Raw genomic sequence first — 138,507 nt, 5'->3', positions numbered from 1 at the left:
GGTTTCCACAGGCTGTGTTTATACAGCAATAGGTTGGAAGAGGCCGAACATGTGACTCACCCATGTGTCTGTAGTACTCCTCAATGCCACTCCAGGTGTTCTTTTCAATCAATGCTTTCACCAGGCTCCACGGCTGCTTCCTGTAGCAGATGTCTGAGGAAACTCTGGGCAGAGAAAAAGCAAACAAACCCTGTTTAAAACATATATAGACAAGACAATCTAATGTGTTTACAAAGAAAAAACATTCAAATTTTTAATGAAGGACAATTCAACCTGCTCTATATTGATCTAAAATTAATTAATGATATCATACATTTCCCGTGACTTTCAACCGGTGCCTGACAATAAGCAGGAACTTGTGTAATTGGCCGACACAAGTTCCTGCATTTCCTACAATTTCCCTTTGAAACTGATCAATCTAATTGCGAAGTTTTCACATGAGCACTTAAGTAAATTAAATGGTTAAGATATCACGATATTCCATGTTCCAAAGAAAGCAATCAGAAAACACTCCAATCTCAGTCCACCAAAGTTTAGAAAATTATGGACTTTCTTCACAGTTTGGCCAGAATATACTACTACTGGATTTTTTGTTAAATAAGCCTGTAACTAGAAACCATCACCTACTCAAATATGTTTTTTTGGGAAAGACACACTGCTGCGACAAAGCACTAGAGAAAAGTTGTAAATGACAAACAATAGTAGAGAGAGTGCATCGTCTTTCCGGGTCTTTCACAAGACTCAAGTTCACAATTATCCTGAGAGCAGAAAGTAATCATCATACAGCATTATAAATGAACTATCACTGCTGGCTGAATGAAAAGTTTGACGCCACTGGTGCCGGTTTACTCCATTTTGGATTCTCTTCAGATTATTAGTGGAGCAGCCACATTGCATGAGTCAAGCAAAAAGGGTCTGGAAATAAAAGCAGCAGCTGTTCAGTGTTAGGACCGGCTTTTTTTAAGTATCAGGAAAGCAGCAAGGGACACTAGACGAAACAAGGGAAAGAAAGCTCTGATGGGATCATTTCATATACCAGGGAGATCTTCTGGTCCCCAGGCTGAGGGACTTATCCACGCAACTACAGTTTGCATCATCTATTTTGCAGGACACAGAACATGGGTAAACAAGGATCGTACAGATCAAATGTAAATGTATTTTTCGTCGTGCTTCCCCTTGTAGGACCGGCAACACCTGTGTTAAGCAGCTGCTCAGGTTTATAAGATGGGTCAGTGTTTGTTGCCGCTTCAATGCTCTATTTGTTTGATAAGGTTTCATTCAACATGAGCGTAATCCTGAGTATAATTGTCACTTTCGGCTTTTCTGTTTTGACTGCTGTTTTCACAGTCAGTGGGTGAGTTAAAGAAAACCCCACCCTCGTGGAATACCCCGATAAGACAACGACAAACCTACCTGAGGCGGCTCTTGTGCTTGTTGATGGAGGTGAGGCAGTATCTGTGGACAGTGTAGAAGTAGTCCTGGTAGGGGATGCCTGAAGTGATGACCTCTGAGTCCACCACGAGACACTCGCCACGGGAGCTGCTCTTATGCAACGTCTGTAAGCAGGAAGAAAAGTAGAGATGGATAATTAATGGTACGCAAACTTAGTTTTTTTTCCTGATACATAACAAAACCATCAACTGACCCTTCTGCTAGTTTGGCTTCATCAGAACTACTTGTTGGATGGTTGAAAAGCTTTGGAAACCCACTCTACCCAAACACTGAACCCTGTTCAAAAATCTCAGCTCATGAAAGAATAGTTTAATATTTGCATTGAACAGCCGAATCCCATTAGACTGACAAAATTCTGAGTCGGGTACAGCCCTAGCACCGTTATCCCTGTATTTAAACGATATCACGTCTCCTCCCCTCAGGTGGCTTTTCACTCCGCCTTCCAGGGTGGCCAACTTTGGAACAACTATAAAACAACATTTCCGACGTGGTCTGACAAAACGTCATGCGGACCATTTCTCTTCTAGCGTAACTTGGCCTTCAGTCTCCGTATGTTTATCTCGCAACAGTTCACCAGTTAGTTTTTGCACCACAGCAAGAACTTTAGCAAAAATTAAAAGATCCCCAAGATACAACTACATACTATAGGGAGCAAAAGGGCTAACTAATGAAACTAAAAAAAATGCTGGTGTTTGTCTGACCTGCGTCTCCACCACAGGGGCGGTCTTGGGGCCGAGGGGGTTGTTGAGGGCGATGGTGTAGCTAAGCACACGGCTGGTATTCCCACTGCTGCTGTCCTGCTGCCATTCACCCACCGACAGGTCTGAGAGAGAGAGAGAGAGAGAGAGAGAGAGAGAGAGAGAGAGAGAGAGAGAGAGAGAGAGAAAGAGAGAGAGAGAGAGAGAGAGAGAGACACACACACAGAGAGAGAGAATCAAGAGAGGGCAACAGACAAAAAGTCCCAAGAGATTTTGTGAAAATGAGATGGCGAAAGGAGAGGAGAGGTTGAGAATTTGTAAATGAAAAAGGAAAGAGACCATGAGATTCAGAGGGGTTGAAGTAAGAGAGAGAGACAAAAAGAGAGGTCAATCCACGTTCCTTCATAAAAAAAGAAAGAAAGAAATGCCCCAATTAGAGCTGCACAATGTTCCCAGGCAGGCTGGGCCTCCAACTGGGGTAAGCCCTGGCCAAATCAACTCCACAGCTCCACCTCTGTCCTCATTTAAACTACAACAGAAGAATGTCCAAAATACACACTAGCATTTATGCAAAGATGACCATAATTATCAGTCTATCAAATAAAAATAATAGATGTACACCGGCAAAGCAGGCCATGAAAAAACAGTGTGGCAAAGAAAAGAAGAAGCCATGATGGAGGGTGGTTAACACAGTGGCACCCTCATTAGTGGCACAATACAGTGGGCTACAGCATGTCTTTGAGGGTTTGGGGGTACATCACGACATTTATATTTAACTGCTCACTGCAAACATCAGGTTCTAGTGACGAACACAAAGAATGAAAGAGAAAGTGAGTTTTTCACTGACAGCAGCCTCAATAGTCCAGTAAGCAGCAGAGCAACAACAAACACTGGGTCATAACTGTCACTGTCTCAACAGGAAAAACTTGCTCTCTTGCACGACGCAACAAGTTAATGCAAGTTCTGTGGTGGTTGCTGAAGTGCATTCTGTTCAATGTAGGAATATCACATCATCATCAAAGATCTCGCTAACATGGGTTCAAAGCCCTAATATTTCATCATTAAAAATCAAAGGGAGCTGTGTAAGCCCTAACCTGTATTGTCACATACCAACTGTGTACAAGAAGAATCAAAGTTTTGACCATCGTATTTGTGTGTGTGTGTGTGTGTTTGTTTTACCCACCAGTAAAGTGTCGCTGAGAGAAGAGGTGCTGAATGAAGTGTGTGTCAGCAGAGAAGAGCAGGTCGTGCATCTTGTCCACACTCATGCGCACTGCAGTGTTGATGTGCAGCCGTCCACTCAGGTCAGCGCAGAATGACTCCACTTCACCTGGAGGTCAGAAAGATTCACTTTCCTTTAGATTTTATATCTAAAGTTTGTTTTTCTGGTTATTTTAGTACTCACTGTATTTTTTTGTTGCGCTAAAACATTTATCCCTGTGATGTTACGAGTTATAAATCCTGTGCAGCCTCTGGTTCTAAAAATGGATCCAAATGTAATGTTAAACCTTTGCCAGCGTATGTAAGTATTAAGATGCCTACGTACGTTTGTTTTAGAGGTAAATTTGACATTTTAATAATCACACTTACTCTAGCCGTGATTGTGATTTTATTGCCAAATTACATCAGGGGAAACACAGATTGCTGCTGTATGGCTTTGCTTATTCCTGAATGGGTGAATGCCTACTGAGCAGTTCCTGGTTTACACATTAAAATCTTCTGCTCTCCGCGCTTCATATTAAGCCTTCAGGGAATCAGACCATTATCTTGACAGCTTGGAGGCCATTTTAGGTTAATCATGTGACTGTGCCAAAACAACATGCATATTTCCAAAATAATTATTTGATGTAGTTCAGGACAGATTCACACACAGAGCAGTAAATCAGTCCATGTTAGTGTTTGAAAAACCTTCCCTGCAATTATTGTCGATGTGGAAGGAACAAGAGGTGGAAGCAATGAGGCAGAAAGGAACTTATTGTTCACAGAGATCAGGAGGAAGGGAAAATAACCAGCTATAAAAAGCATTATCACCTTCATAAAAGACAAAGTTATCTCACAGTCAGATTAAAGCTCACAATCTTAACCTTAAGAGTAGATATTAAAAATAGTATAACAGCATAAAAGACATCCCATGAGAGTTTATCAAAATAAGTTTTAAGATGCAATGAAGACCACATTTGACTCTGCAACCTTAAGTCCTTATGGTAGATTTTTAAAAGCCTCTGTACCCTGATGGTACCTGGCTGCAAGAGTGATGTTTGTCGCTGAGTTTTAGTTAACTCTATAATTATAATTATATAACTATAATTAAAATAAAGTATTGTTAAGAAACAAAAATTTACCATTAAAATATATGTATTCTAATCTAATCTAATATTCATATAATTTACTTTCCCATCTCTACTGGGCTCTTGTAGTGGTCTGTTCACCCAAACAACACTCACTCTCTTCTTGCGTGTCAGAGGAGTTGCTGGGGTCTGTGGGTAATTCCTCATCGTTGGTGATGTCCAATGAGGAGAGGTTTCCCAGACTGGTGGTTTGCAGGGGCAGCATGTGATTGGCTGACTCGGACAGGCTTTCTCCTCCCTCTTCCAGATTCTGATGCAGTGAGGGGGAAAAAAGCACACCAGAGGACAGTTAGCAAAAGGTTTGTAGGGAAATCACCCCATTGTCATATGACTTGAGAGGAAAGAGGCCTCAGCTGAGCTGACCTCGTGTTGACGCGGCCTGAGCAGACATACCACTGCTGCCGTGCAATTAATCTGACACCGACACACAGCACTCCATTTATTCCCTTTATCTTGGCTTTAGCTTGATCTGTCCATATCAAGATCAAGACAGCAAGGGAAACTAGCACAGCAGCTGTTACACAGTATTCCACATCCTTACTTACATACATCCTGTATTTTATGTTTTGTATTTTTTGTCATTTTTATATTATATTTCACTTCATTTTATTTTGTTTTAATTGATTTTGTTTGCATTTTTAAATATTGATCTAATGCATTATTTATTTCACCTTATTTAAGCATTGTAGCTGTGTTTGAAAGGGGCTATACAAATAAACCACTTTGTAATCAAGTGACTGTGTTTTGTAGAGTACCGTCATTTGAATCCAGTTAATAAAAAATAAATCACAGGTCACAAATATTTTAGAAGGCTCATGTCAGTAATGTTTCAAGAGCCAGTGAATAGTTTAAGGAGAACAACTCCAGCATACAGATTAAAGTGGTACATCAATTTGAGTGCTAAACTAAACTACTAAGCACTACTAATGCCAGCTTGTACTGTAAAATGTCTACATTGTGAAAATGAAGTTATTACAACGTGCACAAAAAGGTTATTTTCAGTCAAAAAGAACAAAGACGACAGCTGCTAGCAGTCTTGCGTCACAACAGTCCCATAAGTTGTGATGTGAATAGTTACACTACATGCACACCTGCCGCAGTTTAAGGGACTGTTGTGACTCCAGGTGTCCTCCGTCTCTGACTATCTAGTAGTGAATCTAGCGGTCACATTTAAGAGAAGGAAAGGCTGAAAAAAGACTCTGCACACAGTTTGTTGTTTGTTTGTATTATCTTTGGTCACAATGTGTCACCGGAGCACTCCATGCCTGCCTACATGGCTAGCTAGCCAGCTGTCTGCAAATATCAGCCTGATTTGTCTTGTGACACCAATAGGTGCAGATGAATTAGTGAGCGGACTTTTCTGCTCTGTCTGCGCTGAAACTGATTATTAAAGTAAAAGTCGCTATTTAGCATTTGGTACTGGCAGTCCATAGCTATATGTGATAATCTGTATTTTTTTCAAGATGTATAACGATGACAGCCTTGTAGGTGGTGCAGGTCTTTTATTATTCTTGCTCAACTGTCTTGCACATGAAGTAATGAAAAAATATGACCTCTAATGCAATCAGACTATGCACAACACTACACTGAAGACTAGCTATTGCAAGGTTGTATGCCTAAGTACGTGTGGATGTGAAGAAGAACTCACAAAGGAGGCAGCAGCAGAGGCCGGGGCCGAGGCAGAGGCGTTGGTGGGAGTAGTGGATTGCAGCGAGCTGTGGGAGCTGGGCAGGCTGAGTTCAAGGGGGTCAGAGCTGAGTCTGCGTCCAGATGAGGAAGGCACCTCTATGGGCAGACAGGAGGCTGAGGAAGGGGGAGAGGAGCCCCCGAGGTTGGTAGCTGAGGGAGAGCTGGCTGGACCGCAGGGCACCAGGGGAGGTGGAGAGCTGCCCGTGGAGGGAACAGACACCGAGCTCAAGTCTAGTAGATCCGTGACCGACACTGAATCGTCTCCTGGCCTGGGGAACGGATGAAGAGGGAGTGAGAGTGAGTGAGACTGAGACACATACAGAGAAAGTCAGACTGCCAGAGAAAGAGCCAAGTGTTTGTTAGAGAACTAGGAAATCTTTAACCAACCAGGCACTTAATGCAATTGTTATGCTAGCTAAAAACACTAGTTCATAAAACTTAAATTAATTACTTGGATATAATCTGCTGAAAAAAACAAACAAACAAGCCCTGTCTCATAATGAGCAAGGATCGGCTTGTTTGGTTAAAGAAAGAGCAAACTAACCCCTCAAGCTACGTGTATATCAGTTAGAATGGTGGTATTTTCACATTCATGCAACCCGAGAACGTGATGAGAAATGGTTTTTTTTTCTGCTGCTGCTTTTTCTGTTTTAGCAAGTAACCACTTAATGGTTAAGTGGTTACTTAAATGCCCTCTCCGTCTCTCTAGTAAACAAAATGCCCAGCTTAGAAGAAACAGCATGATTAATGATGCATAGTAGTTTTTATCTGACAATTTGATAGTAGTATTTATTATTTGACAATGACAATAGTATTTAGGAAAAAAAAGAATAATAAAATAAAAAGAAGCACTCTCCTGTCCTAGCTGACACAAGCTTTACTCCAAAAATGGTTACTTGTTCTCATGTTTTTAACATACTTATTATAGATTTCAACAAATTACACAGAAAACACAAACTACAAACTTTTTTCTTTAAGTGTGTTCACACGTCTGCACACATACATCAACAATATAAGACTCTTAAACAACATGTACTGCACAATATATTGGCGTGTTTTTACACATGAAAACTCACAGTAGGCCATTCATGTGTTCGGCAGTGGGGGAGACATAGTCGTCATCTTCACTAGTGAGGCCCAGTTCAGTGCCATAACACTGGTGTACGATGTGCCAGAGCTCTTTGGGGGATAGAGACTGCAAAATAAACAGAATCAAGAATCAAATTAAAAATGACTGATTTGCTGATATCTACATTCATGTATTGCCATAATTTATAACGCAACAGCTCTACAGCTCTCCATTTCCTGCATTCACGTAAAGTTTAGCAGTATATGTAGACACAGCTGGTAGAGACTGTATGGCTGGTGCGGCTAACCCAGACTTACATGACACAAAGAGGTGTATTTACAAGTCTAGGACGCCTCTGTTCATTGTGTGACCGTTTTAATTGATTCTCAATGCCAATGATTTCTGTAAATAGGATGAACAACACATAATGAGGTGGCGATTAAGTAGTGAAAATAGGGACATAAAACCAGTCAGACACAGCCACTTAATTATCTGCATAATACAGTGAATAAATTCATAAGGGTCACTCATCATGTGAGATCATCAACATCTTTTTGGTCTTTTCTTGTTGTCAGACTTTGACATTGTGCTTCACAGTAGACTACGTTGAATTCTGCTGAAGTTTAATCCATCATCTTAGAAAATAAGTAAGTTTGAAGTTAACACTTCTGATTGTAATCACAATATATAGCACGTTTGATAGCCTTTTACAGGTGAAACAGCCAGTAAAACCAGACATCGATGAGTCAACATCTTGTAATGTTTCCACTACACACGTTTCATCTTGCCATCTGCTGCCATTTTCTTCATTACTAAGCTGCTATGTTTCTGCACCAGCGCTGTCCAAATAAATGTCTATATTCAAACTCCGCAAATAACAGTGATTTAAATTGTTCTCCCAAGCCTGTGTTTGTGGCCATCTCCTGCTTCTTGGCAATGCTTTCTATTCTAAGATGTTAACTACCAGCCTTGTCACACCAAGCAGAAGCATAAACTGCCAGGAGGGTGGGAGAGGAGGTTGTACCTTGTCCAACAGTGCGTTCTGCCACAGACGGAAAATCATCATGAAGCTGCGATCCCTTGCTCCGAACGATGTGAAGAAGTGCTGAGAGGGTGAACATTAGTGGGACAGGAAGGAAGGAAGAAAGAAGAAAAATGTGACAGTGGATTTGACGGACGGTTTCTCTCTGTTGGGATGTTTTCTTTGTCATGGTCAGTGGAGATAAAGTTGAGTCAGCTCATTTCATACTGCTTCACTGGCAAAAAATGATTTAAAGTAAACCGTATCAACAGCCAACACTTTTAATGCTTTTGTAGCAGCAGTTAACTCGTGTTAATAAACTACAGAAATACACTTTTTTTTATAACAGACTAAAATTAAAAGGCTTCAGTTCTTTGAAAATGGGCCCAAACTAGGGCCCAATGTTATTTGTGCTCGAGTCTGACCTTCTCATTGTCAGTGCTGATCTGGATGGCGTTTGGGATGAGCTTGGCAGTCTTCTCCTTGGTCATAGAGGTCACGTCTTTCAGCAGGATAGTGATCTGAAAGGAGAAGGAGAGATTTACTGTGTGTATGTTTTAGTGTGTGTTTCTGTGTGCGATACTCTTATCTCACCAAGAGCCTGAGTGTATCTATATTGATCTGCAAACAAGTGCATTAAAAGGACTTCTTATCTGATTGCAGGTGTGACATTAACCCAGTTATAACAGGCATGTGTTTGACTGTGCGCGTGCAAATGTGTACACAGTGTGTGCATGACTTACAGTGGTTTCCCAGCGGAAGATGTTACTGTAGAAACAGAGCCAATTCTCTGACAGATAAAGGCGGCCCTGAAGCAGTATGTCCTTCTGCAGAGCGCAAGAGTAGTCTGAGGAAAGAAACAGAAAAAGAGAAGAGGTCAATTGACAGAGAGACAGTGTGGGGTTTTTCATGTATTTATCTTCTTATCTTCTTGAGTGCGTGGTGACACAGATGTAGAGCTCAGCACGCACAGAGTTTATCATACGCCAACATGTCTTTGACGCCTGTGTGTCTAACTCACCCACTATAAGTCGCTCTGTGTCAGGAAGTTTCTTAAAGAGTTTACGAAAATCCTCATTCCGCTGTTTGTATGTAGGACTGAGAACCTGAGGGTGAGGACAGGAAAGAGAAAGGAGAACATGGTACTCTACTTCAAAACTAGTCTGCACAACAGTTGTTAGCCTTAGGCTAGACTGGTATATTTGGTTAAGCAAGTGAGAAAAACACTGTTTGTAACTGAAAGATAAACATTAATTATAGATTTTACTATGTCAAGTAGTTACACCCGCCTGGAACTAAAAGCAGACAAATATCAGCAAAGTCAGGTACCCTGGAGAGAACATAAATAATGAGGGGCTGTTAATGTATACTTACATTGTACCAGCTCTGCATTTTCTGTAAAGAAAAGAACAGCATATTTAGTAGTGAATAGTACTCAAATTTCTCTGTAACGATAAAAAGGTTACAGTACAGTGATTTTATACAGGTATGGAAAATCTACCGGCATACATAGTTTTGATGAAGTAACCCACTTCACATTTGTATGCATGTGATCCTGCCAGTCCAGTCAGTAGGTAAGCCTGTTTTATGTAACCTTGAGGTTTTGCAGTTTTCAGAGATGTCACAACAATCAGAACTTCTCCATTTTAAAAAGGTGCGTGTCACCAACCAGCTGTAATGAACAGTCAATAGTATAACAAAGAGCATGAAATAATAATATGTGAAAGCTTAGACAAAACCATCAGGCACACAGAATTACATACACTGTCTGGGTAAATTTAAAGAAAGCAAACATGCTAATGTTTTACAGTCCGTTGACAGAAACCTTTAACATTGTGATAGCTCACGTGGCTAACATGGAAGGTAACAAAAACACAAAACAAACATTTGCATTCACTCAAGATTTCTGGTGTAGATGAGAATTTACTGGCATGGAAGTAGGAATGCAATTTTCCCCACTCAAAAACATTTTTATGAATTTCTTTCAAAAGTCAATCTGAAAGTCCAGATTTGAAAATGATTCTTTGATGAGGACACACCACAAGATTGTAGAATAGTCTTGATATAATACCAAAATGTCTGTCCTTGAGATGACATGAAAGAGATTTGAGTCTTTTACTCACACACATAAAGCTTACAAAGCAATGATACTGTATATTGAACTGGGACACTGGTAGTAAGTTCATGCCTTTAGCTTCACCTCTCCGTGTCTGCATATCTACAGACCTCTCGGCAGCAGTAGTTTTAGGATTTCAGCTTTAGGATTTAAGCTTAGCACCGATCTATAACATATCACCTTGATCAGTGGATATTCTGAGTTACCTTGGCATTGCGGCTGAAGTGGCGAGAAGCAAGTGGGTAGGCGGATGTGAGGGAGGAGGCAGAAGGTATGGAGGGCAGGGGGCTATCTGAACCTCCTCCTCCACTGTTCTTCTCTCCTCCTCCTCCTTCGCTCTCACTGGCCCTGCCACCCCCAAGGACCCTGCGCCGCAGGGAGGGAGAGCTGCCGGGGGTGCTGCGTGGAGAGTTACTGGCCGTACTGGAGACAAACAAGACACACAGAGAGATTTAGCTCAGGGGAGAACAGATAAAAACTCATATTTCATCGCTAAATTTTGCTCTGTAATGCCTTAAATGTCATGCTATGAATAAAGGCTGCAGGCGTTTCCTATTTGATAATATCATGCCATCTCAAACTGCCTATTCAAGACCAAAGAAAGGCCACGCAAGGCCAGTGTTATCAGCTGAACTCATTTTGAAAGTACAGCAGCCAGACAGCGAGGGTGTTTAAAGCCGTTCAGTTATGGGTCTTAAGGCTGTCCAATCAAAAAGTGTTATTCCTTAATTTTTTTATTTATTCCTTTAGAATAAAACACGACCAAGTCAGAACTTCAGAGAGTTTGTGTTGTAATTACAGGTTTTCAATCAGATTTTCTTCTGGTGAACTTCTGTGTAAAGACAGAGATACAGAGGCGATTGACAATCGATAACAACCAAGACAATGGACTGATCTAAGTATGCAATTTCAAGACCATACTTATAATTGCCATTTATTATAAATTACATCTTCTATACTATACATTTCAGGGTGCTCCTACTGCTGCAAAAACATTTGCATCTAATGTTCAGGTCAGTGACACGTGAAAATGGCTGTATTCACGCCACAACACAGTTTCCAAGGTTGCACCTCATTCCTCAATCAGCAAAACAACCACACATTCACTATTAGCAAACTCTGAAATTTGCCTCTATCTTACAAACATACATACACACACACACACACCTATTTATCATTGTCCATCCCATTATCCTGAGCAGACACCATGAGCAAGATGCCCAAATGGTAGCTTTAAAATCAGTAAACTCCACACTGCAGATCGCCTCCAACTTGATGAATGCCCTGCTTGCTCAACAGTATGTTGCAGTGGCTTCTTTTCTCTCTCCATCCCAACTGGAGTCTAAATTGACCTGAGCAGTGTTAGGACGGAGTTGGGCAAGAAAGCTTTTAAATACACGGCCCCTTTCCCCTGGAATAATGTACAGAAGGACTTGAAATTGGCTGGTGGTGAATTCATGCACGCTCAATGCATTTGCTTCTTAATTTTTTGTCTTTACTTTAAATTCAGACATTTTGTAAACTCATGTGTTTTTATGCATTGTCTATACTCTTTTTTTTTTTTTGGTCTGTCAATGTTGTTTGTATTTATCGTTGTAACAATGTTTTCATGCTTCCCTCTTGGTCAGGTAGCTTTTGAAAGGGAGATGTCAACATTTACTTGGTTTAATAAAGGAAAAAGGGGAGGATGGGGTGACATGAGTACAGCTCAGACCCTGTTCACTTGGTTGCAGTTGTCAATGACAGGAGGGGATGAGTCCAAATTATCATCTCCAAGGCAACACCACAACTGGCTGGGACAAGGAGCAGTGGGGCTGTAGGTACATCCACGAACATTGCGCATAATGACGAGTAGCATTAAGCTATCTTTAGATAAACGTATCTGAAGGCCAGCGGGTGCTGTAAATAGGCTTGTTGTGCGACCGAGTGTGACCAGGGACACTGAGTGAATCTGTGTCAGCATGTGTTTACAAACCGCTGCTAAATCCGTCAGCAACACAGACGTAAACGGCTAACCGGCAGCATTGCCAGAGTTTTCCAAACACAAACCTCTAGCTATCTATCTCTGGTGTAGTGAGCCTTAACATTGTCCTCAAACATTAAAGCGAAGCGAGGTTTTTTTTTTATTTTTTTTACACAGATTAGCTAATGGGCAGCTAGCACACCGGCTACCCGAAAACAATCCAGTCCAGCAAACTCGTTTACAACACTATGGCTGAACAAACACCAGATACAATTAAACAACTCGTTTCAGTTAAGAAGCACTGGGTTGTAAAAAAAAAAAAAAAAGGATGGAGGCTGCTGTGGTCAGTGAAACGGGGTGCTGGACTCAGACAGTGTGACCGACTGAGCACCGACAGGACGAACATAAACATGTAGCTAGCTATCAGTTTAAACAGCTAATATATCAAACCGTGGCTGTGCTTCTACATAAACTACGCATGTCACACCCATATTATCAGTGGGATTTGCAAGCTGTGACTCATTTGACCACACCAAACGCGCACGAACGGTATATGAGGACCAAAGACAAATCACTGCATAGCATATGTGCTATCCATCACACTAGAGGAGACTCTCTCTTTTGGACACTTACTCGAACATGTCATGAGGCGTTTGCGATCCAACTGATCCAAAAACACACACACACACACACGTTGCTGCTCACTATTGTATCAATATGGCACCGTTGTTCCTGTGTGTGTGCAGCTAAAGCAAGCCAGACGCTACATGGGGTGTACGTCCGCTATTTTTGCCTCGTTTTCTTTAGCCTCCTCGGGGTAGAAATGCGCCCATCGTCCACGTCCACCGTCCGGCGGTCGGATATTAATTTCCCATCGTGGCCGACGCCCCTGCACCTTACACCAAGGTACCGGACGGACCGATGCTCCCTATGCCACTTGCAGGACCCGGTAACGGGCTGCAGTCTCTGCGTCCATCCGTAATCTCCTTTGCAACTAGGGAGAGGGTAGGGGCGGGGGGGAGGGAGGTGGGGCGGGGAGGGAGGGAGGAGGCGGCTCCATGTGTTGAGTGAGGCCTTGCTGAGGTGACACAGTGAGGTGGTGCTGAACTTGGGGGGGGGGGGCACCGATAAGGGTGATAAGGCAGAGTCAAAACTGAGGGCGTTTTATCTGAATTCAGAAGGACCGGAACCTCACAGACCGCAGGTCACAATAACATTTACCAACACTGGTATCTTGGGATGAATGTGAAATACTGACTTCTGTAGGCTCCACATGCTTCCTCTATTCATTAACCAAACAGATGCTAAAAACAAGCTTCAACATTAATTTCTCCCACTCATTTGTAGGGATGTCATTTCAAACGAGACAAAGCAACACAACAGGTACTGTGTGTTTTAAATAATGGATTAATCAACCTCAAATGTGAATATTTGCTAGTTTTCTTAGTCCACTGTGATAGTAAATTGAACATCTTTTGTTTGGACAAAACAAGCAATTTAACACACATCACTTTGGCTTCTGGGAAACTGCCATGGGCACTTTTGACAAATGTCTAACATTTTATAGACCAAACGATTAATCAAGAAAAGAACTGGCAGATTAATCAACTACAAAAATAATCATTAGTTGAGGTTAGGTCATTCATTTTTTGGGATGAATACCTTCCCACTATCAGATGGAGGCTCTTGAGTAGAGCATCATACACAACAACAAAAAAGGCTAAAACACTGTAAATACAGAGACCATGTCTGCCTGTAGTGAATCCACCTGGCCAAAGCCCAGAGCCCACGAAATCCTTTAACCCTCAATCTCTCTATCCATTCCTCTGGATTAGAGTCCACATCATAATCCACGCTGGGCTGAGCCAGGCCCACATCTCCACCATTCTGTCTCCCTCTGTGTAATCTGCTTTTCTGAGGTTCACCAATGGCCCAGAATAATGTTAGATTTTCAAGGGCCCGGGTGGGCAATGAGAAAGGGGCAAGAAAAGAGACACAATACAGCCTAGACGGTTATAGGCTTCCTGCCTATAGAATCTCTTATTTCAACAGTGCAAGAGAAAGGAGAGCAGTGCAAGTGAACTTCAGTGAGAGTACAGATCAATGTCTTTGAGCTAATTAGATTGTAGCTTCTGGCATACACATGGTGAAAAATGTACACGCTATCCATTATACAAAACAAACAAATATCTCTATAAAAGCTGATTACCAAAAACTGGTTTGAAGTAGATACAATCGTCCGCCTCTGCAAACTGACACGAGACATTTACGTTCATAGACATGGCAAGAGATAAGAGCTAAACATGTGATAAGTTGTTATTATGACAATCTATCATGTTTACATCAAAATAAGCAGAATGAGGTCTCTGTGTAAGGTGGAATTACCCTTTCAGGTGTACTGTAGAAAATGCATTTGTGCTAGTTGTGTAAAGCAAGTGAAGGCAGCTTTACAGTAGCAAGTCTGGTGACTGAGAAACTCAAAAGGCAATAAAAAGTAAAGGGCATTCAAAGGCTGGGAACAATTGAGATATCAACCTAGTAGATCACTTAATATATTTTGCCCTCACTAACATACAAAGATATCAACCTGTTAGCTGCTCCGAGCTCACAGCTGCTATTAAATTATTTTCATCAGTGACCTTGTACTGCAAGTAGTCACACTAGCAGATTTGTCACTTCTTCCCAAGGTGAAGGCAGATATTTTGGTCGAATAAAATTAGATGTCCTCAAAAAAAAAAAAAAGCCACAATTGCCTAAGGTGGAAACGGACAGGCACACAAGACAACTAAAAACACAGGAAAACAATTAATCATTTGTTTGGGAGCTACAGCCACACAAGCTTAGCAACTTAGATCTTTTGGTTTCCTCTCCGAATACTATAGTGCTGCATCTAACGATTATTTTTGTTATTGATTAATCTGCAGATGATTTTCTCAATTAATAGATTAATCGTTTGATTAAACATGAGGAAACGTTAGGAAATGCCTATCTATATGATGACCTCATCAAATGTCTTAGCTTGTCAGACCAAAATCCAAAAGTATTCAATTTGTTATAATGGTTGACCGAGAAAAGTGTCCATTTTCAATTACCTGAAACAAACATTTTTTGAATTTTTGCTTGAAAAATAACTTAAAATGTTAATAATTGTTGCAGCTCTAGAATACTATCACTGATACATCTCCCTTGAGTAGTGTCCACTGAACACTCACTCTGGATGAAGATTGAGACACAAGTAATTTGCTGTGCAACTGGCTGTTCAAGGAGCCTTTGTAGCAGGCCTGGCTTTAAGGCATGATCAGGATAAACTGCAGCATATAGGACCTGTTCAGACCAACACCATAACATGGAATAAACCTGCATTTTCCGACAGTCTGAAAAGGTTGACATGCATCCAACCTGTGCTTTAAGGTCTGACACCACTTTACTTACATAAAAAAAGTGAGAACACAGGTTCTATAATATTTACAGAATTACTTTATGGTAACTAAAGAATTATCACAAAGATGACTTATAGTACACACTGGCAGGACTTCCCCCTCTCTACCATAAATTCTACTCTTCCCGATGTTAAAGATACTTGAACATGATCATAGACTGTGAGCTGCGGCATGAAGTTTCTACAAGGAGTCCGTATAAAGAAGTTTCATAAAATAACAAGACTTTGTCCCCACTGACGTGAAGTCAATTGTGAATATTGCCCCAATAACAATGAGTCTCCAATGCATCTCGAGTGGCCTTTGTGTCAGTTGCCCACAGTTGATTTTATCTGCAAGAAATATTCCACTGTTAAACAAGAAAAATAAATATTTGCCATAAAAAGGTTGCAGGGGAAGCTTAGCACCTCGCCTTTGGGGCAGGCATTACAGGCTTGTTTTGGTAAATTCAACTGTGTTTGGGGAGTTTGTCATGTTTGTTCAAAGTTGACTAGGAATGTCTTCAGTGTGGTGAAGAACGCATTTGTATTCAAAGTACGCTGCACATCAGGTGAGAAGAGTCCAAATGTTTCTTGAGCAATAATGCTTCCTCAATGTATTTGTGTTCTAAATTTAGAGCTGAAAACCCCGGATTAGATAATTTTGGTGCAAAGTGTGAATAGAGTTATTTATTTCTTTTATGGCTTATCTGAATAATGGTTTACACAACCCTAGACATTTGTTTGCTGGAGCCTTATTCTGAAAAGGCATATATGTGTTAGGATTTAACATCCTTGAAACCTAAATCTTTCACTTGCTTTTTTAGCTATATAAACATACATTTTTCACTATTAAAAGGCCATTGCCAAACCATCATTGGAAGGGTCATATCCAGCAAAACAATATAACTGGGTCAATAAAATGATGTGTAAATGAAGAGGACAAGGGCACAGCTGTTCATATGGAACACAAGAGAGAATCACCCTCTGCTTGCCCTCTGTAGCCCACTGCAGTGGTGCCCAGAACCTCCTCTGATTGGACTCACATGACATCATCAGACTAAGAGCCCGCTCCCATTGGCTGAAGGTGATGTCATGCTTCAGAGGAAGGATAAATGGCGCATGAACCCCGCCTCTAGCTCCTTGTGACGACCCAGCTCTGTTTTTCCTTGCTGCCACAACAGCAGTCTCACTTTCTTTGTTTACAGTTTACGTAACCTTGCTGTTTCAGGTTATCTTTCCTTAAAGCTTATACTATTCTTTGAAAATACTAATCAATAGCAGGTCATATGTAGGATGTATGTTTTCTTAGTTTTAAGTACACGAAGCAAGGGCATGTCTTGCTTCATCACTGAAATTCTACCATTTGAGTGTTGGCCCGCTTTTTTATCTAACGTCCTGGCGTACTATGAAACAACTGAACTTAATCAGGATTTTAGGAGTGTAATCTGTCCTCACTAGTTTTAGCCATTAGCTAATTAACTCCACCCTGTTCTAAAATAGCTGACCTCGTGTGGCATTTGAGAAAAGTCGACTAAGTGTAAATCTGTCAGATGTAAGGCCTTTTTATTCCCCACCAAATGAGAGGCTCCTCACTCCAGTCAGTCATTGCAGGCAAGTCTGGTCTCAGAAGGCTTGAATGCAAATTGGCTGAGGTTTTACAGAGCTATAAGCGTAGAATACCCATGAGACAGTCAAACTTAGTGCTGACGCTCTGTTCTAAGCCACTGAACCCTGTGTGGTGCTGCTGCTGTAAGATAAGTGAGCCAGTTCTCAAGGAGAGAACTGTTGACTGAATTAATGAAAGAAGATGTTTATTTTTACCTATTTTTTTCAGCGTTGTTGTCCTTGTTTTTAGCTGTATGTCTATTTCTATCTTCTATCTTGTTCATGGAACTGTGTGTAACTTTGAGAGCAACGGGGAAAAAAACCCTTGGCCTATAAAGCTGATTCTGAAGAAACTTTCCGGCCTCTGCTCATGAGAGAATAAAAAAAATGCTGCACACTACTTTATTTCATCATAATTTTTTAAAAAAAATCACTGGCTGGTTATTTGGGATGAATCCAGCACACTAACCTGCAGCTCTCCCAGTCAGAATCTCTGCTGAGCAGGCTCCTGAGGGACCAACGGGAGCGCCGGCTGGGAGAGGGACTACGAGACCAGGAGCGAGACGGTGGCAGGAGGAGATCCTGTGAAGGGCTGTCCTGACCTTGCTCTTCCCCCTCCATCTGACTGGCCACAGAGGGGGAGGGCAAGGGGCTCCGATGTCGTACGGTGCCCTTCTCCGCAGTCTCCTCTATTACAATTTGCGTTTTTTTACCCCATTGATGTTTAGGAGAACAGCCTCGCTCTTCCTCATTTCGTTTCTTAGTTCGGGTCCTGCTGCGGTGGAATCGACCGTGGCGGCTGGAGCGCGATGGTCTGGGGCTAGGTGAGCGAGACCAGGACTCTGTATCCGAGGATGGTGGCAGGACAGTCAGCGTGGGGACGGGGATGGGCTGAGCCAGAGTGATACCTTCTGGTCCCACAGGAGGGGACATAGTCATCTTCAGAGCTTTCCAAGGGTTAATTTTCTCTTTCAGTAAAGTCAACTTTAGAGTTGAGGCTGACCCATGACTGGCTGAGATGATCCAGTCATGCTTTCGTTTGATATATTTTAGAAACAGGACAGGTCACATCAAGTACTCCCTCTGGGTAAATCAACTCTGACTTATTAACTAACACAAACCATAATTAAAGATGAGTAAGTATTCTCCATATTTTCTGTGAACTTACAAATAACATTTATTATTAGTGTCTTCACATCAGGAAAGTAAACTTCCCCATAAGTGGTAAAACCGCAGAACACTTCAGAAGTTGACAGTGGTTTGGGTGTTCCTTCACAGTCAAAAATTATGCAGCAATAAGCTAGGAGGAGGCCTGTCAGACAATTTCACAGATCTTCTCAATTTGTGTTCTTTAGGCGATCCTTTTCCAGTTGTGCAGTCTGTCTATATATATTGGCAAAGAGTGGCTAAAATGCTCTATCATCCATCTTCTGTATTTAGCTCATGTGCCTCTCCCCTTCCTCCTCTGCACCTCTTGCACAGTCCGGCGTTTACTTTCTTTCTTCAGTACTCTGCTCTCCTCCCTTCGACAGACGTCAAGCTTGCATTTGCATTGTCAGTCTCATCTTTGCAAGAGTTGAAGTCTCAGACAAAGACAGATCTGTGTCTGAAAGTAGCTACCTGAGGAGTGAAAAGAGCAGAAACTTTGCATTCAAAAGGCTGGCCTACATCTGACTACCACTTTTCTAAATGTGTTATTTCAAGAAAATGTTTTTCTTGAAATATGAATCATTAAACTTTCCCACAATAATAAATGATTGAAAGACTACGACTGATCCTGTCTGGTCTTTGATACGGTCTGCTCCGCCAGTTCTGGGAATATGAGGTCTCATATGACGATGATGATCTGCAATGACATACTGTTCCTGTTACAAGGCAGATCAATAGGATTTATTTATGGTGGTGTAGTTTATATTTTCTGCATTCGTTTGCCCAGGTTTGGAGAATTGTTATTTTAGCAACATTATTCTAGATTTTCTCCCTTTATGTAACTCTGAAATAGCCAAAACTGAGATTTCACCCCCTCCTCAAGACCAGTCATAAGACAAAAAGCAGGTGCTCTATCTAAATGCCAGCATTTCCAAACCTTGATTTACAAAAACACAACTGATCCTAAAACTGTCCAGAAAGAACCAACACACAATCCCACACAGCGACTACCAGACTCTGAAGCAGACATAAACAACACCCTTTGAAAATACATAGTTCATACAGCCAATAACAAGCTCTAATTGCCACTAAAGGCTACCAAGGTCACAACTACATGAAAACATACTGCAGATGTGTCCTCCAACAGGGAAGGGCTGTGTGTGTCTGTGTGTGTGTGTGTGTGTCACTCCATTGTTTGCCTTCAAAGCAGGCACTTCCAAGGCAAGGGCCCAGGCACGTCTGACACTATTTACTGTGATCTGTTTGAACAAGTATAATCTTGGCACCGACTTGTTTGTCCAGAGTAATCCACCATAATCCCCGTGCAGCCTTCACTCTTTGGTCCACACAAGCATGATCTTTTTGCCATAAAACACAGGCCAGATCAAGCCATTATCGTACACATTACACAACGACCACAGCCATCTCTCATGAAGAAAACTACGGTACAAACAAGCAAATTCATGTTTCTGCAGTGTGAAGCAAGAACAGCTGATCCTGTGATATCAAATTCATTACTCAACATTGTTGTTGCTCTGTTTATTTTGGTTCAAGAAACGCGGCACTTGAATGATCTGCAGTTATGTGAAACATCGCCAATCACTGACATCTGTTGACATGATCTTGTGTGCAGTTAAACACCGAGGTACAAAATGGTATGAAGAAAGAAATCGGGTGACGTTTGGCACATATGGCACAGGGAAAAAACAACAACTTTGCAGCCAGTGAAGACTTAAATTGGAACTCCTACCTCCCATTGGATGAGTTTCCTCCGTTTCTGTTATCTTGCTCGGCCTCGAAAACAAGCCGAGCGACGGTGCGGGGAGCAATGTTAAAATCCACTTTTTCACAGGAACACATCAACATTCTTGGTTGCGTGAAGAAGCATCTGCCGGCTGCAGCTAACAGTTAGCCTTTAGCCAGCTAAAGCTAAAGACAACCAAGTTTAGCTAACGTTACCCCCCCGACCTCGGAAGGCCGACAGCTCACAAAAAGATGACTATCTGGCTAGCAGGCTTTAATTTCCAGCAGAGAAAGTACTGTGCCGACCTCTTCCATTTTCACTTTAAAAGCACCTCGGTATAAAACACTGTTATCAAACTATGTGTAAAGCTAACAACCAAAGTTAGCTTAGCATTCGTAGCGTACTAACTTGGGTTTAAGGTAACCCACAATACGTTTTATTGTCGAAAAGTGAAAAAGAACGAAGGCAGTCAGTCGGGCGATTAACTTAGTACATGGGGGGCTCCGAGAAGTCTTCTCAAGAAAATTATGATCCCTGCGACGTATTTTTAATAAAGCATAAATCAGCCACAACCTTTAATAACAACAATCTAGAAATTACAAATAAACGTTTATTATTATGCGATCAAATATAAACAGCCACCAGCAAAAAAAAGACTAACACCCCTCCGACAAACTTTGTGGTACAGTCCGGGAAAATAACTGTCCAGAGGATGTGGCGAAAGAAGACGAGTGATTACATCAAACAAACAAAATCCATTGATGATCTGTTTTATCCTTCATCAGCTATATTCCTCTGACTAACCCAAAACAAGTCGGCCACGTTGCATGAGCGAACTGGGCCTATAGTTGCAGTTATGTTGCTTAATTGCGAAGATAAACAAATTAAGCCGTCCCACAGAGTAGTCCACAGGGATTTATGTCGCATAAACATGAAGTCACCAGGTTTTCTCAGTACACCGTGAGCGACAAGTACAGGTAAATCCACAGTTTTAGCATAATTTCAGAGTTAATTTGAAGGGAGCTATTATGTGACCAAATTTAATGGACAGAAACATTGCGACCCCTTGTGTCTAACAAGGTTGTGTGCAGCCATTATTTGTAACTTGACAATTTACGCCTCATCATGTACCTCACTAAATTGCTATAACACTGTGTGTAAGGTTTGTGAGTCCTTATTAAGCAGAAATCCTATATGTAAATAATGAAGTCAGTTAATCATGGAACTTCTTTAGCAGCAACAAAAAGGCAGTGCGGAATAGTGTGTATGGGTAATAGGCACATTCATCTCACCCCTTGCCTCCTGCAGCAGCAGCAGCATCGCTTCATATGTCTCATGAACTATTATAGGTAGGATGCAGCCTGTAAGAGATTTGATATCTTCTTTCTCCTCTGGGACACATACAGTAAACAGGGCCAATGACAGGTCACCTTGTCTGCAGATAAAAAAAAAGAATAAAGAGAAACTGAAATGCAGTTGATTTTAGGGCTGTAACTAAAGATTATTTTCATTATTGATTCATTTATAAATTATTTTCCCAATTATTCAAGAAAATAATTAGTGTTAATGTTGAAAAATGTCCATCACAGTTTCCTAAAGCGCAAAGTAACGTCTTCAAATTGCTTGTTTTGTCTGACCAACAACCCAAAACCCAAAGATATTCAGTTTACTGTCATATAAAACAAAGAAATGCAACAAATCCCCACAACTGAGAGGCTGGTACAACCAGATGTTTGGCATTTATTTTGAAAAATAACTCAAATAATGAATTGATTATCAAAATAGTTGCTGCTTAGATTTGTGTTGATCAGCCAATCGATTAATTGATTAATTATTTCAGCTCTTGTGGATTTAAAAGAACCCAATAGTTTAAGTGTACTGCACAGGACATACTTACTTTATCTCATATGTAATACCCACACCATTACGAATGTACACACTTTGCATGTTTCAGTCTTATTTACATACTGACTTTTTAGAAATACACATTAGGGCAGATATCCTCGCACCTCGCACAACAACTAAACTTTAGAAGTTATAAAACAGAGAACTGTACATCCCTTAAAGAAACTAAGTTAGAGTTATCATTTCAAGTAGTTTTGTTTTTAAGGAACTGCATTTAACAACATATATCACAAAAACATCAAATCTGCACATCTTTTGTTGAAATGAATTTGCCTTTACCTGCCTGTCAGTTTTGATCTTCAGCCAGCAGTTGCTTCGATATCCTTTCAAATCGATAGCAGAGCATCACAATGACTTGGCAATTTCAAATTCTCCATTGGTTTGCTAAGCATCTTCTGCCTTCACGCTCCTGGCGACCGCCTCCTTCATCAGCGCCACTTCTGAACAGGGAACCGAGGTCTGTGTTACATGTGCAGCACCGGGCAAGAAACTGCTCCAGGATACAGGGAGTTGTGTTGCTGAGCACCTCTGGCGGCTGAATCGCGGACTGGAAACTCGATCTGTGCTAAAAATAAAAAAGCATCACCAGCCTAGCGAGAAAGGAGGCGTGTCACTCACTGTGTGTATACGTGTGTAGGTTCACAGAGGTGCAACCCACCCCCATATACACAACACACACACACACACACACACACACACACACACACACACACACAGGGTTTATCATATGTCAACATTTCCTTGAAGTTTCCCAACTTGTGTGTGTGCCAACTCAAGGTCTTTCTCTCTCCCTCTCTTGGCCACATGTGTGTCATTTCCAAGATTGCTTTCGCAGATTTCTATTGTCATTATCATTCATAAGCCACCGCAAGGTTAAAAGAGGCAAGGACCCTTATCAAGAGCTCAGTGCTTTACTGTGTCATCTGGTTACATCACATGACAACATCCCTGACCTCAAGCGCAGCCAAAATACACAAACACACACAAGCACATACACAGGCAGAAGCATAGCTTATATCCTACCACTGTACACTGTACACACATTTTTTAAAATATTTGTACGGCCTTAGAGTGGCACGTGTTTAATTTTGACTTGAAATGTGACAAGGCATTCCGCTTTAAAAAAGCAAATAGAAAAAAACCCAAACTCATTAAATTTGTCACGTCAACACGCTGGCTGTTCCGAACACGTGAATGTCACTGTAGTCAGCACGCAAGTTGAGGCCTTCAGTCAATGTCTGTTTGGTCAGCCTTGACTTCAGTGGCCTTGTTTTTCTGACCAGCCAGCTGGCGTTGGCTGACTGTCAGGCCCTTTGATGGCAAACTGATACGAAGAGAAACTATATACAGTTACAAAATGTCACCTTTTCTGGTGTTGGTAATTGAACAAGAGGGAAATGTGTGAAATGAGGGGGTCAATGATTTATTGATGTAAATAATGAATATAGTTTGCAGCAGCACCTGAGAGGTCCAAGCATACATTCATATTGAAAGGAAAATCACAGAGTACTTAAAGATACCAAAGTCTAATACTATGTATAATTCACAAAACAAGACTGTTGAAGAAGGAATAATAAAGAATTCTCAGTTGTCCGTTTAGCACATTCAAATGGATAATAAACAGTAATAATAGACGTTGTGATTGTGGTGGCTAAAAGGAAAGAGCAGGAAACAGACGAAGAAACAGAAGGTAAAATGAAGCTTGTACAATTTGGTTCAGCACAATCAATGAGAACATTTTCAAATCTTTAAGTCAATTAATGGAGAATGAGTACAGATTAGATCATTTCCTGTGATAGCCTATTTAACACCAAATGTGTTACTACAGGACAAATTAAATGCACTTAGCTCATGAGAGACGAGACGAACAGAAAAGCTGTTTAGCACCATTCAACCCATCAGATTTTTCCCGAACAACAAGCAAACTGAAATATCTATCATTTTGCTGACTTGCATATTTTTGTTGTGTATGATCTCGTGGGAAAGTGCACAAATGACCAGCTACGCACTTAGCCACTGTAACGCAGATGACACATATTGATATACACAACACTGAAGTAATTGCATGATACATTTTGCAAACTGGTTGGCAAGTTCATCAATACATAATAACAACAGCCAGCAGATTTTGATGCAGATTTATCGAAGGGTTAAATATAATGTACAACTCAGCTCGAAGCATGTGGACAAGATGAAACGAGTACTGTTCATTTTTACAACACATCTGCTGTTTGAATCACCGACATACAAATGTCCAAACGAGGAAACACGGAAGGACAAACAAGGAAGACTGTGGTTGGTCCCTGGGCTTCTTTATAATGATGGTGATCGGGAGTGAAAGTGACAGTACATAGAGACATACTGTGTATATATACATACATATATATATATATATATATATATACCATAGTGTGTACATTCAAACAAAGAAAACATGACAAATGAAAACATAATAATTATTATAATAATGATAATACTCAAATTGACACCTGAGCATTGGGAAAATGCTGTTAGGGGTTCTCACAACGCAGACTGGGAGAGATTTGGACCCCAGTGAGTCAGTTCACTACATGGAATAATAGAACAATTATTTTCATTAGCACAGACTTGCTGCCTCACTGAGATGCTAACATCTACTTCTAGTGACCTAACATGCAAAACACTGGAGCAAACTCTGCATCTCTGCTGAAGTGTCCTCGAGCAGAACAGCCGCACAGTTCTGTTGCTGACCTCTGACCTGTGCAGAGGGACAGGAGAACAGACAAAAATAAAGAATCGTATTGCATTAAACGTACACATAGCTATTCCCTTTAAGCCCTGCATGGTTGTTTGCTCCACTCTAAATGTGTTTGTCCGAAAGGATTTGATTAACAAAACATGTCAGGGATGATTTTGCATGTCAGACCTGCTGTTCCTTTTTATTAAAGGGCGAACATAAAAGCCACTACATAGAACAGTATGAATACATTTTGGCAACGATAATATTAAAGCAGAGAAAGCTAATAACCAAAGCCTGCATAACAAGCTATTCACTGATAAAAAATCAAATATATATATATATATATATATATATATATATATATATATATGCAACATTAAAAAAGAAAAAACAAAGAAAATCTTTAGGATGTCGGAAACTTTCCCTATTTAAGAGAACTCTCTGTCAATCTATAAATCAGAAGAAACATGGCTGTAGTCTTGCTTTAGACGGTCCTGCTGTGTAGTTATGGATCAGGTCTCATCATCTCAGGTTTCCTGCTGGCTTTCAGCACTCACATCGTCTAACTCTCCTGGATTCACACGCTCTAAATATAGCTGCCTTAAAGTCAGACGGGACTGCAGGGGAGCCTTAAAACCACTGTGAAGAAACACGGAGACTCAAGTTTTTTTTTTTGTAAACACTTTCTGTGTTTTGAGGTTTTCAGTCATTTTTGGCCAATGTGAAATGCAAGATTATTGAACTAATGGACTGACATAAAGGGTGAAGTGAAGAACATGGGATTAATCAGGAATCAAGAGGCTTTATGTCAGTAATGTAATCTTAATCACCACAGATATTTTTACGCCAAGGAGAGTTCCAGTATTTTGTTCAACAGCTGGCCGTAAGTTGCTCCAGCAGAAATGATACGCCACTTGTCTCTTGTAGTTGTCTTCAGTCTTTTTGGTAAGTCCAAAATAATGTGTGTCCTTACCTTTAATTAGGAGAAACTATTGATGTTGGTGGGTGAAGTTGCTTGTTTTAAAGTTTCCTAAGTGAACTGAAGTTCGTTGTTTTCAGGGGCCCTCTCATAAAATAAAAATTTAAAACTTAAAAAACGGGGCCAAATTGTAATCACTGTAAGAGAGGCCATCAAAAGACTATAAACAAAATGACTTAAAACACTCTCAATCAGTGTACATTCACTGTAAACTCACATTTGAGTAATAGATAAGTGAGTCTACAAATGTTTTAATCTTTATTTTATTGGACTTTTTAAAAAGTCATATACATTCCTAATAGACTGATATCTCCACTGTGCTTGCCTTTCATGAAACATTAACTAAGGGTGTCATTACCCGAGAATCCGCTAATTCACATTCATTTTTAGGTGTTGAATGAAAATCTCAGACAGAAAGTCAGCAGCCATCATAGGAGACAAATTTCATCAGATAAGAGGTTTTTACTCTGAGACATGACGTATTGCCTTACAGAACACTTACCCAAACCAAAGTATCTTTAATTATTGTGGCTGATAAATTGCCTAAAAGACTAGTATTTATTAATATTTAATTCAATATCTTCAATTAAACGTCACACCTCATTTTTCTGCTTGTGTTAATTTCTATAATCCTATTTATGTCTTTTCATATTGCTGTGTTTCTTTTATATTATGTCTTAATGCCTTTTTATATCTTGTGTAAAGCACTTTGAATTTCTTTGTTGTTTAAAGGTGCTTTTCAAATAAACTTGCCTTACCTAAGAGCTCTACACAGAAAACATGTTTTAGACCTACATTATGTTAAAAAAAAAAAAACATTGGCAGTGCAGCATCAATTATTAGATAAATGTACAATTCTGACAGCTACAAGTGCTTGATTAGAGTTACCAAGAAATATACAAATATAAAATATATTTAAACATATTATCCTATCAAGTGGGATAAAGTCTAAATGTGCCTTTTCTCTCTGCTACTTGTTAATTTTAATAATTGAATTGTTCTACTGTGTCTTCTTCTTCTTCTTTTATTTCTTCTTCTCTTCTCCCCCTCCCTCTTTTTTTTCCTGCAGTGTCTCAGTGCCACGGCGGCTGTGCGGAGGTGGACTCCCTGACTGAAGCAGTGGCAGGAGGAGGATTCCTGCTGGGCTGCATCTCCTGTAAAATGAGAGAGGAGGTCTCTGCCCAAGCCACCGTAGACTGGCACTTCAAACCGCTGGGAGAGGAGGAATTCAGGCATGTGAGTTCACCAAGGTCTCTGAAGGAACTGGCTTAAGTAACTTTGAAACTGTGCCATGAAGCTGAGTATTACCAAGGATGTTAATACATTTTAGTAGGCCTATTTTTGTAATTAGTCAACTATTTTGAACTTTTTGTACTTCTCTAAATTTGTCATTTGTATTTCATATAATTTTGTAAATGTGTATTACTACAGTATATGGAGATAAGTTATAGTACTAAATAGTATATTTAGTACAGGGAAGATTTAAGATATTTATAGATTTCCATTTGTGTCCTTTTTTCCCTTCACTCAGATTTTCCACTATGACCACCCCAGTGTCAGCATCCTCCATGAAGATTTCAGCGCCCGCCTGGAGTGGCATGGGACAGTAAACAGTGATATTCAGACAGGAGCCATTTACCTTCATAATGTAACCTTCAATGACACGGGGACGTACCGCTGCACAATCCACCGCACCCTCTTCCTGCCACTGTACAATCAGCACGTCACTGTGGAGAAGGAGGTGGAGCTCAACGTGGTGGCTGTAGGTAAGGTGGGGTGTACCTGTGAACAGACGTGAAGGAAGTACTCAGATCCTTCACTTAAGTAAAAGTATTTATTCAACAATATAAACATACTCTGTTACAAGTAAATGTCCTTCATTTAAAATCCCACTAAAAGTATTGTTATTAAAAAAAAGTAGCCAGAAAAATGGCCCCTGTGTCTGACGCATCATTATACATTGTGCATTAATGCATAAGCAGCATTTCGCTTTTTGGAGCTGGTTGTGGTGGAGATCATTTGAACTACCTTATATATAGTCAGGCAGTTTTGTCCAGCGGTTCCCAACCTTGGGGTCGACCCCCTCCAAAGGGTTACGAGATGAATCTGGGAGGTTGTGAGATATTGGAAATATTGGATAATTTGACCTCATATGTGTGTCACAAAGGAAAGAAGTAAAAACATTTTACTTCATATATTTTTAGCAGAAGTCCTTCATAACTATTTGCCTGTTCGTCAGCTTGTGCGATGGAACACTGTGGCTCTGCATTTTCAGGCTTATCTCAACCACTGAGAGGATTTCTGACTTTAGAGTAGCTTTACCTTCAAATGTTTGTGGGAGTCTGCACAGTAAACACAGTCTTAACCCTGGTGGACATGTTTCCTCTATAATGCTACTTTGTTGGTTCCTCTTTCCCAGCCAATCGGGAGATGACAGCGGTGATCTCTGAGATAATGATGTACGTGGTGATCGTGGTTCTGCAGCTGTGGCTCATTTTGGTTATGGTCTACTGTTACAAGAAGATTTCAGAGGAGCACGAAGCTCGGGAGGCCCGTAAAGCTCTCAAGGCTCAGGCAGAGTGAGTCATTTGTCTTGTATGTGATGTATTACTAAAGTGATTCATTCCAGATTAACCTTTAAACCTTTAGCCAATATACTGGGGTGAGGGGACTTAAATAATGCCATACATTTAATACAATATACTGTATATATGATTGTTTGACCAAATTATGAGATGTTAATTCTGTTTCTCACATCTAAATAATTCACCTTTTCTTTTTATATTTCCAGACTTTTGGAATCAAAAGACAACTGTGACGGGGTGCAGCTAGAGTAACATTACCAGTGAGTTTTAGATTTATCTTTCAAGTCACATTATACAGATTTACTGCCTTGCACACCATCTAATTTAGGAAAATGTGATAATATGACACCCTGTGAAAGCATGTCTTTCTCTTTAACTGGCTTCTATTTTGTTTTTACATTTTGTATCTACCAGGTAAAGAGATCGTCTCTGCAAGAGTCAAGCTTCATTACTGTACCATGATTATGCTAACACAGACGTAATTACTGTATGAGAGATTGATCTTGAATCCCTCACGCTCAGTCGTATATGCAATCTGTATGGTTAAGCGTAAACAGAAGCTGATGGTGCAGATAGCAAGCAGGGCAGATTCCCTTTAGATGTCAGTGAAATGCCAATCCAATGAATAATCTATCAATTATTTATTAATTAATTGTCTATAAAATGTCAAAAATGACAAGTCAAAGTACCAGAACCAGAAGTAAGGCAGCCCAGGGCCTTTTGTAGCAACTAATTTCCTCTTTTACTTCTCTTTTGACCACACAGCAGAACCAGAAATGAAAAATCTATCTTTGCAATGATTTTGCCATCATTTGAAAAAAAAGTAACAAAGTTACAAATGAGGCCTCTAAGTGTTGAATTTTGACCAACGTCATGTCTTTATCAAACCAAACTTTAACATGAAAGTGAGCGGATACAGCAACCTTGATACCATAACATTGACCAGCTTTAATGTATGTTAAGCATAAGCAGCATGTCTTTATTTACCAGTGTCAACAGGCAAACACACTGTTCCAGTCAATCCAAACATATCCCTTTGTTCCAGTCCACTTCTGAGTCTTTAAATGAACTTCAATAAAGTAAATGTTTTTGTAAAGCATTTTTTGTCCACTGCACTTGCTGTGTTGGCAAAGACTTAAACACAGAAACTAATGACCTTATCAGTATTAACTTCTGACAATTATCCACTGTTGACGACCTACCGTTGTTTTCCGAATGTTGCCTGCCATGTTTCTTGTGGGAATACTGCGTGAGGTGTTTTAGACAATATGTTTATTTGAAGAAAATACAACATTGATCTCTTGACCAAACTTTGCCCTTTGCTGTGTCAGCCAATCCCACTAGAGAATAGGAGTACAAAAATATACATCTGCGTACATGCTCTATCTTAAATACCACTTCTTTTTGTAGGCTTCACATAACACACACACACACTACTACAACAGTGAGTTAAACAGAGTTAAAGGACATTTGGAGGTGATTGTGTTGTAACTCAATCTCGTCCGAGCTGTGCTGCAGACTGTCCAAACTACCTCCGGTCTGAAAGCAGCTTTGTTCTCTCGCTGCAGCCCGGCACCGTCCAGAAAATTACCACACGCTCCTACTCCTACTGCAAAATGTGAACATTAGAGATTTTTCTTTAGAGAATATATGAGACAATACAACCAACCAACCAACCGCATACACACTTCAAAAACTGGATTTAAACACCAGTCTTGAGCCACAAAAGATGATCTCAGCGGGTGAGAAACTGTATCTACAAGTCATTCTTAATAAGCCACTATTTCTTAGGATTTTTACCAGATTAACACTTCTTGAATGAGGTCTTATGTAAAGACAATATCCTCACTCCAAACATTCTCATTTAGCCGATTGCACCACTGTATACCACTACCTCACTATACTGAGCTTTTGACCTTGCCCTGTGACCTCCCCGTTTCATTAGATGTGTTGAAATGTTGGACATGCTGCATATCTCTTCCACGTAAAAGCATGAGCATGAAGGAGGGCACATTATGACTAAGAGAAGGGGGGGGGGGTGTACGTTTCTATTCGAGTAGTTTGGGACCAGCTGCTTCTAGTCCCGCTGGAGACACATGACTGGAAATGATCGATGTCTGCTGATGCCAATGACAGCAGGAACTGTTTCCAGACCCTTGTAAGGTAGGCTTTTCTTTCTACTGAACAAAGCTTGAATAATGGTGTACATATCATGTGTAGGAATCAATTTCTATATATCACTTCACCGTCACTCTCATAACACCAAAAGTAACTCTGAAAGGTCAACCAAGATTTAAAAAATATCAGTGTTTCCAGCATTCAAGCTGAAGTTGGTTGGGTAGTCGGAGCGTACATTTCCAATATGTAACTTTAACATATGAAGACACACTGAAGTGTCACTAAATACACACAATTCTCTCACTTAGCCCCTTCATCTTTTCCCCCCTAATGTCTTAATATGCACTTCTATCAAATCCTTATGCAGTTTGTGAGTTTAGTCATCTGCAACTCAGAAATCATTCTTTTCTTATTTATCTGTTGTCTCGTTGGGTGTTGTAAGTGGATTAGGAGGAATAATTCAGATATTCATCAAATCAAATCATAAAAATTATTAAAATAATGCAATAGTGAACATTAGTATGTTTTCTGCAGAGATAAAGTGGAGGATGATCTTTCTTACAGCCTCCTCTTCCTCCTCAGTCGCAGTTTGCCGAGCGTCCAGCAGAGGTCAGCCATGTCGTACATAAACACCACCGAGCTGCAGTCGCTCCTGCTCTCCTTCCTGCAGCACTGCCTCAACAGCACAAGTGCACTGTCTCCACCGAGACCTCAGAACCACACTACCCAGCAGGCTGGGCACCACGTGGCTGGAGCCAGGGCCCACGCTCAGTCTGAGGGCATGATGTACATCATTCTGGTGGTCGGCATGTTCAGCTTCTTCACATTCGGCATCATGCTCAGCTACATTCGCTCCAAGAAGCTGGAGAGCTCTCATGATCCGTACCACCAGTACATTGCCCATGACTGGACCAAGGTGATGACTCCGTCCAGGGCCGTCGCTCAGGCTCTGCACAGGGAAGCTGCAGGTAACAGAGCCAGCAGCAAGGAGCCCATCGTCATCTGCAACCCCGCCACACTGGAGCAGCTGCCAGACTAGAATGAAAGATTCAGCTATTTAAACATGTCCAAGATTACAAAATGTAATACTCTCAGCACAGAAATATATTAACACAAGGTTTTTAAATTGCCTTAACTTTTAATGTCACATAGCAACCAAAAGTTACAGTGTTAGGTTTGTGTTTTTAGTCATTTCACAGAAACAATCTTCGTTATCAACACATGCAGTTCATCACACTTTACAGTCACACAATCATGACTGATCAATACTGTTCTTACAGTACAATACTGTCCTGATGACAATCCTGCATATCTGGACAATAACAGTTGGAACAGAGTAAAATTGGTGGCATCATTGTCTTTGACTTGGATTCAGAGTGTACTGAAATAAGTGAGTGAACAAGTCTGTCTGAAATATTGCCCCAAGGACTGTAATGATTGGTTTAAGTGAAAAAACAACAAACAAACCACTCCTCTCAGTCACTTTTCAGTTCACTTCAAAATCAGAGTTTTAGTGTTTTAATCTGAGCAAATTCTTCATCCAAGACATCAGGCCTTGTTTGGTATATTTCGGCTTAGCTACTGCGTTGGCTCTTTTTTTCTCTTCCTTCCTCCTCTCTCTCTCCTTTTCTCTCTCTCTCTGCTGGTCCAGTCTGTGTTGGCGGGATCCTTTCACAGCGCGGTCAGTCTCCCGTGACAAACTGAAGTGAACCATTTGCATGTTGAGCATCGGTACGATGAGGTTGTAATTGTCCACCATCTTATTAAGTTTCACCACCTCCTCCTCTACAGATGCACATAGCTGCTCCCATTGGCTGTGCTCTTTGGGGGTCATGGGGTCTCCGAGCCTAGCCCTCCCCTCCAATAACCTATTTCGGATCTGAGCAATTGTCTCTCTGATGTCTCGTTGAGTGACGACCCAGGGAGGCTGGTAGCCATTGTCTATGAGGATGCGGTTGAGGTTGTGGGTCATAGGATCAGCGTATGGATTGTAATCAAACTTGTTGAGGGGCTTTCCAGCTCCACTCAAGTTCCTGAAGTCTCCTCGGGCCATGGACTCTTGGATCAGGTCCTCCACAAGCCGTTCAACAGCCTGGGTGATCTTGATCTTTCGGCTGCGCTGACGCGTGTCCCGTTCCACCAGCGCCCCCTCTGAAGCGGCTGCCCTTTCATGCTCCCTCTGCCGATAGTTCAAAACCTGCTCGGATGCCCGGTCGACACGCATCTGCCGGTACTGACGCTCACGCTGGCTGGGTGTACCTGAACCCATACCCTCATAGCTGAGGTAGTGTCTGTGTGGAAGTGCTGTACCTCTGGACTCCTCATCTTCTACTTCCTTTCCTCCATCAGGTTGCTTGGTCTTGCTGTGATGTGCCAGCACAGCACGGTAGGCTTCCTCAACCCGGGCAAACAGCACTGCATCTGCAGTCGGAGCCCCAGAGTCCGGGTGGTAGAGCTTTGCTAGGCGCAAGTAGGCCTCTTTCACCTGCACAGGATTGCTGTGTCCCTTGTCAGGCAGTTGTAGAAGCCTGTAGCTCTCTTGCAGACTGCGGCTGATCTGGGGCCCGGAGCTGAGCGCTCTGAGCAACAGGGACTGTCGAGACAAGAGGAGCAGGAAACGGCCATGGTAGAAGTCGCTCCGGGAAACAAGGAGGTGGAAAGTGCAACTCATTTCCGGCACACTCCTGTGGATTTAAAAAGTAAAAGTTAAAAATACAATCAGTCATACCACCAGTAGTACAAATAAGCTTAAATAAAGACTAAATAGTCGCGACAAATTAGCAATAAAATTGTTCAGGGAGTTATCGCTTTTGGGTTGCAGCTGGATACACTAAATTGTGTGTGTTGCAGTAGGTCTTTTTCTCTCCCATTTTACTTTTTCTGGAGAATTTTTCAGCCTTTCGATGTTATAAAAGCTGGGTTAGGTGGGTTTGCATGCGGATTCAAATGTTTGTCTTTTTTATTTTTGGTTTGGTGTTAATTGTGAGTAAATTATACAGTGTTGTATTGTCTTACTGTTTTTTAAAAGATTCATGTCAGCTGCCTGCAAACCAAAATGGGGGCAATAAAGAAAGATTAATTGATTGAAATAAATAGGGTACCTTAATGTTTTTCACTTGGATTTCCTTGTTTTTAGCACACAGTGCATTTTGATAAATATTTACCATATTTGAAAATGAGATGTCTCCAATAATCTTGTTTTTGCCCTTTTGCTGTATGTCGAAATATAATTGAACCACAATAAAACAAATTTTTTCCTTAAAATATTTTTCTTTTCTTCTGACCTCATTAAAACCCCACAAACTGGGCTTGTACATTTGAAGTGACAATACATGGATATGACCATTATGCATTGCTATTACACCAAATAAGGAAATCTTTCATGTTGTTTTATGTTATATGGGCTTTGCATGGACAAATATAAATTACATGTATTTACCAAGAATCATTCACAGGAAAAGAAACGTTTTTCTACATATTGATGTTAGTGATGTTAATTTGGGGTCAATTAGACCCCAAAGTTAAGCAAACTCCAACAACTGTCATGAGAGGTCCATAACATAGCTGGAGCTAAGCTAACTAGATAATGACTTACTGTCACAAACTATGGTCTCAAATCACAAAAAATGCCTGTTTTAATCTGTATTTTCATTTTTACGGCCAGGCGAGATTCCATGTTGTTTCATTAGGACCCACAAATCCACACCAATAACTGTTAACGTTATATGACGAAAACTGAGGTTCAATTTGAAGGCTGCTTCACTGCTAGCTAACGCTCAGAGGTTAGCAAAAATAATCACATTTCCAGAACAAGACATTCAAGACTAATGTACAATGAAACCTGGATGAAAACGACAGCACATGGCACATTAATGAATACACGTTAACGTTGCATGACCTATAACTTTAAACCCTACGGAAAATCGGGTCACCTGCCTGTGTTTGGCTTGTTGCTGTTACGTATGTACCGGTACGCTTCTTCTTCTTCTTCTTCTTCTTCTTCTTCTTCTTCTTCTTCTTGTATTTCTCTGCAGTTGTATTACCGCCCTCTGTTGCCCGTCTGGCAACACCGACCCCAGCCCCCGAGGAACAGGTCGCCACGGGAGGTTACAAGGTATTTTAACAGGAGGGAAACTCTAATCGAGAGGGGGGCAGACCTCGACTTAGGTCCTGTCAACACAGCGATGAATGATTTGCCACAATCAGAAAAATTGGACGGGCTTCAGCTCTAACAGGTGAAGCTACAACGGTACAACAGCTAAACGGCATTTGACCGCGCTTTTCTTACTTTCACTTTTATAGGTTTAACTTCCGAGCAGTATTAATATGTGAAAATGGTCAACGTAACTAATGATAACAGCAAAATACTAATAGTATGTGTACAACGGGCTGCTAGCTAAAGTTTATGAAGTGCTTTGACAAGGAAAACGATAGCAAAGTAGACGTTAACGTTTAACGAGAGAGAGCGAGTGTGTGTGTGCGTGCGTGCATGTGCGCGTGCGCATACCGTCCATGCTGGGCTAAAGTACTATCTAACTATTCTTTTAAACTTTTTCTTACCCTGGGTGTAGAGCGGAAACAATTAACAGAAAAGCAGATAGAAAATTGATTTGTAACAATTTTAATAGTCGTCATTTAACTATGTGATTTATCAATTTAAGCTTTTCAAACGCGAAGATTTTCTCTTTTATATCACTGGAAATTAAATATAGTTTAATTTTGGGCTCATTATGTAGCATGTACTTATCCTGCATCTTATTTTTACTAGTGCCTTTTCTCAGTTTTATCTGAGAGTTTGTCTGTGTAGTGTATACCTGCTCTAATGATTTATTTTTTCTTGCTTTCTTGGTGCTGTGATCGTTAGAGAAAGACAACGTTTTGTTTACCATTTAAAAGTATATGAGACAACAGAGTATGCATATAGAACAATACATTGTTCTGAAGTCTTAATTTTCCCTGCATTTTTTACAGCTTCTTGATCATCAGCGGCAGCAACTGGTGTAAATACAATGGCGGAAAGTAGGTGCACAGATAAAAGTACACAGTCATCTCACTAAATGCCTGTTTCTAACTGAGTTCAAGTTGTCTACAACAAGCCAAATGTAAACTCACAATCAAACTGTGAAACTTATTTCCTCATTTTCCACATAGTTGAACAATGGAAGGATATTTTCAACAGGTTTATCTTAGGGAAGGGTTTTTATCACTGTGGTGCTGCAATCAACTTTCCACAAAATGACACAAACAGAAATTTAAGAGCTTTACAAAATGGCTTTCCACTGAAAACTGAAGCTGAAAAATGTCTGTTTTTTCATAATTATTGCTGACATCAAAATTAGCATTGTATGGTTTACTATTCCTCTATAAAATACTATTTTATGAGTCGTGTTCTTTTGTAAGTAAAAATAGTAAAGTACATCAGCTGGGGTACAATTTTTCATCTTTTCAGTTTGTGTATATTGCAATGACGTATAGGCTACATCCAAAACCATTCAACACTGTTGGACAATCTTTAAGTAGCTCTTCATATTATTATTATGTCACTGTTAAAGAGATTTAAGTGTCACTTAAATTAAATCATTTGTATTATAAATGTTCATAAAGCTAGATGTTAATATATTACTAACAGGTCTTATTTTATTTATTTTCCCCTCAGAGAAACAGTGGCCTTCACTGAGCCAGAGAGTGAGTATGTCACATCAGTCTGACTGACACACAGTGCAGCTTTTATTCAGGAGTTGAAGACTGAAATCATTTTCATCTTGAACGTTATAATTGATGATACAAATACGTTTTTTTCTTCAGATAGTTTTCTCACAGAACTGAACTGATCAAGCTACGTAATGTACACATGAGGTCTTAACCTTAATGTTATTTATCAATAATGGTAAGAATGTGTGTTATATCTATCTCTAGGGGAATATAAAGTAGTATATTATATATTTAAGTAGTATAAAGTTTTTTATGCCAATAGCTGTGACCAGAGGCATTATGTTTTTGGGTTGTCTGTCTGTATAAGAATCCATCTTTACATAGTAATCAAGTACATGTGTCTCTGTTTAGCCAATACATCTGTGATAATCCTTCATCAATCAGTTCATCAATATAGTGATAACTTGCATTTAGCCAAAAAAGACACTTAAAACTTTTTTTATTCACTACATATGTTATATGAATCTGGACAGACATGGATGTAAACTGCAACTTGACTGGTAGGCGGAGACATACAACCACAGGGCGGTGATTCAAGTTCTAACTTTGACAGAGAGAGAAATTCTCATTATTAAAATAAATGAATAAATGTGTCTTTTTTTGTTAGAAGAAAAGATGTAACTGGTTAAACAGCCTCGAAGAGTTACAGTAAAATAAAGTCATGAACCTCTATGAAAATAAAATGCTTACTCTTGATATTACTGAAGAAATAATAACACGGGTAACTGAAACTACACACAAATAACAGTATGTGGTCAATTTGACAAGTATTATCAATTCTATCATAAGCACATTCAGATTCCTAAAACATACCTTGATGAGATGTGATCAGAAACATCTGTCATCATCTCAGCTGAGAAAGTGCACTTTTGCTCCATGAACGTTTCCTTTGAATTTACCAGGTGGAAACGATGGCGTCCGTTACAGAGCTGCTTTTGGAAACACTGGCTGGTTTGAGTGATGGGGAGCTCGAGAAGTTCAAGGAGGTCCTGAGTAAAAGTTACTACCTAAGATACAGTCACTGCCCAATCCCATGGATGCTGCTCCTGATGAGAGACAAGCAGGACTTAGTGTTTTTAATGGTGGAGACCTACAGCCAACAGTCTGTGGAGAGGACCCAGGAGGTTTTAAAGGAGATGAACAGGACTGATCTGGTGCAGAGGTTGTCAGAAAGCCACTCAGGACCCAAAAGTAAGACAATTAAGATGCTAAAACAATGAAACTGGTCTTGTGTCTCATACGTTTAGAAACTATGTCTTCTTCTCTTTCCATTATAAATAAGAAGAAGAGAAGACGACACATCGTCCGGTGTACAAAACATATTTTATGATAATGTAAAGTATGAAATATTTCGGGAGAGGGGGCAAAATATCATTGATAAATTAAATGTAACTGCTGATGAAACTTGAGTGTATTGTAATTGTTTTTACAAAGCAGTATTGCCCGATGTCAATCACTCGTTTTTATTTACTTTCTGTCTCTTCAGAAAAACCCTCTGTGGATGAACACCTGTCTGCACTGATCCACAAAGTGAGCAATGTCATATGTGTCTGACCATGCAGAGCACAGCTTGTATTCAATACAATGCTGGTTTAAAAACATAGCAACATTAATGATGATAAATTAAACCAAACTCATAATTTAAATTGGATGTTTCTCACAGAACTGAAGCTGAGTTTGGGTTGAGCTCAGTAATGTTTTAATGATCAAGGCATTATATTTAAACAGTTTTTCAAATAATTAAACAAAAGATGTCTACTTTGTGCTGCCACCTGTTTCTATACTTACTTCATCAACATCTGATGTTGAGATCAGGTGGCACATTTCAGTTTTCAGCAGCACAGTGAAAGAGTTTTAATAAAATAAAAAAACTTTAATCAGGTTAGAGATGTTAAAGGGTAGAAGGAAAAATGAATCATCCTCTGCTCTAACTAACAATTACCAAATGTAAAAGTAGTGATCTTGTGGAAAAACACATCTTAAAACATTGTTTCAAACAATGTCTAAAATAATGACATTGATCAGATGAAAAAAAGATACATCCTGAATTTTTCCATTGAAGACATATTTTGTCTATGAACATATACTTGAAATTTTCCAGGTGGCGACAATGATGGCTGTTAAAGAACTGCTTTTGGAAACACTCAAAGATTTGAATTCGGAGGAGATGAAGAACTTCAAGTTGTTGCTGCAGTTCATGTTCTTCCAGAAGGGCCTTCCACTTATCTCATGGACACGAATGCTGAAGACATCCTGGCCAGAGACACTGGTGTCTATGATGGTGGAGATATGCGGTCAACAGTCTGTGGAGGTGACCAGGGAGGTTTTCATGGACATGAACAGGACGGATCTGGTCCAGAGGCTGTCAGAGACCAGCTCAAGACCCAAAGGTAAGATAAAGAAGACAACTCTCGCATTAATGTGTAATGATAAATAAATATATATCCATGGTTGCAAAATCTTTTTAATTTTGGGGCAAAATATTAAGTGCAGCTTATATTATAAAGCAATGTAACAACACCGTATCGGCCTGCCATGACAGCAAAAATACCAAAGAGTTGTATTGAGAGAGATTTGTCTCAATATTATTTGACAGATCGACAATCAGCGTGTCAATGTGTATTCTATAAATAAATAAACCTGCTTTCGTTCCCCCAGCCGGCCACATGAATGTTTACTGTTGCCATGGCAACAGATGGCGGCTTAGTAGCTAACGTTAGCTTAGCTTAATCTACACATTAACAAGGAAGGATAAAATTACAATACAGCATTTCTAAACAAAAACAACCAACCATACTTACCATACTAAGACCTTAACCAGAGTGCTGTCACTTGTCATTAACGTAACGTAACTAAATATGACACACAGACATTACAACTACATTAGTAAGGGTACACTACTAATAAGATATGAAGTGCTTTGTGACTTTTACTCACATGAAAGAATAAATATAAAGGATGAGTTGGCTGGCCCTCGGTGACTAGAAAACTACCGACTGAAGAAGCAGCACAAGCCCACCGCCTTAGGGACCTGAAAGTTTCCCACAAGCATCCTTTTATACTCAAACAGAAATGTAGGACTAAAGTGTGTAGCTAGATAATATACATAGAACAAATAAACACACACTAATACTCACTGTGTCACTTAAACACAATAAAATAATGAATGCACGTTGCCTATCACTAATTTTTTTTTTTTAAATTGCAGCGCTAAGTTTCGTTCAGACTGATGGACGGTTTGTCTCAAAACTGTGTGTATGTAAAATGCAAATCCACAAGCGTAGAATTGAGATCCACGAATGCCTTTTTGATTCACAAATAAAAACTGGATTCACAAATGCCTGTTCGAAAGTTGTAAATGTTAGGAAGATATTCACAAATGCTTTTCATTTATTTGTAAATTGATTTAATGTATTCACAGATATTTTTTTATTTGTGGAATTTGTTTGTGCATTTGCAGATCTGTTAAATTTTTGCCAAATATTTTTGTGAGTTTACAAATCGTTTTTTTGTATTTGTGGAAGGTGTTTTACATTTACAGATTACACATTTACACTCAGATTGTCGATCTATTCACACAAATAATACTGAGGCGAATCAATCTTTCAAATATATATTTCAAAACAAGCAAGAACTAAAAAGTGTATCGTGTAAAGTGTAAAAAGTGTATAAGAATGTGGCTTAAAAAGTGTATATGTATAAGTAAATGTATATATAATAAAAAGAAAATTTATGACAGCTCTTGTCAGACAACCACAAAACTAAGGGATTTCTAAAGGTTTGAAAATTGTTGGAAACATTTGGGATAATGTAATTATACAACACAACAAAATATATGATACAAGTCTAGTCTTTTTTAGACATTTTAATGCGGAAAAAGTTACATATTATACCTTTTTAATATTAGAAATCTTAAAGTCTGACAGTGTCTGATTATAAAGCCTGGTGTTAAATCATTCATGAGTCATCTTATATTTCCTTTGTCCTCAGAGAAACACTCTGTGGATGAACATTGTCCTGCACTGATTCAGAAGGTGAGTAATGTCACATCTGTCTGACTTTAAACTAAAGCTGAAATAATGAATCCATTAGTTGATTGACAGAAAATAAATATTTATCTATCAATCTATTTTGAAAATCAATTAATTGTTTACAGTTTTTCTGGTTCCATCTTCTTAGTTGAGAGGATCTTCTGCTTTTCTCTGTTGTATCATAAAATCTATGGACCAAACAATTAATTGTAATTGTTAATTAATTAAGAAATACAGTTTTCATTCAATAGATGTAGGTTCAACATCGTCCTCATCTTGAATATTACAAATGGTGAACAAAACCTTTTTGCATCAGAAGGTTTATTCAGAACTGAAGCTGCCTGTCTTGTGTTCACATGAGTATATACTCGCATACCACATCCACATTTCTAAAACACAGATATAGATGAGATGTGATCGGAAACATCTGTAATCATCTCAGCTGAGAAAGTGCACTTTTACCCCATGAACGTTTCCTTTGAATTTACCAGGTGGAAATGATGGCGTCTGTTACAGAGCTGCTTTTGGAAACACTGGCTGGTTTGAGTAACAGCGAGCTCAACAGCATCTCAATCTCTCAGTCACCCCCAAGCTTCAAACATGTCCTCCTGAGTCACTCTGACTTCTACAGATACGTCTCAGACATCCCATGGATATGGCTAAAAATGTACGACATGCAGGACTTAGTGTTTTTACTGGTGCTGACCTACGGCCAACAGTCTGTGGAGGAGACCAAGGACGTTTTAAAGAGGATGAACAAGACTGATCTGGTGCAAAGGTTGTCAGACAGCAGCTCAGGACACAAAAGTAAGACAATAAAGACAAAAAGCATCTTAAAATCATAAAATCTATATATTCTTTTCTTTACAATATAAATATTACAATTTCTAATTTAATTTAACAATAAGATTTATAATGCAGAGAATAGAAGTCACATAATTTGGTGTACAAAATATATTTTAGGACTACTGTGAAAAGTATTGTGTATTGCAAATTTTTGCAAAGCAATATTGCCTGAAAACAATGTTTATTGTTTATTGTCAGATGTTCGTGACTTTTACCACTTTTCTCCTCAGAAAAACACTTCGCTGATAAACATCGCTCTGCACTGATCCAGAAAGTGAGTAATGTCACATCTGACTTTATACAACACAGCTGTCATTCAACAGATTGTCCAACTATAATAATATGATATCTTCACCACTGAGGGTGAGATGAGGAAATGTCAGCATTTACATTTTTCCTGACTTTATTTCAGCATCAGAATCAACAGTAAAGAACAGCGAGAGAACTTTGTAAAGTTTATCCATCAGAAACATCTATTTATTGTACTTGAAACCATTTTTCAAAGCATTAAACAAAATATAAAACATGAAATAATGAAAATAGTTTCTCTGAGCTGCTCTGACTCGTTTCAGTGTTTGTGAAAAGAGTTGCAGCCTGTAAATGTTTTCTTTTTTTCTTTGTACTTTGTGTTTCTCAAAAAAACGAACATACTACAACAGCAATAACCAAATGGACCAATACCTTGTGTGATCTAGCAGAAACACTAACATTGATGAGATGCAGAGACACATTTGAAATTGTTCCTGTGGATTAAATACATGTCCCATGAATGTACTGATTATTTCAGGTAGCAACAATGGCAGCTGTTAAACAGCTGCTTTTGGAAACCCTGAATGATTTGAGTAACGAGGGCCTCGAGAAATTCAAGGAGTACCTGCAGCTGACTTTCCACCAGAGGGACCTCCCAGACGTCTCATCGATGTTGCTTCACAGAACAGACAAAGTAAAAATAGTGGATCTGATGGTGCAAACCTGCGGCCAGCGGTCTGTAGAGGTGACCAGGGAGGTTTTCATGGACATGAAGAGGACTGATCTGGTGCATAGGCTGTCAAAGCCCAGCTCAGGACTCAAAGGTAAGACAAAGAAGACAAACACATTACATAATCACATGTCTCATAAATGTCTTATGTTTTATGACGTGTCACGTTTTATTTCATTTCCTTGTACAGAAACTGAGCTGTATAAAAGTTGATTATCTTATCCTCTGAGTAATTTTGAATTTCTTTTCTCCTCAGAGAAACACTCTGTGGATGAACATCGACCTACACTGTCAGAGAAAGTGAGTCTGACTTTACACAACACAGCTTTCATTCAAAAGATTGAAAACCATCCTCAGCTTGAACTTCATAAATGATGATACAAACCAAACTACATGTTTTAAATTGGATGGTTCTCACAGCTTTTAGGTTGAGCTCTTCAACAAGATGTTTTCCACCACTGATGTTATGATAGAAATGTCACGTAGAGAAAATAGTTTCTTTGAGCCACAGAAACAAGAATATGTTGTGTTATATCAGGTGTTTGTAATCAGTTTACAGGGAAGAAAACTCATCAATAGAACAGATATATCATTGTCTTGAGTGATCATGCTGAAAAAATAGTTTTATAACATCTATAATTTATATCTAAAACACTGACACTGCTAAAATGCAAAGAAATAAATATTTAGCTATCCCAGTTGAGAAATCACTTAACACTTAATGTATCCTTTGAATGTTTCAGGCAGCAGCAATGGCAGCTGTTAAACAGATTCTGTTGGAAACACTGAAGGATTTGAGTCTCAATGAGCTCGAGAAATTCAAGTGGTTGCTGCACTTCACGTACTTCCAGAAGAGCCTCCCACAAATCTCATGGAGCAAACTGGACTGGGTGGACAGTGTAGACCTACTGGTGGATATGATGGTGAAGAACCGGCAGTCTGTGGAGGTGACCAAGGAGGTTTTAATGGACATGAACCGGACTGATCTGGTGAAGAGGTTGTCAGAGACCAGCTCAGGACTCAAAGGTCAGAGAGACAAGACAAAAACTGCCACTTTACACAATCATGTGTGTCTCATAAATGTCAAATTTATTGTTAATTTATTTTATGATTCATAGTAACAAAGTAAACTTTTATTTAATAAGAAATATTATAAAAGTAGGGGGCAGGCAGCAATGCAACAACACCACCTTTATGACATCAGAAACAAAAAGATTTTACTGTTTTGTTTTGTTTTTGTTTTTTTAATTTTTGCAATTAATCCTTCATATTAAGTTTCAACTAACTAAGCTGTTTATATGTGACTCATGACTGATTCATTTTCTATTTTCTCTCTCCTCAGAGAAACATGAGTTTAAAGCGTTCCAGAAAGTGAGTAATATTATCAGACACAACTTTCATTTGATTGTTACAGGTTGAAAATGATCCTCATCCTGACAGTTAAGAGGTGCAAAAGTATGATTGTGCCAATGTGGTTGATGTTAGTTGTTACAATACTCTCATGACTTAAATGTTTACATTGATGCAAATAAATGAATGTTTCATCACTACAGTGGATATATTACATAAATGCCCTCTGATCACTTTGAATCCATCAGGAAGTACCCATGACATCACTTAAGGAGAAGCTTTTCAAAACACTGCAAGATTTAAGTCACAGGGAGCTCCAGAAATTCAAGCAGTTACTGCAGCAAACTGAAATGAAGAAAGGCCCAAGACACCGAATGGAGACGGCAGGCAGTGTTGACATAGCGACGCTGATGATGGAGATCTATGGCCGACAGTCTGTGGAGGTGACCAGCAAGGTTTTAAAGAAGATGAACAGGACTGATCTGGTGCAGAGGTTGTCAGACAGCAGCTCAGGATCCAAAGGTAAGTTGTAAAAAACAAATACTATTCTAGTATCAACAATCTGGTATGCAGATCATGGACTGTTATGTTTAATTTTTTCTTCAGTCAAATTACGTGTGGACAGTCAGGCAGCCATTTGAATGTTATTTTAGCTAGAAACATACGCTTTATGCTGTCTTATCACTATAGTCACTAGTCAGTGTGTCTGTCGGTCGGTCCTCCGCTTTGGTCCAGACTGAAACATCTCCACAACTCTTGGATGGAGTGCCATGAAATTTTGTACAGACATTGATGGTCCCCAGGGGAAGAATCTGACTGTCTTTGATGACCCCTGGACTTTTCCTCTAGCGCCACCAGCAGGTTAACATCGTGGGCTTTTCGTGAAATATCTCAAAAACTATTGGGTGGATTGCCGTGACATTCGATACACACATTCATGGTGCTCAGAGGATTAAAACCATAAATACTTTGGTGATCCCCTGACTTTTCATCTGGCGCATCCATCTGATCAACAAATTATTTTGTCCAATACTTTGGTTTATGAGCAAATACCTGCAGAACTAACATTCCCATCTGCCCAGCTGTACTTTGTTTTTTTGCTAATTAGCTAATGTTAGCATGCTAACACACTAAGATGGGGAACATGGTAAACATTACACCTGCTCAACATCATCATGTTAGCATTGTCAACGTGAGCATGTTAGCATGCCGGTGTTAGCATTTAGCTCAAAGCATCGTTGTTCCTAAGTACAGCCTCGCAGAACCGCTAGCATGACTGGAGACTATTGACAGCATTGAAATGCAATTTCATTGAGTTAAATTACTTTTATTGTAACCAATGTATGTGGTGACACAGAATATCAAATCTAAACAAACTTATACCTGAGAAATAAGGACTTTACAAAATGGCATTTTGAGAATGCAGCCTAATAAATATAAAATGTAAATCTAAAATCTACAGCTTGAAAAAGTAAGTAGGTCTGTACTTTTAAAGTGCTGGTTCTCCCAAAAAACAAACAAACACACAATTTCATAGATTTCACAATGTCGGTCTCTGAGATTTCTGCAGTAAAATACAATGAATGGAATTACTTTTGTTGTGCTCACAGCAACAACTTTTTTCACCAAAAAAAAAAAAGAAAAATGTCAAATGCCAAATAATCGCTGCATTATTTATGAGAACAATTTTGCTGTTTGCGTTAACTTCCTGTTCTGTCCTGTTAAGTTCCTGTTCCTGAGTAGGGGATTAGAGAAACCCGGTTTCCCTGGCTAGATTTCTCCTGTAGACAGGTAGCCAGGTTTCAAATACTAGAAAATCTATAAGCATACATGTGCATGACAAGAGACAGGCAAAGTAACAGCTGAGCGGCTGGATGAAATCTACATTTTCTCATCAAAATTGTGTATACTATGATTTTCTGTTGTGAAACTATTCTGTACACACATCAGGTCTGTCCGTCCTGGGAGAGGGATCCCTCCTCTGTTGCTCTTCCTGACATTTCTTCCATTTCTTCCATGTTAAAAGTAGCCTCAAGAAGTCTAATTTATCAGAATCAAATCAAATCAAAACAAAACAAAGTCAAGACCAACACAGCGTCTTCTACCAGTACTACATTTAAAATAAGAAAGCCAGGCTTCCAGAATAAGGTGGGAATCTGATTACTGACCTGCTGAATCTATACGCGGTTTTACAGTAACCAGGTTAACTACAGTGCACGTAAACGTACTGTATATAACATCAACACCCATTACTTTACGTATTGCTCTCATATTAGAGTAGAACTATGTAGCACATGTAATATAATAATTATACATATAATTTCATATATCAACATAACATAATTTGTTTTCCTGTGTGTCTTCAGAAGGGCGTTCAAGAAGCTTCCACCCTGTGGCTTATGGAAGCATCATGGTAATCCCTTACATTCATTCATTTGTTAATTTTTGTGATGATGCAAAAAGAAACATCTCCACTTATTTACAAAAATGATTGTCCTCTGCAACAGGACTCCAGTGCCTGGACTGCACTTGAACCTGAAGTGGCTCCATCTTACAGGTAAAAATAACATCATAAATACTGTGTCACAGAAAACTGTAACTATAGGAAACAGTTATGCTTTTTTACATAAGGAAAACTAAGATCTTTTATCTTTATATACAATAATAGTGTTAATGTTACATTTCACACCAAATAAAATCATTTTCATTCAAATTTTAGCCTGCAGTCTGAAGCAGGAAACTTTGAATGCAGTGTCTCTGGCTTGCGCTGGGTCTGTAAGGAACAAGTCAGCTTTAAGTTCCAGTTTTGCTCTTGGGGGAACCACATGGAGAGGATGGAAAAGATTGAAGAATACATGCCTGCAGGTCCCCTAATGGACATCTCCATGATTGCTGGGAAGTTCAGTGAAGTGTACCTGCCACACTGGATCTGCATTGGTAAGTGGACATGAAGAAAGTAATAAAATATAATGTACTAATTTGTTTCTGACAGCATGTGTACAAAAACTGATGCAATCCTTTTCTTCTCACTAATTGTGGGTGCTTGTATTTTGTGATGCAGATGACAACCCTAAAATATTAGACAAGTTTGCTGTCCTGCACATAGATGACTACGGGGATGTTGTGGAAAAAGTGGCTGAGGTCACACCATCCCATGTCAAGCTGTCCGAACCAGCTTTCTCTCCAAGAGCGGTCCTGATGAAAGTCGGCTTTCCTGTGAAAATAAGATGTAAGGTGTTGATATATAAGACCAACACAGCGTTCCTCACTCTCCATGTTTATCTGATCCCATGTGATCCTGGTTTACGACAGGTAATTGCATATCTTACTATCACCAGTACCGATTATAATAACATACAGAATGGCACCACAAATAAATTGATGAATACACAACACAAACAACAATGTTGGCTACTGTAACTTTGTTTTGTTTTATTCTACAGGAAATGGACAAGCAGGAATTATCCTACGGCTACAACATAATCCGAAAGCCACATCCAGAGAGGTCCCTGAAAATGCAAGATTGTTTCATCTTGACAGCAGATTTGGACGGTGCAGAAATTAATCCTCAAGTACGGTTTGAACTGCTTTTAAATCTATGGAATGAACTGTGGTTCAGAAATGAGTTAGATACTATAGGATGAGTACAGTGGAACAACGAGTGCTCTGGTTTTTTATATTTTAAACAGGAAAATGTGACAAAATGATCCAACTTTACTATATTTTGGTAACATGCTTCAAAAGCCACTCTGAGACAGGCTCATTAAAGGCATCACATTTTCCTAAAACATTTGTTGAAGGCAATGTACAATGTGTATTTTTGAAATGTTATTTTCTGTTTTTCTGAAATGATAACATAACATCTGCAGTGTTTTTCTCAGTGTTATCTCTTAATAATATGAACACTATTTTCTTGAACTAACAAGATAAGTCATTTGTCCCTGTTTCTAGATGTCTTTGAAGTGACAATACCACTACACTTTTCCAAACCTCATTTGAAAAAGTGAAATTCTGGTGCACTCTTGCTCAAAGTCTAACTTTATTTATTTATTTATTTTATTTGTTTCACAGAAATTAAAGCTCAGATATGAAAGCAAAGACCCAAATTTCTTCGAAGTGTTCATTGAAAATCCAGACAGAAACTTCACTCTCAAGCTCGCACAAGAAAATGAGCATGAACAAGTATGGACCTGTGTCATTCGGAAAGGTCAGTTTTAAATAATCCCACAAGGATGTATCTACACTGCCGATGTACCACTTTAATTTCATTGAATATGCATCATTAATGAAGCAGATGTCTCCTGTTAGATAAAAGCAGTAAATCTACAAGCTACACGATCATATTTTCTTTACCTCTGCATTTCTTTTTTTCAGATGAATGCCAAAGCACAGGTCATATACAAGGTAAGACATTTCAAGATTTGTATTTAGAAGAATTGCACTTTGATTTCAGAGTGTGGAAAAGCTCCGCTCTGTCTGTCCGTCTACTCCGAGACAGACACACAAAAAAACACTGCAGTTAAACTCAGGAAGCTGTGCTTCCAAAATAAGCTCGGGGAGAGAAATGTGATTTCTGACCTGCTGCATGTGTGCGTGGAGTCGCAGTAACCAGGTTACTACAGTGCATGTAAACATGTTCTCAGATTACCTGTGTAACCTGATTTCTCTGAGTAAACTGGTTATTTCAGTGCATGTAAACGTGCTGAATGATCCCACCTTTCAGTCCAGTATCTGCGCTGCAAATTATCAAAGGGGCCATAACCACTGGATTTAGAAATGTAGATAACATTTAAGCCTTTTCATCTTAGTGACTTATTACCTGACAGTGACAAGACAACGTCCTGTCGGCCATGTAGTCGATAATATTTCTTGTCCATAAATTGTTTATATTTCTAAAAAGAGTTTGGATTTATATTTTGCCTTTGGAAAACGGCCAAAACTTTAATTTGAGATTAAACCAAGTCAAACCTCTAACATTTTGAATGTCCGACTGTCCAACTCAAACAGTGTCAAACCTTAAGATTAACAGGTTCTTCATCCCCTCTGCCCTCAGGGCAACACTTTGTGGATAAACACCGTCATGATCTGATCGAGAGAGTGAGCAATATAGAACCAATCTTGGATAATCTCCTGAGAGATGGCGTGATCCAGCAAGAAGATTATGATACAATCGCCGCTATCCGGACCACTCAGGATAAGGTGAGGAAACTCTTCATTGGTCCCCTTAGAGCTGGTGGACATGCTTGCAAAGACCTCTTCTACAAAATCCTTGAGGAGAAGGAGCCATTTCTTGTAACTGATCTCAAGAGGAAGGAGTCATGAATACTGTGGCCATGGTTAAATTTGATTTCTTGACTAAACATAGACTGCGGCTACCTGAAGCTGATATTTTTACACATGAACAGAACTGTTGTATAGCCTGCATTTATCCTGATGCTATATCAGTCTGTTTTGTTCTGTATTTTTTTGTTGAGCTTGGCTGTCTTCATTCTGAGATCATGAATCCGTGAATCAAATAAGGTTTTATCTTGGGAAAAAGAAGAATGTTTATAGTGGGATTGTGGGCCAATGGTAAATCCATTGCATATCAAGTCACACAATGACACGAGGCTTCATTTGCTTAATTTAGGAAGTCAAATGTTGGATCATTTTGGCCCCTCAGACTCTGGTGCCACTGAACTGATTGAGTTTAAGCGCCCGGTCACTTAACTCACAATGGAAATGTTACTATAGATAAAAGAGTGTATTTGCCAAAGAATAATGTGAAAAGATTTTTTTTTGAAGCATTAAGTTGACTAATGATATCTTTGAGGAAAATAATGATTGTAATGTTTTGTATACACGGTAACTGAATGGTGATTTATATATTATATATCATATTTCATGCAAAAACATTTCATGGGTCCAGCTGCACAAATGTGAGGATTTCCTTTTAATGATTTATTATATTGAGCTTCAGGGTCCATGTCTTCTTGTTCTAATGTGTTCATACATGTTTTATTTTTACCAATTTGTTTTTAATTAGTTTCTTGTTTTTATTCTTATTGTGTGTCACTCTTTCTATATATTTCTTTTAATCTGTTTTATTTTAGTCTTCTTTGCTGTCTGTCTTTGCAGTGCTACAAGCCATATTCATCCCATGTGAGACAATAAAGAACTGAACTACTCGTCTTAGTGACAAGGACCTCCTTTACTAGACAAAGAAGTTCAAAATATTTTTTTGCATTACACTATTATACTGCTTCATGTATTGTGTTTAGGCCACTTCATTAACTCAAAAGCAAGAACCACACATTGAATCTTAAAAAGGTGATGCAAATCGGTATATATACATCAGCTGGCTGGCAGGTTTGAGCCCAGGACTTTCTAGCTGTGAGCTGACAGTGCTAACATCATCAAAATGCCCCAAAATACTCAAAATAAACTGCGACAAAATTCCCTCTGAATGCAAAGAGTGAGAGGGAGATGGGCAGAGGGCAAAATCAGCAGTTGTCATGTTACAGATACAGTCAAAATTATTTAACAAGATCTTGGTTTTCAAACAGGGATCCTCAAATTTAATTTTAACCTTAAAATCCTCAAACCTTAATTCCAAATCTGCTCTTACATTAGAAATCCTCCATTGAGTCTCATTACTCTGGGTTTCACTCTGTTACTCTACACAACATATTTAAACAAGTGACTTAGTCACTATATAACATACAACATTTTGATGAACTACAGACCAAACCCTGCATACAAAGTTTCTGATTTGTAATTTAACAGTCCCATATTGTACAAAGTGAGATGTCCATGTCTCTTTTGATTATAAAGCAGCTCTCACTGTATAAATACTGTGAAAGTATCAAAACACTCAACAGTCCACAGAGAAATGCACACAGCCCGTATTCACACTGTGCCTTTAAACGAGCCGTCAGGACTTCCGTTAGGTTGTGATGTCACAACTATACAGTCACCGCACTCAGCCACGCCCCCAGCAGGTCATCTGATCCACGTACACCAAGTACAGGGACGCTCCTCCACCCGCTCAGTCTGTCTGAGTTATTCGACCGCTCTGCTCAGGACGACTCTTTGATTTCAACAGGTTGACGACAGGTTGATTTCCAACCTGCAGGCAGTTTTTGGAGGTTGTTCATTTTTTTCTGAAATGGCTTGTTTCAGAGAGATGGTGACATGAGTGGCTGCATGAAGAGCCAGGATAAGATAAATAAGGACTTTTTTGAACAGTGAACCATGTAAAGCTACTCTAATGGAATCCCAGAATAAAAATACTGAGCTGAAAGTAGCATAATTTGGGACCTTTAAGCAAAACATTTGAGATAAATAATGCCACTACTACAATTTCTACCGCATTTCGTAGTCTCAGTACTTCAATGACAATGAAATCAAATATCTCCATCCATCCATCCATTTTCTATAACCGCTTAACCTTTGCAGGATCGCGGTGGGATGAAGCCAGTCTTAGCTGACATTGGGAGAGAGGTGGGGTACCCCTGGACAAGTTGAATCTATCAGTGTTTTATTTGTTTGTTCCATAATTTATCTTTGGATCCTGAGCTGATGCCTCAAAACCTCTGCACCAGATCATTCCTGTCTATTTTCTTGAAAATCTTCTTGGCCACCTCCAATGCCTGTTCACTGTAGGTCTGCATCATCAGATCCACCAGGTCAACCCTGTCTTTCATCTCCAGTCGGCTGCTTGGGACGCATGGGAGGCCTGCCAGTAGATCACTGTCCTGCAGGAACCACTTGAATTTTTTCAGCTCTTCCTCTTTCAAATATTCCAGCGTTTTCAAAAACCTCTCTCTGTCTGTTGTGATTGTTGCTGCCTGATGAATTCAAAGCAAAGGGATATGATTTGACTCACTTGAATGCAGCATCAGTTGTGCTGATTTAAATCATGAGTTTTGTTTGCATCACAATCTAAAATACTGGATGATTTCCAACCTGCAGGCTGTGTTGTGTAAAGTCAGACTGATGTGACATTACTCACTTTCTGCATCAATGCAGGCAGGTGTTCATCCACACACTGTTTCTCTGAGGAGAAAGGAAATTAAAAAAGACATCAGACACTGTCAGACTATAAGAATTTACATTAAAGGTAAAGTACGTAAGTCATGACTCATGAATCACTGATTTAACATCTGACTATAAACGTTTTGTATCAGGCTTCTTGATTCATTTACAATACAAAGGGTTTTATTACAAAATGACCAACATTGCAAATGCATTCTTGAATCTATCACTCTTTACATATTGTGATAAAACACACAGCAAATTTGTGCTGCTCCTTTCAGTCATATAACTTTGCTCACGATCAGCACACGTCAAGGTGGAGATCACATTAGACACCTTTTTAGTGCTTCAGGGAGCCATTTCCTGACTGACTCCAATGAGGTAGAGATGAGTACCAGAACTGTCTACCTGCCTCTGTGGGCTAACGACCAGAAGCAAGCATTGTTTCCAGTTTTACCCGTCGGCATTATTCCCTCCACGTACTGAAAATAAAGGTCATTACCAACCATACCTGCCTGTATCTGTGCTGCAATTGGGTCCCATACCGCCCCATTACAGCTTGATCACCACGTGATTCACACAGACTACAAATAGTTCCAGGAGGCTCTTGGTGGGCAATTTAAATGCGTAAATATAATACATGCATGGTAAATACAGAGAGACAGACCTGCAATTTTTGGTAATTAGTTAGAGAGCGGAGTTGACGCAACTTCTTGTCTACATGGCTCTGGGCTACGGAAAAGCCTGTAGGCGTACGTCAGAAGGGGGAGACAAAAGTTCCCCACTCCAGCAGCATTTAATATTTTTTGCAGTGTACCTACCGCTTGCTGTAGCACCATAGCATGGTCCCAATGATTCTGCAGCTGTACCACATGAAATGACAATTGCATAATTAATGCATTAGTTTTAGATGCATAAATACTACAGCAGGTTAACCAAAGTACCTGAATACTACACCAGATAGCAGGCCCAGTACTTCTGAGCAGTTAAAATGTGAAATAAACAAAAACAAACATTTCGGGGAAATACAATGCTGTCATGGTGATAATAGCTGATCTTATTTTATTGTGTATTTAACAATGCACAAAACATGTATTTATGTAAATAAATACAAACAGAGGCAACACTTTAAACATGAATGAAATCACAATCGACTCTATTCTACTTTAAATAACTGCAACAGATATGAAGTTATGACTGAAATCTAAAGTGCAGGTCTTGTAAATAAGCAGTATCTTACCTTCTGAATGAGCAGAGTTGTGATGGTCATCTGAAATAAAATGAACAAAACAATACTGATAGCTGATATTGTGGCTTTATGTGCTTCATTCACAACAAATGGTTAAATAAAAAAGGCATTTTAGCTCATGATTAACAATAAAATAAGGGTAGTACATCTGGTTGTTTCTCATTGCACATTGCAATGCTGTTCATTTATATTTTAATTATAAGAGTAAGTAGTTGTGTGCACCAAAAACCACCAGGTGCCACTTGTGAGGCAAGGTAAGTGGAGCCCAGGTAAACACCAGTATTACAACTGTAGTTGGATTTTGCTGTGTTTGTTCTGTGTTGGGTCTTTGATGAATGGATGTGTCCCAATACACATACTTCAGTCTAGACCACGTTTATGGGTTTCTGACTATTCATGGAATTAAGAAAGCTGGAATTTCCCCCTCATTATCGTGTATTAAATGGAAAGCAAACACATAAATCAAATTACAACAACCAGATTATTACACCTACACAGCAGCAAGTCCATATTCAGTATGCATCTGTGTTTGGACATAAAATATGATTCAGCTCTCTTTCATTTATCATTGACATTTATTGCATACGATGATTAAATCAAGGTAAAAGACTTGAAGCATGAGACATCTTTTTATATAGTGTAGGTAATATTGATTAGAAACCACTCACCTTTTCGAATTTCACAGGTCCATACTTCTTCATACTGTTTGCCCTTATTTTTGTTAGTGTGTAAGAGGGTGAGGGGGAAGTCTCTGTCTGGATTCTTAATGAACACTTCATAGAAGTTTGGGTCTTGGCTATCATGTCTGAGGGTTATTTTCTGTGTAAAAAAACATAAAATGGGAGAGGAATTAGTTTTTGCCAAAGTTAGATAGTCAAGTTAAATCGTATACAACAAAAACAGGAGGAGTTCCCTGGTCAAACCAGGCTGATTAGTGATTAGTGGTTAGGAATACTGGTTTGTATTGGTCAACTCAACATGCAGCTGCTCTCTCCCACACACTGAACACAGCAAGCGAGGCTGACACTTTCACCATGCAGTGTTGGCAACTCTCTTGAAGTAGCTGTGGCCAAAAAGTCAAAAGATTTATCACTAGGCTCTTTTTTGACAAACAGAAAGTATCTGAGGGGTCTTAGAAGCTTTAACTAGTGAGAACATAGCGATCCACTTTGAACTACAAATCTGTACAAAGGCAATGATGCATGTTTGCAAATGGATTATTATTTGTTATTATTATATTATTATTGAAGTGATGTGCGATATTACCAGACTATAAACTACAGCATTGCTCTCACAGTTTACAGTCTGTGTTCATTCTGCTCAGTATTTATCACTCATGTCGGACCTGTGGGGAAATTTCATTTGACTGAACATGGCAGTGTATGACTAGCGTCAAAACACCTGTGTCTGTTGTTTTCTACGCAAGCCCACACACTGATATGGCAGTTTAATAATGAACATTTAACAAAAACCCAAGTTGCGACTCGGTTTCCTTTCCAAGAAACCAGTGGCTACCATCTTTGTTTGGGTTAGGAAACAGAGATGCAACTGGAGGAATGATTTAAAAATATTTTTTATTGTGTAGCAGGCAGACATTTTTCCCATCCAGATTATTAGAAGAGTCTTTGAGGACACTGGAAATACTTACAGTTAAGTGTTGTTGAACGAACTTCTGTTTTTTTCAGAAAAAGAAAATCCAATAGTAACACTAATACAATCAATTTAGCTATTTAAAATAAAATATAAATGAAATACTATTCGTACGCCTCCTTGCAATTGCTATGATCCTACAGTATCTTACATATGCCTGAACTACAATTCACTATGTCCACAGATTTATTTTGCTGACTCACAGAACAAACCGTACCTCTGGGAGAACCTTTGCTGTGTCTATGTCTGCTGTGAGGATGAAACCATCCTGCATTTTCAGGTACCTGTCTGGGCGTGGCTTTTGGATTATTTTGTATCCTTCGGAGAATTCCTTCTTGTCCACTGTCTGGAAAAAAAGCAATATAAGCACAGCGCTGCTTCTCGGTTACAGTAGCAAACATTGTCATCCGTGGGGTCACTATTGTGAAGAGATTTCACAAATAGTTATATTGCGGAAAAAGTCATGTTATAAGAATTAAGTTATACATTTGAGAAAAAAGTCTTGTCTATCAGAAGTGCTTCTGCAGCAGCAAAAACTATGCAGTTTAGGTAGGGTATATTCCTAACACACCCACATATACGACACACACAGTCCAGTGGTGTGTGTCAGCATGATGAATGTGTTTTAAGAACTGGACACCAGAATCCAAGGATGGTGCCTGTTCAGTCCAATAAGAATTGCTCGCCTACATAAAGATTACGCATTAGTGATAATAAGATATTCAATAACCTGTTGTAGACCAGGATCATGTGGGATCAGGTAAACATGTAGTTTGAGGAATGGCGTGTTGGGTTTATAGTATATTAACATGTTACAGCTTATTTTCACAGGAAAGCCGACTTTCATCAGGACCCCTTTTAGAGAGAAAGCTGGTTCGGACAGCTTGACATGGGATGGTGTGACCTCAGCCACTTTTTCCACAACATCCCCGCAGTCATCTATGTGCAGGACAGCAAACTTGTCTAATATTTTAGGGTTGTCATCTGCATCACAAAATACAAGCACACACAATTAGTGAGAAGAAAAGGATTGCATCCGTTTTTGTACACATGCTGTCAGAAACAAATTAGTACATTATATTTTATTATTTTCTTCATGTCCACTTACCAATGCAGATCCAGTGTGGCAGGTACACTTCATCGAACTTCTCAGCAATGACTGAGATGTCCATTAATGGACCTGCAGGCATGTATCTGATGCTTTCCATCCTCTCCATATGGTTCCCCCAAGAGCAAAACTGGAACTTAAAGCTGACCTGTTCCTTACAGACCCAGCGCAAGCCAGAGACACTGCATTCAAAGTTTCCTGCTTCAGACTGCAGGCTAAGTCGTGGAAAAGAAAAAAAGTGACTGTTTTAGGGGAACAATGGAAGAAATGTAAATTTCTGTATCTGCCTGGAGTTTATTTGGTGCAAAATGTATTGCCACTGTCATATTGCATTGATATAACCAGTAACGGCACAGAGAAAGATTTGTTTTTCTTCTGTGAAAAAATCCCAAGAACCAAGCATAACTGTTTCCTATAGTTCCAGTTTTTCCATGTTATTTTTACCTGTAAGTTGGAGCCGCTGCATCTGTAATGTCCACTTCAGGTTCAAGTTTAGTCCAGTTACTGGAGTCCTGCTGCAGGGGACACTTTTGCAAATGAGTGGAGATGTGTCTTTTTGCAACATCACATGAATGAATAAATAAATGAATGACAATTAAACTGAATAAATGAATGTAATTACCATAATGCTTCCACAACCCCCAAGTTCCAGGCTTCTTGAAGGCCCTTGTGAAGACACGAAGGAATTTGTTTTAAATGATGTTATGGAAAGTTACAATATGCTTTTATATATCAACATATGTTTAGCTGTTTTAGCACTATGTGCTACATAACACTGCTCCAATATCAGAGCAGTATGTTATGAAGGACATACTGTTACGTGCAGTCTAATTTGAGGAAAAGTGGCAGCACTTCACAGGACTTCTGTTGTGTACAAAATACAGACTAGCTACATGTTGCTGTTTACAGTACGTTGTAATGATTCAGAGCCAGGTTCCAAAAACCAGAGGCAATGCAAAATTCTTAAAACTTAGTGATGGCGTAACAGAAACTGCTAACAACTGAGTTGTTTTCACAAATAGTGCAGAGATTATTTGGCATTATACGTTTTTAGTCCTTAACGAAAACTTAGTCCTTATATGTCAGATACATTTTTGTATAGATTTGATATTCTGTGTCACCACGTAGATTGGTTACACTAACAGTAATTTAATGCGATGAAAAGCAATTTCTTTGAGTTAAGCAATGCTGTCAATAAGAGTCTAGAGAGTCTTCAGTCATTCTAGCGGCTTTACGAGGCTGTACTGAGGAACAACGGTGCTTTGAGCTAAATGCTAACATCGGCATGCTAACATGCTCATGCTTAACATGCCAAGGTTTAATTAGTAGGTATAATGTTTTTTGTGTTCACCATCACAGTTTAGCATCTTAGCGTGCTAACATGAAGTACAGCTAAGGCTGATGGAAATGTCATTAGTTTTGCAGGTATGTGCTCATAAAGTATTGGACAAAATAAACTGTTTGACTTGATGGATGAAAAGTCAGGGGATCGCCAAAGAAATTACTGTTTAATCCTCTGAGCAACACGAATGTGTGTCCCGAATGTCATGGTTATCTGTCCGAACTGCTGGAGGCACCAAGGACAGTAGGATTCATCATCTGGGGACCATTAATGCAAAATTTCATGGCACTCCTTCCAAGAGTTGTGGAGATGTCTCAATCTGGACCAAAGTGGTGGACCGACCGATGGACACACTGACATTGCCATCCATAGAGCCATTAGCAACAGTGACACTAATCTAGAGTGAGTGACTAAAGTGATTAGACAGCATAAAACGTATGCTTCTATAAAACAACATTCAAACACACATTCAAATGGCTGCCTGCATGTCCACATGCAATTTGAATTAAGAAAGAAAAAGAGACATTAAAGTAAAATAATACAGACCATGCTCATTGACAGATTCAAAATCAAAATATAAAAAACCTTAGTCAGATTTAGCTGCTTTTGAATAATATGTAATAACAAACATAATATGAAGGATCAATTGCAAAAAGACACTAAAATCCTTCTCGTTTCAGACATCATAAAAGTCAATTATAAAGTCAAGAATTATATAATCTATTTATTTGACATTTATAAGACACACATGATTGTGTAAAGTGGCAGTTTTTGTCTTGTCTCTCTGACCTTTGAGTCCTGAGCTGGTCTCTGACAACCTCTTCACCAGATCAGTCCGGTTCATGTCCATTAAAACCTCCTTGGTCACCTCCACAGACTGCTGGTTCTTCACCATCATATCCACCAGTAGGTCTACACTGTCCACCCAGTCCAGTTTGCTCCATGAGATTTGTGGGAGGCTCTTCTGGAAGTACGTGAAGGGCAGCAACCACTTGAATTTCTTGAGCTCATTGAGACTCAAATCCTTCAGTGTTTCCAACAGAATCTGTTTAACAGCTGCCATTGCTGCTGCCTGAAAAATTCAAAGGATACATTAAGTGTTAAGTGATTTCTCAGCTGGGATAGTTAAATATTTATTTCTTTGCATTTCAGCAGTGTCAGTGTTTTGGATATAGATTATAGATATATTCATGTTTTTTCAGCATGATCACTCAAGACAATGATGCACTTGAGAGTGATGAGAGTTTTACCTTGTTTTCTTTACAAAGACAAAATTAACCCTTGTAACCCTTTAATCCCTGTAAACTGATTACAAACACCTGATATAACACAACATATTCTTGTTTCTGTGGCTCAAAGAAACTATTTTCTCTACGTGACATTTCTATCATAACATCAGTGGTGGAAAACATCTTGTTGAAGAGCTCAACCTAAAAGCTGTGAGAACCATCCAATTTAAAACATGTAGTTTGGTTTGTATCATCATTTATGAAGTTCAAGCTGAGGATGGTTTTCAATCTTTTGAATGAAAGCTGTGTTGTGTAAAGTCAGACTCACTTTCTCTGACAGTGTAGGTCGATGTTCATCCACAGAGTGTTTCTCTGAGGAGAAAAGAAATTCAAAATTACTCACAGGATAAGATAATCAACTTTTATACAGCTCAGTTTCTGTACAAGGAAATGAAATAAAACGTGACACGTCATAAAACACCTACACAATCTGAAGCAATCCATTACAATTAATTAATTGTCATTTAATTAATGATTTATCTAATGATTTATTGATCCATGCTGCTCGTTTTTTATATTTCCCATTGGTGATGACACAGAGTTTGGACTCAAGCAGATTTACATTTTTATTATGAATTATAAAATGTATTTATTAGACATTTATGAGACATGTGATTATGTAATGTGTTTGTCTTCTTTGTCTTACCTTTGAGTCCTGAGCTGGGCTTTGACAGCCTCTGCACCAGATCAGTCCTCTTCATGTCCATGAAAACCTCCCTGGTCACCTCTACAGACCGCTGGCCGCAGGTTTGCACCATCAGATCCACTATTTTTACTTTGTCTGTTCTGTGAAGCAACATCGATGAGACGTCTGGGAGGTCCCTCTGGTGGAAAGTCAGCTGCAGGTACTCCGTGAATTTCTCGAGGCCCTCGTTACTCAAATCATTCAGGGTTTCCAAAAGCAGCTGTTTAACAGCTGCCATTGTTGCTACCTGAAATAATCAGTACATTCATGGGACATGTATTTAATCCACAGGAACAATTTCAAATGTGTCTCTGCATCTCATCAATGTTAGTGTTTCTGCTAGATCACACAAGGTATTGGTCCATTTGGTTATTGCTGTTGTAGTATGTTCGTTTTTTTGAGAAACACAAAGAAAAAATCGTTCCCTTTTGCTTCAACCCTTTAATTCTTAAAGACTCGTGAATTCTTTTAATTTACAGGCTGCAACTCGAGTCAGAGCAGCTCAAAGAAACTATTTTCATTATTTCATGTTTTATATTTTGTTTAATGCTGGTTTCAAGTATAGTAAATAGATGATTCTGATGGATAAACTTTACAAAGTTTTCTCTCGTTCTTTACTGTTGAAGAAATAAAGTCAGGAAAAATGTAAATGCTGACATTTCCTCATCTCACCCTCAGTGGTCAAGATATATCATTATTGTTGGATAAAATTACTGCTAAAGAGCTCGATCTCAATGCAGCATCAGTTCTGTGAAAAATAAATATATAAATAAGTAAATCATGACTTTGGGTCATATCATTATTTAAAAGAAGATGATCATTCTTAACCTGCATCTGTTGAATGACAGCTGTGTTGTATAAAGTCAGACAGATGTGACATTACTCACTTTCTGGATCAGTGCAGAGCGATGTTTATCTGCGGAGTGTTTTTCTGATGAAAAATAAAGGAAATAAAAATGAGTGATTGACTTCAAGCAATACTGCTTTGTAAAAAATACACAATACAAAGGGTTCAACACAAAACTATACTCAAACCTATTTCACATTAGTCATAAAATATTTTTACACCAGATTATGTGACTTCTTATCTCTGCATTATACATCTTATTGTTAAATTAAATCATAAATTGCATTTTGTATAATGTAAAGAGAAGAATATATAGATTTTATGATTTTAAGATGTTTTTGTCTTTATTGTCTTACTTTTGTGACCTGAGCTGCTGTCTGACAACCTCTGCACCAGATCAGTCCTGTTCATCCTCTTTAAAACCTCCTGGGTCTCCTCCACAGACTGTTGACCGTAGGTCAGCACCAGTAAAAACACAAAGTGCTGCTTGTCTGTTGTCTCCAGTGGCCAAGATGTTTCGTATCTTTCGTATTGTTCGTATCGTTCGTATCTTTTGTATCGTTCATATCTTTCGTATCTCTTGAACTCCTCGTCACTCAAACCAGCCAGTGTTTCCAAAAGCAGCTCTATAACAGACGCCATTGTTTCCACCTGGTAAATTCAAAGGAAACATTCATGGAGCAAAAGTGCAATTTTGTATTTTATTACCTGCTTAAGACGTTCCTCATGTGAACACAAGACAAACTGAATGCAGCTTCAGTTCTGAAAAAAACGTCTGATGCAAATTAGGAACTTGGTTTTGTTCATCATTTGTAATATTCAAGATGAGGATGATGTTTAACCTTTCTTAATTAATTAAAAGCAGAAGATCCTCTCAACTAAGAAGATGGAACCAGAAAAACTGTAAACAATTAATTGATTATCAAAATAGATTGATAGATAAATATTTATTTTCTGTCAATCAACTAATGGATTCATTATTTCAGCTTTAGTTTAAAGTCAGACAGATGTGACATTACTCACCTTCTGAATCAGTGCAGGACAATGTTCATCCACAGAGTGTTTCTCTGAGGACAAAGGAAATATAAGATGACTCATGAATGATTTAACACCAGGCTTTATAATCAGACACTGTCAGACTTTAAGATTTCTAATATTAAAAAGGTATAATATGTAACTTTTTTCGCATTAAAATGTCTAAAAAAGACTAGACTTGTATCATTTATTTTGTTGTGTTGTATAATTACATTATCCCAAATGTTTCCAACAATTTTCAAACCTTTAGAAATCCCTTAGTTTTGTGGTTGTCTGACAAGAGCTGTCATAAATTTTCTTTTTATTATATATACATTTACTTATACATATACACTTTTTAAGCCACATTTTTATACACTTTTTACACTTTACACGATACACTTTTTAGTTCTTGCTTGTTTTGAAATATATATTTGAAAGATTGATTCGCCTCAGTATTATTTGTGTGAATAGATCAACAATCTCAGTGTAAATGTGAAATCTGTAAATGTAAAACACCTTCCACAAATACAAAAAAACGATTTGTAAACTCACAAAAATATTTGGCAAAAATTTAACAGATCTGCAAATGCACAAACAAATTCCACAAATAAAAAAATATCTGTGAATACATTAAATCAATTTACAAATAAATGAAAAGCATTTGTGAATATCTTCCTAACATTTACAACTTTCGAACAGGCCTGTGTGAATCCAGTTTTTATTTGTGAATCAAAAAGGCATTTGTGGATCTCAATTCTACGCTTGTGGATTTGCATTTTACATACACACAGTTTTGAGACAAACCGTCCATCAGTCCATCAACGAAACTTAGCGCTGCCATTTAAAAAAAAAAAATTAGTGATAGGCAACCTGCATTCATTATTTTATTGTGTTTAAGTGACACAGTGAGTATTGGTGTGTGTTTATTTGTTCTATGTATATTATCTAGCTACACACTAAGTCCTACATTTCTGTTTGAGTATAAATGGATGCTTGTGGGCAACTTTCAGGTCCCTAAGGCGGTGGGCTTGTGCTGCTTCTTCAGTCGGTAGTTTTCTAGTCACCGAGGGCCAGCCAACTCATCCTTTATATTTATTCTTTCATGTGAGTAAAAGTCACAAAGCACTTCATATCTTATTAGTAGTGTACCCTTACTAATGTAGTTGTAATGTCTGTGTGTCATATTTAGTTACGTTACGTTAATGACAAGTGACAGCACTCTGGTTAAGGTCTTAGTATGGTAAGTATGGTTGGTTGTTTTTGTTTAGAAATGATGTATTGTAATTTTATCCTTCCTTGTTAATGTGTAGATTAAGCTAAGCTAACGTTAGCTACTAAACCGGCATCTGTTGCCATGGCAACAGTAAACATTCATGTGGCCGGCTGGGGGAACAAAAGCAGGTTTATTTATTTATAGAATACACATTGACACGCGGATTGTCGATCTGTCAAATAATATTGAGACAAATCTCTCTCAATACAACTCTTTGGTATTTTTGCTGTCATGGCAGGCCGATACGGTGTTGTTGCATTGCTTTATAATATAAGCTGCACTTAATATTTTGCCCCAAAATTAAAAAGATTTTGCAACCATGGATATATATTTATTTATCATTACACATTAATGCGACAGTTGTCTTCTTTATCTTACCTTTGGGTCTTGAGCTGGTCTCTGACAGCCTCTGGACCAGATCAGTCCTGTTCATGTCCATGAAAACCTCCCTGGTCACCTCCACAGACTGTTGACCGCATGTCTCCACCATCATAGACACCAGTGTCTCTGGCCAGGATGTCTTCAGCAGTGTCCATGAGACGAGTGGAAGGCCCTTCTGGAAGAACGTGAACTGCAGCAACAACTTGAAGTTCTTCATCTCCTCCGAATTCAAATCTTTGAGTGTTTCCAAAAGCAGTTCTTTAACAGCCGTCATTGTCGCCACCTGGAAAAAAAAGTATATGTTCATAGACAAAATATGTTGTTTCTTCAATGGAAAAATTAAAGATTTATCTTTTTGCAGATATTTTAATGTTTTAGGATGTGTTTGTGATACATTTGGTAATTGTTAGTTAGAGCAGAGGATGATTAATTTTTCCTTCTACCCTTTAACATCTCTAACCTGATTAAAGTTTTTTTATTTTATTAAAACTCTTTCAATGTGCTGCTGAAAACTGAAATGTGCCACCTGATCTCAACATCAGATGTTGATGAAGTAAGTGTAGAAACAGGTGGCAGCACAAAGTAGACATCTTCTGTTTAATTATTTGAAAAACTGTTTAAATATAATGCCTTGATCATTAAAACATTACTGAGCTCAACCCAAACTCAGCTTCAGTTCTGTGAGAAACATCCAATTTAAATTATGAGTTTTGGTTTCATTTATCATCATTAATGTTGCTATGTTTTTAAACCAGCATTGTATTGAATACAAGCTGTGCTCTGCATGGTCAGACACATATGACATTGCTCACTTTGTGGATCAGTGCAGACAGGTGTTCATCCACAGAGGGTTTTTCTGAAGAGACAGAAAGGAAATAAAAACGAGTGATTGACATCGGGCAATACTGCTTTGTAAAAACAATTACAATACACTCAAGTTTCATCAGCAGTTACATTTAATTTATCAATGATATTTTGCCCCCTCTCCCGAAATATTTCACACTTCATATTAGTCACATGTTTTGTACACTAGATGATGTTTCTTCTTTTCTCTACATAAATAATACATCTTATTATGTATAATGTAAAAGACAATAAGACATAGCTTATAAACATATGAGACATATGACAATGACCAGTTTTATGATTCTAACATGGTTCTGTCTTTATTGTCTTACTTTTGGGTCTTGATCTGCTTTCTGACAACCTCTGCACCAGATCAGTCTCGTTCATCTCCTTTAAAACCTCCTTGGTCTCCTCCACAGACCGTTGGCCGTAGGTCAGCACCATTAAAAACACTAAGTCCTGCTTGTCTGTCGTCTGCAGCAGCAAACTTGGGATGTCTGGGAAGTTTCTGTGGAAGTCACTTAGACTCAAGTCCGACATGTCGTACATTTTTAGCCATATCCATCTGTGTCGTTCGTATCTTTCGTATCTTTGACTCTGGACCTCCTTGAACTTCTTGACCTGTCTGTGACTCAAACCAGCCAGTGTTTCCAAAAGCAGCTCTATAACAGACGCCATCGTTTCCACCTGGTAAATTCAAAGGAAACGTTCATGGAGCAAAAGTGCACTTTCTCAGCTGAGATGATTACAAATCAGAATCAGAATCAGAATCAGAAACTGTTTATTGCCAAGTAAAGTACATTACAAGGAATTTGCCGTGGTCTGATGGTGCAACATCTTTTTAACATATAACATATAATCTGACAGACAACAAGCATGTAAAAATATAAAGGTAAAAGAATAAGATAAGATAAATAACAAACAGTGCAGTGACCAAACTAAAGTGTCCAGTAGGGGGTGCGTGCATTAATGTAACGCAATCACCCTCTCTGCAGAGCGGATGATTCACTGCAGTCTGCCCCTGTCCTTGGTGGAGGCAGCAGCGTACCAGACGGTGATGGAGGAGGTGAGGATGGACTGTATGATGGCAGTGTAGAAGTGAACCAGCATTGTTTGTGGCAGGTTAAACTTCTTCAGCTGCCTCAGGAAGTACATCCTCTGCTGGGCTTTCTTGATGAGGGAGCTGATGTTGAGCTGAAGTCTACAACCATCTCCACTGTCTTTGAAGCGTTAAGCTCCAGGTTGTTGCTGTTGCACCAGGTCACCAGATGGTCAATCTCCAACCTGTAGGCAGACTCATCCTCTCCAGAGATGAGTCCGATGAGGGTGGTGTTGTCCGCGAACTTCAGGAGCTTGACGGACTGGTGACTGGAGGTGCAGCTGTTGGTGTACAGGGAGAAGAGTAGAGGAGAAAGAACGCAGCCTGGAGGGGAGCCGGCGCTGATCGAGTCTGAGACGTGTTTCCCCAGCTTCACGTGCTGCTTCCTGTCAGACAGGAAATCTGTGATCCCCCTGCAGGTGGGGTCAGGCACGTTCAGCTGGGAGAGCTTGTCCTGAAGAAGAGCCGGGACGATCGTGTTGAAGGCAGAGCTGAAGTCCACAAACAGGATCCTGACGTAGGATCCTGCGGAGTCCAGGTGCTGGAGGATGAAGTGTAGGGCCAAGTTGACAGTGTCGTCTACAGACCTGTTGGCTTTGTAGGCGAACTGCAGGGGGTCCAGCAGAGGGTCAGTGATGGATTTGAGGTGGGACAAAACCAGCCGTTCAAATGATTTCATGACCACAGAGGTCAGGGCGACGGGTCTGTAGTCATTTAATCCTGTGGGCCCTGTTTTTTTGGGGACGGGGATGATGGTGGAGGCCTTGAAGCAGGCTGGCACGTGGCATGTCTCCAGTGAGGTGTTGAAGATGTTTCTGATCACATCTCATCAAGGTATGTTTTAGGAATGTGGATGTACATCAGCCATATCACACAAGGTAATGATACAATTGATAATACTTGTCCATTATACCATTTTTTTTTTTTTTACTGACTCACTCTTTTACAAATATTTTATTTTCATGAACAGGTTCATGACTTTATTTTACTGCCTAAGTGTAACTCTTTCAAAGACTGCAATGAACTTTTTTTTTTTAATATTGTAAAATTTTCTCTCTGTCAAAGTTACAAAAACAGATCAAGAAAAACGTACTTTCTTTTCCACTTGAGGTAGATATAACACACAGTCTTACCATTATTGATAAATAACATTAAGGTTAAGACCTCATGTGTACATTACGTAGCTTGATCAGTTCAGTTCTGTGAGAAAACTAACTGAAGAAAAAAACGTATTTGTATCATCAATTATAACGTTCAAGATGAAGATGATTTCGGTCTTCAACTCCTGAATAAAAGCTGCACTGTGTGTCGGTCAGACTGATGTGACATACTCACTCTCTGGCTCAGTGAAGGCCACTGTTTCTCTGAGGGGAAAAGAAATAAAATAAGACCTGTTAGTAATATATTAACATCAAGCTTTATGAACATTTATAATACAAATTATTTAATCCCAAAGTGACACTTAAATCTCCTAAGAGAGTAATAATAATGGTTTTGGATTCATTTGTTTTTTATAATATGCACAAACTTCAAACATCTGATCTTCACCTCAGCTACGTTCCTATTTTTACATAATAAAATATATAATACGTATTTTCACACATTTCTGTTGTCTTTGCCTCACCCTTGGTTCCTGACAGTCTCTGCACCAGATCAGTCCTGTTCATCTTCTTTAAAACCTTGTTGGTCAACTCCACACACCTTCGGCCGTACACCTCCACCATCAGCTCCGCTATGTCCTGTGTGTTTGCCACTTTCAGTCGGCTCTTTGAGCTGCGTGGGAAACCTTCCTTCAATTGAATTAGTGACTTGAATTCGTCAAGCTCCTCAGAACTCAAATCCGTCAATGTTTCAAAAAGCATCTTCTTAGCCGCCATTGTTTTTACCTGGAAAATGAAACAGGACATATCATGCAGTATGCAGGATGGGATGAGGTGTATGCTGTTTGTGTGATCTACTACCATGATCGGAAACTGATCTCTGTGTATTTCATTAATGTTATTGACATGTGACACTGTGGTTGTATATTTAAAATATCTGACAATATTTGTTCTGTAAAGGAAAAACTTGAATTCTTCCACACAGGACACAATGGGTCACTGAATGATGTTTAAAATGATGTGAATCATAGGGTATGGCCTTCACAGTCACCAGATTTCAGAATATCAGTTTTCAGTATTTCTTTGAGGATTTCACAAAAAAACATTTAAAAGCAAGAAAAGTGTAGTTAAATTACTGAGTGGGTTTTTTAAAGTTTGACTTATATTGAAAGTATTATATTCATTTACAATTCTCAACAAACGGTCCAAAAGCCAGAGATATTCATACTCAAATGAGAGAAAAGCAGGAAATCGTCACATTTGAGAAGTTGACACCATAGATCCATTAAAAATTGCCGTGAGGGGATGTTTCCTTACAAATACACTCCCAAAAATAAAAGTACTGGGTTTTTGTGTTGAAAAGTACATTTCTAACACATACAGATGTAATGACAGGCATATGAAAGGTATAATTTTAGAACTAAATGGCAAGAAATGGTATGAGTAGCATACTCATATAAGCTTGTAGCTAGCTATACACTTACAGTTTTCTATGCCGGCAATACTCAGAATCAGGAGGTTAAGACATCTGAAGGTGACACAGTCATACTCATAACGACAGCGTCCTCGCCATTGCTATTAATGTATAAAGTTATACTAAGTCATTTTAACAAAAGGTCCATTTCAATTTTTCCTAAGCTTTCAACCGCCTCTCTGGGTCTTCATCAGCAGATAGAGTTTGCTCAGTTGTCATGGAGATGTTAGGTGTTAGGTGTTAACTACTGCTTCTGAGTAGTGGTGGGCGGATCGATCCAAATATCGATAATATCGATACCAACGTTGGTATTGATATTGATCGATACCAGTGTAATGAGATCGATACTTTAGTTTCAGTTTCTCTCCTGTATGCACTGCTGCGGTTTCATCAGAGACGCGACCTGGCTGTCTGTGTCTGTGTAAGTGCCGCTGATTTCAAGCGCGGAGCAGGGACACTTTGCGCCTCCTCCCCCCTCTTGTATTTTGATGTTGTACCATCACGTGACTCAGCGGCGCCAGGCAAATAAGCGAGCAGGCTCAGCCGCCAGGCCCGGCCAGCAGTACACACACACAAGCAGCAGAGTCCAGAAATCCAGAAAAGAAGCGCAATGAAGGGAGAAATTTTATTTAATTTTTGTATTGTAGTTTCTGGACACTCTACCTCAAAAAAAGAATTTGTTTTAATTTGTTCTTGAGTGATAATTTTGTGCACTTTGCTTATTTAAGAAAAAAGAAAAGAAAGAAAAATTGTTTTGTTACTGTTCTATTGTTTCTGAACAAAAACTTTTATTATGATAATAAGGTATTTTCTATTTACCTATAAACTTTGCCCAAATTCTGTCCTGAGTTTTAACTAATTAATAATCCAAAGGAAAAATCACAAAAACACTTAAATGGTCATGAAAATACATTCAGATTTAGCAATTCAGATTTAGATTTATTCAGGAGTCTTCAACTCCTGAATAAAAGCTGCACTGTGTGTCAGTCAGACTGATGTGACATACTCACTGTCTGGATCAGTGAAGGCCACTGTTTCTCTGAGGGGAAAAGAAATAAAATAAGACCTGTTAGTAATATATTAACATCAAGCTTTATGATATAATACAAATTATTTAATCCCAAAGTGACACTTAAATCTCCTTAAGAGAGTAATAATAATGGTTTTGGATTCATTTGGTTTTTATAATATGCACAAACTTCAAACATCTGATCTTTACCTCAGCTACATTCCTATTTTTACATAATAAAATATATAATACGTATTTTCACACATTTCTGTTGTCTTTGCCTCACCCTTGGTTCCTGACAGTCTCTGCACCAGATCAGTCCTGTTCATCTTCTTTAAAACCTTGTTGGTCAACTCCACACACCTTTCGCCGTACACCTCCACCATCAGCTCCGCTATGTCCTGTCTGTTTGCCACTTTCAGTCGGCTCTTTGAGCTGCGTGGGAAACCTTCCTCCAATTGAATTACTGACTTGAATTCGTCAAGCTCCTCAAAACTCAAATCCATCAATGTTTCAAAAAGCATCTTCTTAGCCGCCATTGTTTTTACCTGGAAAATGAAAGAGGACATATCATGCAGTATGCAGGATGGGATGAGGTGTATGCTGTTTGTGTGATCTACTACCATGATCGGAAACTGATCTCTGTGTATTTCATTAATGTTATTGACATGTGACACTGTGGTTGTATATTTAAAATATCTGACAATATTTGTTCTGTAAAGGAAAAACTTGAATTCTTCCACACAGGACACAATGGGTCACTGAATGGTTTAAAATAATGTGAATCATAGGGTATGGCCTTCACAGTCACCAGATTTCAGAATATCAGTTTTCAGTATTTCTTTGAGGATTTCACAAAAAAACATTTAAAAGCAAGAAAAGTGTAGTTAAATTACTGAGTGGGTTTTTTAAAGTTTGACTTATATTGAAAGTATTATATTCATTTAAAATTCTCAACAAACGGTCCAAAAGCCAGAGATATTCATACTCAAATGAGAGAAAAGCAGGAAATCGTCACATTTGAGAAGTTGACACCATAGATCCAATAAAAATTGCCGTGAGGGGATGTTTCCTTACAAATACACTCCCAAAAATAAAAGTACTGGGTTTTTGTGTTGAAAAGTACATTTCTAACACATACAGATGTAATGACAGGCATATGACAGGTATAATTTTAGAACTAAATGGCAAGAAATGGTATGTGTAGCATACTCATATAAGCTTGTAGCTAGCTATACACTTACAGTTTTCTATGCCGGCAATACTCAGAATCAGGAGGTTAAGACATCTGAAGGTGACACAGTCATACTCATAACGACAGCGTCCTCGCCATTGCTATTAATGTATAAAGTTATACTAAGTCATTTTAACAAAAGGTCCATTTCAATTTTTCCTAAGCTTTCAACCGCCTCTCTGGGTCTTCATCAGCAGATAGAGTTTGCTCAGTTGTCATGGAGATGTTAGGTGTTAGGTGTTAACTACTGCTTCTGAGTAGTGGTGGGCGGATCGATCCAAATATCGATACCAACGTTGGTATTGATATTGATCGATACCAGTTTAATGAGATCGATACTTTAGTTTCAGTTTCTCTCCTGTATGCACTGCTGCGGTTTCATCAGAGACGCGACCTGGCTGTCTGTGTCTGTGTAAGTGCCGCTGATTTCAAGCGCGGAGCAGGGACACTTTGCGCCTCCTCCCCCCTCTTGTGTTTTGATGTTGTACCATCACGTGACTCAGCGGCGCCAGGCAAATAAGCGAGCAGGCTCAGCCGCCAGGCCCGGCCAGCCGTACACACACACAAGCAGCAGAGTCCAGAAATCCAGAAAAGAAGCGCAATGAAGGGAGAAATTTTATTTAATTTTTGTATTGTAGTTTCTGAACACTCTACCTCAAAAAAAGAATTTGTTTTAATTTGTTCTTGAGTGATAATTTTGTGCACTTTGCTTATTTAGGAAAAAAGAAAAGAAAGAAAAATTGTTTTGTTACTGTTCTATTGTTTCTGAACAAAAACTTTTATAATGATAATAAAGTATTTTCTATTTACCTATAAACTTTGCCCAAATTCTGTCCTGAGTTTTAACTAATTAATAATCCAAAGGAAAAATCACAAAAACACTTAAATGGTCATGAAAATACATTCAGATTTAGCAATTTGATGATGTATCAACCTTAATTATTAAAAAGTAGCGGTATCGGTATCGGCGATATTGGCCCTGTATTTACTTGGTATCGGATCGATACCAAATCTTGCAGTATCGCACACCACTACTTCTGAGCTCAAAAATGGACACTCTCAGGCTCAACTGTGCTTAGTTTCTACTAATGCTAATTGGGCTAGCATGGCCGTTTTGCTTTCACACACACACACAAACACACACATACACACACACACACGTTCCCTCTAGTTTGACGTTAATTAACAGTTAAGACTTGAACGTCTTTACTGCTTGCAACCTGTTTTCAGACGTTAGCAAGGTGTTAGCAAGGTGTTAGCTAGCTGATGTATCGTCGGTACTCGACTGACGTCATTAATCTTCCTCACATACAGCTCGAAAGAGGAAGAGCTGTAAAAACGAAAGTAAAAAAAGAACCAGATTACTACCGTTTTTAAAAACGATTTGTAGCTTCACGTGTTGGATTTGAAATCCGTCGACTTATGTTCAATAATTGCGGAAAGTCATTAATTAAAGCGAGTTTGACCGTGACGCAGCGCCCCGCTGTCTGGTGATAGGGAGACTCATTACTCATGCTGGAAGTGGAAATTAATCAGATCAGAATCAGAATCAGAAATGAAACTCACCGGATCTCTCTAGCTCTCTCCTCTCGTCAGTTTCAAAGTCTGTTTCAGTATTTGTTTACTTTTGAAAACAAAGTTTAACATCCAGCCACGTTTCTACCTTTGGCTCTTTCTGCTCCCCGAAGTCGAAGATAAACTAGTTTCCTTCAGTCCTGTAGTCTGAAGGAAACCAGCCAACGCCCAGACCAGTCCACTGCACGCCGGCACTATGCAGCTGTGCAACATACTGCAAGATAAAAGTGCATCTGTACAGTAATACATTAAATTCAGGCACTGCTGTGTTTTTATACTTTACTTTGCATCAAACATAAATATTTTTTAAATAAATTTTTCCTTTGTGATAGACACTAGATCAGATGACATTCCTGAAAGAGACAACACATCATTTCACGGCCTATCACACACATCACTTTGCACCTGAAATCAAAGTCAAACCCAACACACACACACACACACACACTGCAAAATAGCTTCTCAGATGACAAATTGAGTTGAATTTTTTTCCTTTTCAAACTTCTAGTCTTCAGCCCCAACCGACATTATTCATCAGACCTCTCCTCACTTTCACCTCAATTACAATTCAGAGAGAACCTGCGACATAGTTCTTCATCCAACTGTGGGCGAAGCAAATGCATTGTTGCATCATTTTAGAAGATAAAACATTGCATTGGATACATAAAAATTGAGGTTGTTGGTTACTAAAACATTTGCAGGAAACATTCAGAACTAGTACGTCCAAGTCATGTGTGAAAAAAGGTTTTGAGAAGGAAGCAGGAAGCAAGTTGTGAAAAATAATCACCCAACAATAGGTTACAATACAGGCATCAATTTAAACTGACTGGCAACATCCACCTCAACTGACCATCAATCAGTAAGGACTTTTACAGCCACAAATAAATGTTAAGATCAATGAGAAAGACGAGCACCCACGTGATTTCTAAACTCTATTACATCATTATACTTGCTTCATATACTATTTTTTAGACACTCCATTCACTGACTCAAAATGTAAGAACCACACACAGCAATCAGTAGATTTTATCAAATTTATATCCATTTAAAAATAGAAAAACATTTTCAATGATGCTCCAAAAGTAAACTTATTCTTGGAATAACTCAAGATAAAAACAATCTTTTAACATATTTGGCAGAAGTATCCTTCAGATAATTCTGTTTCATTTTCATTAAACTATTTGATTAAAAACACTTGCATTCTGTCTCTTATTTGTTGGATAAAAACATTACATATCTGGTGAGATCCTTAATTAATTTCTTGCATAATTGTTTGATAAACATTTGCTGAATCTGGTTTTTAAACCGTACATGAAATCTCATCTCAGCAAAATTAAACAATTAAATAAGCCTCACTGATCAGGGCAGGGAAGACACAATACTCCATACTAATTTCAACTAATTTCAGTGCAACAGCTATGATTAACATGCATTAACATGCAGTGGAAACAGCATTTGTTTTGTAGAAAACTCCTACCGAGACATCGCATCAACATTAATACTTCCTGATAGCTAATGTATAAAAAAAACATTGTGTGTTCAGGCAGACTGTACGTTTGGTCTAAAAGTGGATTTCACGACAACATTTACTTGAGGTCAGCAACGAGATATGGCTCATTTGCCTCAAGGATTGTGTAGAAGATGTCTTTGCAGGCTTTACCAGCTTTCAGGGAGCCAGAGTAGAGCGCCCTCATCTTCTCCTGAGAGGTAGGCTGAGCCCTGATTTTATCATAACCCTCTTGATCGATGACATTATTTTGGAGGAGCTCATCCAAAATGGCTGCAATGTTGCTCACTCTCTTGATGAGCTGGACTTGATGTTTATCCACAAAGTGCTTCTCTGAGGAAAGAGGGAAAAAAATGACTCTAAAGTGACCGATTGGATTTGGAGATAACATGAAGCCAACAGGATACGATATAACTTTCATAATTCAAAGTGTAGATGACTGAAATTCATCAAATATTACAAACAGTCAATTTAAAAGGACTTAATATTCTGTAACAGTGATTTCTATAGTTCAATTATGACTGTACTAAACTCACTGAAGCATTTCTAACTGCAGGTGTGTCCCAGGGTGAGTACTTACTGTTGTTACAGTAGCTAATGGGGATAAAATAAAACACCAACATGACATTGACATTAAGAGGAGTAGAGACCCATCAAGTATTCATTTTGATGTTTTTAAAACGCAAATGAAACTATTTCAAGAATAAAAATTTGGGAATTTAACTACATCTAAAAGAATATGGTCTACATTTTGATATGATGTTTTCTCCAAATGCCATTTTCAAGCTCTCACATCTTAAATTTTTATTATGACATTTAGGGAAATTTGGCTTTCTGAGTGACATGAGAAGATCAGTACCACTCACATGTCTGTACGCTAAATACGAAGCTAGGAGACAGTTAGCGTAGCTTAGCATAAAGACTGGAAGCACGGGAGAACAGTTAGCTTGTCCAAAGTTCCTGTTTTTTGTAAACAAGTAAACAAACGAGATATAATGTGTTAATTCATTAATGAGCTTTGGAGGTGCTGGTAGGCAGACTTCTGAAAATTTGCACAGAGCCAGGATAGCTGTTTTCCCTCTGCTTCCAGTCTTTATGCTAAGCTAACCATCTCCTGGCTCAAGCTCTATTCTTAACGCACAGAGAGTGGTATCAATCTTCTCATCGAACACTAAGAAAGAAGGCAAAACACTTGCACATGCAGCACTTCTCAGCGGCCACTGTTTCTTTCATTACTCGTGAGCTCCAACTGTGTTTAGGACAAGCTCAAGTTAGGCCTGTTGTAAATATCCAACCATGCGGTAAATTAGGAAGTAGGTGTTATGGTCAGATTCTTTCTAGACAATCTGATCAGTGACTGATCACAAGCAGAGTACAAGGCATTGACTGAGAAGCCGTCATACTACCTATACACCTACCGTCTGCCATGGTATTTACACCGGCTGCTTCAGCTGAGGGTCTTGCAGCTGTAACAAATTTATCAAAAATGAAACATTACTTAATAACGGACCGGTCTTAGACTAGTGTTTATGTATATTACTGTTTTTCTATACACACAGCAAATAAAATGTCTTCTTTCATGGTAAAAAGTGAAGGCTAATATAGGTACAGACTCTGCTGCTGCACTTAATTTGTCCTCAACTTCATCTTCCTGGTTTTAAAACTGGTTTTGTTTAAGCGCCACCATTGGTTGCCAGTTTAAGAAAAGATGGGTGGTACATCTGACAGCCTTTTATTTCCTTAGTTTGTGGCTGTCTTTGCTAACCAAAAATGATTTATAGAGCTCATTTATTCAATGTGCAATCAGCACTGTAAATTAACATTTACACTGTAATGCTATAGATACTGTATGACGACTTCAAAAGTACAGTCCACTTTGGATCAAGAAAAACATTGCAACTCATTTCCTACAACAGCTAATCTGTAATGTATTGCGTAATAACACAAACAGGAAAACAACTCACTGTCACAGGAACCAGGTTTTGAGGATTGTGCACGTGTCTCTTCAACTGCAAACAGGAAGACACAGTGTTAGATTCTGATAAAGGATACAGGATCAGTGTGGGACACATTAACACGAGTCACGTTTCCTCTAATTGATTACACCTGATGGGTGCAGTGGTTGTACTTATTGTACTTCTATCATTGTAACTTTAAGACATATCTGTGTTCTTTTGTTTCAGATGTAATTATAGTACACAGGGTGTGGGACTTAGCTATGATAACTACCACCCTTGGATCGATTATCCAATAGATTTGAAATCTTATCCAACAACAATTGTACACCTGTTCTAGGTTGACTATGCAAATCAATCAGCGAGCTCCAGTCCCTTTTCTATTGACTATTGTTTTAAGACATTGGGAAATTGTGAACCTATCCTTTAATGTGGGACACGTTAACTCTGGAACAGCATCCGCAGAGAGTGGAGAGGATTAATCTCTGAATCGTAGCGGTGATATCACTCGTTGAAATATGACTTCATGTCACAGAGAGGAAGGAGCAACTGACAAACAGGAAGCTCCCCAGGACAAGTGAATGTAAAGGGCAATCCACACAGAAAGCTTCGTTTGAATTCAAATCTGTCATTAAATAAAACAATAATTGCTCAGGGATGATGTGTGTAAACGACATGAATGGTAGGCTTATAATGCAAATACATTTTTTGATTGGTACAATTTTGGTTGTTCAAGTTGTTCAAAGAGTCACTCCAAACAATGGAAGAATATTAGCTGTTTTTAAGCATAATTACTTGTGTATAACAAGACTTTCTAACTGCAATCCACGTATCCAGTATGGGTGTGTCCGTTATTATTATTATTATTTAGTAGTATACCTGATGATGATGACAGGAGCTATATTTGCACTTCTATACAGATGTGTAGCCGGAACCTGATTATGGCTCCACAGTCGTGGCGTTTGGGTTAAACCAGATTGTACAGCGGTACCGTTTTTGCTGCATTACGCTGGAAACGAGCGTTGAACGGACGAACACACACACACACACACATCCACGGAGCTTTGTACTTTTGCACCGTAGAGACTTAGACTAGGCTGACGTTACATAAAACAGGACGTGGCAGGAAGTGTGCTCAAAAGTTAAAGTAAAAAAAAAAAAAAAAAAAAAGCAGGCAGGTTCAAATGATTTTCACTCAAAGAATACGCTTTTCTGTCGCTAATTGCGGCTACATGCATGCAGACTGTCAGGGTCCAGCGGTCTGCAGCAGAATACCTGACTGCACCTTTCTGTTCCCATTCTGCGTCAAACCAGATGTTTACCGAGTGCGTCTGCTTCGTCGTTGCAGCCAATATCTCTCAATAACTCCACAGCCACTCCAACAGCACGGGCCTCGGTGAAGGTGGAAACGAGGACGTCTGCGAGAACTAAGAAGCTCTTTCCCTCCACCTTGTTGCGTCTGACCCGCGGCTCCGCCCTGCGGTCCACAAGCTGGCTGCGGAACTTTTCAAAGTCCGCTTCTGACAGACCCTCCAGCATGTCTGTTAAAGACTTTTTTATGGTTTTGGGGGGCATTTCTCACCGAGAGATCCCAAACTGCCGTCCTGGTTTTCGATGGTGTTTTTTCTAAGTAAGCCCACTGAGGAAGACGCCCAATAGACTGCCGCCGCGTTTTATGAGGAAGACGGATATGGTGCCTTCATAAATTGTCTTCGTAATGTCGTAAATTGTATCATCAGTTCATTCGGCGTAATCAAAAGCTAAAGCTATTAATATATACATACTGTATAAACATGTTGGCAGTGATATATATACATAACTACACATTCAGCCTATACGCATGTATATACATACAGTAGCCTATAAACTACTTATTTTTATCGATTAATCTGCCGGTCTTTTTACTCGATTAATCGTTTGGTCTATAAGATATTTTAAAAATTGTGAAAAATAGCATTTACAATTTCCCTGTTTTTTCTGACCAACAGACCAAAAGCTTAAGACTTTTATCTCATGTTTGAGAAGGTAAAACTAGAGAACATTTGATGTTTTAGCTTGAAAAATGACTGAAACGATTAGTCGATCAAATCAGGAGAAAAAAAGAGTTGCCCCTCTTTCTCTTTCGGACCGAAAGAGATGCCAAACGTCCAAAGCTTCCTGCCGATCCAGCAGATCCACGTTGACACTCCTCTGCACAAATATTACAGGATACTATTGGGGACTATTTTAAGATGCGGATTAATGCACATGCGCTCGTGTACATTTCAGGCAGCAGGACTGTGAATGTGGGATTGACTAAAAAAGACATTTCAGGGTTTGTGTTCATGATAATTAAGGAAGGTTTTAATAGTTTTTGGACAACAATAGAGGTCTATGGCACAGAGGAATAAGCCAACTAACATCAAACAACACACAACACCCACTCTTTCCTCTCACTATTCTCTTCACTGAATGGGGTGGATGAGCTCCTGCCTCACATATAACAAGTTCTGGTTTACGGTGAAAATCAGGGAGCGGCAAGGGTCAAATGTAAGCAGGCAATATAAACTACACCAACCACCTACTGTGCGTAACTTATTACACTATCCACACAATATTTGTTCCAGCATTCACAACTTGTAAGTCTGTATGCTCACTTTACACAAATCTGACCTGTACATAGACACTGTACTGTTTGGTGTTTCTGATTTTCTTGTGGTCTTGTAGTAATTGCACAATTTCTACGTTGTTTTGCTTTGTAAAACATAATAAATGATAATTTAGTGGTAATGGAAATTAACAAGCTTAGTAATAGTGTTTGATTCAAATTCAACCCTGATTTGGAGCTATGATTTTATTTACACAAGATCCTCCTCTTTGTCAGGGTTCATTTGGTAAACAAAACAAAAAAAGAAATCTTATGTAAATAGGTAAAAATGAAACTTCTGTGCGTGTGTTAAGAGTGGATCTACAGTATATGGCTCTATTAGTGCCTAGTTATGGTTGCTGTGATTGGGAGGGGTTTAACGAACGGTTCATGTTTCGTAGTTTCCGATGACATTGAAGGCAGCACTTTTCTTATTGGCGCTGAATTTGAAGTATACAACTGAGTCTCCGCCATACAACAAAACAAGACGCCGAAAACCGATTAAAAATGCCCCGCACAACAGTCAAACAGGCGATAGTGGACACGCTGAAGAATCTGAGTAAAGATAACTTTATTTTATTTCGTCACCACCTGAGAGACCGCAGGGGAGAGCCGAGGATCAGCCTCAGCGACGTGGAGGGTAAAAGTTTATTGAAGATCACAGACCTCCTGGTGTCCAAATTCACCGAGCCCACAGCTGTCCTGGTGACCCTGGAGATCCTGAGGCAGATGGACTGCAACGATGAGAGTGCGACACTGTGTGAGTGAACTCGGATGTTGTTGCTGTCTCGAGTCTCGAGTCGTACCTGTTTTTATTATAGAAGCATTTCCTTCATACGATCGGTGTGACATTTGCAAGATCTCCCGGATTAATCGCTCAATATTTCTGAAGGCGATTTTAAGCATTTCAGACAATTATACCAAAGTATTTTGCTAAAACGAGTGTTTTAAATGCCCTATTATTTCATGTTTAGGTCACACTGGCGTCGGCTGAACCCGCGTTAGGCTGTGCGTGAGAAAGCACTATCCCGCCAATGGCGGGGGGTGGGCGGGGGGGGGGCGTCCGGGCTTTTTTTCAAGTAACACATTAAAAACTTTGTTCTGTCATTGTTGTAGAGTTAAAGTTACATCTCCTGGCTGAAGGCAGCTCAGGACCAGAGCACAGTTACAGAGATTTCTGAGATTTCCCAACGACGAGGAACTCGACTAAAACCTCTTACAGTATTTTCACACTTTTAATGGAGTGGGATTGCAGGAAGGAGTGGGAACTGAAAACCGCATCTGATTCCAAAGTGTGAGGAGAGAAACTTAAGAGTTGGATGTGTTATTCGGCAGAACTGTGATGTTGTGAATTAATTAATTATTAACTTGTGACATGTAGATGTTGTGTTGTTTCCGCTGCCCCCAAGTGGCCAAAACATGAGTTACTGCAGGTTTAACGCCAAAACATAATCAATCCAACAATGAACTGAAAAGCAAAAATATATGAGCTCCAGCACTTAAGATCAGGAACAATTACATACTTCTCAACCTGCAACTTTGAGTGAAGGTTGGCTCATCTGTGCAGATGCTGCGACCTTTGGCCACAGTATCAAATAATATCAAAACTGCAAATCAAACTCAATTGGTTCACATGTTGCACAGCAGATACTTGTGGCGTCTACGTCGCACCGTATCTTATATCGGCCTTTCACCATCTTGTTCTCTTTCTCCACAGATTCAAAAACCAAAGCCTGTGTGGACGTAAGTTCGACTTCACACAATGAAATTCAAAGATTCTCTTGAACGTGTGGCTGGTCGTTAAAAATGATACTCACATTGGTGTTTTAATTTTTGTTTATCTTCTTTAGAAAGGTGAGCCTACCTTCCCGAGGACCTCGACCGGGGAGTTGGAGAGGAAGCCCTCACAGGAGGCTCTGAACCAGGCGGCCAAGCAGTGGCCCTTACGAGCTGCTGGACGCGGAGGTCCTCCTGTGAAGAAGCCAGAAGAAGTGAAGGCTGAAGCAGAGGCCTGCGTCCTCTCTGAGGGCGGGGACCCAAGCAATGATAGGCTCCTTCTGAGCAGGTTTATGATTCAGTTTGGCAAGTACAAAGGTCAAACCTTCAAATGGCTGCTGGAGAATGATGTGGGGTACACTGCCATCTTGGTGGCTAGCCACCAGATGGAGCGAGAGCACACAATGTCTCAGAGCCCGCTGATGGTCAACAAGGTACTGAAAAGAAAAAGGAGTGGCTGTTAATAAAAACTTTTGGGGAGTGTGCGGACAACCACTTTTTGTATGTTTGCTGATTTTTGTCCTGCATCCAACTGGGGTTGGATGTGCACACAATCCACCCCTTGCATGGTGTTGGATATTGTTGGCCCACTATGGATTGGCCACTGCCATTAACCCTTATGTATTACAGCTCTTTTCTTACATTATCACATTTGCATTTTTAGATTGTTTATATGTGTGTAAAGGAATTGTTTACGTGTATTTGTGTATGCAAACTTGAGGGACGAATGAAGTATTTTGAATTTAAAGGTCCCATATTGTACAAAGTGAGATTTCCATGTCTTGTTTGATTATAAAGCAGTTGTAGGTGCTATATAAAGACTGTGAAATTATCAATACACTCAGTCCACGGAGAAATGCACACAGCCCACATTCAGAAACTGTGCCTTTAAACGAGACATCAGGATTTCCGTATGGTTGTGATGTCACAATGTCAGACAGACAGTGACCTGAGGGGCTGCATGAAGGGCCAGGATAAGATAAATTTTAAACTGTGAATCATGTAAAGCTACTCTAATGGACGACCATGACATGGGACCTTTAATTGAAATAAATATGAATCACGTAAAATTTAATAATAACACATTTCTTTTCATTTAAAGGATTCCTTCACTCAATACGCGATTGCTTATCCTGAGGTGTTGAGAGAAATCAAATTTCATCATGATAAAGAGAAAGAGCGTGCCTGGCAGTCAGGCCAAGGAGGAAAGGCCCTTGTTGGCTTTGGTAAGCACCGATCAGAGACTCTGCAGGATCTGTACGAGTCGAAGGACCCGGACAAAATCAGGTATGATAGAAAGCATTAGTGAATTGCAGTGGATCTTGGTGTTAGGACGCTAGCAGACATTAAAGGCCACCACTCTACCCTTTCTACACAGCTATGTCGACTACCTCCGGAAAAAGGAGTCAACCTGCACCCGCGGGTCCAGAATGGACATCACTGTCAGATACATTCTGCAGCGTGACCGAAAGAAGGCAGCAGCCAGAAAGAGACCAGGCCGAAAGAAGCGGGTCTAAAGCACCGCCACAGGCTCAAGGTATGTGGAAACGAGTTCAGTTGTACTGACTTTGACTAGACCTCTTTGTCCTGCACACTTTATTCTAAATACCTGCTGCAGGCTTGCTTTGAGACACCATCAACCAGAGTGCTGCATATACTCTCAAAAATAGAGTTGCTATAGATGACATGATGTTTCATAAATACATTAACTCTACAGTGATTGGTGTTTGACCACTGTGTCAATGAGTTAGTATACACTAATACACAGGAGCTTAATAAACAAATACAATTAGATTCCATTTAAAATATTCTAGATGTTTCACAAACTGTCACAGATTTCTCATAAAACACTAAATATTCCCTCGTTAAGTATTGTTGTTTTGATTTGCTGGAGAGCCGACTGAATAGAGTGTCATTCACTCGTAGATAATCTGGTGACGCATGCATGTTGTTTTTTTCTCTGATGCTTTGGATGGCCTGGCTCACCCCAGTTTCCTCTGCCCCTCCTCCAGGCCCATATGAATGAAGCAGAAAAGGAGCAGGAAGAGGACGAGTCCCCCCTCTGTCCCGTTAGTTACAAAAACCTTCTTAGTCTTTGGAGGTCAGTGGCCTGTCCTCCTGTGGCTTTCACAGTTTGTACAAGTTTGTGCATTTGTGATTTTTATATATAAATAAAATTGGCTTGACTTGACTCCTACATTATTTATCAACATTGATAACCCTTTTAATTACAACTCGTACTGTTAAGGATGCCTTATTGGATAACTGTATGAACACTCAAAGCTATTTATTGAAGGAGAATTTTTTTTACAGGCATATGCAATGCAGACTTCCTCCTGGAAAAAGATTATGTAAAAATGCATAAACAGATGAATGTGTCAGTGCCCAATTATAGCCTGGATACAGTTAAATGCTCACGGAAACCTTCATCTTACTGAAGATCTGCTTTTCTTCTTTTTTTTTAATCAATAAAAGGTCAATTTCTGTAGACAAATGTATTAAGGAAATATACAGCACATATACTGTATATTTCCTTAATACATTTGTCTACAGAAATTGACCTGTTGTTTCAATATTGATATAATATTGTGTTGTGCTTTTAAAACTATGCCGAGTGCACTCACTTAATGAAGACGGTGAAGAGACAGAGGAGACGCGACCCAAGACAGTTTATTATGATGACAAAAGACAAAACACTGATTCTTTTAGTCTTCCAGATGGAGTTCTGCAGATAATCCTCTTGTATGACAATATTCTTGATGCAACAATTTTCACCCCCCGGATGAGAGCACACACGTGCCGATACGTCGAGTGTTTCCCTGAGCAGAAAGAGAATGACATTAACTCATTAAGGAATAATGTGAGTTGATAGCTTATATCTTACATCAGGATTTATTTATTTATTTAGAGGAATTAAGAGTCTGAAAGGTTTTAGGTTATACTGCAGTTTTCTTCATCCAGATGTTTGCTTTGTGAAACACATTGAAGATGTCACAACTGATAATTCAACCTTTGAATTTGTAACAAAGATACGATGGATTACTGACTCCAGCATAAACAAGCAAGACTGCTAGACAGTGAGGTAATTACTGAATGTAAATACATCAAATGCTTGAGGCAGAAAAAAAACAGACCATAATTAGTATAAACATTGGGGTTTGATTTAATGAAAATCTTAAGGATTATAACTTTAATGTGACAAACTAACAATCATGTTACATGAATACTGACCCATGAAGCCATTTACTTTGATGTCACAGATAATTTTGCAGTTGGATCTTGTTTGTATCTCAATTTAGAGGGAAGCCTTTCATATAAACTGTATTTTTTTCTTATTATTATTATTAGGAAAGTAATAGCCAACATTACTCACAGGCAGTGAAATATGTTCTGAGAAGGTGCATAATCAATCACTGCGTACCTTTTCCCATCACGATGGCTCCTTCTGGGGGTCTTGCAGCTGTAAAACATTTAAGAACATTTTATAAAGCAACTCTACTCTTTACATATTGACAACTTCAGTGCATACAGGAAAAAATATTCAGGTCAACTCACTGTCAAAACCAGATGTCTAACGTGCTCCGGTTGTCTCTCTGACTGTAAAAGCAAAAACATACATGTTGAATAGCACTGACAGACAATAGTTTAATAACACTTTAATAAAAACATTAGTCTGGGCCTCAACCAGCAGTGCAGCTGGGGTGTTTTATTTTTTTTAACTAAAAAGGTGATAAATGTTGTTCAAGATAAGGTGTGACTGATATTTTATCCTTAATGATTGACAAAGAATTAATTAGAATTAGAAGTCCTGTCATCAGGTATGGATATTGCTGCTGCTACTGTTTTAAGGTTTCAGGTGAGTGGATGTATATGTATATGTATATGTTTCTTGCACCTTGTTACTGCAGGAATGTTTATGTTGTTTTTATTAAGAGAGTTCAACTGATAAATACGCCAGGACAATATATTGGCCGATTTTAGCTTATCGCAGATGTAGTGGTATATATGATATGCACATATAACATAGATATGTCAGTAGAATTTGGTTATTATGACATTTGGAAAAAGACTCTTATTCACTTATTTGCCTGGAGTCAGATGGAAAGATAGATACCAGTCTGTAAGGTAAATATAAACTGGCAGCCGGTTAGCTTAGCTTAGCATAAAGACTAGAAACAGGGGGAAAAGGCTAGCCTGGCTCTATCCATAAGTAAAAAAAAAAAAAAGAAAAATTCAGGGCTATTTTTTTTGGCTCGGTCACTGTAAGGTTGTCAGGCATCCCAGTGGAGACTCCAAGAAATAGTCCCGCATGTAATTCCCTGTAAAACCACAGGTTTTCATTTTTAGTGAGGTTTGGAGGTGCTGTAGGTGGACCTTTGGACAAAGTCAGGCTAGCTGTTTGCCCATGTTTCCAGTCTTTGTGCTAAGCTAACCTAGCTGCTGGCTGTAGAAAGCATATAAGCATGTTTACCAAAATGTTACACTATTTCCTTTAAAAAATGTTATGTTGTGTGTGTATATGCCTAATTTTAAAAAAGTAATATTGCGGATACATTGTCTCAAATATCAGTATCAGCCTTAAACATCCAGTAGTGGCCAGGCTCTACTTATGTAATCAATAATGTCATTCACATGTAGGTCCATGCGAGTTTAAAAATGAAAGTAAAATGCGAAGTTGCTGTATGTCTTTGCTGAGCAGAAATCAATTTGGATTTTTTGGCTACTGCCTCAATTGACGCTATGTGGTTTACAAACAACAGTAACAGTTTACTGATATACTGTCTGCTATGTTGCATTTAACCGCGGAAACACACGACACTCACCGAGTGCCTCTGCCTCCTCGCTGCAGCCCACCTCTCTCAGCAACTCCACAGCCACCTGAAGAGCTCCGGACTCTGTAAAAGTTGAAACCAGGACATCTGTGATGTCTAAGAAGTTTTTATTCTCCACCCTGTTGCGTCTGACCCGCGGTTCGCCTCTGCGGTCCAGAAGTTGGTGGCAGAACTTGTCAAAGTTCTGCTTTGTCAGGTCCTCCAGTGTGTTTGCTAAAGCCATCCTAATAGTTCTGGGAGACATTTCTTGGCCAACAAACTGCTGAGAGGTCTGAAATTGTGGTTTGGATCGCAGGCGGTCTAATTTCCCTCCTTTATGTCGCTGTACAGCAGAGACGCATCCAGGAAGGAGGCGTTCAACGTCGCTGGAAAGAATCGAAATTATGATCCGCACCAGCATCCAACGAAGCAGGAAGATGCATCTGGGAGGCCTACAGCACTATAACAGACAGTATAAAGACGCAATTGTCCAAAAATGTGGCTAATCATATAGTAACCCTAACCCTACCCCTAACACACTCCAATAATACCCGAAATTTGGATGAGACACCTGATGGAAAATTGAATCTTTAATTAATGCTCAGCATACTTACTACATAAAATATATTAGTTATATATCGTTAGAACCGTTCACCACGTTAGCACAATTCAGTGTAGAAAATGTTGGTTTTTGTTGGGTTTTCTTGAACATTTTATCCTGGGGAAATATCTGAAAAATATTTGTATCGAGAACAAAAACAAATCTCTCTATTGAATGAACATTTATGGTGTGCATATGTTGTTGTCCACTGGATAAAATGTATGCATACCATAAATCTCTACAGATCTCCTCAGGTTTTTACCATATTCGAGTCCCACACAAAAAAATTGGAAAACATTTTACAAACTCAGAAGCAAGTGACTTATTAATGGGAGAATATTGCAGAAGGAAATGTTTGGACGATGAGAACTGGAGACCTTATTCTCTACATAACATAAAAATAAAGCATAAAATATTTGGAAACCGACCAACTTTAATTTATGACATCTGCATAAAAGGCTCGGCCATTTCTGGGTGCTTGCCCCACTTTATTACCTCACAGACAACCTCTGATAGCCATACTGGCGAGCAGCACTTGAAGGCAGCATCAGATAAGGAAGTAAAACCTGTAGCCATAGGTACATTATGCTAATGGTTAAAATAATCCAAATAATAATGATAATGATTCTATAATAACTACAAATCCTTCAGGCGAAATATCACAGCATTAAGCAGCGTCGCACTGATTGATTTTATCGGTAACCGAATATAATCTGTGTAATTTGATAACATACACTGGCAAGGCCCCAATACTTATCTATTAAAATAATGATTTCAAATCATATTGCTCATATTCAAGTTTATTCTTAGGCTTTTATTTATTTTTCTTTAGTGTGGGCATAGCTTTTCCTATAAAAAAAAAAAAACACCTTTCAAATATGTCTCATCTGATTCTTTTTCTTGATCAAATGTGAAATGTGTCTAATATAAAACTTAAATATATAACAGCTACAGTAAAAAAAGTAAAAAAAAACCTTAGGCAATAAAAACAATATAACAAAAACCGAACACATTATAATATTTCCATAATTAAAGGCAGAATCCAGGTGGAGTACTAAACAACTTGTATGGAGTGAGACTCTGCACACAAATCTATGTTTATATACAGTTTATTTACACAAAACAATCATCACACAGGCTAAAACCTTCACAGTGAGTGCCTGAAAAACATCTCAGTTTGTTATTCTGATTAACAACAGAGGTAGACATGAGTTTTGTATTTAAAAATAATAATCATATAAATGCACAAAACTCTACATAGCAATCATATAAACAGTATTTACAAATCAATTCCTTCTTAGAAACACATCACATGAAAATATGGCCGGAGATGTTGCAGAAAGTATATTTATAGTGCTTAAAATCCCCCGAGCTAGTTCCTGTGCTGCAGTTCTTTAGCCCTGAGGTTAAGGAGCTTTAAGTTTAAAGGTCAGGTAATGGAAGACTTTTATTTAGTATTATATATTATTGAAGAAAAAGCAACATATTGTCTTTAAAGACTGGCCGCATGATGAATTTATGAGTTTTTGGTTATTTTTTTCCCTGAAATGCAGCATTTGTAACTTGGCTCCTGGTCTGCCTGCGACAACATCCCTCCGTGAGGATACAGTTGTTCAGCCAGGGCTTGAGGAGTCAGGGTTCACTCTGTAGGCTGTAGTACTCCGTTAAATTGTGCTGATCACTCTCAGCCTGCAGCACCAAGAGTCCTGGCACCTGTTCCCTACTATGACGCCCATGTTTCACTGCTGTGCTCCGACGTCGCTGCCGCCGGTACCCCAGGGCACTGCCACGACTCTGTGTTTGTAGGCAAAACGTTCAGACTGGTCAGGACCTCCTGCGCTGTCTTTCCCAGCATGCCCTGCACGTCACAGACAAAGCGGTAGACGTAGCGTTTGCCCGCCGTCTTGTGGATGATATTCTTGTGGTAGTAGTAACGCAGGCCACGGCTCAACTTCTCGTAGTTCATCTTGGGTTTGTTCTTGCACTGGCCCCAGCGCTTGGCCACCTGTGGGATCAACAAAAACCACAAAGAGTTGAACTTGGGTGTGTTGATACCTGAAAAACACTGAGTAACTCAGACATCTGAAAAGTGACCAGGGGCTCCAAACTAGACACTGCTTTATTGTGAGGTCCAAAAAGGTTGGAAACCACTGGTTTAATTCTTGACAATGCATGTTTTTAATGCAATTACAGTTGTTGAATACAGTGAAAATTACAATATTTTTGAAATGTAGTGGAGTAAAATGGAATTACACAAGTAAAGTATCTCAAAATTGTACTCAAGTACAGAACTTGAGTAAATGTACATGTAGTACTCGCCCTAATCCAAAACAGGATATTTCCTCACCTCTGTGGGGTCGGACATCTTAAACTCCCAGCCGTCTCCCGTCCAGCAGATAAAGGTTCGGCAGGCAGAGTCCAGAAGTAGCTCCAGTAAAAACTGCCACAACTGGATTGGACCAGAACCTGAGCGAGTGAATGAATAAATACATTGATTAATTTGGTTACAGAAGGCAGCTGTATTAACCTGTAATAAGTATTCAGACCCTTTACTTAAAGTAAAAGAAGCAGAAGTATAGTCTATAAGTATTATCAGCAAAATGTACTTAAAGTATCAAAAGCAAACATAAGAAAAACATATACTATTATATATTATATTATTCAATTATTATTATTACTGATGCATTAATGTGTAAGTAGCATTTTAATGTTGTAGTTGGTTAAGGCGGCACCTTTACATGTTATGTATGTAAAAACTCGATCTGTAAAGTAACTTGTAACTGGACCTGTCAGATAAACATAGCGGAGTAAAAAGTACAACTTCTCTCTGAATTGCAGTCGAGTCGAAGTGGCATCACATGGAAATACTTAAGTAAAGTTCAAGTACCTCAAACTGCAAGTGCAGCACTTGTGTAAATGTACTCAGTCATTTAGAGAAACGAAACCAGAATCAGAAATTTTACTTTGATCAAACAAACATTTTAATGAGGAGCAAAAAGATTGTTCTAAACGGACGTAATTATTAAATACTGATGTGTCTTTTTCAACGTATCGATCGGTCTAATCTCATTTTCCTCTCACTTTAATGATCGCAACATTACCCTGCAAGATGCTGGCTGATATGAACATGTATGAACATAACATATCACTTTGCGGCTATCAGGTCAACGTCTTATATGTCTAAAATGTCTCCAGGAACAGAGAGAAACGTATTTTTAGCTAGGCCACCCTGCATTCTTTTAAATAATTTAATACGTTTTTATAAGTCATGTAGAGTTTTCTCATCTCAGAGTTAAAGAGCAGCTCAGAGGAGATAAAAAATCAAATTCTAACCTGGATAAGCTGACATTCCTGGCATCTGGCCCTCCCTGTCTGGCCTCTGGGGGTGTGTGTTTTTGCGTTTGGCCACACGGAGGCAGTACTGCTCTGAGGAGTGAGGGCCGTGGTGTGAGGGGCAGGAGGCCGGAGGCGGGTGTGGTAGGGGGGCAGTGAAGCTGGGAGAGGAGTATTCAGGCCAGAAGGACGACGACTGCCTCTGTCCGTCAGAGTCGTACAGTTCAGCCGAGTGACACGAGTAGCTCTGATCCGTCTCACCTGGAACAAAGAGGAGAATTACACACTGAAATGCAAAATTAGACCACTGGGAGGGTGTTTTTTTTTATATTCATAGGTGAAATGTCTTACTTTGTAATGTATTAGATCCTTTCCCAGGTAGAAAGGGGCTGTGGCTGCCCTCCATGGCCGGACTGAACTGTCCATTCTGGGGCACCAGGCTCTGGTATGTCTGTGGAGACTCCTGGTATCCAGTTTGTGACTGGTCTACTGTCAGCCCATCTGCTAACCAAAAAGAAAATTAGTCACAAAAAGACATTTCCAAAAAAGGTATTTTACATAGAGTATGAGTAAGACTACAGAGTCAGAGGCTCACCATGTGGATATGAAGCCCACCAGTTAAACTCCTGGTATGAGTCCAGGTTGAAGAGGGCTGTGTCGCTGGTGCTCACTGGGGGAAGAAAACAGCAAAATAAAAAGTGAGATAAGACAAAAACACCAACATGTGACTCATATTAGCAACCATAAGGCTGTGTGTTTTTGTGTTTTAAGGTTTCACCTTTGGTGTCGTATGGGTGCGAAGCTTTTGGTGGCTCTGGGTAGCTGCTTTCTGCGACGTACTGCTGTTGTCCGGGTGCTTTACTGTCTAACAGAAAAGACAGGTCTTCACCAGGGTAGTCTGGAGGTTAAACACAATACAGACAGATGGAGTCAGTAAATGATGATGAAGGCAGGATAGAGCTTGTAAAAGGGACCACACCTATGGTTTTATCCAACATACTTTACATTTTCCAAAGCATTTTTTTTTATTGATTTCATCTCTACTGGGCAGCTGTCGGTTTCCATTTATCTAAACACTTGCAGAGACTTGACATTTGCTTTAAATAAGTAATACATGGCATTGAACACGTATCCACCTGTCCTTTCATTATTTTTGGTGCATGTTTCATGCAGTAGAAGAGCTGTGAGGAGGCCCTATTTTGATGCATTTAAGTGCCAAGGGGAAAGTCAGACATGAGAGTCCACTGGTGCACAGCATTCTTTTTAATTAAACAAATGTACATTATCTTTTTCAGGATGTCCATGTTTGTTTACCATTTGTCTTCATAGTTTGATTTCATTACAACCGAGTCCATTTAGGCAGCCGAGATTTTGAGGAACAACATTGAATGCACCATCAAGGGAGACCTTTCTAACCAGCTGCTGTTCACAGCTGAATTATGACATTACGATAGCTTAACCTTGACAAACAATAAAAGCAACTACCTACAGCATGTCATTTCAAGTCTCTGCAAGTTGGTTTTCTTACCATGCTGACCTAAACTGAAACCAGAGGCTGCCTTAAAAAGGTAGGAAATTAATCTAAAAATACTAAATAATTGGCAAGGCCCTTTAAGCAGAGGGTTAATTACAGCTCAACCAAGCAAAAAAAGGCATTAAGAGAGGAAAGATGGGGTGAAATTGTAAGTTTTTATCTTGACGGTGGATGTTGATACAAGAGAAAGCCATTTGTTTACTGTCGAATCAGCACCAGGCACTCAAGCCCATGCACCTCAGGTTTTTTCAGCTCAATTGATGGAGGCAGCTTGGAGGAAACAAGGGAGGGAGGGGGAGGAAGAGAGAGGAGGAAACGCCAGCGGAGGGAGTGTGACAGAGTAGTGATGGAGGGATGGGGAGTGGAGAGGGGGGGGGGGGCTCTAAATCTGTTGGAGGAGGAAGTCTGGAGGAAAGGATTAGGGAAGACAGAGATGGGAGTGTCTTTAACCTGACCACCCCTGTTTCTCTCTGTCTTTGCCTACCTCAGCCCATTCAAGCATTATTCACACTCACACACACACACACACACACACACACACGCACACATGCATTCACAGCAGCACCCCCATTATTATAGTTTGAGTGAGAGCCCCCCTCCCCATCCCCCGGGTGTCAAGGTCTCATTGAGAAAGCTCTGGCAGATGTGATGATACAGTTTGTGCAAATATTTCCTCTGTCCTTCAGCTGCTCAGGTTCAGAGGAAACAGATCGCACAGACGTACAAAAAATACAACAAAAACAACACCTCTGTTGTCGTATATCTGTCTGGGCAGCTCATCGCTGAGAGTTTAAACCTTGTACCATCACCGGGGGGGAAAAAGTCATGAGGTTTAACTTCAGTCTGTCAAGTGATTCTCTAAACTCACCATAAGATGCAAAGTCAAAGCCAGCTGGCACTTCCTGTGTCCTGAAGTCCTCTGTGTAACATCCAGTCTGACAAACCTCCATCTGTGTTGAAAGAGTCGTGATTACAAACTTTTCATCGTCATTGCAGTTTCACCCAACTCTCATTGTTGATCAATATTTAGAGGCGGAGGCAACAATGACATCGTAGGGGCAAACATGAAAAGCTGTGCAATTCATATTATTTTGCAACGAAAAGATGAAACAGCTTAAGTTATTTTCCTTATCAATAATTACTTTTCTGATTGCCAGAGCCAACCAAAACCCTGCTATATTTCCCCTGATTCAGTGGCATCAGTAGAGATGACTTTGACTATAGGCTGGATGTTGTGAAGGAATCACATGGTTTTCTGTATTCTGTGAAAATGCCAAATCAAAATTCAACCTACCTTTATTTTCGAGTCTTTGCTGTCTCCGGGTTTGATGATGGTGTCCCAGTACATCTCTTTTGTCTGTCGCTCTCTCTCAGATTTACAGACTTTATTTACCGCAACAACCCGCACAACAAAAGTGGTCAGTCTCCGGCCGAAACGGTCCCGTTATAAACGCAGCGGAGGTGGGAGGGGCGCGTGCCCGCTCTGCGTCGTGACCAGGTTTGTTTAATAGAGCGTGACGTCAGAGCCCCCCTTCCCCCCCTCCCCTCCCCCCCAGCAACAGGCGACTAAACATTCATTCATAAAAGACTCGTAATCCTCCGGTCAGCATCACAACAAGCTGAAATAGAGTGTAATGCAGATGCCTTAAGGACAAACGTATATCGCTTATAAAACCACTGTACACGCAGAAAGTGTAGGATTATTTATTAATAACACAAATAGATTTAAAAAAAGGAAAATACCAAAGAGTAATGATTAAAAAAAGACCAGTAACTCAATGTGAAAGTCCCTATTTTATCCTAAAAATATAAGATTAAAAACACATTAGTCTAAAGCATAACAAAGCCAAGCCACAGCCACTACACTAAATCTCTTACAGGAGCAACTATCATAATTAACGCCACCCCAAAGAACACAATAATGTTGCTAAAACTACACGGTATTATTATTTATTTGTGCTTTATTTGTCAATGTGTCAGGAACATTGCTCACTGCTCAACAGAATAAACACTGTGAATGATCTGCATCTGTTGTCCCTCATCAGATGTTAAAAAGCGACCCTAATAAACGAGTGGAGCTGAAACGATTAGTCGATTGACAGAAAATTAGCAAATCTGATAATTGATTAAATGTTTAAGTCATTTCTTTAAGCAAAAAAAAATGAACTGCTAGTGAGACAAAACAAGACATTTGAAGACATCTAATGAGATTAATCTAATACAACATAATAACATAATGCACACGATAGTAGAGTACACCTGCAGCAGCCTATAGGCACGTGGCAGGTCGCTATAACACATCATGCAACTTTCTGAAAGTCAATAAGGTGCTTTAACTGTTGCGGACACTGAGTGGACGCTTTGTTAAGTGGTGCAAAGCACGAAGGACCGTTAATTAAACATCTACTGAGGCTGAAACACTATATTAATATTGATGGCATGGCACGCGGTGAATGCGGTCACTCTGATCGTCTGGCAGCCGGGACTAAATCACTGAGCCGCAGTTTGGGTGGGGATGAAGTGCAGCCTTTTGAAATCAGAGCAGTCGGTTTCTAATGAGGTGGGAGGAAGAAAAGAAAAAAAAAATCTCTGTATCTTTAGAAACCATTCGACAAAACAATGGCCCGTAAAAAAACACACAAGTGCTCGTTGAAGAAAGTCTGAAATCACGGCGTGAGTGGCTGCGGCAGATAAGGCCGAGCCCAGGGCCTTGTATAAACAAACATCTCTGCTATTCTCCTCCGACAGGGAAGAAAACACACACACACACACACACACGCACACACACACGCACACACGCGCGCGCGCTGAGGGCCAGCTCCATCTGGAAAAGTGGAGCTGGGTGAAATCGTGCGCGTCGGTGGGAGACGGGAGTCGTGATTGGGAGCCCCACCTCAAGACAAGGGACACAACCGGGATAAAGTTACACAACACGAGGTGATTAACAACCGTCTGCAGTAAACTACCAGGAATCCACCACCCGGGATAATCACAGATAAAGTGAACCGTCATGGAGAGAGAGAAAAGCACCAAATCTGCCAGATAAATAATAATAGTACAAGTTTTTATGGCAGTCTGGAGTGGCAGCATCATGGCAGTGTTAAGTCTCTAGATTGTAGCAATGATATTTAGTCCTCATATTCAAACTGAGGAGTAGTTTAAAAATTCTACTTTTACTGACTTTACAACTTGAAATTCAACTTTCCAGAAGTCCAACAACTCCCAACAACTGCTCCCAAGGCTAAAAAGTGGCTGTTTTATTCTTTTTTTAAACTTTTTTTTTAGCAGAAGTCAAGGTTGGTGGCCGACTTGTATCTTTAGCTAAAGCGGATCGTTAAATCAAGTGCCATACTTTTATTTGCTATTCTTTCTACTGCTTATAAAACGCCTGTAGCATTGGGTTATTTCCATGAACATTCAGGAAGTTGAAGGATAGGTTCACAAGGTTTTCAAGTCATCCTCAAACAGCTAATTGATCTAATAGCCCCGTCTAGTCTTTTTTTAATGGAGACGCAGGATATTCCTCACTCAACTGTTACCTGAAAGAAAAGGAAGTCTCTCTTAAAACAGTAGCCAGGTGCCCATATGAACATTGAAACAGGTTTTACTTGCTGTAATCTTTTCCTCCAGTTCATACTGGCCTTTAAGAGATCCATTCATAATGAAAGTGATGGGGGACAAAATCCACAGTTCTCGTTTTGTGCACAAATGTGTTCAAAAGCTCATCTAAAGCTTCAGCAGTCTTCCAAAGTTTGTCTTTTTAGTCTAAAATTCCTTCTTTGTGTTCCCCTGCTGAGCTGCTGAGGGAGGATAGTAACAAAAAGAGGGAAATTTGTACTAAAATGTCAGAAACTTTGGAAGATCTCCCCTTGATTTGACTACCTTTGGCAACAGCGGTCTCATAAAAAGGGGTGTTTTAAATATGGGCACCTGACTACTGTTTAAGGACAGACTTCCTTTTCTTTATTAAGGTAACAGTCGAGAGATATCCTGGTTCTCCATGAAAAAAACACTAGACAGGGCTGTTAGATCAATTAGCTGTTTGAGGATGATAAAAGGATAACAATGAAATGAAACTAATTTAGCTTGGGGCCTCCCAGAACAGCCTATAAACCCATCGAGGACTCTGAGCTGCAGTTTGGGAACCCCTGATCTGATCCGTCAGAGGATCGGAGGTGGTTCGATGGGCTGGATGGGACCAAATTGACCAAACTTTGTTCCGGCTTGCTCGAGATTGATTTGTCCTTTTTTTCTCCTCCCACCTATTGAGGCACAAACAACATATAACACCCTAACTACAATAAACTAAAGTATACATATGATCTAACGCAAACACAATGAAAGCATTAAAAAGGATGAAAACGACTGCTATATTTTATGTTAAAGTACAGATTTAAGTGAAAGTTGCCTTTCCATTTTCTTACATTTTTACAAACTTTAAAAACTGTAAAAGACTCAGAGTGTCTCACCTTATGTGGTCCATTATTTTGGCCCCCACATATCGAAAGGATTTAGATCTTATAGGTATACTGGTGTCTAATGCGCTGAAACACCTGTCAATAGTCTGGTGCCTGGCCACTTGGGCATGTCTCCAAAAGCACAGATTTTGTAGAGTTTTTTGTAATGTTTTTGACCACAAAAGCTACTTTTGGTTGTGACACTTTAAAGACATTCAGTAGTCAGAGGCTTCTTTCATTTTCACTGTGGTTAAACTTGTGCGAAAGGCTAAAAATCTTGTTGTCTTAGGTGAAAACTTTAAATGACTCTACGCATAAATAATCTAACACACACACACACACTCAAACTACAGAGCGTTTTGTTTTGTCCTTCTGAGCAGTAAGTGTTGGTTTCATGAGAAGCAACTTCAGTGTTAAAGAGTGACTTCACTTCCCAATTTAGAGAGCGAGAGAGAGAGAGAGAGAGCGAGAGAGAGAGAGAGAGAGAGAGAGAGAGAGAGAGAGAGAGAGAGAGAGAGAGAGAGACTTGCCATCCGGTTATGGTCTGTGAGCAAAAAAATTGTAACTGCAATGGTTTGCGACATAGAGCCAATGCACCCCTGCATGCATTGAAGTGCGGTTAGAAGGCCAAATTAGCTGTAACATTTACAAAAACGACTAAATGACAAAGACCGCGAGGCTGCTGCAATGGACTGTACGATAAAGGTGAGTGTTTGAATCGCTTTTTAACGCTGCCGCTGGAGAAAACGACAGGCGGCCACCCACAGCAGCCCTGAGTCTGCTGAGTGAGAGAGTCAAGGCGGTGATGCGAGCTCCCCACTCTTTCCTTCTTGTACAAAATTTCCTCTTCCTTCCCGTTCGTGGTTGTATGTCGGCTCTATAATAACACAACTAACCACTACATCTTTACACTCAGATAAAAACACTACACGCGTAAAAGAGGATTTCCAAACGCACGCGATTCTTTTTTTCTCTAATTGCTGCGTTTAATCGAGCTCATCCCGCACTATCCACAGAGCCGCAAAAACATCAACGAAAGTACCGCACGGAGGGTGAAATTACTGGCCATTTAACGGCTTTCTTTTTCTCTAACGAAGAATAAGTTAATGGAGGAATGCAGGACTTTATTGGTGCGCGTCGGGCAGGGATCAACTTGGATACATGAGCCCGTTTTTAAAGAGCAGGAGGATCCATTTCCATCAGATGACTGGTATTTCACATTTCATACTGTTACAGTTACACCTGTTTATCTTCTCCGGACGACCACAACGCAGTAATTGTTTCACTTTCTTATCTTCTTCTAAGAAATGCAGAAATAAAGGCCTCCATGTCAAGAATTCAAACTGAAGAGCATCTTTTTTTCATGAAATTAACACTGAAAACTGATTATTGCGCAACGAGTGAAAAGGCAAACCTTTCTTAGGCCCATCTGATGATGTAGGCCACAAATATACAAGATTCATGGGTTTTCTTTTAGCGCATGTGCGTCTAATATGGCATGTAGGCTTTTATTTTCTATTTCTGCAATAAAATATTCTTTCCCCCTTCTGAATAAGGTCTCCTAATTTCGACGCAATATTGAACTTCTTAATTTCTTAACCCTAACGATCTATTTTAACGAATTACTTGATATTTCAAACAAAATGAGCCAGTTTAAAACCAGAAATGCTTATAAAAAAAGGGGCCTCAGTAGATTGAGGAACTAGCCTGATATATATTTCTCTCTTGTTTTGTTTCTAAAAAAAAATATGTTTATGTATACTGATGCACTTTGGTCGGTAAAGTAAATCAAGTTACATTATTTTCGTTGTGACATGAAAAGAAGTGAGTAATTAAAGGGCCAGTGCAGGAAAACGAGGACATCCTGACACGAAAACTTAAATCATGACTTTAGTCCGTTAAAAAGTATATTTCTATTTTATATTTTGGTTTCTTGCTGTTTACATGCTGGCACACGTGCGGGATTCTTCGTTGATAAAATGTAATTATCATTATTATTCAGATAATTATTCTCTTGTACTCTGTCGCAGCAGACTGTGTGTTTGAGGTTATTTTAAGTATAATTTATAGCTGCAAACGGGAGCGCTTGTCAGGTGTCGTTATCTGAACTCAGCAGGCTTCCTGTCTCAAACCTCAGACTTTCCGCACACATTTCCGCTCCGTGGACTAGAAAAAAATGTCGAAAAAGGCAACAAAGCCTCGCCAGAAAGAAACGAAGTGGACAAACTCAGGCGTTGCATTGTTTTAACTCTACGTTGGCCGCTCGCACGGGCTGAGAGGTGAGGGAGAACCGGGCCTGGCCCAGTGTCTGCGGCCTGCAGAGGCCTTCGTGCTGTCAGGCTCCGAGCTGTGAAAACCGCACCGTTGTTTGTGTAGCAGAAAGCGCAGCTGCTCAGGCCTTTGCAAAATCTGCTTGCCTTAACTTTTACTTCTGCTTTCTGCCACTTGCCTCAGACATGGCGAGCACACACAGGGCTGTGCTTTTGCACAACTTGATCTCTCGCCTGATATTGTAGGCTACACCTTGTTTGGTGTGACTGTGGTGTTTTTAATCCATATAAATATCCGCCTAACAAAGCCTTGATGGGAGCTGACACACATTTGACGTGTTTATTAAAATGTTCTTAAAGTACCTGGAAGCCATTTGTGGTGGAAACAGGAGCTCAGTAACAACTTAGTTAAAAAGTATTTTCATTTGTATGTTTGCTGCTGTTAATAATCAGATAAGTTCAGTATCAGTCTCCATCTGAGATTTCACATAAAATCATCAGTTCAGGGTAAAAAAAAAGGATTAGGGATGATCAACAGCAGCCTGAATGAAATGTGGATTGTTTATCATGCTGCAGTGCACGTTACTGTAGGATGGTGATGGTACCAAAATATGTCACCAGCTTCTTCTTTCTAATATATTGTTGTTTCCAAAACTGATTTATGTAACTGGTGAATGCAAGAAGGTAGTTGTTAACCACATCCTTGGTTGCAGTTTGGGGCAGTTGTTCCCAACCTTTCTGGCTTCTAACAAAACAATGTCTTCTTGTGACCCCCACAGGTTGCACACTGTTCATCTGCCTGTTCTTACCAAGAGCATTTCCCCCCTGGTTTTATTTGAATACGTTTTTTAGGAGATATAGAAATGTAAAATTATCCATTAATTCACAAGAAAAAAACAAAACAAAGATTAGATGAAAATCTCAACAAAATAAAGACAATTTACTGCAGCAGAAATGTGTTGTTTTTCTGCTAATCATTTGGCGACCCATTGGGAATCACTGGTTTTACGTTACCAGTAGAGCTGAAACGATTAGCAACTATTTTGATAATTGATTAGCCATTTTTTTCAAGCAAAAATGCTAAATAAATTTGATCCTTCCAGCTTCTCAAATGATAGAATTGTCTTACAATTTGTCACAGTAGGACAAAACAAGACAAAAACATTTGATGACGACACCTTGGCTTCAAGAAGGTTTTACAGACCAAATGATTAATTGGAGAAAATAATCACTAGTTACAGCCCTATAGTTACCAGATGTGGTTCTCAGAGGGGCTCCAGCCAGGCAACAAACAAACAAAATACTTAATTATTGATGAATTGATTGAAAATGAGTACAAGCATGGAGAAAATTGTGTTATCTAATTTAATTCAAAGTACCTGGCATTAAACATTGAGAGCCCTTGTTCTTTGAAACAGTAGCAACACCCGCCATGTCTGATTCATGACATGACTACCACCTAAAATTATCTCATTCAGACTGTGTTGTAATATCCCTTTCGATATTCTACCAAAAAACACTTAGAAACAGGTAAAAGTAGAAACATATAATTGGAGCTGGAGCTATTTAACTGCATCTTAGGTTAGGGAATCCAAGTCAAACATGGTGGTGGTGTACTTTTTTTTTTTTTTTTTTTGCCTTTATCCTGCATTTAAACTGTAATCTAAAGATATAAGAAGTATGAACGCCCCTGTCGTAAACAGCATGTGGTCACGCTCTAAGCTCTTGGTTTGGGCAAGACTTCATGATGCAACCTGCGAAAAGCTGCTGACATAAAAGCCGTGTCAAAAGTTTCCACGCAGGACTTCATGTTTGTGCTCTCACAGCAAGCGAAGAGGTTGAGGTGTTTACTATCAAACTGAACACAACCGGTGTAGATTTTAGGACACTGAGGCACAAGGCAGCGTCAGCCTCAAGAAGGTCATGTTTTTAAAACCTGTTTTGTGTCACTGAGCAACAGGCTGAAACACATTGAACAGGAAGTCAGTTGTGGCATTAGCGGTCAGGCCACATTTTGGTATATTTGTATCAGTGTGCAGAGAGGAGAGAGAAAGAGAGGGAGAGAGCACAAGGGGAAGATAAAGAAAGAGCGGGAGTGTGCGTTTGTGGTTGTAAAAGCATGAGCTTGTCACTGAATGTACTGTGCTCAAAACTGAACGTGATGAGTGACTGCAAGTAACGATAATATCAACAGTTTGAGCACCAAAATACTTTTTTACTGTGTTTTTTTACTTTAAACACAGTAAAACTCTTCACTATCATGTCTTCTCATGAGAATTGGCTGAAAGCAGGATAAAACATGCGGTCGACAGCAAACTGTTTCACTTCTGCACAGAGAAAAGGGCCTCCGAAGGCACTCGGTGTGTGAGAGGAAGACTGGGGGAAAGAGGACATCGTAACAGAAGTAAAACAAAGCAATCGGCTTCAGAAGAAAATTAGGAGTGCAGTCAAAAGAAAGCTGAGCAGGACAATATGAAGTCCAGTGAAACACTTGGTCACGTGCAAAACACACATCACACTAAAAAAACATATCTGAGCTTTTAGTTAGCATGCAAAATTAGATATCGATCATCTAAAAATGTGAGCCCTAAATTTACAACATTTTATGCTTTTATTCACTTACAGTATTTAACATTTAAGGGGAACTACCTGCATGTGTGCCTCAAGTGATCTGTTGGAAAAGTGAGTTTACCAGAACTCTGTCTGCTGCAAGCTAGCGGCTCGAGGCTACATTAGATGCTACTAGCATCACACACCTGAATCTCTGACCAAAATGTCAGCGAGTTGCATTCTGGGTAAAGTAGGCACCAGGTTTTAACAAGGAAGGAAAACGCATGGAATAAAAAAGACAATATCTCTTATTGTGCTGCATCGATTTTGTATTTTGTCCATTGTGAGTCTGACAGTGTGCAATCTTTTAATTTACATATAACATAACATTTTATATATTTTTATCATCTGTGTCTTTAAATGATGAGTAACTAATATCAGGTAATATGTGTTTCAGGTGAAATCAAACTGTGATTTCTTTAACAAAAACATGTTGCCTGTGCTTGCTTGCTTGCTTAAAAAAAAAAAGGGCGTATCCATTATACAGCAGCAGCAACAGCAGCAGCAGGTTGCTGAAATCCCACACACTGCTGACTTTTGTATCAGTTTGTCTGCAGCCTCGAGGAAATGCCAAACTGCGTGCCATGCATTAAAATGTGGTTCACAAGGCGATGGCAACAATTGAGCTAAAAAAAAAACAACAGGCAAGAAAAACACAATGCAAAAGCGGCACTTCAATCAAGGCTATACTCTTCTTGCTGTCCAATGAACCCGACCCCCCCCCTCCTCTCATCCCCTGACCAGAGGCCTTTAGGGTTGTTTTGCAGCTTTAAAGTGACCCACATTTTTACACTGTGCCCCCCTTCTCCACCATTTCCTCTCCCTTGGCCTGTGCCAAAAGGTTCCTCTGCACATGGCGGCCAGGTTTCCTGTAGGCCACTGAAAAAGCACGGCACTGACGTACAAGGCCCAAAGACAATGCTCAACTCCTCTAAACAAACACGCACTTGCACCCGCTCAGACTGCCGTGGTCGCATCGCACATGCACACACTTAATGTGAGCAGCAGACAGAACAACAGGTCCGGCGTTTGCCCTCCCAAGTGCATGGGATGAAAGTGCCATCTTGGGGTGGTTTTGAGGCCTCCCTGTAGGTGCTGAACACAGGAAGACAGACTTAAATCTCAATTAGACTCCACCTTGAGCTAACTCCCCCCCCCGCAACCCCGATCCTAACGACAAAATAAAACTGTGGTTAAGGTTACTGATGTTCTTTAAAGATTAGACAGCCTCCTGACTGCCTTTACACCATTTCTGAGCAGTTTACTTGTCATTTCACTCCTGAGTGTTTTTCTAAGTGGTTTGATAACCTCCTGTCTCTCTGATTGTTTAGATTAACCATACACTTAAAACTTTCAATCAATCACAGGACAATACCACTGAATTATAAGCCTCATAGTCATTATGCAATTTCTTGTGGCAGCGAAAAGAAAGCATAAGACCAGAAGATTGCCAGTTTGAAGCTTGACAGAGCTAGGAAAAACTCAACTCATCAAAATCTACTCTTCAAGTACCTCTGAGCAAGTCAATAAACCCCACAGAGGACTGGCTGAATTCAAGAACACTGCTAAAAAGCAGTCAGTGCATCCAATAATTCAATCAAAAAGGCTGTTGTGCTGTTATTATTACTCCTACAGCCGATATAGCTAATGAGGTTTTACTCGTGTTCATGTTCACTGAAGAATCGTAGGTGGAATAAACAGAGTCTGTATGTGGAAAAAGACAGTTTCCACAGGCTGTGACCTGACACATTAATGGCAGACACTGACTGCTGTGGCTCTGTTGGACAGGAAGCGCTGTCCGTAGTGAGTGAGGATCAGCCCATATTCGAGCCGCCCTACACCGGAGCCCCGGCCATGCACATGAAGACCGAGATGACGTCGCCCGGCGGGTTCAGCCAGGCCTCCAAGCAGAGTCCCGAGCCGACCGAGCCGGAGTGGGTGGGGTCAGCTGCGCAAAACCCTGGGAAAAGAGGTGAACACGTCAATGGAACCAGGTGAGTCAGGACAGGCCGAGGCCACCAGGGAGCACCAGTTCCCGGATTGCTGACTATAGCTTTGTCACGATCCGTGTAACATTTTGGGTTTTTCCAGACCCTAAAATGTTTATTGTTCACTTACCAAACACAACCCAGAGTCCCTTGTTGTTTCCCACCACTGATGGAAATGTTTGAATTCCAGTCTTGGTAATTTTGCTGTTTTAACTTTAACTGAAAGCTTATATATCGTCAGCGGTGGAAAGTAGTAGTGGAAAGTATTTACTCAACTTCTGTACTTAGGTAACATTTTGAGGTACTTACTTGAGTATTTCCATTTCCTGCTACATTTCAGAGGGAAATACTGTACTTTTTACTCCACTATATTCATGTGACAGCTGTAGTTTTAAGTAGTAGTACGTTTTCAGAGTAAAATTTGGACTTAAAAAACATATGACGAACTTCTAAAATACAACTCATTGTTCAAGATTAAGATGTTAAAGGTGCATCAGAACTTAGCTTTTTTTCATCTTTCCTGTCTCATTAATCTTCTCACGACCCCTCAGATTTATCTGGTGACCCGTAGGAGGGGCCCAAACCCTTATGGTGGGAACCACTGGACTAAACTACCAAACAGTATTAGTAGTTAAAACTAGCTCCACCTTGACCAGCTACATTCACAACATGCTACATGAGCATTAATGCATCAGTATCAACAATCTAATAATGTCATATATAATATTTTATCAGTCACAAGTTTCTGCAGAATAAGTACTTTTGATACTTAGAGTACATTTTGCTTCTGTACTTTTACTTCAGTAGGATTTTGAATTCAGAACTTTTAATAGTAATGGAGTATTTCTACATTGTTGTGTTTATACTTTTACTTAAGTACATGGAATGTTTTTTCACTGTTCATCTGAGGAAATACATTTAAATTCCCAGTGGTCTTGGTTGATCCCACCTGTGGGACATGTGCCAGTTACACCTGGAAGTTACTGGGTGTAAATATTTACTTACAACTAATCTGAAAACTAGTTTGTGTGGGGCAAACCATTTTAATTTAGTGATGCGTAAATCTCCACCTAGTAAACACTTACTTTTAACTGGGCCGAGTTCAAAAACACTGGAATTGTGTTGGTGAGAAACAGTTTGGCGCTAATTTAATCTCCTGCCAGCTACAGATATTAGCAAACACTGCAACAGGAAATAAACTTGCACCCAGTTGAAACTGTGAAATCTTCGGTCTATTGCTAGAGATTAGCAGCCACAGTAAACATCTCATTATTTGAAGTGTACAGGCACTGAATAACATTTACAAACCATGTAACATGTGCCTAATGCTTTCTCCTGTGTCTGTTCTAGCCGTGAGTCCCCTGTGGACTGCAGTGTCACCAAGCGCTCCAGACACATGAGCAACGACGGCGCCCCGATGTCGTACCAGGCCTCGTACCCGGAGCCCCGCGTCAGCCCACAGACGGCCACCCCACCCAGCAGTGCCACAGAGGAGAAGAGGGTCATCGTGCCGGCAGGTGAGCCGAGTCACTCGATCACCCTCCATCCTCACACACAAGACTGTCGCCGTCACAAGACAGTTTCCCAAGAGCTGGCACACTGGGCTTGTGCAATATCAATAACTGAATCAGAGATGGGCACAGCATGTGTTTGTGCATCTAACCCTTCTTCCCCAAACTACCACCACCACCAACCACTACTCCCCAGTGCCACAGCTAAACAATAGCAGGTTTCTGGTTGAGCATCATTTCAGGGTTTAAAATGAATGCTATTTAAAGTGTTTGGTCAAAGTGTAAATCAGGGTACTGTATTAATCCGCAGCTGAAAATAGCTCCCAACAAATGCACTATTTACTCCTGTTTGAGTAAACTACAGCTCCCAGCCATTTTAGGAAGTTATTAAGCCTTAAAAAACTATACAAAAACGATATATTTGTACCCAGACACGGTAGGGAAGTCAAAGTATTGAGGGACGGACTAAAGCATAGCTGGGTTTGGCCTTTTCATGGGATTTGTTGACAAAATTAAAAGTATAGAATAACACCAGCCTCATCCTTTAAAACACATGAACATGACAACAAAACAAAAGAGGAAGGATGAGTCATTGCTTTATAGACACTAAAAAGGTGTCCAAAAACGGTCAAAATAACACCATGGCACTCGAGTTCAAGCATTGTTTAAGTTACAAAGCTTTAATTTCAGCAACGCTGGCATCTGTGAGTTTCGGCTGAGCGATATATTTGATCTAAAGACCTTGTTGAATGTTCATCCCAGAAGCCTCCGACCTTTTTAACTTTTGTTACAGCTGAACTGTGAGCACAGTGGATTTCCCTTTTTCTTTGCAGAGGAAAATCACTAAGTAAAAGACAGCGATGTGTCATTACTATCAAGAGTAGTCGTAGTCAAGGTTTATACAACCTACTGTGTCATTTCATCCTCGCCATGAATCACTGGCCCAGCCACCTAGAAACTAACCTGATGACATATTTTACCGTCTTTTACAGTTCCCAGTTATCATCCTTTAAGAGTCATCATATAAGCAGTTCAGATCAGCGTGTTTGTGTGCACGTTACAGTGAGTCAGGGTTCGGAGCGATCCCACTTCTGACGGCGATCCAGAGAGGGGCAGTGGACGATTTAAACACTCCACTCTGCGGACGACGGGATTCACCAATGAGTCACCAGCACCAAGTTATTCTGCTTCATAATACACGGATGTTGCATCACAGTAGCATGCGTTAACCAAGGACAATTAGGACCGGAGGGCGCGGCAACTAAAGCTGCTGCCTAATATTACGGGCAATTCACAGTCATAGTTTGCTACTGGAAATGAGTTTACCTTCCTGAATCAGATATATTTTAATTCTGTACCAAGACACTGAGATCAATCTCAACCTAAAATTATTAATTAAAGCTCACAAATGTCTGATTCTTAGGATAAGATACAACTTTACAAAATGAGATTAAAAAAAAAAAAAACAGTACAATATCTATAATCAGAATACATAAGAGTAAATGTGTGAGGTTTCATAATGTGTCTGGGCAAAGTGATACAGTGCAGTGTAGAATGTAAAACTATTCGATATCAACCCTGTCTCCTGGAAATTATAATTATTAAAACAGATTATTGTATTGCAAGTAGAGATTATAAAGAAATTACAACAATTTTGTAATCAGTTTCTAACAAACATACTTGCTGTTGCCAATTAGCAGTATATAAAATGTAATTTATAAAAAGATGAAAATGTAGAACGGATTTCTAATGTAATGTGATATAGGAAATATGAAATGTATAGCAATGGAATATAATGCAACTGATGTAAAATAAGACTGAACATTTACAGCATTTTTTGAAATTTAAAGACAAGGTAGGATGTACAAAATGTACTTTAATTAGCTTTCTGTATATGCATTATGAAAAATGCCTAATTTTATTTTTTAAATATTATATTTATCCAAATGCATCTCCATATAGCAAACATCTGCAAAATCATGTAAAACTATCAATATATAAGGTTTACTGCAATAAACTTCCACTGTAAAAACCCTTCACACATCTAAAACAAAACCGTAGACAACTAATTTTGTTAACTTTTAATTGCAATTTGCTTGAAATCCTTAATTTGGACAACAGAAAAAAACGCCGAAGCAACATGCAATATAATATTATTGTCCAGTCCTACTGCACAGAAACACAGACTGTCAAAACCACCACATACAACAAATATCACACTTGATGCCGTCTTTAGCATAGTGTTTTCGGTAATTACTTTACTTCCTGAATTGTTACCTTCAACTACAATAAAATAAGAAACACTAGATATTATAATATGTAAAACTTTAAACTGTGAGTGTCAATGTGATTTAGGCATCATCTCAAAATTTAAGACCTTTCATAATCAAAAATAAGGCGTTTTATTAATTCCCTTAAATTTAAAAAATATTAATAATCAAAAATAAGATACCCTGCAGATAGTGCCACAGTTCAACAAACAAAAAAGTTTAAAAAGGTCTTTTTTTTTTTTCTTTTTTTTTTAAACTAAACATATGAACAGCACACACAAAAAAACAGTAGGAACTGGTAACCTTGTTGACTGAACCAGGCATCTGTTTTCGCAGAGTGGTTATACACAACCCACCAACCGTTTCAAAATTAGTATTAAAATCATAAGTATCACAACTGGTACTCATATCTCAGTAGCTTCCGGTGTTACTCAGCACTTTTATGTCCTGCAAACAAATCATGTTTGCCCACGGGCTCTTCAGACTATTTCTGTGTGACGCTCCTCCCTCCAGCCTCCTCTAGTGTTTTTCTCTTTTAGGAAACTAACAGACCAACATCTCGCACCATGTAAAAGACCAGATAAAAATAGCTAAAACATCATTTATATCTTTTCATCCAACAACGTGAAGCATGGAAGCACTTGGTTCTCAGATTTGTGAAGCATTAATAAGGAAACACATTTTTGAGCAGTCGCACTGGAAATCCGTTATGTAAATGATACGTATAACGATAAATGATAACAAATTTGAACAGAGTAATTTATGATCATTTCTGTATGACTCCTCTCCTTGTAACCTCCTGTTTATGGGACCTTCTGAAAGACAGAACAGCAACTATTTCAAATTAAAAGTCCAGATAGTATGTGCAAAATCTTTTTAAAAAAGAAGTCGTGTTATAAATCAGTGTATCCGGAGCCTTTTCTCATCATTTTTGTGCGACTCTCCTCCCTCCATCCTCTTTATGCCAGATCCCGAGGTTTGGACACAGGACCACGTGCGGCAGTGGCTGGACTGGGCCATCAAGGAGTACGTCCTGGAGGAGGTGGACGTCATGCTCTTCCAATCGCTGGACGGCAAGGCCCTGTGCAAGATGACCAAGGACGACATGATGCGTCTCACGTCGGCCTACAACGCAGACATCCTGCTCTCCCACCTCAGTTACCTCCGGCAGAGTAAGGCTCGCCTCGTGTCGGAGATCTCTCTGTCTAGCTGATAACATTGTTTGGTTTAGACAATATAAAAAGGTTGTCATTGTTCTGTGGCCACAAAGTATTTTACCTGCATGTAAGCAGGATCAGAGGGCTCTCACCGTGAAATATGTAGCGCTGAAAAGATTCGCTATCCTTTACTTTTGAATTTGATTCATGACACCCAGGTACTGAGGTCAAATCGAGGATGTGGACAAAATAATAGAAACACCTTGCCATACAGGGGCACTTCAGAGGTCCTCATAATGTTTTCTGTTGAGGCTGAAAGAACATGATGTCATTTGAGGCTCAAGTTTGTCGTGTTGTTAACTGAATTTGCCGTCTTTAGTAACTTCCTCTTTGGTAACGCAGGTTTTCCTGTATTTTGCATACAATATGTCGTCATGTTTCTGATACGGGCCGCATTACATCATTTTGCAGTGTTTGTGACAGAGAGTCGAATGAACACCTCTCTTGTCTTTCAATTTCAAAATACTATTCATGACACTCAATGACACTTGATCTATCTTAAGAGAATATAATATTTACTTTTTTTTTTATCTTCAGGTAGCCCGACATTCTCCTACTCCACAACTCCCACCAACAACACACCACCACCACAACAACCCAGACTACAGGTGAAAGCAGGTGAGATCATCCCCTCTCCTTCATCACCTCCTTTTCATTAAAAAGGCCACAAACACCTATTTCCTTAATCAGCTTTTCCCCCCCTAACGTTTTGATTGTTGCTTATTTACAATCACGCAAATGCAGTGTTGTAGAGAAATACTTAAACATGCAATAACTGATTTTTTGGCTACTTGGGAGCAGCAAAAGCAAGTTGTGAACATTGACATGTAATGAACTTTTTAAGTTAAGGCAGGATGCTTATTGAGACATCCAGCAGCTACAGAGCAACAACAGCATTTGTTTGGAGTCGTGTTTCTGGCCACCTGGTGAATGTCCAATATTCAGACTCCTGAGGGAAACATCTGTCTGTTTAGCTGCTAAATGCACCACTATGTTCACCAGCTAGTCACCAACTGTATCTGCCTGCTGTTTGGTGCAGAGCAGGTAGTGTACAGGGGCCATCTTCAGCAGCACAAGTACTTTTAGTATTGATACTTATATAGTACTTTGTGCTGATAATACTTCTGTACTTGTACTTAAGTATGAGTTTGAATGCAGGACTTTTAATGGAGTATTTCTACAGTGTTGTTTTGGTACTTTTGCCTATGTAAAGAATCTGAGTATTTCTCCCACCTCTCATTATTTGATGCATAACTGCCGACAAAAAGGTGAAGAGGTCACTTTTCATTCTCTTTGAATGAACTCAGCATGATTTAAAGACATGATAAAAAAACACTTTCTGAACACTTTAATTTCATGTTTAATTGCCAACATTTCCCTTTAGTCATATTGTCCAGATCTGGGTGTAAATCAAAGCTCAGAATTCAGAGTCACATTCTCAAGCCCATCCAAAAAGAGTAAACTTGAATGATTTAGGGATTTAAAAATAATGTGTTGAGTTTCAGAACCGTGTTACACAGTTTCAAGAGTCTAAAAAGGTTCCTTGGCACAACACTGGCCTCAGTTGACAAAACTGTGATGAATCCAAAACTCAACAGCCAGTTTCAGACAGGAAACAGCTGCACCGGCACAGGAAATAGGGGGGCATGGGTCCTGCTCCTGGGACACAATTCACAATCTTGTCGCGACAGGGGTGACCTGAACAAAAGAATGCTTGCCCAAGAAACTGTGGGTCATCTTCAGACCTCCAAACTCTTATCGTCTTTGTCTCCATTTACGGACTTCCTTCCTGCTCTAGCTGAACTGTCCACTTCAAAGTCTTTTTATGCCACGTGCCTGTCAATGTCTAGTCTCATCCTTGTTTTCTTTGTGTGTGCAGAGAGCAGTTTTGATGAGATCAGCCGCAGGAACAGCTGGCCGGCAAACACCATGACTGCAGCGCCAAAAGGTACGACCGAGGATGATATGAAACCAATGATCATGATGAATTTTTCAGCCATGAACAACTTCTGGTTTTGCATAGAAATTGACTCTGCAAATTAAAAACTAGGCCACAGCTCAGCATCAAACAAATACATTTAAATACGTTATTTGATTTTTGATTTGTAGGTCCCACCATGGAGCACCAGCACAGTACAAGAGTTACCGAGCCTGCTCCAAGAATTGTGCAAGGTATGAAGGCCACTCGTCCCAAGTACTTTCATGTTCGCAACACATGAACAGGTCAAATCACTACAAACGCACATTGTGCTGGACTTTCATGTTTTCACTACAACAATACAGAGGTAGAGATTTGATATTTCTGGAAGTCCACTTACATTCCCTTTCTAAATGCCGTCTACAAAACCCTGATTGTTCAACTGTTTCTCCAACTGGCAGTTATGGCCGTCAATGAGCACAACACCAGACCTATCGGAGATGTGGCCTGTAATTTGAATATTTCCCTCCATCAAAATGAGTGCTTGCTCCAAGTACTGGAACAATGCACAATTATGATGCATGTGATGTTGAACAACATGGAAAGAGGTTTTATCCAATCTTGAAGGCACTTAAGATGGAATTTAGGGGGGATTTGTGAACATTAAGGTTCAACAGATTAATAAAGTAACATCTGCAAGAAAGAAGATATAATGAAATAATGGTATGCTTTTTCTTATTTACAGACCCGTATCAGACATTAGGGCCCATTAGCAGTCGACTAGCCAATCCAGGTAAGAATCTAAACCACCACAAGTTAAACCAACAAGGATGACACAAATGGGGCCTTTACACTGTCTGCTTTGGCAACATGAGAGAAAAGCAAGAAAGGGCTTGCACACATGCACTTACTTTCCAAAATGGAGTAAACATCAAGCAATAACTGTTGTGTCAGCAGAATTGCATCACGCTTACACTGAGACGAAATCTGGCTTCCCACTCACCAAAATGACTGTTTGCCCTGCTGTTTCCTCACAGAAGGCCAAGTCCTCAGCTCATCCAAGAACCGAACAGGCAAACAAAGTCCATACAAGCTCCCTGACCCCAGCGCTCACAGGCCTGTGGGTAGGTTTCTGCCCCGATGTCTGTCACTTCCTCCAAGCCACACAGTGAAAAGGTCACATTTGGTGGAGAAAAAAAAAAAAGAAAATTGACTGAGAAGTTAGATGTGTCATGCTACTACTAGGAAAGAAACCCATACAAAACAAAACAAAACTCTTAAGAACTTTGTTAGACTAAAAACTGAGGAGCTGTCCAAGGTCCTGAATAGCTGGATGCATCAGGAGGTTCAGGAGTTCTGTTTTTTCCCTTTTATGCAAAACTCTAATGCTAATTTAAAAGGCTACTTGGTGCTCAAGGCTTGATATTGATACACACATGATTACGTCCCCCAAAATGTTCCAATATGACAGGTCTAAGAATAAATATGAACAAAACGTTTCACACAATTACTAATGCTAATTCTGTCTTGCTCTGTGTGACCAACCAATGAAGTCAGTACCAGATTCCTTAATGCTTCCTCATCATTATTCCTCCCAGGTTCGGGACAGATCCAGCTGTGGCAGTTCCTGCTGGAGCTGCTGTCCGACAGCAACAACGCCGGCATCATCACCTGGGAGGGCACCAACGGCGAGTTCAAGATGACCGACCCTGACGAGGTGGCCAAGCGCTGGGGCGAGCGCAAGAGCAAGCCCAACATGAACTATGACAAGCTGAGCCGTGCTCTGCGCTACTACTACGATAAGAACATCATGACTAAGGTGCACGGCAAGCGCTATGCCTACAAATTTGACTTCCAAGGCATCTCGCAGGCACACCAGAATCACTCAGCAGAAGGGGGGATTGTTAAGTACCAGACTGAGATGTCTTACGTCCAGCCCTACCACAGCCACCAGCCCAAAATGAACTTCATGAGCGGCCATCCTGCACCTATGCCCGTCTCCCCTGGTAACTTTTTTGGCCCTCCGTCAACATACTGGAACTCACCCAACAGTCCCATCTATCCTGGCTCAGCCATGACCAGACATCCCACCTCTCACTCCCACCTGAGCTCGTATTACTGAGGACGATGCATTTCACACCTGAACGGGATAACACAGGAGAAGAACCCAAATGTGCTAGAAAAAAAACAAAACAGAAAAACAAGCACACTCCATCCAGGATGCACCTGAGCTGAACCCTGTCTGAAATGAAGGTGATATGACGCTACGGTCTGTTTTTATAAGGGCATTATGATGTTGTCTTTGTCACATTCCTTCTTAAAAATGGACAAAACATGAGGGTAAATTAACTCTGTGATGAATGGAAAAAGATTGGTATTGTACTCTTCCAAAGATTTTCATGAATATACTGATGACACAATGTATTAACGGCTATTCATATGTTATGAAACCAAGTTTATTTTGTAAGTACTTTGTTTGATAGTACCTGCTGTAAAGACCAAAGCCATAGCCTTTACTGTTTGGGTAGCATCACGGTTTTGTAACTGTTCTTTTCACTTCATAGGTCGAAACTGCAGTTATCACATTCAATTACCTGACATCTGTAAAAGAGAAATTGTACAGAATGATTTTCATGTAGCTACATAACATTTACTCATGATGTAAAGCTAATAAATAATGCTTGTAACTGAAAATGAACTCCTGTGAGTTTTATCATTTACAGATTCTTTATAGAAACGTTTTGAGGTTATTGTATATTTTTGTTCATTGATAAAATGCTTTGCATAGTTTGAGGTTTTGGGAAAAGTGCTTTTTCGCTTTCTTACTTAAATGAGAACTTTGACACCACTCTCATATTTGTTTGTTCAATATTAAGCTACAGCCAGCAGCTGGTTAACTTAAACCAGGACAAAGACTGAAAGCAGGGGGAAACAGCTACCCTGGCTCTGTAAAAAAAAAAAAAAAAAAAAAAAAAACCTGCTTCTAAAGCTCATTAATTAACACATTATGTCTTGTTTGTTTAATCCACATAACATTACTTTATGCTGCTAAGATAAGCTAACAAGCAGCAGCTTAATATTGACCGGGCAAATATGAGAGTGGTAATCTTCTCACCTAACAAAGAATAAGCTTATTTCCCAAAATATTGAACTATTCCTTTAATGAGATGATTGATATAGACTCAACGTTGCAAGTGACAAATAAATGCAATCCAGTTGCACAGTTAGTACCAACAACAACTTTCTCAAACGTGTATGAATACAGACATCATTTGCACACACAAAAAAAAAAAAGTACATTAACCTTTAGATTATTGCTTTGAGCTCCTCAGGAGTCATGTAATGATCCACCTGGAGTGAACTTATCACTGTACAAATGTCAGCTTTATTTGTCAAAATCAAAGATTTCTTCAAATATTGTGCGAGGTACTGTGACCTCCCCCTCCTCCACAACAGCAGAGCCCTTCACCTGCTTCTCCTCACCTTCCACCTCAACCCACATCACTCCTCCACCTCCAAACGGCCACTCCAACTCCTTCGTCGTGTTCTCCACCTTACCCACTGGAGTCGCTGTTATCGCTTCAGGCTGTGAAGTCGTCCTCCTTTCAGTCACCTCTCTGGTTGTCTCAGGTTGTGGTGCTGCTGCTGTTGTTGTTGTTGTGGAGACCCTCTTCCTCTTCGGGGCTGTGGTAGGTTTCACTTTCGGCTCTATTGTCCACGGCCTGCTGCTGATTATTTTGGTCACTGGAAAATGTTGAATTTTTGGTATTAGAATATCCTGTCATTTGTTCCAAAATTACAACAGAAAATTACTCATAAAAAGAAAAAATACTAAAAAGATACTCCAATTCACAGGTGACAGTTTTCTCTAAAGAGGATTGGAATAAAACTGCATAACTGAAAAGTATCAATCCAGTTAGGGTAATAAAGGAACATGTCACCCAGTGCAAGAGTGTGGCTAACATATGTGTTTTTAACAATGTAGGCCCATGGCCAGAGGAATAAAGATATGTCAGGCTTATGGACTGAGAATACTTTTTTGTAGAATCGATCAAGTCATTGTTGGTTTGGGTCTTTTCATGGGATTTGTTGACAATGTAGAATGTCTCCAGCATCATCCCTTAAGGGTAATGTGTTTTCTTATGTCAAATGAGGGAAGCAATGACTCACCTATGGATGCAGCAGAGGTACAGTTGGTGTCGCAGCAGGTGCACACTGAGGCTGCCCCATACAGCTCAACCCATCTGAGAAAAACAGTGATGAAGAGCTGATCCCTTTAGTGTCAAGAACTGTACAGCACGTTTGAAAAAGAATAAACTTGTCATTTCTTTTCATTCTTCAATTTCTTTAAGAAGAAAACTAACCTTCTTGCTTTTGTGTCGTAGTTGCAAGACTTAGCTGTAGGTGTGGGGACAGGACCTCCCACAGACATGGTGCAGTGCATGTAGAGCTGCTACAGGAGATCAGATCACAAGATTGCCCATCAGTTAAATGTTTTACAGTCTTTTAGCAAAGTATTCAAACGGCAACCATACTATTTACAGCAAACAAAAATTAGCAAAGGCTGCAGATCATTATAACATAAAAACACAGTCAGAATTTTTGCTCACCTGGCCTGTCATTCCCTTGAACAAGAAGGCATCCACAGAGAATCTCACAGCATTGTTTTTGTATGGGATGAATCTGGAACGACTGTCCTTGCTTTCAACCATACACCTTTATCAGAGAGAGAGAAAACCTGACTGTAATATGCACCGTCTTTATATACGTTTCTTTTTAAATAAAAACTGAATGACTATAAATAAACCTCAAGATCTTCAGTTTGTACGAGAGTGAGGTGTTTATTACCCAAAGTTTTTCACAACTGGAAACTTGGGCGTGGAGGTGTGGGACTTCTCGGGAGTTGCGTAACACAAGTGGACGTACAGTCTTTCGTCTTGGGACATGGACGGGGCCTCTGCCTCAAAGTACATGGGCTTCCCGAGCACGTACTGATCTGATGGAAAAAGCCTTTCCCACTGAGCTGAAAGACAGAAAGAAGCAGTCAGGCAACAAGAATAACTTTCTAAAAACATGATGTTGAGACGACAATTTAATAATTCAATTAAAAGGTAATGTTGCTAATATTGTTTTTGCAAAAGCAGAATATTGTCATTCAATACATAGTTTTCTGATTATAAACTGATAAATTACATTTATCATATTGACATTAGCTTGACTTTCTCAAATTTTCAACTTCTGCCCAAAGTTGGTGTCCAGATAGAAGTGTATAGAAAATGGTTATATAAAAACTGATTTTATTTCATTGAAGACAAAACTACAGATACTGATGAAAGTGTACTTTTGCTGTAACATTTGGTAGAGACATATTAAAAAAAGTGTTTTTAAATATGTCTCTAACATATGTTAGTGGCCATAGGAACTAAGAAATGCAAAATAATAATTTGTCCATTACCTTTTACTGGGTGGGACCATTAAAGGGCTAAGGCCACCAATCCATTTCCCATAAGTACTGAAAGCACTTTCTTCAATTCTCAAACAAACACTTTGAAAGCACATGGCTATTAGTTGTTGGCTGATAACATACATTTTTGCAGGTTTTACCATTTCGTGGTGTCAGAATGAATTTTGCTCTGTTCTTCACTGGTTTGAAGACCTTGCGCATCCGCATCTTTGGTGTGTAGCCTATTTTGTAGGAGTACTGGTACCTAAACAGTTAAATACATTGTCAAGATTAACAAAAACAGTGTTAACATATGATTTGCATGTTATAAAGAACTTGGTGCAGAACGATTTCTGGTCTGGATCCAGTACCAATCTTACCTGTTATAATAACATGCAATAGGTAGGGTGAAGGGCACAGCTCGCCTGATTGGTCCTTGGAGCCTTGGTGGGTCATACTGTAGGGTGTTTGAATAGGCTACCTGGTTATTACTTATCTGCAAAGAAACAATTGAATAAATGATCGATCTTCCTTTAAGAAGATTCAGTCCACAGTAGCGGCTCTACAAAGCTGTACTAAATGCTAACATCAGCATCCTAATATACTTGCCATGATAATGTTGACATGCAAATGATTAGTGGGTATGTGTTTACCATTCATCATCTTAGTTTAGCATGTTAGCATGCAAGACTTAGTAATTAGCAAAGTACAGCTGAGGCTGTTGGGAATGTCATTAATTTTGGACCAACTGAAAGTTTGACCTGATGATGGCCCTACATGAAAAGTTAAGGGTTTACCAAAGTTATTACAATTCATCCTCATGGGAAAGTGAATGTGTACCAAATTGCATGACAATCCATTCACTAGTTGTTGAGATTAGGGCAACAACTAATGATTATTTTCATTATAGATTACTCTGCCTGTTACTTTCTCGGTAGGCCCTTTTCATAGCAGCCATTTTGACATGTGAAAGTAGGGTAAACATGGTATAATTGATAAAATGAATTATAGTCCTGTTCTATTTAGTGTGTCACAGCCATTCCAGTGAGCACAATACCAGGGCCCTGGCCCACCTACTGTAAATGGAACAGGGTCATAACTAATGGCGCTAGAGGCAAGGTCAGGGGATCACCAAAGTCAGCAGGATTCATCCTCTGGGAACCATGACTGTTTGTAAAAAAAAAAACTGGTGCCAATAAATCAAGTAGATGTTGAGATATACTATATTACAGAATAAGTTTAAACTTTGACCTGCTGGGGGCGCTACATGAAAAGTCAGGGCATTTCCAAAATCTTTAGGACACATCATCTGGCCATTATGAATGTCTGTACCAAATTTGGTGCCAATCCATCAAATATATGTTGAGATATTTTAATTTCCCGGGGGGGGGCAACAACAAACCCAGATTGCCACCCCTTGAGCCACACTGCTAGCATCACAAAAGAGACTGTTAGCATGTGGGGATACATGAGACGACTGTTAAAGCTCACCGTGCGTTTGGTTCCACACCTGCCGAGCTCATATTCAAAATACAGGTAGTCCCGCGTAGATTTACTGGCTTGGCATGTTCCCAGTTTGAGCTGAGATAGTGGTTCACCGGTGCCCAAAACGCTCCTCTGCACCTGTACGTACATTTTTTTCCGCTTGCACGAAGTTTTTACGGAAACACCCGAAACGCTGGGTGGACTGGCGTTAGGCCGAACCGGGAGCAAGACTTCCCGGATGGGTTCAGGTAAAGGCTCCTGTCCGGTGCCTCTGGCTGGAGAGAAATGCTCCTTCTCCACCAGCGGTAGCCTTGAGTCCACAAACACGGGCAGGTGCAAGTACGGCGGAGGCAGAGTCGGTGTTTCTCTCCGGGAAACGTTTCTCATCACCTGAGTTGTTTGATTTGAAGCCCCAAACGTCGGTAGTGTTCCTCCATCAGCGAAGGACAACAGGGGCAACATGAAATATAGTGAAAGGTAAACCATGCCCGGAACTCTTGGTCAAAAATAACACGTTTAATGTGTATTTCAAGGTTTAGACTTAAAAATCCAACTTTAACCAAAGAGTTTTTATCACTGATGATGTTCTCCTCAGGTGGAGCCAAATCAACAGCACCTGGTGGCGAAAGGAAGCAGAGGGAAACAAAATGGCGCCGCTGACTGGCCGTTTCATGAAAAACAATTTAATGGCGCTTGTCCTGCTTCTAACGGTTGTATTCATATTTATCCTAGCTCAGTAAGTTCAACGAGTAAAACAGCAGGTGGGTTGGTTGTGTTTTACCGTATCGACCACTTTCACCCCTTTCATATCGAGATAAGCACAAGTGGAAGTAATAACATCAATAATGGCCCCTTTCCGTTTAGGTGAGCCATTTGCAGGAGGACAACTAACTGAACATTATGTGTTGAGGTTGACCTTCGACTTAAACAACATTTTTTTTTACATGATCAAATAATGGCAACACAAATAAAGTGACTAATAAACAGCATGGTAATGTTCCACCATTTTGAGGCAAGTATGCAACGTAATAATAACTCTCTTGAACTAATGAATGAATGCTCACATTTTACATGAATAACATGAGTTTGAGGACACAATGATACATGTCTTTCATTCTGTAGGCCAGTGCCAGATGAGCACAAACATTGTACACTGTACGCAACCTGTGTGATGACAGGAAACATGTAAATGTAATTCTCAGATTATTTTTAATGTAAGTCTGAAAATATAAACCAATTGATCATCCAACTAAGAACTTTTCTTACTAAAGCTAATTGAAGTGTTGCCTGTAATATACAGGTCAGGTCAGGTCAGGTCAGGTTGGGTGTGGATGATCTCACCGACAGTATGTGTTTACAAACTGAAAAGCCCTCTAAAACGAACTTGACTGATAAGTGGATAGAGTTAGTTTTAGTATTTTATCACAGTTTGTGTAAAAATACGCTAAACATATTACGCTCATCCCCACTCCCCCCTCCAAAAACAGCTCTGCAACCAGAAAGACACATCTTTAGATGTCGTTAGCAATAAAAAAAATAATTATTATAAAATATAATTTTTCCATCTTGCACTCGTGGTAAAACAAACCTTGGTGTCACACAGATTAGTGCACAGTGTTACGATAAGGAAGTTGAGTATAATGTCAGTCCATTAGAGGGCAGAACAGGCAACTCCACTTCATGTGTGTCAAACTAGTTCTCTTCCACATTGATTTCATATTTTTCTATTCACCAAACTGAGTATGCAATAAGTAGTGTGAGTAATGTGCAAGTCCAGTAGGGGGTGGCAGGTGTTGCAGCATCGTTACACAGGTGTGTGTTGCAACATTCATTGGTGAAGGTGAAGTTGAGTCCCATGGTGTATCTTTCACCGGTGACTCCACACAGGGAGGGAAGGACGCAGCTCTTCTCATACAACACAACACGGAAGTCTCCTGAAAATCAAGAGTTCATTAGAAACATCAGTTTGGGAGAGACTCACACACACACACACAAAAAAATAAATAAACCACACTGACTCTCTGTGCTTGGCACTGCCTTTCTCAGTTCTTTTTCTCAGTTTTGATTCATTTAAATGTTGTTCACTGACTTTACATGCCCTCACCTCTCTCTCCCACAGCTCTGCTGGACAGACAGACCTGCCCGGGTGGACACCTGAGAGGGAATCTGATGCAGTCCAGAGGTGAGATGGCCGGGAACACACAGGTGTAACAGAAGAGGGGAGCTGAAGGACAGACATGTTGGTTAAGAAACACAAAATGGCTTTAAAGAGTTTAGTTAAGCAGAGGAGATGGAGTGACATCATGATTATGAATCAAAACAACATGAAAATGACACAAAACGGTATCAGATAATGACATCCTCAACTGAGCTCAAAAAATATTATATCATATGTATTAGTGGTGATTGTGATTGTTATGGAAGTAAATGAATGAATGAGCTGAAAATTATATAATAGAAAGCTTTATTGTTGGTACAAAAAGTATATTAGCTAAAGCAGAAACAATTACTTGATTATATTGCAACTATTTTGCCAAACATTTGGTTCCAGGTTTTCAAATGTGAGGATTTGCTGGTTTGCCTTGTCTTACATTATAGTAAATTGAATATCTTTGGGTTTTTGACTGTTAGTCAGACATAATAAGACATTTGAAGGTGTCACATTGGGCTCTAGAAAACTGTGATACTCAATTTTCAACATTCTATAGACCAATGGTTAATCAGTTAATCGAGAAAATAATTGGCAGTATTTCTGCTGGCAATAGCATGCATGTTTTGTACATTCATACGCACAAGCAAACACATAAGCGCACACACTTATGTTTTGTTCACTTACCCACAGCTGGAAATAAACAAAGGAGTAGTAGAGGGCAAACCAGGGTCGACATTACTGACTGTTTCTGGACTGTCTCACAGGGAGAAAATATTCTTGCAGCTTGATTCTTCAGCTCTTCACTTCGTCTCTTTCTTGTTCTTTTCTAGAGCAAACCAGCTGTTTTCATGTTGAACACAAGAAACCTCTTGAAGTCTCCGTCTTTATCCAGGCTTACTCGGCTTCCTCAGCCAGCCCAGCTGCAGAGAACTGAAGGTAAATCTGTTCTGGTTTCTCTTGATATTCTGTAAATTAACTCCAGGAATCTCCACAATCCAATACATATGATTCAATCAGGCTGTTAGCCTCCCGGTGACAGCCAGGATTTTACAGCACTGCCAGGGCTCACTGTCCTGCAGAGAATAGCCCCATTCAGCTTTAAGAGAATAGGGGTTTTGTGAGGAAACAAAGCTAGTTTAGCGTAAAATCTATATAAAATGGGTACTTTTATGCCCACTTATGTCATGTTTTTTTATACAGAATGATAAGACATGTGGCGTGTACTATGGTAAAACAGGGCAGGCTTATTAAATCATGTCTTATCTCCTAATGACAGACGTTAAGTTTGGTGGGAGGGCTGTCAAGTGATCTGCAGTCCCATGACTAGAAATCCAAGTAGGAGGTAGAAACACTGTTTTTAACTTTATGGTAAATTCACAGGTCTTTAAAGCTGTTTTGGTTCACAAAGAAGGCAGTTTGTCAGTTTATATCTTAAAATCTAATACTTTAGTTTAATAAGTAAATGAGTTTGTTTTTTATTGAGAAATTTGATAATCTTGTGAGATAAGATAATCATATTAGACACTACTCTATCTCTATCCACTCATGGTCATGTTTTATTGCAGTAAAGATAACTGAATTAGACCACGATAAAATGGGTACGGCAAATAAATCTAAGGCATTTCTTTTAACACTGAAACAACAGTTGGTCAAAAGTATGGACACATGAACAGTACACCCATGTGTGGTGATTTGAAGATTTCATTTGAAAGCATGGGCATTAATCTGCTGCTATAACGGCCTCCACAAATGAATGCACAAATTTTAATTACACATACTCAAAATATTCCCACAGCTACAAAAGTTTTTCACACATGCACAAAACATTTCACAGCTGCAAGACTTTATTACACGTTCAGATATGTGCATGCATTTTTTTACACATGAAATCATTTGTGAACTTCATTTCACAAGCTCAAAATATTAATGACCCTTATTTGATTCCATAAAAGCACACTATTCCCTTAAATAGTTGTACTGTAGCATTAAAATTCTCTTTAATTGGATCAATCTTGAATCAGTAAATTTTGCATATGGCTGCTCCCTATTACTCTCAACACAATTAACATACACTATCATCTCTCTCTACTTGCATACTTGCTGCAGCCCTACTGAACAGACAGGGTGAGTTGGCTTCTGCACGCCCCCTGCTGGAGGAACGACGGCATGGCTCGCATGTCGACCTGCTGACGCCTCATGCGGATGACGGCTGCGTCCACCTGAGCTGCTGCTCTCTTGCCGTGCTGGTCGTCCAGCAGCTGCAGACAGGTGCGCTGCAGCTTCGCCAGCTCACCCTCAGAGGACATTAGACATCGCCTCAGCACTGCACTGCCCTGAGAGACAAACAGGAAACACATTTAGCCTGGTTTGGTTCAGCAGGGGACAAAGGGGGAGGTGAGTGTTAAACCACTGAATGCTTTTTTAGGATATGGTGTGAAATGTTGAATATGAAGAGATCCTGATATGCACCGCATGTGTCTTTATTTTCACACGAGTAGAGAGGCTCCTACTATCTTGTATGAGAGGCAACTTTTCTTAGACCTACCTTTCTGACTAAGTTTAAAGATACAGCGGGAGGCTGAGCATCTACTCCACATCTTCTGTTTTTGGGTCTCCTCTTCATCTGCAGCCCCTAACAACCCTTGTAATGTGGTGTGACAGTATCAAGAGACAAGACTGCAGATTGTTGTCTCCAGAAGTGTGAGTGCAAGCTGACATAATATTTCCTTTTTCCTCAGAAAGGTTTGTTTGTCAACTGACACTATATTTAGCAGTGTTTTCAAATTCCAGTACCACTTTCTAATAAGGCATACTTAATATACAATTTTGAGTTGTAATTAATGGCTTTATAAATGCTCAACAAATAATTTCTTAAAACTGTATACGTCAGTAACAAATCGTTTGCATGAACAATTTGTAGGTTGCCAGGTTGTGAAAAAATAAACTAGGCTGCAGTTGTAAATATTAAAGCTGTTCATTGTTTTGTTTTTATGGCCTGCAGCGTTACTGTTTTGGTTCAGTCTCACAGCTGTTATCAGTCTCTATAAGTGTATTTGAACATATATGGATAGACCTTTTGGAAGCAGTACACACCTGTATGAGATGAGCAGCCTCAGGTAACTGTGTTCCTGGGTGTCTCTGATAAACCTGCACCAGAGGCCTGTTGAGTTTCTCTCTGGACAGTACGTCACCGCTGTACTCTGGACCCTGTCCACAGAATAACACGGGGAAAACATCACCTTGTGTACATTGTCACTGAATCTCAAATAAAGTCTCTGATGCTGTTTCACATACACACTGACCTGCACTCTGTCGTGGCTGTGTCGAACACAATTAATTTCTCTCTGCTTGCGAAACATGGCCTGCCTGGTGGCTGCTGACATCAAAGTCAGGTTTTGCTACAAAAGACAGAATGAAAATTAGGATTTATTATTCTGATATCGAAATGATGTCAAAGATACGTTGTTGTATTTATGTCTACCTGCAGACTGATTGTCTCTGCCATTTTCTTCACCAGGCCGTCATTGATGGTACGATGAAGAGCTCTCTGCCTGGTGATGGCGCTGGTTAGCATCTGTCTGATATTTCCCCTCAGTAGCTGTGACTGGTTGACTGTCAAAGTGGACGACTCTGAAACCTGTTTACATTCTGCAAGAAGACAAATCAGTGATGTAAAAAATATTTATTTAACTTAAACAAGCTTTGGTGGACTTTTTTTTCTAAAATCAAGAGGCCATAAGAACAGTGAGTTTTTCACAAGTGGGGATCATCCTAAAATAACCCTTACTTTTACCATTTACAATACTATAACCATTTTACCTCAGAATACACAGTGGGTATGTTGTTAGGGGTAGTGTAGATTAGTGATGAGATTATGTGTTCGTATGTGTATGTGTGTTTTATGACCAGATAAAACTAAAGACATTCCCATCAGCCTCACCTGACTTTGTGTTTACTGCTAATTAGCAAATGTTAGCATGCTAACACGCTAAAATAAGATGGTGAAACATTACACCTACTGAACACCATGATGTTAGCATTGACATTATGAGCCTATTGCTAGCATTAGCATTTAGCTCAAAACACCACTGTGCCTAAGTACACCCTCACAGAGCTGCTAGCATGACTGTAGACTTGTTAATACTAGTCTACATGGCCACCGTATTTCCTGTATATACTGTAGATGCACATTAACAGTTCCATTATTTGTATTAATTTTATTTTTTGTAATCCATTATTTTCTGCATCCATTAATCTACATTGGATGTGTGTTAAACATTTTCCTGCTGCCACAGCATGATTGGTACAGTTTAACTTCTTGTCCTGAGTGTACCTGGTGTAAAGGGGCTGATGGGGTCTGTTTTGGTGAAGGTCTGAGCAGCGCTGCGGTGTCCTCCAGCAGAGCCGCTGCGAGGCAGCAGCTCCAGGACACGAGCCCTCTCTCTGGCACAGTCCAGCAGCTGTCTGCTGCTCTGGCCCAGGGCCTGGAAGAGACAGAGGGGGGGACTTAAAAAGGACACATTAGGGCTGCAACTAAGTATTACTTCCATTATTGAATCATCTGCCGATTATTTTCTCAATTGATTGTTTCCTTGTTTTGTCTGTAAAAATATTAATATGGTTATAAGAGAGAAGGGGGGATGTTAGATGTCATTTTCTTCCATCACTCATGCCAGTAAATCACATGGAAGGGCAAATGGAAACGAGAGAGAGCAAGAAGCAGAGACTGAGTGGGGGAGGAGGCTTTAAAGGAAAATGAGTCAACCGGTGAAGACAGAATAGTGACACTGTAAGTCACCTGTAGCTGGGTCAGTGTGTTTCTCAGCGCTTCCTCCAGATCCTGTTTCAACTGGGCCAGCTCTCTTCTCTCACACAACAACAAGTAATCAGCACCATCTCTCTCCTGCAGCAGAGCAGACCTGTCAGCCAACACATCTCTCCTTGACAAATGAAATTCACAATACAGAGCTCCATGAATTAATCCGTAGTCTGTTGTATCACTTACACCACGTCTGGTGTTGGGTTCAGCTGTAATGGCTGTGAAAACGTAGCATACTTTGCAGTCATTATTGAAAGGATTTAAAAATTCAATATTAGCAGTGCTGCTACTGAAGTGTAGTAATAATGTCTGTGGGATTTTAACAACGTTTTATGGAAGTTTGACAAACATTACATGTGTTTCTGCAGACAACAAACAAAAAATTAACTAAATTATCTTGTTTCTTTTGTCCATATTTCAACTTTAAAAAAGTCCAAATCTATAAGTGGTTGAGACCAAAAGTCCAAACTTTTAAGACAAATGTAAATATCAGACAATTTGAGCCTTGACTCAAGTACAACACCACTGCTGATCCCTGTGGAGAAATTCTCTTATTGGTGTTTCTTCTCCACAGAATGAAACAAAGCAGCCCTGAAGTGATACATGATTCAAGACCCTGTTACCGACTGTTCATAATGTGCTTTTGCTGATGAGAATAGCCAGGTTGTGTAAACTTACTGTCTCAGCAGTGGACGGCCTCCTGGTCCTCCCCTCCGAACTCCTCCTGTTGACAGTCAGATCAGTCCTGAGGCTGCGCAGCATCCTCTCCAGGTGACCCCTCTCCCTCTCCAGCTTAATGCCCTCCTGGGTCACCCTGCCGGCCTGCCTGCGCAGCTGGCCCTCCACCTCCCGCACCCTCCGCATGTACTCACCGGCCACTGCAACACTGGCCCCGGCACACTGTTCACGCAAGCTGGTAGGTGGGAACGGGGCCACAGTCATACTCTGGGAGCCACTGGGGAACTTCAGAAGAAAGTTAGATTGTCAGTGGTGGAAAGTTACCAAGTACATTTACTTTATACTCGTACTCCACTACATTTCAGAGGGAAATATTGCACACAGTATATTTTGCTGATAATACTTATGTACTTTAACTTAATTTTCAATGCAGGATTTTACTTGTAAGAGTACATTTATACTATGGTATAGATATGAATACTTCCTACATCATTGTTTGTCAGAACAAAAAAGTAATTATTGTCTTACAGCCTAGTTTACAAGAAGTTAAAGTTGATCTGGAGTGTTCAATAATGAATTTGTAACTTTCGGTGTGTTTTATCTCCTTTGAAAACATGGTGTGATGAAGAGTAATCTGTACATATTGTTCTGAGTGTCAAACTTCATCACAATGACCAAACTATTATTTCGTCAGTTATCAGTCAGTTGTCCTCAGTTCAGGATCTGTCTGTCTGTTTTCCTCATCCTCAACATCTTATTTTTGCAGATGGAGTCACGACTCCCTCCGCATTCCTCCCCCGTGATCTTATCTTCGGTTGTTTCCGCTGTGCAGTCTGTGCGCTTAGCGGCGCTGCAGCTGCGGGCCCGGCTGCAAGTCCCGGATCGCCCGGCCCGAGTCTGCCGCACCAGGCGCTCCGCACGCCGGATGGAGTGGACGGTACCATCGCGCCAAGACTGCGGTCCGATGGTGACAGAGCCGAGGGGCACCGACTGGACCTGCATTCCTTCACATGCACTTTCCTCTTTAAAAAAAACTGTTACCACTCTGGAAATGACAAACCCATATCATTTGTTGACTGTGAAACATCCGGGGGGGGGGGGGGGGGGGGACTTTGTGTGAGGTGTTGAGGCATCATCTCCATAGCAACAGTTCCTGAAGTAACTAGAAACTCAAAAGCTATTTGATGATTGGACGGTGAGGAGGAGACAGGGGGACACTTGTCATTCAACACTGGCTTTAACAGAATTGTTATTTCAGGCGCTCTTGGTTCCGGAAGTAACATTCCCGTTAACTTTTCCCAAAGACAACGTTACGTGAGTTAAAGCACATCTACAGGTTGGAGCGGCATCAAACTCTCGTGGTCGAATCACAGGTACAAAAGATTAACAACTGCGGCAGAAAATATCTGGCTCTTTGATGAAAAGTACATAAAAAAAAACTTCGAGGGAGACGTTAACTACGACTCCCAAGGTGCATTTCGGCAGGAAACACCCAATCACAGAGATATCGCAGAAAGCTAAAGATAACGATGTTGAGAAAACTTAAATTTAAATAAACTTACTTTAGACACGGTCAATTTTTCTATCTTTATGGCGCCGTATTTTGTTCACTAATTCAACGACGAAGCGTTTTGAATTCACTACCACTCTGATTTGCGCCTCTAACCGGCTTCTTTTCCATAGCAACGGCGGCAGAGACCTCTGGGTATTGTAGTAGACCAGTCCATGCCAAAACTACGGGAAAACGTTATTTCTCAGAAACGAAGTGGAAATAATTAGAAGTTGTGGTCATAACATAAACCTATATGTGTGTATCTTAACTAACATTGAAGATGCATTAAATTATGAAATGGGAATACAGGATGGGGTAAAAGTCCCTCCAATGCATGCATGATGGTTAATGAAATAATTTGCATCCGTAGACATAAGTAATTTGGATCAGAGTGTTTAATTCTCTTGAGCTAAAATAAAGAAAATGTCCCAGACTAACAATACAAGACATGTAAACAGGGAAGATAACTGAAAATAGTTCCAAAATGAGACATATAAAAGCAGAAAATGAAAATGAATGCAGTTAAAAAATATTATTTTGGTCCTAGGTATTCCCCTCCTCAAGTGCAAGGCTAGCACTGTAAACAACCACTTGGCAGATCTGTACTGAGAAAGTAAAAAGACAAACACAATAAAGACACAACTGCAAAGACCTTCATAGAACAGAGACAACAAATTTAGATTTAAAGCAATATTGTACCCAAATCGCACACAAATGTTAGATCCACTAACAATACCATTCAGAAATGTTTGTAACAGCAACAATCACACTGCATGAAATTAAATCTAATCACTGCCTAACCATTAGACCCATTACATTCAAAAAAATCAACTAAATACAGTAATCTGTTGATTTTAAATCAAGTATTAAACATCCAGCTATAAAGGAGCTAGACCTGATATCGCTCCATAATGAAATCCATCAGGCTCTGTCTAACTCTCTAAATCTGAAATTACTGATTCACTCCAGAGAGTTTAGTAGTAATTGAGGAAAATGAAACTTTCCTTCAGCCCATGCCAGAACAGGGCAGGTCTGCAAATGCAAACCTCAAAAAAAGTAGAGAGATAAATATAAATAGACTTAATTAACACCACGATAAATATGAAGAGGCAATAAGGTGGTGCAGAAAGTGCAAAAGTAATCATCCGTCTCTGTGCAGTTAGTTTGCATCTTGCCAGTGATCCTCTATCACAGTGTGTGTTTGATGGCGGTCAGAGGTTCATGTTTGTTCTGCAGGTTCTGCTGCAGCTCTCTGAACAGATGGTCCCGCTCCTCTGCATCCAACAGGATTTGCTATATTGGAAGAAAAAACAAAATAAGTCTCAGTCAGTATTCATAATGAAGCTCAGATTATAACACATGCTAGAAAAGCGATGTTGTTACACATTTCACACGAAAAAACTTGTTAGCAGGATCAATTGAATGATTTTTGTTTACTTGATGACAATAAGACAAATACATAATATCCCCGACTTATCCTTTAAGTGTGACCTACTTTTCTCTTGTTTTATTCAGTTAGAAGTAGGCGAGGAAGTTTTGTACTTTAATTCCCTACATTTTTTAGAATTACCTTCTCACTCTAATCAAAATACGTCTTGCGGCTGCACTGCATTATGGTCTACAGAGGCTACTGCTGGTAAGAAATTAAAATCTCTGTTTTCTACAATATATTTTTCTTGGTAACTGCAAGTATATAAAAAGCCATCAACCCTTGACTCAGAGGATCTGACATCTGGCACTGATGTTTGGGAATGCTTAAGGTTTATATTGTAGAAAAAGAAACGGGCTACAAATTGCCAAGTGTGTGTATTCAGGGTGTATTTTTGCTTCTTGCTCTTTTGTCTTCTTTTGTTGTCTTCCTACAGTATTTGCTTTCAGTAGCAATTATATCATTATTATAACAACAGCTGCCTAAAAGTGAACTTAAATAGAGTACAGCCAGCGTGTGGTACGTCAAAGTGTCACACTGTGATGTCACAACAGAAGATGGACCAAAAACCAAACTGGCATGACAACATTTGTACTTTGTTTTTTGGACCCGTGACAGATGCCAGACTGAGATATTCTCTGCCTTCATAACGTAGCTTTTTATTGGAGTGAATTTAGGCATATTTAGTATTCATCATATTTAGTATGAACTTGAAATGAAATATTTCTGTGGCGAGGGAGATGTGTAGGGCAGCAATAATCGATTTCATAATCGATTTAGGTGCCAATAATGTTTTGGGTTAATTGTTGTCTCTATAAAACATCAGAAAACAAAACAAAAATGCCCATCATAATTTCTTAGAGTCCAAGTTGACGTCTTCAAAACATCTTGTTTTCTATGACCAACAGTCCAAAGATCAACCATTTTGCATTTTGCGATTAGCTATCAAAATAGTTTCCAATTAATTTTCTGTCGATCTGCTCTAATCAATAAATTGACTAATCGTTGCAGTATAATCATTTTATACTTTGAACATGGAAGGGTTGTGATGGGTGGAGATATAATACATACATTTCTGCTATTTGATATTTCCAATAAAGAAAATGTGTGTTTGGGAGTTATTTATTCACTCAAGAGTTGATGGTCCAAAAGAGTTTACTACAGTATATAAACACTGGTGTTAAACTAACATGGATGGTGTGTTCCTTGTCGACATGCACAGGACCAAACACACACAGACGTTCGACTATAAGAGACAATAAGCAGCAGATTCCTGCACTTTACCTCTATGAGTTTGTCTCTCTTCTCCAGGCTGTGCCTCAGTTTCCTCTCCTCTCTCTCCCTGTCCTCTCTGTTGTTCTGCCAGGCTCTATCGGCCTCCTTTTTCTCCTTCTCCTTCTCCCTCAGCTCCTGCCGAGTGTCTCGGAGTTGAGCTGTCAGAGAAGACACCGCCTGACTGTGATTCTCCTGCTGACTCTGGTGAAAAAGCAGAAGGACAGTTAGACAGGCTGAGATTTGTTGTTGATGTGTTGTGTGTTGTCCTTCAGTGTTGCAGGTTCTTGGTTGTGTGGTTATAAGACCTGCCCCATCCTGGAGGTTTGGAGGGTCCCTCTCACCTCACACCACCTTGTGTTATGTTGTGCGATTTGATTTTCTGTATAGTTTATTGGTCTTCATTTCCACTGGCAATATGTTTTCCCTGCTGTTCTGAGCTGCTGCACATTTTTGTTGCCATTGTTAAGCAAGATTAATCTCAGTTAAAAAAATAGTTCCTACATTTTGGGCTTATTTGCTAGAGTTAGATGAGAAGATTAATACAACTCTCATGAAGCTACAGCCAGAAGCTGCTTAGCTTAGCTTAGCATAGCTTAGCATAAAGACAGGAAACAGGGGGAAACATCTAGCCTGGCTCTGTCCATTAAAGATTGAAGTGTCTGTCTGATTAAAGTTTCTTTAATCTATACAAAAACCAAATTGTAAAAACATTACGATTGTAGCGTATATTTTGGTTTGCTACCCCACAATAGGCAGCAACTTACAATCATTTTCATTATTGATTAATGATTGATTGATTGATTAATCGTTTAGGCTGTGAAATGTCAAAATGTCTCCAAACCCAAACAATATTCAGTTTAAAGTGATATCTGACAAAGAAAAGCAGCAAATCTTATTTGAGAAGCTGGAGCCAGAAAATGTTTGTCATTTTTTTGCTTAAAAAATTACTGAAACAATTAATCGATTATCAAAATAGTTGCTTATTTTTCTGGCTACTCAATCAACGTTTTGTTTTGCATCACATCTTCAGCTCTCTAATATCAAAGTGTAAATTATCAATGTCTGTTTAAAATCAAGAAGTGGAAGGTGAAAAAAGGAAAAGTCATTCTCAGAATATGTAAACAGCTTTTTGTTTTTCAGTTTTCCCTTTAATGTGCTTCTCCTCATGCTGATGTCTCACCTGCACCATGTCCTGGTATTCCTGCAGGGCTGTTGTGAGTTTGGTGACCTCGTTGCACAAGATGGCGCTGTTTCCCTCTCTGTCCTCCAACAGGGCTGCCAGCTCAGCCCCGCCCTTTGCCAACCCCTGACCAATCACAGAGTCAGAGAGAGCCAGGAGAAAAATGACACGTTGTGAGTAAAAGTTTCCTGTTGGCCACTGAGGACAAACCTCATCTGAGGCCAGAAGGACTGAGGACTGCAGAACAGGCTTCTCATTAAGTTAAATGAACACTTGTGTCACTTTATACCCCAGTCATAGTGCAGCTGTTAGAAGAATCTTCTCCCAAGCCGATATATTTATGTGGATAAATACAGAATGCACAGCAGCCAGCACATTAACATTAACCCACCAGAAATCTGCAACAGAATGCTTATGATTCACCTAAATGTTGTCTTTGAAAAGCAGAAAATACCTTGTGTTCTTATATATTACCTGTGCATCTTTCTGCCGCTCCTCTTTGAGGTAGTGTATCAGAGCCTCCTTCTCCTGCAGGACAGTAGTGAGGGCCCGGTCCCTTTGTCTCCACATCTCCCTCTCTTTCTCCATCTCCTTCAGCAGTCGCTCCTTCTCCCCCAGAGCTACTCGCATGTCCTGGAGCAAGGACATAAATGGAGGTCTATCTAAATAAAACTTAAAAGTACATGTAGAGTGAACTGTGCAACTGAAGTACAAATGTACACAGTGCCTGAATGTAATAAGACTGTGTGTGTGTGTGTGTGTGTGTGTGTGTGTGTGTGTTTTGAACCACAATGCATGCAGTTCCATCCCTGGTTTCTAATGTTTGCGCGTGTTCTCACGTTGATAACATCCTGGTTGCACTGCAGCACGGTGTTGAGTGTGTCGAGGTCTCTCTCTCTGTCTCTTCCGGCCTTCCTCAGAGCCTCAAGCTCTTTCTCCATGCCCTCCTCTTTCTCAATCATTTCGGACCTCAAAGTGTGCAGGGCAGCCTGCAGATCACCAATCATGTTACATATTACATGTTAGATTTAAATACGTCTGTAGAGCTGAAACAATTAGTCGATTTATCGTTAGACAGAAAAATTTGAAAAACTATTTTACAATCAAATAATCATCTTCCAAGCACAAATTCCCAGTGTGAGGATTTGATGCTTTTCTCTGTCTACTATCAACGTAAACTGGATATTTTATAGTTTTGGACCATTCCCCCGACAAAAGAAGACACATCACCTTGGGCTAAGGGAAATTAAAACTGCCATTTTTCACTAATTTATAAACCAAAAGAGAAAATAATCATCAGATTAATCGATAATGAAAATAATTGTTAGTTGCAGCCCTACATTGCTGTACTTTCAGGTGCATTAAAAGGGGTAGGCTATAGGTACATTTTCAATTTATTTCCCGAACTTTACTCTTTTTATTTTCATTGACAAAATAGAGGAGATAAAATATTATAGACTGTTTGTTTTTTTTCCCAATGCAGCAGTTGTGGTTCCTGCACTGCGCATTAAGGCTCACCACAAAGAAATTGAGGTAGGTTAACAAAACGTTTTTTAGCTATAATAAGCCAATTTGTAAGGTGGTGGTGTTGCATTATGTAGGCTGTGTTTTATAGCCAAACCGAACTGAAAAAAAAAAAAGTTTTCATTGACTAAAACTATGAGAGAAACAACAGAGATAACTCAAAACACAGTTTGTAATTTCAGACATAACATTTCCACAGAGCCAGAGGAAATCACTGATATGCTACTGCTAGACTGGTACAACTTCCTGCAGGCCTGAGGTAGAAAAAAAATACCCATCACAAGACCAGTGCTGCTCATACAGAAGCCTTCAGGGACAGGACGACTGAGTCTGATGACTATCAGAAAAGGTCTGTCCGCTCATGCAGATAACTACTATGCTTCAGTGAGTAGGTAATACGCGTTTTATTATCAGAATCAGAATCAGAAATACTTTATATTACATAAAGATAAATCGACTAATATAAAAATATGTACAAAAGAGAAAAAATAGAAAAATACACATTTACAATATTTAAGTGAAAAAAATATATACAGTAGCAATGTATGTGTATGTATGCATACATATATGCATACATATATATATGTATTGCACTAATATATATACATAAACATCTTATAAACATCTTAATCACTTAATGTCAATAGTCAGGATAGAAAAGGACAGTGTCTGCTCTGACCTTGTTGTTAGAGAGAGTTTCCTTCAGATTCTCAGTTAGTTTCTCAGTCAGCTTGTTGGCCAGCTCGGTCCCTGCTCCCTCCTCCACACACAGTCTTCTGATCAGACCCATACACTCCTGGAGGAGAGGAAACATCTGTCTGCTTAGTGCAAAATGGCACAACGCACTCATTGAACAGCAGGACAACAGGATTTTTCAAAGTTTATGGAGCATGAATCAATACAAAGGGTCATAATAACTCGAGCCACGTGTTCATATACAAGCCAAGCTGATATGTATGAAAATATCAGACAGTGCCGTCGTAAATCTACAGGCAGCCACATTCATTACTTATCTACTCACCCTGAAACTAAAATCTCTTTAAAATCAAGACTCACTGTGCGAGTTCAGAAAAGGCAGAGTTGTTGATCTAAATCTAGATTTGACATTTTGGGAAACATGCTTGTTCACATTCTTGGAGAAAGTTAGATGAGAAGATTGATGCTACTTTCATATCTGTATGGTAGATATGAAGCTACAGCCAACTGCTCGTTAGCTTAGCTTAGCACCAAGACAGGGGGAAACAGCTATAGCTTGCTTTGTGAAAAGCTAACAAAATCAGTCTACCAACACCTCTAATTAACATGTCATATTGTGTTTTTGTTACGTTACGAAAGAGCCAGGCTAGCCGTTTCCCCTGTTTCCAGTCCTTATGCTAAGCTAACAAGCTGCTGGCTGTGGCTTCACATTTCAATATGAGTGTGGGATTGATCTTCTCATCTAACTCTCGTCACATATTTCACAAATAATATACCATATAAAACCACCACTGGACAGCACAGGTAAAAGAGCAACGGGGACTTTGTTATAGAGTCACTTATTGATAGGCTGTAATCCATTCAAGCACCCTTTGGTTCAGATAAGAAAGCTTTTGGTCATCTAGCCATTAGCCATTTAGCTATCACGTCCAGAGTGACTAACACTGAGTACAACAGCCCAATAAAAATCCTGCTGTAAAGCATCAACGTAACAAGCGGCTAAAAATAAGTGCAGTCATGATCAAAGCTAAAGGAAACATACTTCAGTGTCACCGGTACAATGTGGTGAACAGACAAAAGTGAATGCAGTTTTGGCGCTGCCACTTTAAGGGCGTACAGCGACTTCAAAGACAAACAACATTCCAGTGAGCTTTGAGCCAGAGCCCCGGCAGCAGCAGAAGATCCAACTGCAGTGTGCATGACTGAGTCCTGTCTCCCCTCATCACCTCACCCACCTGGATCAGACGCTCCCGGCTGTGCAGGGAGTGACCGAGGCTCTGCAGCAGGGAACTGCCACCCTCCTCCTGGACCAACTGGGGGAAAGAGGAAAACAAATGACAATAGTTTCTTTTAAAAAGTCAGAGCAGTAGATCAAACTGTGGTGTTAATGAAACAATTTGAGTAATATATACTCTAGATCATAAGAGCTGGGTTTTAGGGCTGCAACTAACTATTATTTTCACTGTCAATTCATCTGATTATTTTCTTGATTAATTGTTTGGTCTGTAAAACACCAGAAGACAGTGAAAAACACAAGGTGACATCATCAAATTTAAAAAATATATAAGACCAAAAAAAGCAACAAATTTGAAAACCTAAGACCATCAAATGTTGCAAAGGATCTTTGCTTGAAACTTAATTAATTGATTATAAAAATAGTTGCAACTCTACTGGGTTTCATTTAAAGTTTTTCAATGTTTGTGCTAATACAATACCCAAGCTTCGCTACCGATAAAACAATACTTTTTTAATTAGTGGAATATTAACATTAGAGCTGATCCAATTAGTTGGTTAGTTTTCCACTGATTGATTCATTGATTAATCAGTAACTATTTAGATAATCGATTAATCTGTCAGACATTCTTCGAGCAAAAACTTAAATCGTTCTCTGGTTTCAGCTTCTCAAATGTATATACACAACAGTAAGTGAACTGTTCAACTTCCAAAGTCATGACACTCAGTGCTAATTCTGACTGTCCTCAGTTCAGTAGTACGTTCAGTTCAGTACAAAACCAGCCTATAAACACTGTGCATAAGGTTAATAGCTCAGCAGTATATTATTTACGACGAGTTATCACATTATGATTGTTTCTGTGGCTTTCATGGTATTTTAATAAGCTTCTAAAGAGGAAGTAATGTCCTGTGAATAACAGCTGAGCTGACAAAGGTGCTCTTGGTCGACTGATTTGGTCAGTGACAATGGTGATTCAGGTCAGTCAGTTTGACAGTTCTTTGATAAAATATTTATTTGTACATGTACAGAACACATCTAATGTTTAAACCTGCTGCTACTCAAATTTCTCATTCTCTCTAATATTAAACTCGTCATGTGAACACAGCGGCCCTCGTTCTGACAGAGATCAGGTCATGTGGACTCAACAGCCGAGAGGCCTTTTAACGATATCGTCTATCATAAGACTACAGAGCCCGGGGCAAACTCCACTGGTCAGGGAAGATTCCTGAGAGAGGCTGTGTGTGTGTGTGTTTATCTGCACCTGTAAAGGAGGAACTGTGGGCACACCCTTCCCCAGGCACAAAACACAGTGCACCCACCCTCCATTCCTTTCACAACGCTATATTTGTGCTCAGTCAACATTCACCGAGTGGTTTATGGAGCTGTTTGGACATGTGACTGAGGTGCTTCTGTGCAGCGTTGCACTGCATAATAAACCTGTTTTTCTTGTGTAAAAAAGCTTAGAGGCAATCATCTCTTATGACAGCAGGTAAAAAAATACCAACATAATAACTGATATCTCAGTTAAATCTCCACTTTTATTGATCTTATTTTTTAGATTATTATTGAGTTTATACATGAATTGATACCACTCTCTTATCTTTTCATCAAATATAAAGCTACAGCTAACAGCTTAGCTTAGCATAAAGACTGGAAACAGCTCGCCTGGCTGTGTCTGAAAGTGAAACAATCCACCTACCAGCAACTCTTAACCTTTAATTAGTGAGCTTTAGAGGTGCTATTAGGCGGATTGTGTTACCTCTGGAAAGAACCAGGCTAGCAGTTTCCCCCCGTTTCCAGTCTTTATGCTAAGCTAAGCTAACTGGCTGGCAAGAAAGCAAATATACTTCCCAAAATGACAAACTACTCTTTTCACACATAATTGTCTGCCTCAAATGCAGCGTGTGAGAGAACAAACTGAATACTTACAGGGGCCCAGTCTTCTGATCCGTTGACTTCAGTTGGTTTGCTCTTCCCATGTTTCAGCTCAGCCTCCAGGCTCCTGATGCGGGACGCAGCTTTGTCCAGCTGGCCTCGCAGGTGCCTGACAGCGTGGTGAACCCTGCCAGTAATGCTCTGAAATAACATGTGATTTCATAGTAAACATGGGTTGTGGTATCATTTGGTAAAAACATAGGTGAAATGTGTTGTTTTAATCTTGTTGGATTGCTGGATTGGCCTCAGTTGCTCCCGGATTACCTATTGCAGCACACCATGTCAATATTTACAGCCACTAGCACACACAGCATCTGGTCAGAGTTCTTCCATTCATATATAAATACGGTACAATAGTCTATGGCGCACTCTGTGAAAACACTCACCTCTCGATGAAGAGGCATGAACTCGTCCCTCAGCTCTGTTAGCACATCCCCGTCCTCTTCATCCATTTCACCTCCTCCATTCTCCACATCTCCAAAGTTTAGCACCCTGTTCACTGAGGGTGACGCCATCTCTCCAACTTTTCCTGAGTACCTCCCGTCCTTCCTGCCCAGAACTGGGATCCTACTCCCTGATGGCGAACTGACAGACTTCCCTTCGATGCATCTCAGCTCCTTCAGAACAAAGTTGGCTGACTGAACGCCTGGTGAGTCAAACGGGTCGTTGCCATCAAGAGAGTCCAGAGACTGAATGGACTCGGTGCGGGAAGACGCTTGTAAGGAGACACAGGACCCCGCCAGTGAAGACAGGCTGGAGCTGATGGATGGGACCCTCTGCCAGTGGAGGGGCATACTCTGGGATTTGTCCCGTGACAACGCCAACGGGGAGAAGGGTTGGAAAGGCAAGCGACGAGGAACCCCACAAACAGACTCATAATCCGAGTCGGACACCCTTAAGGAATCGCAGCCTTCACATCCTTTGCCCTTGCTGCATCTTTTACCCGTTCTTATAAAATACGGACACGTGTCCCACTTCTCGGACCAGCACTCGTACTCTGAGAGTGCCATATTCTCTTTGAGCATCTCCCTGTAGCCCTCCTTCTCCGCCTCTCCATCCTCCTCGCTGGTGCTGCCCCTGCTCTGGAAGTCCTGTGGGTGTCTCTGGTGGTAGTTTTGGCGCACCCACTGTCTGATCTTGTCCCTCTCCTGTATCATCTTCTGAAGCCTCTCGGACGAAAGCACCCTCACCCTGGCTATCACCGAGTCGAACTTGAACACCCGCTCGAGGACACTCACGCATTTGCCACACACAAACTCCCCCTGCCCGCTGCCCCGTGGTACCGACTGCCCCAGTATGTGAGTCAACACAGAAAGCAGATCCGTTCCCTTGGACAGGGAGCTCAGGGAGCTCTGAGACTTGGAGAGAGACACTGAGGAACCCAGGGATAAGGTGCTGCCTGTGAACGGTAAAAGAAAGTTTACTTCAGACTCTTAAACAGACATACAGAATGTGACCAAAAACTTTATTTCTTTATGCTCCAGACTCACCCCAGGGGCTGCTCAGCGAGGACCGGGACAGGCTTCCTCCTCTCAGGGACCCTGTCGGGGTCTGAGGATGACCAATCTTCTTATTGTGTCCTCCAAACAGCCATCGCCTTTGGTTTCCCTGGAGACCTCCGCCACATATTCGGCACAAGTCATTTTTACCTCTACAAGACATTGTGGACAGAGGGTTGATACTACTCCCCCTCGTTGTCCGATAGATGTTGGGAATTCTCTGTGAAGCAGAAAAAACAGGGGTTCATTTACGGCAGCGGTTCCCAACCTGGGAGTCAGGAACCCACAAGGAGGTCATATGAAACAAGAAACAAGAAACTGAATTCCACTCAAAATTAGATTTAGTGTTTAGACTTCTCTCTTTGTGGTCAGTATAGTCTTTATATATTTTCCCATGTGGTGTCATTATCCTGCACTATGCGTCCTGTGGTTGTACACTTGATTGTACTCGTTTCTGGTGCCTCCCGATGGTAAGCTAGCAGGTAAATCCTCATTTTAGTTATCTTTGATGAGTAAGGCAGCTGCTTTTTCTCCATCTTTGTTTGTAGTTTTTCCATTTACGGTGTAGAACCCAAAATGCTTTCACACGCTGATTCTCAGATACTTTGGTGTCGTGATTATCGGATCAGATCAGCTTTGCTCACTAGCGTCCGTTTTTATTCGTTAGCATAGTCTACTGATAGGTCAAGAGGGCATGCAATAGGTCAAGCTGACTGTAAATTTTGAATACTAGCAGGTCATTAAAGTTAGAATTTTTTTCCCCCCAAGTTTTCATTGTATTCATCATGTTTGTCAAATTAACAGTCAAAAAAATTTAATTTACTATCATAGAAGACAAAGAAAACCAGCTTCAACAGGCTGATTTATTGGTTAAAAACCAATTCAAAAAAATTCAAGTAATTCTCTTAGGCAAAAAAAAAGGTTCTATCTTCTCAAATGTGAATATTTTCTTCTTTTATGATGGGTAACTGAATATCTTTGGGTTTTCTGGACAAAACAAGACATCTGGTCTATACAACAAAGAACTAATCAACAAAAGAATTGGTCGATTGAGCCCTAAAACAAAGCAGCTTCTCATCAGAAGTTTAATATGTCTACAAGTCATGAGCAGTTCAACTGTTCGAATAATGGCAAGTCAGAAAAGTGACCCCGCAGATTCATCTTGTGACCCCTTTGGTGGGTCCCGACCCTCATGTTGAGAACCACTGGTTTGCAGCCTACTTTATCGTCACCATATTCATTATAGGAAAGACGCCATACAGAGAAGTTTCTTAATTAAAGTCAACATGGCTTGTAGCTTAACAGCTGCCTTCATTTTCCAGCTTTCTTCACATTAAACAGGTCAGCGAAAGTTAGATTGGAGCCATCTAATCTAACCACTTTGACATATTAAGTGTCCCCCTGGTGCTTTCACTGATGATGTAGTTTTGTCCCTCCTCTGCATGGATGTTTTGGCCGTTTTATTGCAGCTCACAGCTGCTATGTGTTTACAGTAGCTTCCCACAGGGCGGGACACGTCGACCTTGAGCCACGCTGACAGTGAAGTCAGTCAGACTGTCGATGAATGAAACTTTCTGTGAAACATTCAGTCTCTCCATGAGCCTTTCGCCCCTCACAGGACGTCTGCAATTGTTTTTAAATCAAATATGACGCATTCTCCAATCATTTTAACCCATTTTAGACCAAAAAGGGCAACTTTAGCACATTCATTTAAGGTGTAAATATGCTTTTTGCATGCTGAAACCATGAATTAAAAGCATAAACGTGATAAATTGCCTGTATCCATGACCTTCGGCTGTTTGAAAACAACTATTTAAAAAGGCAGTGATCTTTTTTTTTCGGGAACCACAAACAGCAAGCGGCATGTTTCCAAAAGGGAAACAGTTCATCGCGCCGTGGAAAACAGTTCAACTATCTTCTATCCGAAGCTATTTTAAGCGACTGAAGTGCAGCGACTCAATGTGAAAGTAACGTCCGCCCGTGAAAGTGGAGCTGCAATGTTTCAACATGCAGGAAGAATATCACCGTGAGCTTCCACCGCCCTCACTTCACTTCAGTCCGGATTTAACACTGGCTTCTCAAACACACAATTAGCTTTCACATGAAGCATTTTGGAGCGCGGTCTTACGTTTGAGTCCTCCGGGCTTCACGCGCTGAACGTGACAAAAGTTAAAGTCCGTCAAGCGAGGAAGAAATCTTCATCGTCGCCTCATCATAAATGAGGCGAAGTCACGCAAAACAATGGAAGTGTAACAAGTTCCTTACAAGAAAAATCTCCACCGGGAACTGAGCTGGAGTCGCGTTGCAACACACCGGGAGCAGAGTAGGAGAGGTGGGTGTCACCTTGCTGGCGTCATCGGTCATACCTGGTTGGAGCAGCGCGAGCGAGAAGGGAGGAGGTCCGCACTCTCTGGCTGAGACCGGGTCACGGTGTCGCTCCTCACTGCGCAGCACTGTATTTATTAACGGGGTCTTAGTACAAAACAATTACAAACACATTAGTGGTAACACTGTGGAGGATTTGTTGGTTTCTGCTACCTCAAAATCAAAACATAATCACCACCCAAGTGTTTTTTTCCTCAGAATTATGACTTATTTCATAATTATTACTGGATTTATTTCTGTAGCAGACGCGGGGTGATTTGACAAGCTGCGCTGGTCAGCGATTTACCCGCTAAGTACAGGTATTGTCTTTTGAGCCTACAGGCCTTTTTGTTTACATTTTGGCAAATTGGCACCATTAAAAGTATGCCGAAATAGCTAAGAGCAGCTCCTGTTTGCATTGTACCCATTGATGTGTAGACAACTATGACTGGATTACTTTGATACTGAAGAAAACGCAAAAATGTGATGATTCTCAGGCAAGTTCTGAAGCGTCTTTTCTGATTTATGGACGTTTATTCACAATGGACGTCGCAGATAATTGTATTATCATGAAGTGTAGGTCACATTGAATGATATCAATATGTGTTAAAATTTGAGTTATGACTAGGAGTGCGATTTTTGACTCAAATTCACCTCACGCAGAAACTTTGCCTCACCTTCAGCCCCCCTGCGCCCACTGGGGAGGCTCTTGGATCTCTCTTTTGGCTTTTTTCCTGCTGGATGTCCGTGTCTATTACAGACCATATCCTGTAATTTCCGAATTGTTAAAATGATGTCCCGAAAAAATGACTTAGATTACAGTGAATACTTAATTCCCCACCTCCCCCTGTAATGTTAATCGCGTGCTAAAATCCTAATTATGAAATAGTCTTAACTTTCTCATGAGAGTATCTCATAATTATGAGGTAATAATTATGATCATAATTATGAGAAACAAAGTCATAGTTTTGAGACAGTTTGCCATAACTATGATTGTGTATGTTATCATGACTCAGTATTTCATAATTATGAGTTTCTTATGATAATTATTAGTATGTTTATATGTAACTATTTTTGGGGTGTGTATTAATAACTGCAGCTAATTGGAACTGGTTCCAACCAGAACAAGAGTGGTATAAAAACACAGCCTTTTTGATGACCCCAGTCGTATTCATGGTGCTAATCATCTAATCATCTGGCTTGTCCAACTGATATAAACAAGTTCATATTATGCATGCATGGCAAGGTACTGTATATTTATATTTTTCCTAGTTCCCTAGTACAAAATATAGTGTCATTTATGAATAATTACAGTTTGTGGGAGACTAAATCTGCTGAAAATAAAGGAGATTTATGCATTCAACATATTTTCTTACACAAATAATTCGCCAAGAATCTGAACTAGAAATGGATAAGAACCAGAACTGATTTGGGAAATATATCATATGAACTCATAAGTCCCCTTTTTCCCTATTACCTCAGAATCCATAACTCAACCCCTATGTTTCAGTTCATTAAGGGAAATCAATTGGTTTAATTCATTGATCACACCCTCCATGCTGCTTTAATCCAATCATGTGTAAAGGGCAAAAGAGTCGACATGTAAACATTATCTATACAGGTTATCAGGACGAGCTGCATGAACATCTTGCCTCTCAACAATGACACAGGAGAAATATAAATTTATATTTGTCATCACGAATTAAAAACGTAAAGTTTGATTTGAATTATGTACTGGACGACATTACAACATAGAGGCGTTTGTATTCTTGTGGGCAGTCAGTGCTTGTGGCTCAGGGTTAACATGCAACAAATCTTATCTCTCACATTTCTGTCAAAGCCTTTTTGAACGACTTCATTTTTGAGTGGAACAGGGGAAGATTAGACTACAAATGATAAGGTTTGGGCAGAAGTGTCTGCCAAATGAATGTAAGAATCTCAACCAACAAATAAACATATATACGGATTGATGTTCCTACAAAATACTTTAATAATAGCAGAAACATTTCACTAAAGAGCAACATGCCTAAAAGTTTCACCCCAAAGAGTGGAGGAGGACAAAGCCAGTATCATTGCTGTGTGCTGCAGTGTGAACTCTCTCTCCAAACTACCATAAACTTCCACCAGAGGGCAGCGATTGATTGGTTATTGCTCATGTCACTTCAGAG

General features: G+C 39.8%; 17 protein-coding genes and 2 long non-coding RNA genes across 23 annotated transcripts in view; 7 read left to right on the top strand and 12 right to left on the bottom strand.

Annotated features, from left to right (window-relative positions):
- gramd1a (GRAM domain containing 1A) overlaps nt 1–18,318 on the bottom strand; it is a 23,173-nt gene extending 4,855 nt beyond the window's left edge. Inside the window, exons 1-14 of the mRNA XM_070911547.1 lie at nt 17,849–18,318; nt 10,600–10,816; nt 9,652–9,672; nt 9,299–9,383; nt 9,021–9,124; nt 8,703–8,798; nt 8,281–8,361; nt 7,264–7,382; nt 6,147–6,456; nt 4,595–4,748; nt 3,334–3,480; nt 2,154–2,275; nt 1,414–1,556; nt 61–164 (exon numbers count right to left, since the gene is read on the bottom strand). Coding sequence (XP_070767648.1) covers nt 61–164; nt 1,414–1,556; nt 2,154–2,275; nt 3,334–3,480; nt 4,595–4,748; nt 6,147–6,456; nt 7,264–7,382; nt 8,281–8,361; nt 8,703–8,798; nt 9,021–9,124; nt 9,299–9,383; nt 9,652–9,672; nt 10,600–10,816; nt 17,849–18,318 — 2,173 coding nt within the window. The remainder of the gene's footprint in view (nt 1–60; nt 165–1,413; nt 1,557–2,153; nt 2,276–3,333; nt 3,481–4,594; nt 4,749–6,146; nt 6,457–7,263; nt 7,383–8,280; nt 8,362–8,702; nt 8,799–9,020; nt 9,125–9,298; nt 9,384–9,651; nt 9,673–10,599; nt 10,817–17,848) is intronic.
- A 7,480-nt stretch (nt 18,319–25,798) lies between these two features.
- On the top strand, nt 25,799–29,519 carry LOC139290638 (sodium channel regulatory subunit beta-1). The gene is made up of 6 exons (XM_070912475.1): nt 25,799–25,841; nt 26,945–27,111; nt 27,407–27,641; nt 28,295–28,454; nt 28,667–28,720; nt 28,875–29,519. Exons 1-5 carry the CDS (start codon nt 25,799–25,801, stop codon nt 28,710–28,712), a joined length of 651 nt encoding a protein of 216 aa, XP_070768576.1. The 3' UTR covers nt 28,713–28,720; nt 28,875–29,519.
- Nucleotides 29,520–31,194: 1,675 nt separating this feature from the next.
- On the top strand, nt 31,195–31,617 carry LOC139290096 (potassium voltage-gated channel subfamily E member 1-like). The gene has a single exon (XM_070911791.1). It carries the CDS (start codon nt 31,195–31,197, stop codon nt 31,615–31,617), a length of 423 nt encoding a protein of 140 aa, XP_070767892.1.
- Nucleotides 31,618–31,796: 179 nt separating this feature from the next.
- Nucleotides 31,797–33,249, bottom strand: dnajc28 (DnaJ (Hsp40) homolog, subfamily C, member 28). Its single transcript, XM_070912605.1, has one exon. It carries the CDS (start codon nt 33,247–33,249, stop codon nt 32,089–32,091), a length of 1,161 nt encoding a protein of 386 aa, XP_070768706.1. The 3' UTR covers nt 31,797–32,088.
- Nucleotides 33,250–35,574: 2,325 nt separating this feature from the next.
- LOC139289658 (uncharacterized) lies at nt 35,575–37,278 on the top strand. Its single transcript, XR_011597473.1, has 3 exons — nt 35,575–35,597; nt 36,235–36,263; nt 37,193–37,278. It is a non-coding gene; the product is annotated as an uncharacterized lncRNA (long non-coding RNA).
- Nucleotides 37,279–37,327: 49 nt separating this feature from the next.
- Nucleotides 37,328–45,239, top strand: LOC139290094 (uncharacterized). Its single transcript, XM_070911789.1, has 12 exons — nt 37,328–37,481; nt 37,777–37,820; nt 38,392–38,680; nt 40,281–40,324; nt 40,813–41,128; nt 41,398–41,441; nt 41,955–42,240; nt 42,403–42,446; nt 42,890–43,172; nt 43,489–43,517; nt 43,745–44,018; nt 45,223–45,239. The coding sequence occupies exons 1-12, from the start codon at nt 37,328–37,330 to the stop codon at nt 45,237–45,239; spliced, it is 1,824 nt and encodes a 607-aa protein (XP_070767890.1).
- A 1,085-nt stretch (nt 45,240–46,324) lies between these two features.
- Nucleotides 46,325–49,675, top strand: LOC139290744 (NACHT, LRR and PYD domains-containing protein 1b allele 2-like). The gene is made up of 6 exons (XM_070912600.1): nt 46,325–46,433; nt 46,558–46,808; nt 46,940–47,068; nt 47,568–47,703; nt 47,871–47,900; nt 48,550–49,675. Exons 1-6 carry the CDS (start codon nt 46,331–46,333, stop codon nt 48,816–48,818), a joined length of 918 nt encoding a protein of 305 aa, XP_070768701.1. The 5' UTR covers nt 46,325–46,330; the 3' UTR covers nt 48,819–49,675.
- A 127-nt stretch (nt 49,676–49,802) lies between these two features.
- On the bottom strand, nt 49,803–58,988 carry LOC139289963 (NACHT, LRR and PYD domains-containing protein 1 homolog). 2 transcript variants are annotated; one of them, XM_070911637.1, is made up of 13 exons: nt 58,797–58,988; nt 58,419–58,462; nt 57,651–57,933; nt 56,142–56,185; nt 55,964–56,031; nt 55,520–55,734; nt 55,142–55,395; nt 54,629–54,757; nt 53,430–53,580; nt 52,753–52,782; nt 52,334–52,375; nt 51,490–51,533; nt 49,803–51,325 (listed from the first exon to the last, which is right to left on the bottom strand). In XM_070911637.1, the coding sequence occupies exons 1-13, from the start codon at nt 58,948–58,950 to the stop codon at nt 51,062–51,064; spliced, it is 1,722 nt and encodes a 573-aa protein (XP_070767738.1). In that variant the 5' UTR covers nt 58,951–58,988; the 3' UTR covers nt 49,803–51,061. The 2 variants fall into 2 exon arrangements, with proteins under 2 accessions (XP_070767738.1, XP_070767739.1); XM_070911638.1 differs by having other exon boundaries at nt 51,297–51,325; nt 51,444–51,533.
- A 6,290-nt stretch (nt 58,989–65,278) lies between these two features.
- Nucleotides 65,279–70,819, bottom strand: LOC139290795 (uncharacterized). Its single transcript, XM_070912658.1, has 5 exons — nt 70,682–70,819; nt 68,168–68,429; nt 67,883–67,911; nt 65,923–66,184; nt 65,279–65,662 (listed from the first exon to the last, which is right to left on the bottom strand). The coding sequence occupies exons 2-5, from the start codon at nt 68,418–68,420 to the stop codon at nt 65,577–65,579; spliced, it is 630 nt and encodes a 209-aa protein (XP_070768759.1). The 5' UTR covers nt 68,421–68,429; nt 70,682–70,819; the 3' UTR covers nt 65,279–65,576.
- Nucleotides 70,820–71,748: 929 nt separating this feature from the next.
- Nucleotides 71,749–75,822, bottom strand: LOC139290421 (apoptosis-associated speck-like protein containing a CARD). Its single transcript, XM_070912199.1, has 4 exons — nt 75,475–75,822; nt 74,162–74,206; nt 73,616–73,663; nt 71,749–72,530 (listed from the first exon to the last, which is right to left on the bottom strand). Exons 1-4 carry the CDS (start codon nt 75,725–75,727, stop codon nt 72,277–72,279), a joined length of 600 nt encoding a protein of 199 aa, XP_070768300.1. The 5' UTR covers nt 75,728–75,822; the 3' UTR covers nt 71,749–72,276.
- A 1,407-nt stretch (nt 75,823–77,229) lies between these two features.
- LOC139290420 (uncharacterized) lies at nt 77,230–80,745 on the top strand. The gene is made up of 6 exons (XM_070912198.1): nt 77,230–77,538; nt 78,496–78,521; nt 78,629–78,988; nt 79,657–79,841; nt 79,933–80,091; nt 80,567–80,745. Exons 1-5 carry the CDS (start codon nt 77,286–77,288, stop codon nt 80,069–80,071), a joined length of 963 nt encoding a protein of 320 aa, XP_070768299.1. The 5' UTR covers nt 77,230–77,285; the 3' UTR covers nt 80,072–80,091; nt 80,567–80,745.
- Nucleotides 80,746–81,204: 459 nt separating this feature from the next.
- Nucleotides 81,205–83,740, bottom strand: LOC139290422 (apoptosis-associated speck-like protein containing a CARD). Its single transcript, XM_070912200.1, has 4 exons — nt 83,409–83,740; nt 82,110–82,151; nt 81,976–82,014; nt 81,205–81,373 (listed from the first exon to the last, which is right to left on the bottom strand). Exons 1-3 carry the CDS (start codon nt 83,628–83,630, stop codon nt 81,985–81,987), a joined length of 294 nt encoding a protein of 97 aa, XP_070768301.1. The 5' UTR covers nt 83,631–83,740; the 3' UTR covers nt 81,205–81,373; nt 81,976–81,984.
- A 1,065-nt stretch (nt 83,741–84,805) lies between these two features.
- etsrp (ETS1-related protein) lies at nt 84,806–90,221 on the bottom strand. Of its 3 annotated transcripts, none has more exons than XM_070912444.1 (8): nt 90,128–90,221; nt 89,702–89,783; nt 88,042–88,197; nt 87,895–87,969; nt 87,651–87,803; nt 87,300–87,560; nt 86,314–86,432; nt 84,806–85,971 (listed from the first exon to the last, which is right to left on the bottom strand). In XM_070912444.1, exons 1-8 carry the CDS (start codon nt 90,179–90,181, stop codon nt 85,690–85,692), a joined length of 1,182 nt encoding a protein of 393 aa, XP_070768545.1. In that variant the 5' UTR covers nt 90,182–90,221; the 3' UTR covers nt 84,806–85,689. The 3 variants fall into 3 exon arrangements, with proteins under 3 accessions (XP_070768545.1, XP_070768546.1, XP_070768547.1); XM_070912445.1 differs by having other exon boundaries at nt 88,078–88,197; XM_070912446.1 differs by having other exon boundaries at nt 87,651–87,800; nt 88,078–88,197.
- A 3,665-nt stretch (nt 90,222–93,886) lies between these two features.
- On the top strand, nt 93,887–109,736 carry fli1rs (Fli-1 proto-oncogene, ETS transcription factor-related sequence). 2 transcript variants are annotated; one of them, XM_070911553.1, is made up of 10 exons: nt 93,887–93,995; nt 99,959–100,164; nt 101,509–101,675; nt 104,908–105,111; nt 105,694–105,774; nt 107,036–107,104; nt 107,266–107,328; nt 107,820–107,867; nt 108,112–108,198; nt 108,673–109,736. In XM_070911553.1, exons 1-10 carry the CDS (start codon nt 93,978–93,980, stop codon nt 109,194–109,196), a joined length of 1,467 nt encoding a protein of 488 aa, XP_070767654.1. In that variant the 5' UTR covers nt 93,887–93,977; the 3' UTR covers nt 109,197–109,736. The 2 variants fall into 2 exon arrangements, with proteins under 2 accessions (XP_070767654.1, XP_070767655.1); XM_070911554.1 differs by lacking the exon at nt 108,112–108,198.
- A 723-nt stretch (nt 109,737–110,459) lies between these two features.
- On the bottom strand, nt 110,460–114,488 carry zp3d.2 (zona pellucida glycoprotein 3d tandem duplicate 2). The gene is made up of 8 exons (XM_070911788.1): nt 114,009–114,488; nt 112,898–113,013; nt 112,679–112,782; nt 111,923–112,097; nt 111,685–111,790; nt 111,439–111,524; nt 111,245–111,318; nt 110,460–110,818 (listed from the first exon to the last, which is right to left on the bottom strand). Exons 1-8 carry the CDS (start codon nt 114,486–114,488, stop codon nt 110,460–110,462), a joined length of 1,500 nt encoding a protein of 499 aa, XP_070767889.1.
- A 1,242-nt stretch (nt 114,489–115,730) lies between these two features.
- LOC139290833 (sperm acrosome membrane-associated protein 4-like) lies at nt 115,731–116,890 on the bottom strand. Its single transcript, XM_070912700.1, has 3 exons — nt 116,839–116,890; nt 116,107–116,226; nt 115,731–115,936 (listed from the first exon to the last, which is right to left on the bottom strand). The coding sequence occupies exons 1-3, from the start codon at nt 116,888–116,890 to the stop codon at nt 115,731–115,733; spliced, it is 378 nt and encodes a 125-aa protein (XP_070768801.1).
- A 1,104-nt stretch (nt 116,891–117,994) lies between these two features.
- Nucleotides 117,995–122,653, bottom strand: tektl1 (tektin like 1). Its single transcript, XM_070912571.1, has 8 exons — nt 122,377–122,653; nt 121,652–121,938; nt 120,953–121,057; nt 120,488–120,638; nt 119,636–119,802; nt 119,457–119,552; nt 119,248–119,361; nt 117,995–118,487 (listed from the first exon to the last, which is right to left on the bottom strand). Exons 1-8 carry the CDS (start codon nt 122,651–122,653, stop codon nt 118,263–118,265), a joined length of 1,422 nt encoding a protein of 473 aa, XP_070768672.1. The 3' UTR covers nt 117,995–118,262.
- A 959-nt stretch (nt 122,654–123,612) lies between these two features.
- Nucleotides 123,613–133,633, bottom strand: LOC139290092 (putative leucine-rich repeat-containing protein DDB_G0290503). Its single transcript, XM_070911787.1, has 9 exons — nt 132,863–133,633; nt 132,471–132,617; nt 130,543–130,620; nt 129,291–129,407; nt 127,927–128,076; nt 127,562–127,720; nt 127,088–127,213; nt 125,917–126,108; nt 123,613–124,496 (listed from the first exon to the last, which is right to left on the bottom strand). The coding sequence occupies exons 1-9, from the start codon at nt 133,631–133,633 to the stop codon at nt 124,392–124,394; spliced, it is 1,845 nt and encodes a 614-aa protein (XP_070767888.1). The 3' UTR covers nt 123,613–124,391.
- A 201-nt stretch (nt 133,634–133,834) lies between these two features.
- On the bottom strand, nt 133,835–136,243 carry LOC139289687 (uncharacterized). Its single transcript, XR_011597480.1, has 3 exons — nt 136,104–136,243; nt 133,967–134,195; nt 133,835–133,875 (listed from the first exon to the last, which is right to left on the bottom strand). It is a non-coding gene; the product is annotated as an uncharacterized lncRNA (long non-coding RNA).
- Nucleotides 136,244–138,507: the final 2,264 nt, after the last annotated feature.

The sequence above is a fragment of the Enoplosus armatus genome, chromosome 9 (genome assembly GCF_043641665.1).
Source record: "Enoplosus armatus isolate fEnoArm2 chromosome 9, fEnoArm2.hap1, whole genome shotgun sequence".
NCBI lineage: Eukaryota > Metazoa > Chordata > Actinopteri > Centrarchiformes > Enoplosidae > Enoplosus > Enoplosus armatus.
Note: the sequence above shows the minus strand (reverse complement) of the source record. Positions and strands in the feature narration are given on the sequence as shown.

Bases quoted from the DNA above. Each gene is read 5' to 3' on its own strand.
- LOC139290094 (XM_070911789.1), top strand. From the start codon at position 37,328: ATGCTGCTCCTGATGAGAGACAAGCAGGACTTAGTGTTTTTAATGGTG. The intron at 37,821-38,391 runs GTGAGCAATGTC...GAAATTTTCCAG, and splicing joins TGTCTGCACTGATCCACAAA to GTGGCGACAATGATGGCTGT. The intron at 38,681-40,280 runs GTAAGATAAAGA...CTTTGTCCTCAG, and splicing joins GACCAGCTCAAGACCCAAAG to AGAAACACTCTGTGGATGAA.
- LOC139290420 (XM_070912198.1), top strand. From the start codon at position 77,286: ATGCCCCGCACAACAGTCAAACAGGCGATAGTGGACACGCTGAAGAAT. The intron at 77,539-78,495 runs GTGAGTGAACTC...CTTTCTCCACAG, and splicing joins CGATGAGAGTGCGACACTGT to ATTCAAAAACCAAAGCCTGT. The intron at 78,989-79,656 runs GTACTGAAAAGA...TTTCATTTAAAG, and splicing joins GCCCGCTGATGGTCAACAAG to GATTCCTTCACTCAATACGC.
- LOC139290795 (XM_070912658.1), bottom strand. From the start codon at position 68,420: ATGGCGGCTAAGAAGATGCTTTTTGAAACATTGATGGATTTGAGTTTT. The intron at 66,185-67,882 runs GTGAGTATGTCA...TTCATTTTCCAG, and splicing joins GGCCTTCACTGATCCAGACA to GTAAAAACAATGGCGGCTAA. The intron at 65,663-65,922 runs GTGAGGCAAAGA...TTTTCCCCTCAG, and splicing joins GAGACTGTCAGGAACCAAGG to AGAAACAGTGGCCTTCACTG.
- tektl1 (XM_070912571.1), bottom strand. From the start codon at position 122,653: ATGCAGGTCCAGTCGGTGCCCCTCGGCTCTGTCACCATCGGACCGCAG. The intron at 121,939-122,376 runs AGATCCTGAACT...ACTTTCTTCTGA, and splicing joins GATGAGGAAAACAGACAGAC to AGTTCCCCAGTGGCTCCCAG. The intron at 118,488-119,247 runs GTGTGTACTGCT...TTTGTCTCTCAG, and splicing joins AGGCTGCTCATCTCATACAG to GGCAGTGCAGTGCTGAGGCG.
- fli1rs (XM_070911553.1), top strand. The intron at 105,112-105,693 runs GTAAGGCTCGCC...TTTTATCTTCAG, and splicing joins CCTCAGTTACCTCCGGCAGA to GTAGCCCGACATTCTCCTAC. The intron at 107,329-107,819 runs GTATGAAGGCCA...TCTTATTTACAG, and splicing joins TGCTCCAAGAATTGTGCAAG to ACCCGTATCAGACATTAGGG.
- LOC139290421 (XM_070912199.1), bottom strand. From the start codon at position 75,727: ATGCCCCCCAAAACCATAAAAAAGTCTTTAACAGACATGCTGGAGGGT. The intron at 73,664-74,161 runs GTGAGTTGTTTT...AATTTGTTACAG, and splicing joins AAAACCTGGTTCCTGTGACA to CTGCAAGACCCTCAGCTGAA. The intron at 72,531-73,615 runs GTAGGTGTATAG...CTCTTTCCTCAG, and splicing joins TGTAAATACCATGGCAGACG to AGAAGCACTTTGTGGATAAA.
- zp3d.2 (XM_070911788.1), bottom strand. From the start codon at position 114,488: ATGGTTTACCTTTCACTATATTTCATGTTGCCCCTGTTGTCCTTCGCT. The intron at 111,791-111,922 runs GTAATAAACACC...TCTCTGATAAAG, and splicing joins CCAGTTGTGAAAAACTTTGG to GTGTATGGTTGAAAGCAAGG. The intron at 110,819-111,244 runs GTGAGTCATTGC...AACATTTTCCAG, and splicing joins TACCTCTGCTGCATCCATAG to TGACCAAAATAATCAGCAGC.
- etsrp (XM_070912444.1), bottom strand. From the start codon at position 90,181: ATGTACTGGGACACCATCATCAAACCCGGAGACAGCAAAGACTCGAAA. The intron at 86,433-87,299 runs GTTAGAATTTGA...TCACTCGCTCAG, and splicing joins AGGAATGTCAGCTTATCCAG to GTTCTGGTCCAATCCAGTTG. The intron at 85,972-86,313 runs GTGAGGAAATAT...TTGATCCCACAG, and splicing joins AGATGTCCGACCCCACAGAG to GTGGCCAAGCGCTGGGGCCA.
- LOC139289963 (XM_070911637.1), bottom strand. From the start codon at position 58,950: ATGTTGCTTCACAGAACAGACAAAGTAAAAATAGTGGATCTGATGGTG. The intron at 56,032-56,141 runs GTAATTACATTC...CCCCTGCAGCAG, and splicing joins GGGGTTGTGGAAGCATTATG to GACTCCAGTAACTGGACTAA. The intron at 52,783-53,429 runs GTGAGTGGTTTC...ATTTTATTTCAG, and splicing joins GACCTGTGAAATTCGAAAAG to ATGACCATCACAACTCTGCT.
- dnajc28 (XM_070912605.1), bottom strand. From the start codon at position 33,249: ATGAGTTGCACTTTCCACCTCCTTGTTTCCCGGAGCGACTTCTACCAT.
- LOC139290833 (XM_070912700.1), bottom strand. From the start codon at position 116,890: ATGTCGACCCTGGTTTGCCCTCTACTACTCCTTTGTTTATTTCCAGCT. The intron at 116,227-116,838 runs GTAAGTGAACAA...TCTGTCCTTCAG, and splicing joins TTGTTTATTTCCAGCTGTGG to CTCCCCTCTTCTGTTACACC. The intron at 115,937-116,106 runs GTGAGGGCATGT...CTTGATTTTCAG, and splicing joins CAGAGCTGTGGGAGAGAGAG to GAGACTTCCGTGTTGTGTTG.
- LOC139290744 (XM_070912600.1), top strand. From the start codon at position 46,331: ATGGAAAAGATTGAAGAATACATGCCTGCAGGTCCCCTAATGGACATC. The intron at 46,434-46,557 runs GTAAGTGGACAT...TTTGTGATGCAG, and splicing joins GCCACACTGGATCTGCATTG to ATGACAACCCTAAAATATTA. The intron at 47,704-47,870 runs GTCAGTTTTAAA...TCTTTTTTTCAG, and splicing joins GACCTGTGTCATTCGGAAAG to ATGAATGCCAAAGCACAGGT.
- LOC139290096 (XM_070911791.1), top strand. From the start codon at position 31,195: ATGTCGTACATAAACACCACCGAGCTGCAGTCGCTCCTGCTCTCCTTC.
- LOC139290638 (XM_070912475.1), top strand. From the start codon at position 25,799: ATGATACGCCACTTGTCTCTTGTAGTTGTCTTCAGTCTTTTTG. The intron at 27,112-27,406 runs GTGAGTTCACCA...CCCTTCACTCAG, and splicing joins GAGAGGAGGAATTCAGGCAT to ATTTTCCACTATGACCACCC. The intron at 27,642-28,294 runs GTAAGGTGGGGT...CCTCTTTCCCAG, and splicing joins GCTCAACGTGGTGGCTGTAG to CCAATCGGGAGATGACAGCG.
- LOC139290422 (XM_070912200.1), bottom strand. From the start codon at position 83,630: ATGTCTCCCAGAACTATTAGGATGGCTTTAGCAAACACACTGGAGGAC. The intron at 82,152-83,408 runs GTGGGCTGCAGC...TTGCTTTTACAG, and splicing joins CTGTGGAGTTGCTGAGAGAG to TCAGAGAGACAACCGGAGCA. The intron at 82,015-82,109 runs GTGAGTTGACCT...AATGTTTTACAG, and splicing joins TTAGACATCTGGTTTTGACA to CTGCAAGACCCCCAGAAGGA.
- LOC139290092 (XM_070911787.1), bottom strand. From the start codon at position 133,633: ATGATACAGGAGAGGGACAAGATCAGACAGTGGGTGCGCCAAAACTAC. The intron at 128,077-129,290 runs GTCAGAGCAGAC...GGTGATCTGCAG, and splicing joins AAACTCTCTCTAACAACAAG to GCTGCCCTGCACACTTTGAG. The intron at 127,214-127,561 runs GTAATATATAAG...GTGATTGGTCAG, and splicing joins AGCGGCAGAAAGATGCACAG to GGGTTGGCAAAGGGCGGGGC.